We start from the raw sequence: 121896 nt of genomic DNA on the forward strand, positions 1-121896 counted from the left end.
TTTTGAGATACGGTGATAGTCGTAACTCAAAAAATTATGAAAAAACTGGTTCTTCAGAAAATGCATTTAAAGTTTTAAAAGTTTATAAATAGTAGGGATTGCAATACTGGTATACCGGGATACCGAATACCGGTATTTTAAGCCATTTGTACAATTTTGTAATACCGGTATTCACAAGTTTAAATACCGGTTTATCGGTATTTACTAGACATTTTTAAAATTGTCTCCACTATATGTTCAGGGATGGCCAACATAGCAAAATAGTATACGTTTTTGTTTTTATGTCTACCTAACGGGCGAAATTAATTAGCTAATTAATGGTTTAATTAATTGCTTAAATCTAAATGAGCGAAACATGGATTATCTCTGAAAGAAGAAATTGTATTCATAATGACTGATGGAGCAACAGTTATGAAAAAAGTAGGAAAGTTAATTGGTGCCAATCAGCAATTGTGCTATGCTCATGGAATTCAGTTAAGAGTAATAGATGTATTATACCAAAAAAATAAAGAACAGAAGAACCCAAATACTGTGGATATAGAAACTTCGGATTCCAACTTCGAAGAGAGTAAGAGTGCTATTGACAATGAAGATAAGGACAATGTAATTGTGGAAGAAGATATTGCTAATGAGGATGAAATATTAACCCATCAAGAATTGCTTCCTATAATATATAAAGTTCGAAAAATTGTTAAGATATTTAAACGTTCCCCTATAAAAGATGACATATTACTAAAATACATACTAACTGAAAATAAAACAGAATATATGTTAATATTAGATTTTAAGACACGTTGGAACCGTTTACTTCTAACAGCACACATCACACACGAACAGCACACATCACTACCTGAAGATTATATATTACATTGAAAAATCGCACAGAAGAAAGGCATATTGAAATAGAAAATGTCTTATGGTATTTACATAATTATAATGATTTTAAAAATGAAAATGAAAAAGAAGAAAAGAAAAGAACGAATTCAAATCTGATTAAGTTTATAGTAAATTTTCTTAAAATTTTTTACCCACAAACCTATCCACATTCAAAAGAATTCGGTTCAGTTATCGAAGATTATGATGACACTAATGTCAATAGTGAAAAGGAATTATCTCTTGAGCAAAAGTTAGAATTAGCGATAAATAAGAAAATTTCAACGAACCAAAATACAATACAGAAATCAACTACATCCAAAACCATCCGATAAGAAATCGATTTATTTGAAGATGAGGGATTTAGAGGTAAATACTTGGAAAAAGTATATCTCGCATTGCTAACAGTGCCACTAACTATTGTAGATGCCGAAAGAGTGTTTTCGACAGCTAGTCATTTTTGCACAAAATTACTTTTCAGGCTTAATGACAGTACAATGGATGCATTAGGTTTTTTAAGATCACATTTCAAAAATTTGTATTCGTACCACAGACTGAATAGTGATATTTACAATTTTTTGTGATTTAAATAAATAAGTTGTTTTTTTACTTTTTTGTGATTCTTTATATACTGTTATAATTTATAAGTTACAAATTATTTTTTTGTGATATTTACCCTTTCTAATAAAACTAGCAAATAAAACAAAGAAACGCCTGTATTTTCTTTCTTTTTCTAAAATTTCTAATACCGGTATTAAAACCGGTATCCCGGTATTAAAATTTAAAAAATACCGAATACCGGTATTGAAATTTTGGTCCGGTATTGCAATCCCTAATAAATAGGCATCATTTACATGCCAATAGTTTGCTATAATTTAAATTCTAATTGATATAAACATTAAATAAAGGTATTACTTAAAATAGAAACGTACCTTCTTTTTGAAACTGCAAAAAAAAAAAAAAAGGAATACGAATTTTTAACCAAATTTATGTTTTTAACCTGTCAGATACCTTAAAAGGACTTTGCTGATGACCCTGTATATTCTAAATTTCATTTGTCATTTCAAACACTCTTATTAAATTTGATTTATTCCCTGTTTCTAAAAGTGGAATTTAAGAATGGATTCTTTCTCTTTAGCTTTTTATGCACATTTTTTTTTTTTTTGTATTCTTACGAATAATACTTTATTTAGATATTTTCAAAATATAATTTTAAAATTAAAATTAATTTAATAAAATTTTGATTCAATTCGAACAATATCTCTATTTGGGAATTGAGAAATAACAAAATATAATAAAAACCAGCTAAATGGTATATATATATATATATATATATATATATATATATATATATATATATATATATATATATATATATATATATATATATATATATATATATATATATATATATATATTTATATATATATATATATATATATATATATATATATATATATATATAAAGAGAGAGAGAAACCGATAGAGAAGTCTCGTGATTGTTTCAAACCGGTTGAAACTGGTTAATGACTTAAATTAATTAAGATAAATAAGGACTTAAAAATAATAAAATAATAATGTTCTCACATGATAACTTGAAATTTGCGATCGTAGATTTCATATTAATTTTTCTCCAGTTTTGTATATTTGTTTTGAATTAGTTTCGTGTTTGCACATCGCATTTATTTGTATTTGTATTTTTTATTCTTTTGCTTTTTAACATTTCTAAGAATCAAAAAAGAAATATGGGAATTAATTTTTTAAAATTATTAAGAGTAATTGCTTCAAATATACTTCAATCAGACTTTTTTAATACCTCCATTATGTACTGAAATTCAGGCTATGTTTGAAAAAAAAAACCCTGAATGCTTTAATTCGTTATGTGTTACAGTAAATGTAAATAAATTTACTTTCAGAAGTTTAAAAATTTCATTGTACTACTGCACTAAATCGCATAATTTTTTCTTTCTCATACAAATGTAAACAATACTGCAATTGACGAAAAAATTTGAATTCGAGATTTTGACGAATCTTCACATTTCAGAACCATATATTTTTAAAATTATGCTTTTTTTTCTTTGTCTGTCTTTAAAAATGAAACAAAAAAAAAAAGGGAAACTAAATGTATGAAACTTGGTATGTAATCTTGTAGCCAAAAAATTCATTTTATCTTTTTTGTCAGAAATGAATAGAATTTGTAGAATTCTCTCACTATTTTAACGCAATTCATTTACAGGAAGTTCATCCGCCTTGCAGCCAGATTTAATGCAATAACTTCCAAACATAAAAAGTTAGAAAGACAAAATTTGGTGCTCAGATTTAACAAAGTTGTAGTTCCATATAAAATTTTGAATGAAATTAGTAAAGTGTTGACTGTATGTTTGTATTTTTGACAGCACGTAAGTAAGATAATTAAAAAACTCGGCCGTTGGATGAATGAAATCTGGCATCTAGTCTTAACATCTTAAGTGCAGACACTTTCAAATTTTTAATCAAATACGCCAAAAAGTTGATCGTCTGTTGTTTTGGACAGGGATGCAAACGATATAATAAAAAAAAATGCAGCAACGTAGAGATATGAAATTCGGCAGACGATCTTTATTAAAATTGCAGATCCGTGACACATTTTATTTCAATTCGTCGAAAACAGACATCTAATATGCATATTCTGCTTTCTTTACTTTAACATAAAATTTTCATTTGACCCATTTTGAAAATAAAAATCTGAGCTCTCGTGACGTTCTTGGTTTTGCTATAAGTCCGGAATTTTTATGCGAAGACGTTGATAGGAGTAGGAAAAGCAAACATATTTATTAGAGAATATGCGAAAAATATTTGGAGAGACCCTTTTAGCTGGTTTTAATTATATTTTGTTATTTCTCAATTCCCAAATAGAGATATTGTTCGAATTGAATCAAAATTTAATTAAATTAATTTTAATTTTAAAATTATATTTCGAAAATATCTAAATAATGTATTATTTGTAAGAATACAAAAAAAAAAGTGCATAAGGAGCTAAAGAGAAAGAATCCATTCTTAAATTCCACTTTCACAAATAGGAAATAAGTCAAATTTAATAAGAATATTAGAAATGACAAATGAAATTCAGAATATACAGAGCCATTGGCGAATTCCTTTAAATTCAAAATGACGTCTTGTATAGCCAAGAAAGTAACGTGTACCTCCAGTGAAGTGATTATGCTAAATTTATTGAGACAGGTTACAGCGTACCTAACGGCGAAATAAGAAAATTATAAAATAATAAAAAAAATAAAGGAGATCGGCCAAAAAAAATCAAATCCATTAGTAAAATTTACGCTATATCATAATAAAAACATATGAAAAGGTTTCATGGAGTTATCTGTAAAATTGGCCGAAATATTTGTGATTTAAATTATGAACCTTCTGTAACTTGAGAAAGGTTTCGTTCTATATTGAAAAATATATTTATTATCATACAGTTTGTCTGGAAAAAAAATTCTGGAAAACGTATTCTGGACGGAAATACCGGAGAATTCTCATAGGAAAAAATCATAAGTTTAATCTCAAATATCTCAACCAATTAAACAAATAACTGCATGATGCTTTTCCCTGCGTTTTTAATATGATATAGCGTATATTTTTAACTGTACTTTATAACTATATATATATATATATATATATATATATATATATATATATATATATATATATATATATATATATATATATATATATATATATATATATATATATATATATATATATATATATATATATATATGTCATCAAAAACATAACTTGTAAAAAAAACCAAGTCTCGCAACTCAATTCTTCTATCGTAAAAAGTTGTGAGATCCATGTAATACCAAGTCGGTCAATTCATTCAGTCCCTACTTAAGGGTCCTTCTGCCTTAAGTTATTACATAATTAGCTAACCTAACAGCATCTTATAGTGACCACATCAATATTAAAAATCTTTTATGGTTTAAATAAATAGATTGACTTGGCCATCGTATGAAAACACAATGCATCTTTACATTAAATTAGATTACATTAACATATTATATTAAATTAGATTGTTTAGTGCGATTGCCAAGTCAATATATTTATTTAAACCATAAAAGATTTTTAATATTGATATGGTCACTATAAGATGTTGTTAGGTTAGCTAATTACATAATAACTTAAGACAGAAGGACCCTTAAGTAGGGACTGAATGAATTGACCGACTTGGTATTACATGGATCTCACAACTTTTTACGATAGAAGAATTGAGTTGAGAGACTTGGTTTTTTTTACAAGTTATGTTTTTGATGACATCTCATTTCTTTTTGTAGATTTTCCTTTTCTTATTTTTGTACGTAGTCTTCCTCTTTTTCTTTTCCGGTACTACTTCTTGAGCTTGAGCTACAGTTTTTCTCATTGACACTTCGTCTATGATAAATAACACTACTTCTTTCAAATCTGATCTCAGAACTTGGAGCACTTCATCAGAAAGTGGCTTGTACTTCGGTGTTTGCTTGTGTTCTACAGGCAGCTGCAATAGTCTATGTATAGTCAATCTATTCACATTGAATGCAGCTATTCTTGTTGGAGCACTAACTGCCACTTTTTTGTTTAAATACGTCTTAACCCAAACTTTCAGAGTTTTTATTAAATAGCACTTTCCAGTGTCACCAGTTCCACTCACAAAACAGCATAAAACGTCAGCGTTATTATCAGTTGTGTCCATTTTATTTGTGATCACATCGAAGACTCTTTTTTGATCAGCATTAAATTTTGCGATCATACTTTGAAGATCAGTTTTCTCTTCTACCAGATTGATTCTCTGAAAGTCAACCATTGCATTTGCAGCTTCCAATTGAATTATTTCAAATTAGATATTGTTACAAACCTGTAATTTTGCCTCCCAGCGAGAATAGTGTCATCATAAGAAAGATCGTTTTACAGTAATCTGTATTGGATGCTGTCGGATGCCGAGCCAATGATCCCAGAGCTTGGTGATAAACTTGGCGACCATTTGGCGACTTGGTGACGAGTTTGCCGACAAAATGAATAATGCTCGAAACTTCGAGAAATTTATCGATTCGTCCATTATTACACGCATATTTTAGTTTTTCCTTGATTTATACACTAAACACTAATTGCATGCTAAATTTGAAGCTTCTATGTCTGCTAGAAGTGCCTTAGAATTTTGATGATCTGTCAGTCAGGCAGTCAGTCAGTGACAAAATTCACAAATTTTGACTAGTTATAATTCTGAAACTACTGGTTCAAATTTAAGGAAATTTGAAATATACCGTGTTTATTTCATGCCTGCTTGGTTACTGAAAATTCAGGCTTCTAGTTTTATTCACAACGAAGTTATAGGGGGTCGAAAATGGCCTGAACTGCTTCGAGAAAAGGATGGTACGGCCGTGCCGCTTGTTTTTGCTCGACTTGGCGGGGGCACTGCCGTGCCCCCAGATATATATATATATATATGGGGAGGGAAGGTAACGACCAGCATTAACATTAAAATATATTTATTAAGATTACAAGAACAAAACATTACTAAACTAACATAAAACACTTAAAAATATACACGAGAGTGAGCGGTACGTCTTACCGTCTCACCGTCAAGCTCTATAGCAGGAAAGCATCATATGATCAATATTCAACAACACGACGCCATACAGGATATGATTACTGTTAGCAGCCTCCCACACATATATATATCTCAAAACTTATTGGCCTAGGATTACGAAAACGTTGATTGTTCTAAATTATTTTATTCACGTTATGCATTCATTTTTACAAACGCATTGAAATACCTTTGACAAAAACTGAAAAGGAAAGATTACCTAGGAAAGTGCCATTTTCAGCAGGTGTCTGTATGAAATGAAATGAAATGTGAAAAGTGATGTCTTCTATAAAAAAATAAAAGTGCAAAAACGTTTTCTGTGTCGTTTTAAAATAGTATCATTAATTCAATAATTCAGTCTTATTTAAGATATACATAATTTAAATATGCAGGATATTTGCTCTAATCAAGGCCCAACGGCTAATTTCTAGAACTTTTTTTAATTGGCGTATATATCTGATAAGAAAATGGTCTAAATGAAATAAATAATTATATTCTATGTAACTTGAGTTAGCAAATGCTCCGAGGAATTACGAATTTTAAATTTTTACATAGATCCTCCACTTCGTGAATCATATTTAATAAAATATTCTTGAGACACCAATATTTTAAATAAAAAGAGTTGCATTCCAATCTTCTAAATTATTCTCTAAAACTGTCTGGTTTATGAATACTTGAATATCACTATTCAATAAAAACTGGCGATTTTAGACCACTTCATCGACTGTCTCAGAGATGATACCCCAATTAGTGCTCAGGATTTCTCAAGACTGATTGGCCTAGGATTATGAAAATGTTGATTGTTCTATTCAAAACTTCATAAATTAATCATATTTGACAGCAAACGATAGTAACGATCATTTACTTATTTAAAAGTTGCAGAGTCAAGAATATTTCGTAGAATATGGTTCCTTAGAACCAAAGGACTGTATGAAATTTAGATTTCATAATTTACTTAAATATATTTGTAGACGAAAACAAAATCTTAATATATATAAATTACGTGTCACGTTGTTTGTCCACGATGAACTCCTAAACTACTTAACCGATTTTAATCAAATTTGCACACCGTGTGTAGTTTGATCTAACTTAAAAGATAGGATAGCCCTTCTTTTGAATTTTTAATTAGAATTTTAATTATTAATTAAAAACTCACTTTCCCGCCAAAAAAAAATCTTTTCATTTTCCCCACCGCCAAATGAGTACTGCTTCAGTTTTTTTTTTCCAACAGTCATGAGGCTAGGCTTAAGATTTTTCGGCTGATTATTTGAAACGATTCTATTTATTTTCTTAATGTTTGATGCATTTAAAATGAAACATTGTTAATGAATCCATGTTTCAGATTCATTCTGAAGTACTTTTGAATTAAAATAAAACAGAATAAAGGAAATTAAAAATTTCTAATCTGCATAGCGTTACCCCAACTGGTGTAGAAAAACTCACGCATTTGCGTTCCGTAACTGGCGTTGAAAATTTACGCATGCGCATTGTATTATGATTGTTTACATTTCAACGGAAGCGGACTCGATTTAAATTATTTTTAGGTTAGTTGCATGCTTTTGTAATTAAATTGTATTTATGTTAGTTATATATATTTTTTATATATGCTTATAGTTTTAAGTACATCGTTTTTTAAGTAGTTTTTTAAAACCTGTTTTCGACCGATTATTTTAAACGATTCATTTTATTTTCTTAAAGTTTGATGCATTTAAAATTAAACATTGTTAATGAATCGTTCTGGTCATGATGAATCTGAGAATATTTTGTTGACAAATTCTTGAAATATTACATAAATTAGGAAAGATATTCTTTAGTGCCCATAAAGTTTAAACGCTCAGTGATTCTTTTCAGTAATCATATTATAAAAAAATACTTTGTTTCAGTGAAAAATATTATTATATTAGTTGCAGATTAATCCTTTCCACTTTAATTTATAGTATAAATTCTACGGGAACTAACAGAAAATTAGAGAGATACATATTACGTTATGACTGAAGGCGTTTATAATATTATGAGTGAATTATATATCAAAATTTGAAGTTTTAAAATATTTTGATGAAGAATCTATTAAATTAGAAATTGCATAATATATTTAATTATTAAAATTTCAACGGACATTAAGATGAGCGAACCGGCTGGTCGCCAAAGGCGGCTAGTAAAATATATATTTAACGTCATTTTAATTCTTTTGAAAGTAAATATTGAATTTTATGATGAATCAAAGAAATTTTTGTACAATAATTCTTAAAATATTGCATAAATTAGGAAAATTATTCTATAGTGAACGTCAGACTTAAATGCTGAACGATTCTATTTTTAGCACTCATATTTTAAAAAAACGCATGCTTTCAGTAAAAAAAATGTTTTTTATATTGATTGCAGTTTAATTATTTCCGCTTTTATTTAATGATAAAATTTTACGGGCGCTGTCAGAAAATTAGAGAGAGACAAATAATAGTTATGGCTTAAGGTCGTATAAATAGTATAAGTGAATTATATGACTATCAAATTACATGACTATATGACTATAATTGAAACTTAAAATATTTTGATGAAGAAGCAATTATATTATATTATTTTATGAAGAAGCAATTATATTATAATATTTGTATGTAACTTGAAATTTCAACGAGCAGTAAGATCGGCTGGTCTCCAAAGGCGGCTTTTGTGTGTATGTGTGTGTGTGTGTGTGTGTGTGTGTGTGTGTGTGTGTGTGTGTGTGTGTGTGTGTGTGTGTGTGTGTGTGTGTGTGTGTGTGTGTGTGTGTGTGTGTGTGTGTGTGTGTGTGTGAAAGTTGTTTTAATGTTTCTCAATGTGAAAGAATTAAAAATTTCATTCTTTTGTCCGGTCGAACATCAATATTTAAAAAAATGATAAAAATACATTTCATTTCTTAAATTATCTTCAAACTTTCAAAAAAAATTTTAAATTGTTTTTTAAAAACTTAAATTAATTGTAATTTAATCATTGAAATTTTCAAATTAAATCATGTTTCTTGACATTCTATTCATTGTCGATGTCGTCCTACATATATTCTCAACACATTGTTAACTTTTCCTCAAACCACGCGCTTCGTTCCACTTAGGCCTAATCATCAACTCGCTTCTAACTTCTTCAGAAGTCTTACAAGCTGCACACAGCATCGTACATGACACAAAGACTGGACAGAGCATAGCAATCTAGTCCACAAACACGAAGTCCTATTACAGCATTTAGCAGTCCTCTCCCCGGGTGATTCGGTGGGCATTGTTTGGCTGCGAATTCATGACCTTCCATTAAGTGGTGTTTAGCATTTCAATTATCCATCTGACTTGGCCGCTGTGGTGCGCAGACTTACAATGACACCCAGTCCACGCTGCCACCCCCCTTCTTTTTAATGGGATACGACTCATCATGGAATTGTCCGTGCCCACGTTTTAGGAAGTGGACAATTCGAGGCGATTCTATTATAGTCGATAGTGGTGAAGAGAGCCCCCCTCCTCTCCCATTCCGGTTATTTTGGTGGACAATCGGTCCATGCGCTGATTGGCCGAAGGGTCGAAACAAAGGGATACGGGAGGTTTGCTATGAGTGTTTTCTAATTGCAATTGAAGGTAATTTTATTGTGATATATATCTTGAATAATGAATGGCATTTATTTAAATATTATTTATGAATATTATTAAAATAAATATTATTTATGAATATTATTAAAATAAATATTATTTATGAATACAACTATAAAAATAGAAAAATATTTTAATCAAAAATCGTTTATTTGTTTAATTTCGCTAAGGAATTTGAGTTCGATTATTATCGTTTGTTATATTAGTTACGGATATCTATGTAAAAATTAAATACTTTGATCTGAAATCTTCGGTTATTTTTACTATGATAAGTGTACAAAAAAACCAGATATTTTAATTCAAAAATACTTTATAATCAATTTACACAATAATCTTTAATCTAAAGTATTTTAATCTAATATTTTCTATTGATAAAATATTTTAATCTAAAATAATTTCATAGTTTAATTTCACTGCGGATTTTGATTTCGATTATTATCGTTTGGAATTTGTTATATTAGTTACGAATGTCGCTATAAGAATTAAAAAATACCTTGAGCTGAAATCGTCTGCTATTTTTGTTGTAATAAGTGTACAAAAAAAAATGGGTGCATTGGCTTTCGACAGTACAGAGCTCTGCATCTCAAAATTTAACATTCAGCACAAACATGCTCTGAAGGACGAGAATGTGCATCTCGAAGCTAGCCTGATTTTAATTTTAATTAATTAAAAATAAATGGAATTTTAAATTTTCTTTGATAACTTCGGAAGATATAATTGTGCAATAATTATTTTTAGTTTATCTAAAGATTTTAGGAATTATTTTCTTCTTTGTATTACCAATTTAATCGCAGTACAAAGTCTTCTATAATTTTAATAATTTTCAATTATATTTTTAATTATCTTTGTAATAAGATTTTTCATTTTTATAATAAAATTTAAATCGTCTGTGTTGTTATTAAAAAATAATAATATTCTATGGTGATATTTTTTTCATTGTTGATAACTAAATACGAATTTTTGACATTTTTTTACAAAAATTTCTTAAAAGTTAGTTCTTTACTAATTCTAATTTTTTAAAATAGTTTCGCGGTAATTAATGATACAGTTTAAATTAAAAAATAAGCAATGAGGAAAATTCTTTACAGTTTATAATGCTCTTCTTTTCTGCAAATTTATTGCAGAAAAAAACTATTGTGAAATCATTTTCTGCAATACTAATAAAAAAAAAATCTTTAAACTATACAGTTTATTACAAATGCACTCAATTATTATTGAATCAATAATCAAAATTAATTAATATATTACAAAAATTATGAAATGTACTCGGTGTTATAAGAAAAAAAAAACTACGACGGTGAATGATTTCACTTGCATCTTTTACAATATTTTTTTATTCAACAAGAAATATATTGTGTTATTTAAAATCTAATTATTTTCAGTTCAAATGTTCAAATAATATAAGTTCAAATGTGATATGGCAGATAGAGAGAATTGAGAAGTTGCATAGCACAATAAACTGAACAAATATATGGCATCTAATATAGTCTGAGTTATCTCGATGAATAAGTGTAGTCATCTCTACCAAAAAAATAGTTTAAAAGTTCTTTATCATTAACCATAGTTGATTGTGCGAGTAAAACGAAACAGAGGGAGTGGTCTCCATTAAACTTTCTCGTATACTCTCTAATAAACTGATTATACAAGAGAACGCCTTGCATGACGCTGGTGTACAACAGTTACGAAATATTAACTTTCGGCTTGAATATAACATTTTTGCAGACTCTATAGTGTCATCCTTGGCGAGTTATTTGGCGATTAATCCTTGGCATGTCTTTCAAAGTATCCGAAAATCGAATTTGTGCATTATACGCATTCTTCTCACCCGATTCAAATAAAGATTTGACACAAAACTACACTTCTAATCATAAAATCAACATGAATTATCGCGTTTGCATGTTTCTAAAAGTACAGACAGACAGACAGACAATCAGCCATTTCTTAGATTCGGTTCAAAATTTGATTGATGTGTACCATTTAGATATTAAATCTGTATACCGAATTTCATCTATCCAGCTCTTTTCGTTTTGTAGTTATCGTGTTAACTTCTATTCGAACCGCAGATTTGACTCAAAATTTGATAGCAATCTGCAAAATTGGTGTAAAAGCCGTATACCAAGCTTCAACCGTCTATATCAAAGCGTTTTTGAGTTATGTTTGTCACAGATAGATAGACAAACAGACAGACATTTTCCAAAAATGTGTTTTTCGAATTCAGGGAGGTCTAAAACATGGAGATTTGTCAAAATCCCGAGTTTGAATTTTTTCGACAATTACTGTTATTTCCTCTGTATTTACGTATATGGTTTGGTTTAGTTATATTAACGTCCCGTTTTAAGGCAACACTGGGGCTATTTTGGGACGGACCTCGTCATTTTGAACCGCGGTCAGATGACGAGGACGAACCTGAGCTGGCATCCCTCTCTCCACACCAGCGGGAGGACGTTTGGTCATGACGGATTTAACGTGCAACAGACCCCCTTACACGACAGTTCTTCGATGGAATCGGGTCACGAACCTGAAACCCTCCTGTTCTGAAGCCAAGACCTTACAACCAGGCCACCGTGGCCCCACTTCGTACATGAGAAAGTAAAAAAAGGAAGAAGCTAACTTACAAGCTTTTTTATGCTAAACAGCATTCTGCTTTCAAAATACAAGGGAGATCATTTAAGACTTATTTCTAATATTGATCCGGGGGTAGATGACGTTCACGATATCAGATTCAACACCCTAAACTCCAGATATCCATGTCTGGGCCAAAATATGAGTTATATAAAATTTACTAGGATGGAGACCATTTCCTTCCATAGTAGCAGAAAACGAATTTTGTATCATCAATCTATCCCTGCTGGTTACGCATATGTACTAGATACATCCTGTCGAAAAATAAACATGTGGTTTAGTGTTTTAATAAGACTATACATCGCATAAGATCGATCTGCTTACTTTATTCCTCTAGAGGTATTTTATTACTATGTATTAAAAATAAAATTAGCATTATATAAAAATATCACCAACTGCAGAGTCCATTTCAATTATGAACAGTACAAGTAAAATATATATACAATATATCAGATACTAGCTACAGTACCAGCGGCAAAGGACATTTTAAAGATATCAACTTCTTCCAAACAGTTGTTTGGAATTTTATAAAATTTTGTGATTGATAATTTGTCCGCATAATCAAAATGAACAAAAACGTTCTCAAATAAGCGTTTGACTCTAAATTTGAATCCTTAAAAATGAAATTGAAAATCCTGAACGCAAAAACATATAAAACTAAGTATGGTCATCTCAATCATTCATACTGGTAATACTTTATTATAAAACAGGGCGTAAAAAAGATCGCGTCGGTATTTCCAGGATATATATATATATATATCGTTTATTACTAACTTTATCGTTTATATCGTTTATTACTAGCTTTATTTTAAGTACTAGCCGCCTTTGGCGACCAGCCGGTTCGTCAATCTTAATGCTCGTTAAAATTTTAATAAATAAATATTTTATGTAATTCCTACTTTAATAGCTTTTTCATTAAAATATTTTAAAACTTCAAATTTCAATTCACTCAATATTATAAAGGCCTACTCTCTAATTTTCTGTGAGCTCCCGTAGAATTTATGCTTTAAATTAAAATGGAAATGATTAATCTGCAATTAATATAATAATATATTTTACTAAAACAAAGGTTTTTTTTTTTTTTTTTTTTTTTTTTTTTTTTTGTAATATGATTACTGAACACAGAATCACTGAGCGTTTAAACCTTATGGGCACTAAAGAATATCTTTCTTAATTTATGTAATATCTCAAGAATTTGTCAACAAAATTTTTTCAGGTTCATCATGAGCAGATCTATTAATTAACAATGTTTAATTTTAAATGCATCAAACACTAAGAAAATGAAATGAATCGTTTAAAATAATCGGTCAAAGATTGGTAAAAAAATTACTTAAAAAACGATGAGCTTAAACTAACATAAATACAATTTAATTACATAAGCATATAACTAACCTAAAAATTACTTAAATCAAGTCTGGTTCCGTTGAAAATAGATGTAAACAATCAGAACACAATCCGCATGCGTGAATTTTCAACGCCAGTTATGGTAACGCAAATGCGTGAATTTTTCTACGCCAGTTGGGGTAACGCTATGCAGATTAGAAATTTTTAATTTCCTTTATTCTGTTTTATTTTAACTCAAAAGCATTTCAGAATGAATCTGAAAGATCGATTCATTAACAACGTTTAATTTTAAATGCATCAAACATTAAGAAAATAAACAGAATCGTTTGAAATAATCGGCCGAAAAATGTTAAGCCTAAGCATAATTAGAGTGGGGGAAAAAATGCTGAAACCTTACTCATTTGGCGTTGGAGAATTGAAGATTTTTTTGGCGGGAAAGTGAGTTTTCAATTAATAATTAAAATTCTAATGAAAATTTCAAAAAAAAGGGGACCCCAGGTGCACATTCCCGACCTCCAAGGTATACACGTACCAAATTTGGTAGCTGTAGGTCAAATGGTCTTTTCTGTAGAGCGTCAACACACACATACACACATACACATTGAGCTTTATATAAGTATAGATTGTCGAATAGTAACAATCAAATGAAAGCCTATCATCATACAAATTTCAGACTACGCTATTCAGTGTTTTTAAGCAACATTGAATCGAACGTTTCGTTTAGCTAATGAATGCAGCCTCAAAATAGAAATATTCTGGGAATGGTTCCATGTCGCCAAAAAGCACATTCAGCCAGAGAAAAGAAGATATAAAAGAAATCAAACAACAGACTTAAAACATAAAGTCTAATCAAGCGCGAAAAGAAGCCTAACCTCGCCTGATAACTAATCGTTATGACTTTCTTACTAAAATTGATGTTCATACCTTTCGAAAAAATTATTCTCCAAAAATAGTCTTTGTAAGAGTGAAAAAAAAAAAAAATTACTTTTTTGATGACATCATTTCATTTCCGTACAATTTTCCTTCTTAATTTCAATAATATTTTTAATTCAATTTGATGCAATGTTTTAAATGCTATAATGGAATTCAAACTCGTCCATAAAACATTTAATGGCATGTTTGCAACAGTCATTAGTTCCATAGTGGAATATTCAGTTCCGCTTTTATTTCGCAGTATTTGCATTTTTTTTTAATTTGTTGTAAACTTAGTCAATGAGATTCATATTTCTCGACCATATCAAATAACAGGATGAAATATTTTTAATGCATTTCATATTAATCATTTAGCAGTTTAAAACTGTCAGCGGGCTTGTAAAGTGACATAAGTCACAACAACAAGCAGCTTAAAAAATCGATAATCTAAGCGAACAAACTGATCGCCAAAGGCGGCAAGTATTACGAAAACTTTATGAAGATATATCATGTGATTAAATATTACTTTTGAAAATTCGTTCCTGAATATTTTGACATTACAAAATTCAAAATATCGGCTCATTCATTAACATGAAGTCAGTAGTTCGACAGAGGCCAGATTAAATGAATATGTCGCCCAACACACAAAGGAAGACAATTCTAAATGCCTGCATTCCAAACTGGAAGCTGTAATGATAATGTAATCATGCCCTTCCACACATACATTAAGAGAACGCAGACCCGGTACTACATCATGTCTGGAGATAAATCTATCTCTCAGTTCCTCTTTGTCCATTACGAAGACAGGTGGTTGTTTTATTCGACGAGGGAAATGCGATTTCCGAATTTCTAGGCGTTACTCAACCCCTCGCCGAAAATTCCCTCCTCTAGCCCATTAATCAATCAAACAACCCCACGCTGAGTAGCCATTACGCATTAATTAAATATTTAACGACAACCATCACCGCGGGCCGAAGAGTGGTAAGTGCTACGCCATGTTGGGAACAAAACGTGACGATAAAATCGGAGATAAAAGTTGTAGTCATTTTTTAAAGACGCCTCAAAATTTTGGAATTGAAGTTGTGTTTAATATCGGCCATCAAATATTCAAGAGATTTTAGCGTCGGATAAAGGATTATAAGGGTCCAAGCTGTTGTAGTTTTATAGGCGATTGGTGAAAGTGGCTGCTCGAATGTGTCATAACCTCCCTAAATGGTTTAGATAGATGGGGAATTTTCGTACGAACTTTTGGTCCCCACGTGAGAGTTATGTTTCTAAAGTCGAAATTATGGCTCGAAATGCATGGAAGTCAAAGGTCAAAAAAAGAATATTATGAAATATGCATTCGGAGTAATACGCCCTTCGTTTCTGTAGAATATTTTGTCGTGCATTTTAAAAAGATTCCTCTCGGCAAACTGGAAGGCCAAAATAGATTTCTTTTCATCTAAGTTAATATTTTATGAATTTAATTTCAGACAAAATGAGAGCTTAAAAATCAGCGAGCCCCTAACTTCTAACATATTATAGTTATCGAAAAGCTATACACACAAAAGTTGTTCGCCTTAATGAGACGCTAATTTAACTAATTGGATTTATTTTTCTATCTTCAATTTTAAGGAAGTTATAGCGAAATGAAAATTTCAGCCTTCCTTCCCAACCATTTTCACTCCCTTTGAGCTAGTTGGCCCATTTACGAACTACGAAAAATCGGTTACGAAAATAAAAATTAGCGAAATTGGATTTGTATTTGGAGCTGAGGATTTGTGCTTTAAGTTCGCTAATTATTTTTAAAATATGAATAGTTTGATAAATATTTATTTTTACACTAAATAATTGAGAATAAAGCGCTAGCATTCTTTTTGAATTCTCAAATTTTTTATACTTTCTTAACCCTTATCGTGGCAAGATTGCTTTTTTGAAGAAAAGCAAAAAAAAAAAAAAATGTATATAGGTAGCTTATTTTATGTTTTATATATTTTTTTATATTTTATATTTTATATATATTTTTATTTTGTAGTGGTATGTATGGTATACTATACAAAATGAACATAAGGGTTAATTTTCTCATGCAATAACTCCAATAATTTCATCGCATCATTTAACTTCGTACAAAACTTTAAAAAATTAGAATCCTTAATATATAGAAAGAATATCAAATTCTTGATCCATAAGCAGCATGCAACCCGCATCGTATGTCTGTTTTCATGCCCCAGCAATCATGGCAATAAGTAGTAAAAGTTTTCATGAAAATTTTGGACGATTGACAAATGCAGTAGGAAATTTAACAAACTCTCCAAAAGGTCACATAAATAAATCATGTTTAAAAGAGACCTCATCTTCTGACAATGAGAAAAAAATTTGAACCCTTAAACGAGCATTGTTTCAGATTTTTAAATATTTCGACACAAAAAATTTTATGTTTTTTTTTAATTTCTCTATACATATAGTATCAGTATCTATCTATATTCAAAGGTGATAATATAGATCATCGGTAAAATTGTGAAGATTGACTTTTATATATATCTGCCCTAGATATGGGGGGGGGACACGAAAATCGACATATGAAACTATTTTATTGTTTGGAAATATTTATTAATGTGAACTGTTTTTGGTTGTAAAAGGAAATTTGTCTTTTGGTATAATCACTATTATTGACATTCATTTGGATCAAGTTTAAAAGCAGTCAAAAATTAATAAAAATATCCCTCGAAGTAGGGAAGATAGCAGCAAAGAACAGATGTTATCAAGAAGGAAACACTGATACTTTAACATCGATAAACAAACTTTACTGTGACTCTTGCTATGTTTTACTTTCTCGTGTACGTAATACAGAGAAAGTAGAAAAATCGTCAACGAGATTGTGTCGAATCTCCACGCTTCAGAACTCCCTGAGTTTGAAAAATACATTCTTAGAAAATGTCCATCTGTTTGTGACAAAGATAACTCAAAAACGCTTTGATCTAGATGGTTGAAATTTGGTATATATTCTTTACACCAAATTTGCAGATTTCTATCAAATTTTGAGCAAATTCCGTTCAGTGGAAGTCTGTCTGTCCGGCTTTTCAATATAAATTAACACGATAATTACAAAACGAAGCTATCTAGATATATAAAATTCGGTATGCAGATTTAACATCTGTAGTCTAGACACCTATCAAAATTTCAGCCAAATCCAATTAGAAGTGAATTGCGTATCGGTCTGTACTTTCAGAAACATATAAGCTCAATAACTCGAAAGCCTGTTATTTAGATACAGTGAATCTGATGCTGGATTTTGTAAATACAAGTGCAGTTTTGGATCGAATTTTTGTTTCAGTTGAGTAGGAAACATCTAAAACACAAATTTGATTTTCGGATACTATTAACCGCATTTCAGTGATTAATTAGCGAAAAATTCGCCAAGGATGACCCGATGGGTTCAGTAAAAATGCTAAATTCGGGCCGAAAGTTAATATTTCGTAACTATTGTCATGTAAGATGTTCTCTGGCATGACAAATTTATTAGAGAGTATGCGAGAAAGTTTTAAAGAGACCACTCTCAATAACTTAAAAATATTTTTAGCTTCATTTTCAACAATATATTATATTATTTACTTGAAATTTAAAACACTTTTCATTATTTCATCATATACTGAATTACGAGATTTTTTTTTTTTCCTGTTTTCGAAACCAAGTGAAAAAGGATTCTATTTAATATTTCTAAAATTTACATGATGAATAAAAAATATTGAAATTGCAATACCGCGAATGTTAGAAGATAGATAATCTGACAAATTATATAATTGCTATGATGTCATAGAATTGCTTTCCATTAGTAACATTCATGTGTTCAATGAACAGAACCTATATAGTACATTAAAATAGCTTCTATAATGTCTATGATAGTTTGAGGCTTAAAAATAGTTTATTGAATGAACATGAAAGTATGTCTCAGAAATTTGACTGAAATCAAATTCAACATTATCCGGAATAATCAGATGATCGCCAAAGACGAGTAATCCAAAATAAACTCCTGCTTACATCTCTTATCTATGTATAGTATAAAATGAAGTCTCCTGAAAGCGTCTGTATATTGAAACCCTAAAAACTCGAGAAATATTTAACTAATTTTGGAGATATTTGTATCATCTTGTAGGTTATTTATTGGGGAAGGTTTTAGTATATTGAAGTCATAACAAAATAAAAAAAGTTTTATAATTCCGATTTTAATTATTTTCCTATTACGATTCGCGCATGCGTAAAGCAGCAGTATCTGTGCTTTGCACTTATCCGCGCGTGAGCAGAAATCTCAAACTTCGCATGTGCAAATAGCAAGAGCTGCGGTATTCATATGCGATACATTTCTTTTACCTGATTTTAAACAGTGGTTCAAATCTCATTATCCCCAAAAGAAGGAAATCCAACCTTGGCCGGAGCATATTAAATGTCAAAACGCTTCGTTTGTTGGGCGATAATGAAAATGTAAAGGAAAGAAACGTTAGGTTAGCGAATATCAGAGAAAGAATGACCACACTTTCTTCAAAGGAGAGTTCTTCTCTTTAAATCGCACTGCAATTGAATTACAGAGCCAGAATGAATCTAGCCTGTCAGCTTACAGAGAAAGACATTTAAATTTGAGACACAGGATAAGAAGTGAAAGAACAAACGTTCCTGATATTTTGTCCAAAAGGGAGTACTTGTAGCAGCTATATCTTTATTTTATTATCTTTGTTTTTGCCAGTTTGTCTTTTTAAAAAGTGGCAACATCAGTTGCTTGTGATGGAATAAAAAATATGTCGACTTGGCATAGTTTCTGTTATTTTAATTTCAAATATAATCTGCATTAATCATTCCGGAAATATAATCCATATGAATAACCGATCGTAATGAGCTGTACATAATTGCGCTTAGGGATTGCAATATCGGACCGAAATTTCAATACCGGTATTCGGTATTTTTTAGATCTTAATACCGGGATACCGGTTTAAATACCGGTATTAGAAATTTTAGAAAAAGAAAGAAAACACATGCGTTTCTTTGTTTTATATGCCAGTTTTATTAGAGAGTGTAAAAAACACAAAAAATAATTTGTAACCTATAAATTATAAGAGTATATAAAGAATCAGAAAAAAGTAAAGGAACAACTTATTTATTTAAATCACAAAAAAGTGTAAATATCACTATTCAGTCTGTGGTACTATTACAAATTTTTAAAATGTGATCTAAAAAAACATAATGCATCAATTGTACTGTCATTAATCCTGAAAAGTAATTTTGTGTAAAAATTACCAGCTGTCGAAAACGCTCTTTCGGCATCTACGCTAGTTGGTGGTACTGTTAGCAATGCGCGATATACTTTTTCCAAGTATTTACCTCTAAATTCCTCATCGTCAAATAAATCGATTTCTCATCGGATGGTTTTGGATATAGCTAATTTTTGTATTGAATTTTGGTTCGTTGAAATTTTTTTATTTATCACTTATTCTAATTTTTGTTCAAGAGACAATTCCTTTTCATTATCGACAGTAGTGACCTAATCTTCGATAATTAAACCGAATTCTTCTGAATGGGGATAGGTTTGTGGGTAAAGAATTTTAAGAAAATTTACTCTAAACTTAATCAGATTTGAATTGGTTCTTTTCTTTTCTTCTTTTTCATTTTCATTTTTAAAATCACTATAATTATGTAATACCATAAGACATTTTCTATATCGGTATGCCTTTCTTCTGTGCGATTTTTTAATGTAATATATAATTCTTCAGATAGTGATGTGTGCTGTTCTTTCAGTGACTGCAACATGAAATTTATTGTTGCATAGCTGTTAATAAATTAGAATCTCTCCGACATAATGCCTCAGTAGTCAGTTTTATTGGAAGTAGAGCTGATATAGTTCTGGATATTAAGTCGAATTCACTATCTGAAAAATTAATTTACAGGTTTAAGTCGATTATTGCTTTTTTGATTGGATTTCTCAGTTTCAAAAATCGTTCCATCATTAGGAGTAAACGTTCCAACGTGTTTTAGAATCTAATATTAACATATATTCTGTTTTATTTTCACTTTGTATATATTTAAGTAACATATCCTTCTTATAGGGGAACGTTTAAATATCTTAACAATTTTTCGAACTTTATAAATTATAGAAAGCAATTCTTGATAGGTTAATATTTCATCCTCATTAGCAATATCTTCTTCAACAATTACATTGTCATTATCTTCATTGTCAATATCACTCTCACTCTTTTCAAAGTTGGAATCCGAAGTTTCTATATCCACAGTATTTGGATTCTTCTGTTCTTTATTTTTTTGGTATAATACATCTATTAGTCCTAATTGAATTCCATGTGCATAGCACAACTGCTGATTTGCACCAATCACCTTTCCAACTTTTTTCATAATTGTTGCTGCATCAGTCGTTATGGATACAATATTTTCTTTGAGGGATAATCCATGTTTCGCTAATTTAGATTTAAGCAATTAATTAGCTAATTAATTTCGCCCTTTATGGAAATATAAAAACAAAAACGTATACTATTTTGCTATGTTCGCAATACCTGAACATATAATGGAGACAATTTAAAAAATTTCTAGTAAATACCGAAAAACCGGTATTTAAACTTGTGAATACCGGTATTAAAAAATTGTACAAATGGCTCCAAATACCGGTATTCGGTATCCCGGTATACCAGTATTGCAATCCCTAGTTGTACTATTACAAATTTTTGAAAAGTGATCTTAAAAAACATAATGCATCTATTGTACTGTCATTAAGTGTGAAAAGTAATTTTGCAAAAATTACCAGCTGTCGAGAACGCTCTTTCGGCATCTATGCTAGTTGGTGGTACTGTTAGCAATGCGCGATATACTTTTTCCGAGTATTTACCTCTAAATCCCTCATCTTCAAATAAATCGATTTCTCATCCGATGGTTTTGGATACAGCTAATTTCTGTATTGTATTTTGGTTCGTTGAAATTTTCTTATTTATCGCTGATTCTAATTTTTGTTCAAGAGACAATTGCTTTTCACTATGGACATTAGTGTCATCATAATCTTCGATAACTGAACAGAATTCTTCTGAATGTGGGTAGGTTTGTGGGTAAAAAATTTTAAGAAAATTTACTATAAACTTAATCAGATTTGAATTGGTTATTTTCTTCTCTTCTTTTTCATTTTTAAAATCATTATAATTATGTAAATACCATAAGACATTTTCTATTTCGGTATGCCTTTCTTCTGTGCGATTTTTCAATGTAATATATAATTCTTCAGATTGTGATGTGTGCTGTTCTTTCAGTGACTTCAACATGAAATTTATTGTTGCATTAGCTGCTAATAAATTAGAATCTCTCCGACATAATGTCTCAACAGTCATTTTTATTGGAAGTAGAGCTGATACAGTTCTGGATATTAAGTCGAATTCCTTATCTCAAAAATTGATTTACAGGTTTAAGTCGATAATTGCTTTTTGGAATTGGATTTCTCAGTTTCAAAAATCGTTCCATCATTAGGAGTAAACTGTTCCAACGTGTTTTAGAATCTAATATTAACATATATTCTGTTTTATTTTCAGTTAGTATATATTTTAGTAATATGCCATTTTTTATAGGGGAACGTTTAAATATCTTAACAATTTTTCGAACTTTATAAATTATAGGAAGCAATTCTTTATGGGTTAATATTTCATCCTCTTTAGCAATATCTTCTTCAACAATTAAATTGTCATTATCTTCATTGTCAATATAATTCTTACTCTCTTCAAAACTGGAATCCGAAGTTTCTATATCCACAGTATTTAGATTCCTCTGTTCTTTATTTTTTTAGTATAATGCATCTATTACTCCTAATTGAATTCCATGAGCATAGCCCAATTGTTGATTTGCACCAATCAACTTTCCAACTTTTTTCATAACTGTTGCTTCATCCGTCGTTATTGATACAATATCTTCTTTCAGGGATAATCATGTTTCGCTAATTTAAATTTAAGGAATTAATTAAGCCATTAATTAGCTAATTAATTTCGCCCGTTAGGGAGACATTAAAACAAGAACGTATACTATTTTGCTATATTGGCGTTCCCTGAACATATAGTGGAGACCATTTTTAAAATGTCTAGTAAATACTGAAAAACCGGTATTTAAACTCATGAATACCGGTATTACAAAATTGTAAAAATGCTCAAAATACCGGTATTCGGTATCCCGGTATACCGGTATTGCAATCCCTAATTGAGCTACATACACCACTCTGAATTTCGATCCATGTGTGGACAACAGAAATGATGCCTCGATTTCAATAGGAACAATGTCTACAGTCTGTCCATATTGTTCAGCTTTAGGAACAGCTTTGATATACAGTCATTTTCGCCAAAAAAATAATTTATCGCCAAATTTTAGCGAAATGGCCGAATGTGGCGAGAACGTCAGTAATAGGGTAACGGTAAAAAAAGTGACACCGAAAAATTGCCAATTTCGCAAGGAGCAAAATGACTGCATATCAAAGCTTAGCCCAGCTTTAAAATGGAAAGATGAATCAAAAGACGTGTGTTGCTTACAATGGAAAATTGAAACCATTTTAACAGTCTAAATATGGAACAGCATTGATATACAGTCATTTTCCCCCAAAAAGTTTATCTTCAAAGTTTAGCGAAATGGCTGAATGTGGCGCGAACGGCAGCAATAGCGTTTCCAATCTAAAGGTTCCGAAGAACGCTGCAGCAAATGAACGGAAATATAGAACAAAAGTCAATAAATGCAGTAAAATGAAATGCATGCAAAAAAAAAATTTAATCGAAAATAATGAAAGTAAGCAGAAGAAATATGTGCAGCATGAAAAAATCAAGGGAAATGAACAGGAAATACAGAAGCATACAGTATCATAAAAAATGGCGGAAATGTAACGCCAAATAAAGCGCCACCGAAAAATTGCCAACCTCTTAAGCCGCCAAATGACTGTATATGAAAGCTTAGCCCAAAATATTTCTGAATATGTGCTATAAAAAATTGTTTTGTTGTTATTTTTGATGATTTCTAAATATCTTTTTGATCCCGCATGGCATTCCCATGTGGAGTGGAAGCTAGACTTAAATCTAAAGCTAATTTTTCCTCTTAGAAGTTATGCCACTGTCAACGTTGTGCGGGTACTACTAGTTCCTTATATAATTATTATCTTCTATTTATCTTTTAATCCCATAAAGTTTATGGATTTTTTTTCCACTTGAACTAACGAACACGGTGGGAGAAATATGGGAGAAATTAAAAATTTTATAGATGAAGTAAAGTCCGAAATTCGTATTTCATCCCATTAGCTCAAATAATTTTTAAATTATCGTATTATTAATCATAATTCCAAAAAAATGTATTTTTAGTACATCGGAAAGTCTGAATTATTGAAAATCGTCAAAATCTCTTGTTCGAAATTTTTGGCCATTTACAATATTTTTTTCTTTATAATTCGTATACAAGAAATTAAAATTCCCTTCGAACCATTTGTGTTAGGAAACAATTCATTCATTAAACTTGCTTGATGATAGAGATGCATAATCCACGATTTTTTGAATAACAAATTATTTTGCTATTGTTATTTTTAAATATTTGTTCCAAATATCTGTTATTTCAATCATATTATTAATTTAAAATTATTATTTAATATTAAATATAAAATTTATTAATTGTAATTAATACTTAATTTACTAATTTAAGTAACGTGTGATTGAATTAATTTACCTATTTCAGCTTACTTCTTAAATTTGATTTTTTTCAAAACTATTTATTTAATTTCTGTATTGGAGTAAACCATTTTCTGAAAAATTTGAATTAAATATAAATGTCATTTCTTTAAACTGTTTACTTTAGTTCTATATTCTGCCAATAGATGGCGCCAGCAGTAAATGGAATATATGCAAAGTCAAATCACAAGCAATTAAGAACGATTTGTATGGAACAGTGCATCAACACATACGAATACCAGTAAGACCGGTTACTCTCATGAATTGGAGCTGCGACTTCACACTTTCCAGTGAAGTCACCGCTCCGATAAATTTCAGGGATATGCAATTCAGTGATACGATGATTCCAATAACCGATCCGTTCACTTTTCAATCCGTTCACAGATTTCTCCTTTTCTGTTATGTTCGAGAGCTTCCATTGAACAGATCGTATCGATTGTTACTTGCCAGTGAGGTCACCACTCCAGTAAATTTCAGTGATATCGTATAGATTGTTACTTTCTATCGTGATCCAAAACCTGTAATCGAAATACCACCAGTAAGATCGTATCAAGGATTTGAATCACATCCCTCTTTGAAAAGTATTGATCACTTGTATTTGTGACTTTTTGATATTGGTTACGTAATAACCGCTCGTAAAATATTCGTCATCCCTACTTGATGAATAAGATGACTTCGAATAATATTAAACCATCATGTTCCGAATTTTGATACAAAAGCTTTCAAAAAATTTGATTTAGAAAACAATTATTTCCTTATACTTTCTTATGAACAAGAAAACTTAAATTAATGTAAAGCAATGATTTTTTTAAAAATCATACTAATGCATAATAAAGTTCGTAAAATAGTTTGAAATTAAATAATGTTAAAATTCTATTTCACTGGTAACAAATATTTTTTTCTATGTGAAGTATTTTACTTATTTTTCTTTATATGCTAAATTAAATAGAATTGTCCTTCCTTCCTTAGATGAAATATTTCAAATAATAAACCTCGTAGGTATGATGTGAAAGGTTGGAGAGAAAGGGTGTCAGCTCAGGTGTCGTCCTCGCCATCTGACCGAGGTTCAGAATTACTAGGACCGTCTCAAAATAGCCCTAATCTTGATTTGAAACTAGACACTAATATAACTAAACTAAACAAAACTACAAGTAATAAATTAAATCCGTACTGTTGAATTGAATTAAAAAAATCATATTTTAATACAAATTATTACTCATAAGCAAATATTTAATCAAGAAAAAATGAAATGATTAATTATAAACAAATTGTCACAATGAAAATTTGAACATTTCAGAAGGAGACATAATTAGGTTTAAATCCACAGTTTAAAACAAGATAATTTCTTAATTATTTATTTTTTCCCTAACAAATAATAATTTAGAAAATCGAACTTTTGTATAAATATAAATTCCTGGTAGTCCCATGAGATTTAAACTGGCGAGATTCCACCTTATTTACATAAATTATTTCTTTCATTAATTACAATATATAAATCTTACAATTTTTGGCTATCCCTTTTTTAGAAAAATACTTTCTGTTAAAAGTGTTTATCTTTCATATTATTTTACTGTATTTTTTTTACAAAATTGTAGATTTGTCGCTGAATTTAATAGTAATCTAGAGCGACTTTATAGAATGTCTGTGTTATATGAATTGAATTCTTTAAAAGAAACAAATTTCGAATGTATCTTTCGTCTTTGCATGGTACTATTTGGTTGTGCTGATTCCTATGACAGCTATGAGAGTCCCGCCAAGTGCATTATTTTGTATTTGAAAAGCAGATGAATCCTTTTAGGAATATTTCATTTCGTTAAGTTCAATTTGTTTTGCATTTGAATCTTAAAAATGTTGTTTGAATATTTAATTCCAGACTCCTTACCTTTATACTGACTGATTGAGTGGTTTTATACGATCATATCGTTATGAATCTTAAATATTATTTTGGCGATAAATTCATCACCAAGTTCAGGATTATTAACCAGACATCCATTCAGAATTCATTAAGAATCCCTCTTTAGCGATGAGACTAATTGTAAGCAATTGGTTTTACAGATTCGGAACTAATGGCATATTCTCAAGCGTTGGGCAAAGTTTATTATACATTTAAAATAATACTTTTTTATTGCTTTATTGTATATTGTTGTTTTAATCCATTGTTTATTGCACATTTTCCATCAGCAATTATATAAATCAATATAACAAATGAAAGTAAAAAATTAAAAATTGTTAAATCATTTAATTAAAATTTTCTTATACTTAAATTTAAATTTTATGACAACTATATTAATTTTATAAAACAATTTGTGGAGATATACATTGCCAAGGACCGCACCCATGACGTTAGGGTCCGTAGCGCATATCATAGCCACTAGACAAAAGTGATCCCCCTAGTCCGGTTTATGGTTTTACGGCAACTGTCTTATGAAGCTACAACCACCACAAATTTCTTACTTCAAATAAAAATGTAACATTCTTTTTATTTTATGAATTGTTCATTGAATTAATCAATAGTATTTTTATTTGCAAATTTACAAGTGATCTAGCAATATATAATTAGTCAATATAAATTTAAAGTATTAAAACTAGGGATAAAATCTCTTTTGATTTTCTTGGCTTTACTATATTCCCTCTACCAACAATAATACTGTCTTTTTTTCAGGGTGATGTTGAAAAATGTACTCGTATTCAATCACCCAAAATCACCCTCACCACAAACACCCAAATGGATATAATGGCGCTATTCTTCTGTATCTCCCTATTTAAGTTGCTCTGAAGCGAGATTCATCAAAAAAACCTGATCCATTGGCTTTATTAGTCAGCCGCAAAAGAGAATGAAAATTTTTGAAATGAAGATGAATATCAAGTATACTATTATATAAATTTAATTGAAAGAAGATTAATTTAATATTGTCTAAAATGCCGGCTTCCTTGCATAGGGGTAGCGAATCTTCCCTGTGATCTGGGCGTCCCGGGTTCGAATCCCGGTTAGGTTGTTCTTCATCTGTGTTTTATCTGTGAGGTGTGTGAATGTGCCTCTGTAAAAAGGGGTTGTGCAAGCGAATGTGTGAGTTTCATCTTCATTGAGCTAGAAGTCAGACTTCTGTCCTCGGGTGCTCCGAGCTCTTTATCCTCAAGAGCTACTGCACCCCTTTTCTGTGGTAACGCAGACACGACATAATCATTGTCTAAAATCTGTGGGATTTTTTTGTTTGTTTGGGTTTTTTTAATAAAATGGAAACTTTATTCAGTAAAATTTTAAATTGCAAGCGAATTTCCATTCAAAAAACTTCCATTTAACTAATTTCCTAATTTGAAGAAATATTCTGTAAACCGCTGCCTTTAAACGATATTTTTAATCTGTTCAATTTCCATATTACATCTGACAATTTCTATAATAACGAAGTTTTTTGTAACTTTTCGCAACTTCTCACTGACTGAAGTTTATGCAATATCCAGAAAAAAAAAAAAACCTTTGTGAATAAAATAGAGTATTTAGAGGGCATACGAATTATTGAAAAAGCTAAGAACGATCTACTTTTCGCTATTTGATGAAAGTTCCATGATCTTGAATCACCTGCAAAACATAACGTATTGCAAATGTTGCGTAATATAGTAAAGATACTACATTGCGTGATGAAAAAAAAAAAGGAGCGTGAATCGATTCTATTCATAATTTGAAATATTTCAAAGAATTGATTGGAACCCTTTTTTGCTAAAAGCCAAGTATGAAATAATATTTAAGAATATTGAAAAAATTTCATTGAATTTTTTTTGAATTCATGAAAATTTCACATGGTACACATTTGAACAATAATGTGAAAGCTGCATGGTAAATTCTACATTAAACAACTTTAAACAATATTGTGAAAACTATATTTAACTTCTAAATTTATCAATATTGTTCAACATTGTGATGACAATACTGAAAATAACGCAAATAAGAACAAGATATAAGTGTTCATTATTCCTTTTATGTGTTTTACCTGAAAGGATTAGACATTCAAGAGATAATTTGAGCCGGCGTCCTGGCATAGGGGTAGCGCGTCTTCCCCGTGATGTGGGCGTCGAGAGCAGTGTTTCGCTAGCCTTATGGATGCGACATCATTTGCTGACCAAAAGGTCCAGCGTTCGAATCCAAATTAAATGAAAAATGGCGAAGTGAGGTTAAACCGTGATCAAGACATGTGCTAAAAATAACTTTTTGTATAGTTGAATGAATAATAAGAGAACGTTTCGACTTCGATGGTAGGCTTATCGGGGCACCCGTCCTTGGAATAGAACTATCCCCTTAACGACATAACTGGCTGATTACACTTGAGTTTTAGGTATGATGGCATGAACTGTTGTGGTTCCTGATAGTACGGTGGAAGGAGAGAAACTGCCTTGATTCTTCAAACGAAATTTGCTCTTTGCAGGTAAGGGAGAGTGGGTGGGATGTCTTGGCCAATAGGAAAGCAGGCTGTCAGGGGAGTAGGAGAGGGTGATGCAGGATGGTTTTCTGAGTTCGGTGAGGGATAAACTATTGTTCGTAGGTGACCAATCAGGATGCTGGGTTATTGCAGAGGAATGACTTAACTTAGCCGATCAGAGCGTTGAGGATCATCATCTTTTTCTCTTCTTTGTTATCAGTTTTCTTTGCTAGCTTGGCTGCTTCTATTAACTTGGGGAATTCTTTAAGTACTCCTCTAAGTTCTTTTAGGATTTTCAGGGTTTCTAGGCGGCAGGAGAATTCTTCATTAGCTGTCAAAGTAGGCTATGTGTTCTGTTTTCGAGGTGGGGGTCTTGATTTCTTTGATTTTTTCTCGTTATTTCTGCGTAGGAGGGTCTTCCATTGATTGATGGAAATTTAATGCAGCCTTTCCCTGCAGCTGTATGTCCTGTTTCTTTGCAGCTTACCCAAACTGGATCTTGAATTTTTTTCTGTTATGCTGCAGCTCCTGGTTGCGTGTGATCCACCGCATTTAATACACTTGGGTGTTAATCTGCAGTTACTGGCTGAATGATGAAAGCGTGCACAGTTATAGCAGATGATTGCAATTGTTTTTCTTCGGTAGCTTTCAATTTTGAGTTTTAGATGTAGGAGGGATTTTTCGTTGTAGATATTGAGAGCACTTCTAGACATCTTGATTTCGAATAGGAATATTGGGTATAGGGTTTTAATCTTGTACTTTCTAAGTTGAGATATTCTAATAATTCAGTAGTTTCTTTCTTCGAGTTCTTTAATGATTTCTTCCTTATCTGCATTTAGGGGGAGTCTTTTCAGTATAGCTTTTATTGGCCTTTCTTCATAATTTTCAGATACAATGAATACTTTCTTTTTCTCTGTTAACATTTCAATGATTTTAGTTCTTTCTTCTTCATTAGCTGGTTGGATTGCAATCGTATTTCTGTAATAAGAGAACGTTTATAGAGCTGGAAAATTTTATAGGGCATATCGGAAGCCAATAACGAAAGTCTTATATTTTGCATCGTTTCAATATTGTGCAAATATTTTTCCAAATTTTCCAATATTTTATTATAAAATTTTTAAAATATTGTGTGCTATTAGAGAATCTTCAAGGTATCTCAATTCTAAATTTTAGAATTTTGATATTTCATCAATTAATGATTTAAATTAATGTTTTTGTAGACTTTTAATATAAATTTTTCAAATATATGGGTAATATTTTGAAAAAAAAAGAGAGGGAAAGTGTAATTTTGATTTTTGCATCGGCGCAAGTTTCCACATACCACATAAACAAGAGATTTAAGCATGATTTTTTCGTTGCTTCACAGTGCCAGCTTCTCACTCTCAAATAGAAATTCAGCATTCTTCTTAATTGTCCTAAAAACTTTTTAACGAACTTAGGAATAAAGACAGGAGCAAATATTTTCCTATTAAATTAATAGTGATAAATTTAAATTCAGGAGCAAATATTTTTCTTGTGGAAGAATTGCTGATGATTCGAGGCTGTATTGCTTGCATTTCTGCCAAGAAAAATAATGATAATAAATTAATTAAGATATTTTCTAGTTTGCTAAATTTTCGTGAAATAATACCAAAAGCGATACTAGACATTGAATATTGTTAAATAAAACCATACTACAGCTTAATACATTTCCACATCTCTTTGCATCTAAAATGACTTTTAGAATAAAATAGTAACTATATATATAAACCTCTCTATTGAATCTTGATCAAATATTAACTTCATTTTAACCTTAGAAGAAATAATTTTTCTTTAGTATCAATGGACACATTTCACAATTCAAAACTGACTGGTTATTACCCCATATCTGGCAATCTATACAAATTTCATTATCACCCGGACGTAAACGTAAATAAACAAGTGCTGCAGTCTGAGTCACAAAAAATCGAATTTGTCTGCGAAATGATATCGTCGAACTAAACGGATATTTCAATAGAAAAACAAAATTTCAGTTTTAGAGGGACATTATCTCCCCATCAAAATGACTTCCGCTATAACAAATGCCGGACTTTTGTCGAAATTCAGAGGTTGCATGATAGGTTCTTTAATTGGAGATTGTCTGGGTGCGCCTTTCGAAGGTGATTCCCGTGTGTCGAAAAGAATTTTAGGAAATTATTTCTATAATTTATTAACTGGAGGTAATGAACTCTTACATCGATTATATCTTATGTATATAAATATTTCGACTTAAATCAGATAACATTTCAAAAAATTTTGAATGATATTTTCTTTTTCCACATTTTATTCAAAACTTTATTTCATTTATAAGTGACTATGAAATTTAAATTTCCCTGATCTTCAGGATAGTTAATGTAAGTAATGGATAAGGAAGTAAATAATTTTTGCCAAATATATAATGAATCTGTTATTTCTCCCCTCCATTATTTCTCATAATTTTGCATATTATTTCTCCATAGAGAATTTCATATAAGATTTTCTTCAGTTTTTTTTTATAAAAAAATTAGATATGTATTCTTTTCATTTTTAATTTTCATCAATTACATCAAAATATAGTATGCATTCATTTATTTTTCATGTAATTTATTATTAGGGTACTGAATTTATCTTTTGCTTCCATATAACTTAGTGAAATGAAGTCTTGAATTGAAATTCTTTTTTAAATGTCTTTCTTAATTATCACTCCAAAGAACTGATTATTTGCAGAGTTATTTGTTTCAAGCTTATATTTTCAATTTCTGTACTGGAACTAAAAATGAAGTGCATATTTTTTAAGCAAATACATTTTTAAAAGCTAATTTTCTATTTTATAAAATTTTGTTGTTCTTTAACAATCAAACTTTTTTAATAATGTTTAAGTGGTTTATAATTAGAAATGTTAAGTAATATTTAATGTAAGACTGAAAAGGGACTTGAAGAAAGTTCATATAAAAATAAGTTTACTTAGATATAAAAAAAAACTAAATTTATGTCTTATTTAAAATAATTTCTTATTTCATTATTTTTATAAGTGGTGGATTTTTAATATTGTGTTTATAAAAAATAGGTTCAATCCAAATATTTCCCTATACTGATGATACTTGTATGACACTCTCAGTTGCAAGCTCTTTGGTTGAAAACAAGAAAGTTGATCCTAAAGATTTGGCAAAAAAGTGAGTCGTATAGTTTAATATGTAGTTTCAAAGCTTTAGCTTTTTTTTCCCCCTTCTTTGACATTGCTAATTGTATTCATAGTGTAATTCAATTGCAAAAGTTTGAGGAAAAATCTTCATTAATTAATTAATTTATATATATATATATAATCAAATTTAATGTTTTGGTACTTATTAATTAACGGTGAAGGATTGACAACTCAATGGTGAAAGTTGTAAGTTAGAGACCTTCTCAAGTATGCTTATAGGGTTGCAATACCAATTTGAATTTGTTGCTGTATTGGGTGAGTTTGGGCTCTTTCACCATTAATTAATAAATACTTTTTTTTAACAATGAAAAGGGTTTTCCTTTTATGTATACAAGAAGAAAAATGTTGAAACCATCAAAAAGATTCAATTTTGAGATTTTGATTGACTAATATACTTTAGACATTCTTGAACCATCCTCAGAAAGAAAAAAAAATTAAATTATGTTTGTTTGTTTGATTAAATGTCATAGTTCAGAAACAGAATAAATTAAATAAAATTTAATATACAGTCTTTATACTAAGCATCTTAGTTTCTATTAAATATTCAATGAAATCCAACTACTATGCCTATCCATTAATATACATTTAAGTATAATCCTTTAAAAAAACAATGAAATAGATGGAATATTTTTTATTTATTTAAAGTAAGCACATCACAGAGGATATGTATTTCATTTACTCAGTGCATGAGCAGAAAACATAAGAACACATAACTGATGTATACTTTTGTCATACAATTGGTAAACCTCTGTATCAAAATTGTTTGTATCCATATACAAATTGATCATTTCTCAGCTAGTATAATGAAACTTATAATATTGTAAACAAATGAAAAAAATATATATATGCATTTTTGTCTCCAAAATTGTAGATGGTCAAGAAAAAGACATTTAAAATGCATTGTCTCTTTTTCAGTGTACTTCAAACACAAAATATTTGTTGTTGTATTTGCATATGAGAATATGGATGGAGAATGGTCCTGCTGTTTTGCTATTTTTTTGTAATTTATTATTTATATATTTGGATTTTCCTCTTCTCATATTTTGCCATTTACTGTAAGAATTCTTCATATTTTCAGATATAATTCAAAGAGACTGCATAGCCATATCTCTTTGTATAATAATCATCTAATAATGTTCATAACACTTTTGATGTCTAATCTTCTGTTTTGGCATTTACTTATTTTTAATGTGTAGGAATAATAAATGCAAACATGAATTATAATTAGTTTTTATTAACACTATGAACCCTGACCGCCCAATTCAACAAGGGGCTCGCCCAAAATCGCCCTCTGTATGCAGGCTTTCTATGAGACTCGGACACTTTGGGATGGTTAAATGAGTTTAAGGTATTTCTCGATGAGTGCTCATTTAACCGCTCCAAAGTACCTGAGTCAGGTGTCTGTCGAATGGGACGATATCAGGCAGTCTGGGCTCATAAGTTTAATCCCAGAACTGTTTATGAATGCGTGTATAGATAGAGTTGAGTTATTATTAATTCCCCTCTCTTCTATTCAACATTTCTTCTTCTTTTTTTGCTCTTTAGTTGTTCACAATTTGGTTTTAAAGATTAGGTTTATTCTAAGTATTCTTGTCCTGTCCTCTTTCATATCCATTTAAAGAAATAAATTTTTATTAAAAAAAAGCATTTTAAATATTTGATATAGATAACATTCATTCATTGTACTTTCTTATAAACAAGATAGTTGAAATGAATGTTAAATAATCTGCTTTTTAAAATTAATGCAGTCACAGTAGTTTGCAGAGTTACTTATAAAAGTAGTTTAAAAATTCCATATTAACTGTGCTTAATGTTTCATGCTCCCACTTGTAAGATAAATGAACATTTTATATGTTTATTTGCTGAATAAAATACATAAGTTTTTGTCTTTGTATACAATATCTGAAATAAAAATCTTTCTCTCACAAATATTAGATTGGTTTAAAAAATCATATTATAATTAAAAATATTAATTCTAAGAAATAAAAAAAAAATTAGATGTTTGGTTAAGCATAAAATGTCCATTTGAATAAAATCAAATGATTCACTATGTAACATTGTATTCACATTTAGAAGCGTACATTTCGCTTTTTTATGACTTGTTAAATATTACAGCTAATATGTATTAAAAAATACTACATATATAGATAGATAGACACACACATATATAGAAACAGCTGTAAATGCATTGAAATGTAAGCATTTCTGTTAAAATATAAATTTTTATTTCTTAGTCATTATTTTCATGTTTTCTCCCAAATGAAGCATTAATGTATCAAATAAAATTAATTAATAATATAAACTACTCATTTAGCTAATTATATAGGTGTCACATAATTATTAATATTACTTGTATTTTTTTTTATCTGAAAGTTCTACCTACTAAATTTTTTTACATGGATTTATTCAATCTTATGAAACTGAAAAAAATTATTTTCTAAATTGCAGATTTGTTGCTGAATTTTACAGTCAGCCAAAACGAGGTTATGGTATGAATGTGATAAGTGTATTCAGTGCTTTAAAAGAAACAAATTTTGAGGATGTCTTTCTGCCTGGAAAAATGCAATTTAATGGTTCTGGCTCTTATGGCAATGGAGCAGCTATGAGAATTGCACCAATTGCATTATTTAATCATAGCAAAACAGATGAATCCCTTCAGGTAAGTTTCAATGTATTAATTACAAATACCTGTAATATGTATATAATATGTATATTTATATACCACATATACTTTTTAAAAAAAATCCTCATTGGACATTAGCTTTTTATTTTCAATACTTACTAGGTTGCAGCTGATTTTGGTAAATACAATACACTCCCAAGTATCCTATTCGTGACTATCCAGCCTAGTTTTCTTTATTGTAATTAATTGAGGAAGGCAAGGCATTACATTCGCAATGTTGCCTAGATATTGGAAGCAGGCGTCTGCTATGATCCTCCTATATGTCGTGCAAAAAATAATTTGTGACAGGAAAAGAGCAGCGTTCGACTAGTTGCTCATTGTTTTGTCAGTGTGTAATGGACTTCAATTGTTGCCGCTGTTCCTGATTATAACTGCACAGCACATACAAGGATTCTAAAGTTGTTCTTGGTGTATGCTTAGTGTTTTTTTTTAAGTATACCACAGTGAGTGCACAGAATTCATGTTAAAATGAGAACAGTTTATATCCTTTAACTTGCTTTCTCTCTAATAAATTCTTGCAGTACACTATATAAATAAACTGCCAGTACAGAGCCTTCTATTTTGATTTGCCACATTACCAGCAATTGCTTCTATGTTTCGCACAGGGCCGGGGCCACCTTCACATTCTATATGGCGTGAGATGAATGGAAGGTTTAGTACTCAATAAGAAGTTAGAAAATACATATTGTAACTGTGTGTTTTGGTATAAAAACTTTGTCTTCTGGTATTGATGGGCAAAGAATGAATTCATAGAACTCCAGGTTATCTGGCTTTTTTGTTATCTGGCCTTTCCTTCTGCCATATTAGGACGTATACTCAGAGTGTACTGTGTACGAGACATTTTCAATATCTTAAAAATATTATTTTTCTTCAAAAATATTACAAATACATGAGATTCAAATAATTATTTAGATGTTTTTAATTATAATATTTTTTAAAACAATTTCTAACTGGAAGGAATGGTTTTCTGTTACGTTTCACAGAATTATATTATTGTTTTTCTATCTTCAGACAACTTATAATGACTGCTTAATATGTTCTAATAATATTTTCCTTTATCATCAAATTGCAAGATATATAGTTTTCCATATAATTTCTCCTCATTATCTGTTGTTGATGGCATTTCACATTTTAACCTTTGCATAAATTCTCAATAAGTAGCATAACTGTTTTCCAATTAAAATTTTTGATGCCATTCCTAATCACATTAGAATGAAAATCATTTTGTAAATTGTTTTTAAAACATTCAGTGCCACTATTAATAGTTGAGATGTTAATAATTTTCTTTATTCATTTTTGGCCTCAATAATATATTAAAAATTAAACTCTAAAGGCAGTGATATAGCACTGAAGATGTCAGTAAAGCATCAGCAATGGAACAATTGACAAACAATTGCATTCTCATTTCAGAGAGAGCGAGTTTTGACTTTTTCTGTCTTGTAACCTCCCACTTGCCATACAACCGCAGCAATGAAACATTTGGTGTTTAAGAGGTGTCATTGAGAGGTGAATTACAACCATTAAGGGTTACAGTTTCATGGCTAACTTCCAAATTATGGCCGAGGAAGAGTCATGTTAAATTAAAAAAAAAAAAAAAAAATCCCACACTAGTTTATTTTTCATTTTGTTTATTTAAGATTTCAATTTTTAGGATTATTGTGAAAGAGGAAAAAATGACTTTACTGATTAACTTTTTCAACTGTAATATTATTTACTTTATAATTAATTGTTCTTTTTCTTTTCCTTGATTTGTGATTATGATAGAATTTTTTCAGTCAAAAATACGAATTTAAAAATATTTTCAAATTAAAAAAGGTAACATATTCAAAATTTTTAAGAAGCCTTAAATATGTGTGTGATTTAATTATTTTGGTGAATTTTTTTAATCCTCCTCCAGATATGCATATTTCAATATTTTTTAAATTTTTGTCTTGGATTTTATCAAAAACTGAAATTAAATATTTTGAAGACTTATTCTTTTTGTTTGTTTATGAAAGTTCCTCAATTTGTACAGAGTGAGTATATCATATCAATATTTAAGGATTCCTATTGTTTTCTTTTACAAAATGAACTATTTTGAAATTATTCTATTAATTGTTTTTTAAATCTAATTGCATATTTACATTTGAAGCAGCTTTACTCCTATATTATAAACTCTTAGTTACCTTGACATTATTATTAAAAAAAACTTGAACTTCATTATATTTTTAAATAATGCTGTAAATAAAAGTCTATTTAACTCTGGAGTGTTTCAAATGTTTTTGTTTTTATATTTTTGAAAACATTAAAAAAAATTACTGAAAATTGGGCAGACAACCTTTATAATTTTACATGCCTGGAGATAGATAACTCTGGAGGCATTTTAAGTTCCATTTAATTTATATTATTTAATGTACAATTGATCTTTCTTCCCCCATGCAACTGTGTTGATGAGAGGAAGGAATATAAAGAAAATTATGCTGAAAATTCTTATATGCTTAATTTTAATTGCTTAGTATTTTATATAAACTCCATTAAAAACTTTTCTAATAAAAATTAATGATTAATTATTTGTAATTTAAGAAATGTAAATACATAAATGGTGTGTAGGAATTTTTGTTTTATTATATTATCTGTCACTCTTTTTTTTCTTTTGTTGGTATCATTTCTCTTTATTTTTAATAATAATATTCCAGTTTTATTGACTTTTTTTAGAGTGATGTTGAAGAATGTTCTCGTATAACACACAATCATCCCAATGGATATAATGGTGCTATTCTTCAGTGTCTCGCTGTTAAAGCTGCTCTGAAATCGGATTCATCAAAAGAGTTTGATCCAGTTGAGTTTATTAATCAGTTGGAAAAGAAAATGGAAACTATTGAAATGAAGGTGAATATCAGGTATGTTATTATATAGATTTAATTAAAAGACAAATTTGCTCAATAATCTTTTAAGAAAATGTGTTTAATTTTTATTCCAATAAATAAGTAGCTTTCTTTTAAATTATTTTCTTTGATAGTAAATTATAAATTATTTTGCAGTTTCTTAAAAAAATTCTACAGTATTAGATAATTTGAGATTTATAGATGGCTATGAAGCCCTTATATTGAGCTTCTTCAATTAATAATGAAGTTGACAAAATCAAAGCTGATCTCAATAAAAATTCAGTTTATTATTATTTTTTTAACTCAACTTTTTATATGGAGTCTGAAATTAAGAATACCAAGAAAATAAAAAAAGACTATTTTTAAACTAAAAATAACTAAAAATTAATTTTTATAATTTAATACATTATTAGTAAACATTAAATAAAATAATAATATTTATAATTAATTTTAATAAATGACTTCAATAAATAAATAAATAAACAGTGTTTCATCAAGAAATAATATACAGCTCTTTTAACACAATAATTGTTTTTTAAAATTTTAAAATAAATAGTTCACATCAAATATGTTCAGTTTTTCAAAACGATGAACATATTTTTATAAAATTTTTCATCGAATACATTTTGCTCTAATAAAATTTATATTGAATTAAGGCTCTTAAAAATTATTTAAATTACAAATGTTCTCAAATAAAAACAATTTTTAATGTAGACTTCTGACTAATCAAAATAAATGTGAATATGACATTCATAGAACTGGAGAAAAGTTTAAATTAGCAATGAAAAAAGTGTATTAAAAAGATTCAAATTAACTGAGTTAAATTTATTTCAAATGTATTCTTTTGCAATTTTTCTTGTAACAGAGATTTCATTTTTGAATACACACAATAAATTATTTTGAATATGAAAGATTTTTCTGATACTTAATTGATGAAATCCAAGTCATCAGTAAGAAATATCGAGATGATACTAATCTCCAGAATTGTTATCTGGTTTCAGTTTTTGTAGTTTCAGATTTCTTATGGCGAAATTCAGCAATTAGTTTCAGAAATTATTGTTAGTCTACTCATATTAGCATGATGCAAATAAAATGAGCCTTGTTATTTTAATTTTAAAATCCATTGTGCATCTTACTGATGTAAAAAAAGATACAACATCACAATATAATCCTAAGCAATATGAAATTAAATGGCACAAACAGCTGATTTTTATCATTTAATCATTGAAAAATTAATTATCTTTCTATAATGCGAAAATTACAATTTTACAAAGAAATAGCAATAATATTTTAGCGTTCAAGCTGTAATGTCCATACATACATATTGACAGTTTATTATTTTATATACTCTTGGGGAAAGCTTTTTTAATCAGCAAGCAACAATGTTTATTGATCGGCATATTATGTCTGTGAATTGCAATGTGCATAATGCAAAAATCATTCAAAATTATTTGAGGAGGAATGTTGGATTTAAAATTACCAAATGTGACTCCTGATTATTCTTTTTATAGTAATGCTCACTAAAAAAAGATCTTTTCAAATTTTAATTAATTTTTAAATATAAATCAGTTGAAATTTGTACAATTTTCCTCAATAATTTTGGAAAATATTATTTCATAAAAACCATTCTTATACTTTAAGAAAAATATACCAATTTCAATACTTTCTTTTTCTAATTTTTTTTTAATTAACAGTACATTTTATTTATTCATGCATGTTTTAACAATATTATATACTTCTTTTTGTGTGTGCATTTTATTGCTGTTTCAGTATTAAGAGTAAACTAAAAAATATATATTAAGATAACCAATCGAGCCTATAAAGTGTAAATTTCCTATAATTTTTTTTCCAAAATTTTTTTAAAAATTAAATATTATTGTTTTTGATGAGTTGATAGAAATTTTAGTAATCTGAATTTGAAACTCTCACCTTTCTTATTTTACAGCAAATGCAAACATATGCTAATTTTTTTATTCACCCTGGTTGAATCTGGATTTTTTTTTAATAGTACCTATGTCCAACAAATTTTATAAGTCCAATTTGCAAAATAATAATTTCTGTATAAGTTAGATAAAAACACATGAGACACATGTTAAGTTACATTAAAATTTATATAATATATTCAGTGAGGTAGACTATATCATTATTCATCTTCTCTGCATTGATTTTTATATTGTTTAGGAAATTCAGGCTTCTTTTTGATTTGTTAGTCAATAGAAAAACACAATCAGACAGTATATTTGTTGTCATGCAGACAACAAATATACAAAGATGAACACAGGCAACACACAGCAGCACATTACAACAAACATTAGCCCATAAGTAGTAATTAGTAGTAATAACAACGACAGCACACAAAGCAACCAGACAGAATTCAGCTGGAGGAGGAGGGAATTTTCGTAGCTACTCTCTACGATCTCTCCCAACTGGAGCCTGCAATTCGCCACTTTAGCTCTATCCAACTGCCAACTCACTATTACTTGATTGGCTATTCCTTACACGACTCGATGCTGCTTCTATAATAAACATCAGGACTCGGCACACAGCTCAGTTCAACAATCACTTGAATTCCACACAATACTTGCTCTTGACTGGACTGATCCAACTATTCACTGTTGACTCTTTCTACAATACTGTACGACTGTCTTCGGCTTTAGACTGCTGGTCTTTTATAATTCCTGGAGGCGGGCAAAGAAAGTTCTGGGACAGTCAGGCATATCTCGGTTCCTATTGGCTCTATCACCAAAATTCTGGAAGTATCTATTTTTATTATTATCTATTTAAATTCTGGTATTATCTATTTTTGTCGCCAAGCTCTGAGATCACTGACTTGGTACTCGGTCAGCATCCAACAGAGTTGATCGTAAAACGGTCTTTCCAGTGATTAAACTAACCGTGCTGAGAAGCAACATTACAGATTTGTAACAATATGATAATTTGACAACTGCAAACAATCTAGTTTTGCAAAAAAAAAAAAAGTTAGCTAATGGAATTTTTAGCTTTTACAAAGTTTATATGCAAATTAATTCACTCAAAGCATTTTGAAGATACATTTTTTTGACTACTTCTTGTACATACTCTATATTTTTCTGAAAACAAATAATCATTCACATATTTTAAAAATATTATAACAAAATTTCAATATCCTGATAGGTCTTTTGAAATCAACTCATATGCAAGTAGTGAACTTTCAGTTCTTCGTCGCAACTTCCTCGATCATTTTGCACTAATGAAAATTGTATATCTTGTGAAGCCCCTGTTAGAAAGTTGACATTCCCCACGGTGTGGTGACACATACTTTGGAAACCACTGATTTTATTAAGTTGCTTTCCTTTTATTATTCTCATAAAAAATATGTAATGTCACGATTATTTATGAATATTATCAAATTATTATGTTATTTTTATGTTATGTTATTATCAGTCTCTTTTATTTATAACTCTAGGATAATTCACCATACTGTGAAAGTTTGAAAAAAATAAAAGAAATTTATTTGCAAGATCAAGAGGATATTTCAGCTGAAGAAATTGCTGAGTATTTGGGTAATTACATTTTTGACTAATAACTTTTTTTTCCGGTTCAATTACTTTTCATGGTATATTAAAAAATGTAAACTTTTTAAGTTGATTTATAATAGTTTTTAAAGATATAGTCAGGACTAAGTTATATAAAATCAGTACAGGTCATCATAAAAAGTCATACAAGTATCCATTATTAAATTTTCCTCAAGGCATTTGTGGAAATAGACTAAAACCATTTTCCTGACTGGGACTCAAATGGTTTGGAACTAGCAGTTGGGCCATGATCAGAGAGAACTAATAAAATCGGTATAACATTGTATGTGCCTATAATAAGGAGTTAATGAGAAGTAAAAGTTTATTCCTTACTGCCTACAAATAATTAGCTTAATTTTCATTTATTCCTATAATTTCTGTATAATATGAAAGAAGTAGACTATATAATAAAATAATGTTCTATTATTTAAAATACTTTTTTGTTATATCAATTTTCTATATTTCCTGTTATATTTCACATTTGAAAGCCTTTTATTTGGAAATTAATATTAACAATTTATACACAGGCCATGATGTTTCTGCTCATAAATCAGTTCCCACAGCGATATATTCTTTTTTAAGAGGAATGAAGCCATTTCCTGACTATGACGTAAGTGTTAGAATTTGAAATTCAATACTTTTTCTTCCTTCCCTCCCTGAAATAATCTACCTCCCCCCCCCCACAAAAAAGATCGTTAAACATGGAATGTATTTAACCTTTTAAAAGAAGTATTTTATCAAAATTCATTAAATTTTGTAATGGATTTAGTGTTTTGTATAACTTCAAGTTAATTTTTTTTCATTATTTATATAAATATTGTAAAGCAGAAAATGTATTCTGTCTGTCATAAAAACTTCTCCAAAATCGTAAGCAGTAGTAGTAAAATGAAATCTACATATGCTGTTCTGGTAACCATTTCTAACACAACTGTGCTATTTTTTACATTAAAAATTAATTTTTTAAAATATTTAATTATGAAACAAAAATTAGTTTAATTTTAGATTTTTTTGTGTTATTTCTGTACTGAAATAACTATGATTTTAAAATGCAAACAATTCTCTTTTCAATGGCATTAGTATCATTTGTATATTTTCTTAACCCCTTAAATGTAATTTTATCTACTTTCAAGAGTTCCTGAAAAATGTCATGTTCATGGATACAATGCAAATTATGCATCATAATATCTGTGAATAGCCTAATTTTTGTTTATTACATAAAGAGTAACCATTCAATGCACTCAAGGCAGTTAATTTCCAAATTATTTGTATCAAAGTAAGGCCATTCAGTGTTTCAAGAGACCTACTGTAGTAAAAAATAATGTTGCTTAGATCAAAAGTAAGCTGTGGTGATTCAAGGACATGCCTTCTATGAGATAATCTGTATTGTAGTTGGTGATGGCTGTTAGGACTCGGTCACGCTAATTGCTAAGGCAGGGAGGGTAATTCACTTTAGTGATTGTGATTACAAACCTGTTAAATTATATCTGCAATATATACTTTAAATGAAAATGATTTTGTAGCATTTTCTTAATTTAAATAAAAATTACATATATTTAGTTCTGATTATGTATGTAGGCAGAATTTTGACATTTGATGTGATAAAAAGAACATACACCTTTTGGGAGATCAAAGGTTGCTGAAGAGAGATAACACCTTCCAGTAAAATATCAAGTATCATCATTGATTTTTCATGTCATACGTAACACAATGACAAGCTATACTTGCCATGAGGCTAAAGTTACTGTCGAATATGATAATAAGTTTGGTATAAAATTTCTAGTGCACTGAATTCAGCAGCTCTTTTATTATATATGTTGTTATCAGAAATCAATGTCACATATTATTTATCGGCAGAATTTCGTGGTTATAAGTTATAGTCAACGGGGTTTTATTCTTATGAACATTGGCGAGATCAATATATATTTTTACTAAAAGAAAAATGCGTCATGAAATAAACATTAAAATGGATAAGAGTAATGCAGATTAAAGTAAATGGAGGGATTCTGAAGAATCGGAAAAAAATAAGCATACATTTACTTGATACTGATAATGAAATCAACTATAGTAAAATATTACCAAACAGACAAAAATGTGCTAGATGGTGAACCTGAAATAAAATAATTTTCGAGAGTGTCTGGCATAAATGCTCTAATTTTGCAAAACTAGGTGCTAATCGAAAGTCATTAGAGTATTTTGAAGAATATGAACTTACGAATTGCAATTATATTTATATCAATAATATATAAGAATTATAATTTTTTTAAAAAATAAAAACTAAATGATTACTTTATGCAAAATTTTTGTATTATTATATCTTACTGGAAGAGGTTAAAGAATAAATTCAATTTCTTAAACGGTCTAGTCATGAACAACTGATGAAAGAAAAGAAGTACTTTCACATAAGATCAGGAGTAAACTCAATCACCATCATAGCAGCCAAGTCCTAATGGCTATTACTGGTCAGTAGTATGTCCCAATATGTAAGGAGCCAGTGTACCTAATTACTTTATTTACCAAGGAAGTGAGCAAAAATTACAATGCTGGAAACTTCTCACCCCATTTTCGGCATGTCATCTAGTGGATGAAAAGTTCTATAGAAAATATTCAGCAGATTGCAAGCAGTGTAATTACAAGTGAGAATTAATAGATATAAGGTCTATAAATGAAGACAACATTAAAAAGCTTGCTCATGTTATTTCAATAAAGTTGTTGGAACCAAATAATGTTTTATAAATTTACAATAAAATAATAATAGTAAAAGTATGTCATGTTAGTAAAAAAACTTTAATTTTAAAGAAAAAGCACTTAATAAATTTTTGTCTATTCTTATTAATTTGGAAGAAGATGTGTTAATGTTGTAAATTCTTTTACTTTTTAGTATCTTATCATTTGTCTGCTGCTATCAAAGTTTTATTAATTGTCAAATCTATCTTATTTGTTATATCTTTTTATTCCCTTTCAGTGTCTGAATCCATTTGTACGTACCATCTACTTTGCAATATCAGTTGGTGGAGATACAGATACTATTGCCTCTATGGCAGGAAGCATTGCAGGGGCATATTACGGAATAGAAGCTATCCCAACAGAATTGCAAGAGCGTTGTGAATTTAAAGATGAAGTTGATAATTTAGCTCAGAAACTTTATGATGTAGTGCAAGAAGTCACATCGTGATTATTATTAGAGATGTAGCAGCACTTTCGTGTACACTGTTATGAAAATTAATGCTCACGTCTTTTTTCGATTAAAAATTTTCTCAATTGTGATATGTGTATTCTAAATATCAAAAATAATAAGATATAATAAATTGTAAAGAGTTCAGTATCTTTACTATCTATCTAAGAAAAGAATAGTTATAAAGTATGGTCATTCATGATCATTCCAAAATTGACCATTTATGCAAAAACTTGGAAAGTTGGCAATACAACCTGTGTGAATTCTCATTGAATGAATGCTGGTGGAGATTCTTGCAGTGTATTGTAGCATATAGGGTTAGAACAGGCTAGTGTGGCAACATAACAGGAGTGATTGCAAATGTTAAAAAAAATCTAACGAGATTTTTTGTAACACAGTTTTGATTACAGTAAAACTAACATTCAAGATGACATAAAACATATCTGATTAAATACAAAAATACGACAAAGTTATAATATTATTAAGAATGTTTAATGAAAATTAATGGCATGATACAAAGATGAAATGAGAAATGTAGACATACATTTTAACAAAAAAATAAAACTGCCTAAGATCCTAAAATGATCCAAAATATCACATACCACTGTACATTTATACATATAAAAAATATCACATTTCCGAAGGTCATTTCCATGAACCATAAACTCAAAAATGTTCACTTATTGATTCATTCCAATATATTATATGGGTCTTTAAATTCTGCAACTGTTTTCCAATCTGGTACAATTGTTTCATCATCTGTACTATCACTGTCTTCATCAAAGGTATAGTCTGTATTAACTATAAAATAAATCATAAGCAATGCAATTTCAGCATATATTATCTATATTTAAACAATAATGTTATCTTAGTATTAATTATTAGCAAATGCACTAATCTATTATAATACATATTCACATCTAATAACTAAACTATTTGAAGCAGTTAATTCTTATTAGACATTCTGAATTTGAAAAAGTATTAAGTCTATTAATCATTACTAATTAATTTACTTTTAAGATACTGCTGGAGAATCACTAGCTGATTAAAATTCTTCAACACAATGACTTTATAGGTTAGAAAACATAACACATCACAAGGGTAATGACATACATGCAATAAAAACTCAAACTATTTTATGAATGAAAGATTCAATAAATCTTATGCTTAATAGCATGCTATTATTTTAGTGAAATTTTCATTTCATCGATTACTGTAAGGTATTGAAAATAAAATACCTTGGGAATTTTCCTCACCAGCAACTTCAACACTTTCTTCTGGGATGTCTTCTGAATCAGAGACATCAATATGCTCCAAATCATATTTAATGTAAGCCAACTAAAATGTTAAAAAAAAAAAAAAATTGAAGAAATGCAAAGATTTTTTTTTAAAGTAATAATGTTTGTGAATGTAATAAAAACTTCAAACTTAAAGCATTATCTCAATTAATAACCTAAGAGAAGTTGAGTTTGGGAGCTCTTACAAATGTCAAAATATTTAATCAGATAGGGAAATTTGCATAACCAATGAATTAGCTATCTATTCTGTTAACAATGTGGAAGTTTCCATTTCCCTCAAAGACTACAAACCTATGTACATTGATATTCAGTAATGTGGTTAGCTATCAAATCTAACTTTAATATTATTTTACTCATCTTTATATCTCAAGCTTTTTCAGAACAACTATTTATCCACAAGCTTTTCTGAAAAAAAAAAAAAAAAAAATGCAGGTAAAATATTTTAAATTTTTCTTAGTGACTATTCCCCCTTCCATAATATGTGAATATCTCATGTATTTAGATGGTAACTTAAATCGTTTTTAACCCTATTGTTCTGTTCAGGTCTATATGACCCGTAAAAAATTTATACCTTCGGAAAAATCTATAATACGAGATATTTTCATGTAACTGCTTGACATCTTTGGTAAATAATATAAAGATGTATTACTAGAGGGATTTAGGTTTATTTTTATTTCGAAGAAATATTTTTCCATTTATACCTAACTTACCGTTCTGCTCAATATGATGCAATGAAAAAAAAAAAAAATTATTTTTACTCATACATGTTTATTTTTGCTTGGCATAATTCAAAAGAGAAGAATATTACTAGTTTCTGTAACTTATCCGTTTTCAAAACCTTTTTCGTTAACTTATGTGTTTGGTCACATATGACAAGAACGCATACAAGGTCAAAAGATTGATATGATTTGCAGGGGGCCAATCTCTTTGCTCTTATTGCAATGTATCTTTTCTCTGCTGTATTTCACTTTCTAATACACTGTAAAAGAGCTGTGCCTGCGAAAGTAAGAGAAAAAATGGCGAATCGCAGGAATTTGAGTCATTCTGATATAGCTAAACTAATAGAAGCTTCTGACAGCGAAGAAGAAATATCGGAGTATGAAAATCATACAAGTGATGAAATTGAGAGTGAAAGTTCTCACAACGATTTTGATACCGATATTCAACAAATAAACTATAAAGGGATTATTCAGTCCAAGAATCATAAAATAAAAAGGATCAGCTGCCACATTCTTCTCAATCAACCGCTGCTAATATTATAAAAACTACTCCAGTGATCACAAAATATGCAATGGCAAGGATGTCAGGCGTAAAAAGTGCATTTGATTCAGTATTCAATTTTACAATTGAAAACGAAATCATAAATATCATCAATATTGAAGGAGAAAGTGTTTATAAAAAAAAAAGTGGAAAATATTGAAAGTAAAGCTTTTCAAGAATGTATTTGATTTTTGTTGTTAGCTGGCGTTTATAAATTATATGGAGAATCAACAAAAAACTTATGGAATAAAAAAACTGGCAGAAATATATTTTGTGCGACAATGTCCCTCGAAACATTTTGCATCATATCAAGAGTTATTCGTTTTGATAATAAATCCACTCGTCAAGAAAGAAAAAAAAATGGATAAATTAGCTGCAGTGCGAGATATCTATAAAAAAAGTGGATAAATTCTACCAAAAATATATAATCTGAATGAAAATATTACTATAGATGAACGATTAGTAGGATTACGTGGTCGATGTCCTTTCAAACGTATATACAAAGTAAGCCATCTAAATAGGGAATCAAGATATGGACTTTAAGTGACAATAAAACTTTGTATGTACTGAAAACACAAATTTACACTGGAAACGAATAAGGGTCAAAGCCAGAGAAAATTCGGGGAATGCAAGTAGTGTGTGATCTTACTTATGGGTATTAAGGGCACAATATTACATACGATAATTTTTTCACATCCTACAGCTTAGGATAACTTCTTCTAAAACGGAAAATGACTATGCTTGGTACCATTAGAAAAAATAAATCAGAACTTCCTGAACAAATGCCAAACAAAAAAAATTCACAACTTCTCATTTTACTTTACAGAGGACACAGCAGTTCTAAACTACATCCCAAAAAAAGAACAAGAAGGTTATTCTTATGAGCACTTTGCATCATGACGAAGAAATTAGCAACAGACCTGACAAAAAAACCATTAATGATCTTAGATTATAATTCAACTAAAGGGGCTGTGGATACTCTTGATCAACGTTTAAACACATACACTTTTAAAAGAAAAAAAAAAAATTGCTGGCCTATGATAGTATTCTATAACACGCTTGATACTTCTGCGTACAATGCATTTGTTCTATGTACTTCAATACATCCCTCCCAAGTCCTACAAATTGCCTCTTCGTGGCGGGAGGGTGTCCCTGGTCAGAGTGAGTGAAGTACGTCGGGAGCTTGCTCCTGGTAGGGTCACCCAAGGCGTGGTGGCCATTCCACTATGCCCAGCTAAAATCTGCAGGCGAAGGAGCTAAGACAGTCTTCTACCTCCTAGTGCTCCAGTCTTTTGACTCACAGAAGCTGCACTTCCCTCCCCATGAATTGGTTGACAATTGATAGTGGCCACCTTAAATGTCTTTTCTTTTCTCAGGGTGAAAAATTTTACCCTCTTTGCCCGAAATGCTGCAAACATCAGGCCTCTGCTGAACATATTCTAGACTGTTTAGGAATTCTTTGGGGAGAAATTTATTCTTCCCCCTTCCTCGTTTTTGACTTTCTTCTTGTCAACGGATTTGTGGATTTGGTCTTATTAAGTCAGGCCATGGAGATTATCAACAACAACAACTTCAATACATAGTGAATGGAACGAAAACAAATTGACTAAACGAAGACTATTCTTGGAAGAACTGGGAAAATCACTCATTTTTCCACACATTGAAGAAAGGCCACACCTACCCAGAAATGAGGACTCAATAAAAATAGTGAAACGAGTACAGAGAAAAAGGGAAGATGTACCATCTGGAGTTTCCCATAAGTTTCTTTCACATTATGCCAGGAAAGATATTTACCATCTATGTTTATATAAGCATGGTAGCTTAACTGTTAGCTATAAATGCCAGCAGGTGCTACCAAAGCTCTTTAAAGTTTGTTTGGTGATATTCTTTAAAAAAAAAAAAAATGTTTCACACTTTTGCTATGGATAGCCAAACAAAGCATTTGTGGCATGTTATGCTTTACTTTATAGGAATGGTGCTATAACTAAACCATCTATAATTGGTTTAGTGCAGGCAGTTTTGACTTAAAACAAGAAAACTGTTCATTTATAATACATACAAAACTTAGAAAGGCCATGCTCACTGAAAATCAGTGAGATATTGGTGTCATTAACATTTCCAGGACAATGGCACATAATAATTTGATCAGGATGGGATATGTATATGTGGTTCTTAGGGCTGAGGATCTGCATAGGGTTCCACATTTATTGGTCTCCTTATGAACCACAGCTCTACCTACTTTAGCAAAACCAAAAATATCTCCTTAATGACATTTGTTCCTGAAAACAATACTTTTTGAACAAAATGTGCATTGAAAATACATATATCCAAGGACAAAAGACCTTGAACTATTGTGATACCTGGACTTTACACAAAAAGTTCTTTGGTTTATTTGGTTAGGAAAAAATGTGCCTACTATGAGTTCTTTCATCACAATAAAACAATCAAATCTGCCAAATTTTATAATTAGCCAGATAAATTGAAAGCCACTATAATAAAATAATGATCGAAATTAATGAACCATTGTCATTTGTCTACATAGTCATAAAACCTATGTCACATTAACTGTAAGAAATAAGCTGATGCAGTTTCATTGGGATATTCTACCACATTCTCCAGATGTGGTAGAATAGCTCCATCCAACTATTAATTATTCCCATCAGTAAAAAGTTATTCCATTATACATAATTCAAATCTGTAAGTGAAATAAAAATGAGGAATATTTTGCAAGTAAGCTTCAATATTTTTTGTAAGAAAATAGTAAAGCTTTCCGAGACAAAAAAAAAAAAGATGATAGAGTAGAAAGGCTCTAACATAGCATAATAAATCCACTTTAAACAATATATATATATATATATATATATATATATATATATATATATATATATATATATATATATATATATATATAAGAGAAAGAAATTTATGGAAACTAATACAAGCTAAATTATTCAGTTTTTTATAATATTTACATGTACCTTTTTGTTCTCTTTTATTAAGCGGGGCCATCTTTCTTCAACTTGTTTCTTTAGAACAATACTCAAGCCTTCTGATCCATTCTTTTCAGTGAAATCGTTAGAATGGACAGCTCCATAGAACTGCTCTTCTGCATAATAGTCTGTATCTCTTAATGATGTTCTAAAAATTTAATAAGAAAAAATTAATTAATTCTTGTTTGATTTCTTTCAAGCTAATAAATATTTATATAGAAAATTAGCAATTTTCTAGTATAGATTATCCATCCCCCCCTCCCATTTAACATCTACAAGGAAATAGTCATCACTTTGTGACAAAATGTAGTTAGCAAAATTTCAATCAAATAAATACTCATACACAAACAAAAAAGCAATAAATTTGTACATGTACATACATCTACAGTGTGTGTGTATACACACAAAAAAAGCAAATTTTAGAGAACTATTTATTAAATCACAATTCCATGTACAGGTCCTTATTATAAATAGACTGTTCAAATGCTTTTTTTTTCTCCTTTTTAATTTTGCTGGTTATCAAGAGAATCTTTCCCACATTTATCATAGCATTCAATAATCAAGACAGCTTACAAGAAAATATTTTTTTTAAATAAAATCTTAAAAAACATTCAACAAAAGAGAAAAACAAATCAAATTTTACAGAAAATTGTATATTTTTTATCAAAAAAAATCTAAATACAAATGAAAAATATTAATAAAAAATTAATATTTAATACTAACTTGAATACAAAACTATAATCCTTTACATCCAGCTCATACAATTGGATTTCTTTAAGTTTCAACAAAATGTGAACGTGTTCTGAAGAGTCCCACCACAAAATCTTGGGTGTAATTCTGTGAAATACAACAAAATAAATTTTTATAACTTAAAATAGAAATCACAAGTTTCCATAAAATTTTCAAAACGTAACGACTTTAGATAACACTATAGCAAAACTCTAAAGATCCAAGTTCCTGTTAGAATCATTGAAGTTCTGCTATAGTGTTATAAAAATTCAAGTTTTTTAATGGAGGGGGGGGTAAAGTAATCAAGGAATAAAATCTTTTTAAGTTAAAATGAATAAAGACAATGAAACACCTACTTTTGACTGATATCTTTAAGCAGTAACATTTTAATACAGTATGTGTGCATACAAAATGTAAATAACAGTTTTCTGTAGCAATTAAATTAATATACTATAAGCATATTTCAACCCTCCCTCCCCACTCAAGAAATAACTTGTTTTACTAATTGTTCAATTAAGTGATTCTCTGGATAGCATATGGACCCAATTAATCCAATAATTGGAATTTGAATAAACTTCAATAATTCATCATTTCATTACTCATTATTCAAGAATTAGGGTTAGTAATTATTTTTCCCTTCAGATTCATTAACATTTTTGAGCAATAAAATTCATTCATTAACAATGAAAAGAATTTTTTAAAAGAAAAACTAAGTAAAAATTGCCAGAGAAAGAGGTGTTGATATAAATACTCTCATCAATTAGAATTTTAATCGCATTCATATTGCCTTTTAACTTTAACCTTCTAGTTCAGGTCCTTAAAATACTGCAGCTTGCTTGAGTTTCACTTTCAGAGATAAGGAAAATTCCCTAGACCCACTTCCCATTTAAAAACTACATCAATAGTCCGGGTTTTAAGGGGTTGATATACAAAAGAGCCCTCCCCCAGCTGATGACTGTAAGGAAATATATGCTAAGAAAATCGATTTAGGCAAACATATCTAATAAACAAAGCACATGTCTAGAGTGTTCAATTAATCATACTTAATAAAAGTTGGAGAAGGTTCCAGTGATTTTCAATCATCTTGGGCACCTTTCACAGTTTCATTGAATGGACATTTGGGACCTTTCAATATTGATACAGATAAATAAATCAGGGTGCATAGTGACAAACTGCTGCAAGAATTAAATACTTTTAAGCAACTTAGTGCCAAAAATTAAGCACCTTTGTATAAGTATGCATCATAAACTGTGTATTTTCTAAGCATAGTATTTTTCTGTTTTATAATATTGCATGGATTTTGTTAAAATTAATTTTCAAGAATTATTTTCAAGTGTTTTTTTTTTTAATTTTAATATTTATTTCTGTAATTGCACACCATTTTTTATTGTAAAATTATGCCTTTTTGGATTTGACAAAAGCATAGAAATTATAAAAAAAATGGAGGAAAACTATTATACACCCCCCCCCCCCAAAAAAAAATTAAGTCAACTTTTATAAGATTAACAATAAAGATTTGTAAGCTTTTTCAACATTTTTAATAATTAAAATATCACATACATATATATTTCTGAAAATGTCAATAGTGATGTAGATGCTCAGCACAACCCAAATTTTGTATTTGCTTTTTATATAAGCAAAAACAATTAAGATCTAACATGGCTGGGATGAAAAGAGTAAATTTCTCCCTGCACTGACTTAACCATTTTATTTAGTAATTTGATTTGAAATCTTATAAAGATAAGAACTAACGCATTCCTATGGGTATCACCACACGTCTAGCAAAATGATATGAAACTGGTGACAGAACAAAGCCGTGCTCTAATAAATGAGTTATTTTTAATCATTTTTAATAGGAAATAATAGCAGTATTCACAAATGATCACACCAAAAAGTAATTGTCTTATCGCTTCTTATTTCTAAAGTGTAGTAAAAATCTTTTTTGAACATTTAATGCTCCTAAAATTTAATGAAACCTGCTTTCTAACCAATAAGGAAAAATTCTTATTTAAAAAAAATTGCAGAAGAAACGTTATATATGTTTTACGAAGAAATGAAAACGCTTTAACAAGTCCTAATTTTCATAAATAAAGGAAACAAATTCATAAAGTCAATAAATAAAAAAACATTTAAAAAATCAGCTCTGTAATTAGAAACAAAATGGAAATAAATCAGCCAGAGCGTCACATCAAAACTTTCTTGGATATTGCCAGGAAATGCCTTGTGTGGTACTGGTGTGCAATAGTTAAGGAATATTAACACTAGGCTTGAAATAAATATTTTTACTGATTCAATCGAGTGATCGATGGCAAGTGTTTTGGGATTAATCTCTGGCATGTGGTTAAAAGTATCTGAAAAGAGAATTTGAGTTTTAAATGCATTCTTTTTAATTGATTAAAGCAAAACTTTGTCTCAAAACTAAACTTGTAGCCCCAAAATTACATATCAAATTTGATATACTTAAGTCTCTACAATTTTGAGCTATCTTGTTTACATATTTCTGAAAAGTACATACCAACATGCGGTGAACCCCTTGTTGGATTTGGTTCAAAATTTGACAGATGTTTATACAACAGATATTAAATCTGTGTGCCAAATTTTAACTATCTAGCTCTCTTAGTTTAGTAATTATGCTACTTTATATTAGAACAGTTGGATAGACAAACAGATTTCCTCTAAACGGATATTGTTGAAAATTTGATCAAAATCTACAAGTTTGATGTGAAGACCGTATACCAAATTTAACCCATCTAGCTCAAAATGCTTTTGGGTCATCTTTGTCAGAGATATACATTATACAAAAATGTGTTTTCGAATTCAAGGAGGAATGAAATGTGGCAATTCATTAAAATCTCAAGTTCAAATATTTTTTTTTGATGATTGCAATATTTTCTCTAAATTTTATATATGAGAAAGTAAATATGCCAATTGAAGCATTTTTTTAAAGAAGTCTTTCTTGAAGTCAGCACAAGACAATATATAGCTTCTTTCAAAATTTAACAAAACTTATAAAATGAAGAATTTTATTTAATGAACATGTTTTAAAATTTTTTAAGTTTAAATAAAAGCAAAGAAAGCTTTTTTTTTTTTTTCCCTGCTACTACAATTTTAACTGCTTTAGAATAATGTATTTCAATGATTCAAAGAAGCAATATCATTTTGAATTTCATTATAATAAAAATCTTTGTTATAAACTATGTCCAAAACTAATTTCTCAGAAATTATTTTTTTAAAAATTACAAAGAAGGTGGGGAGAATCCCTACGCGTTATCTTAATATATGCTGGAATACTTTTTCGAATTCTTCCCTTTTGTTAGTTTTCATTTTTGATATTTCCTGTAAACAAGCCCTTACGACCCTGATTTCAAATTATCATATTCAACTTGTGGAGCAACAAAATAAAAAGAAAAGCTTTCTACACCTTCACGAGAAAATTAAGTACTTCTAATGACCTTTTATGAAAATTGAGCACTTTTAAGATGCTTAAAAATGGCTTCAAATTTAAGCAGTTTTCATGATGCTACACATCCTGTAAATGCTTAATAAGAATTTTATCTGCATTGATATTTTTCGAAGAATAATTTTCTTATAACATTGCTAACAATGTGCTCGTATTATGATTGAACTAATAATCTAAAAAAGGTAGGGGAAATGAATGAAATAAGATTTAAAATGTATTTTTTGTGATTCCCTCTTCCTTCAAAATTAGGCTTAGTGACACAAAACCCCATCTTGTGGGACGATTCCTTTCGTTTATGCTCTGTTCCGTGCGTGCAGGATAGAGGTCTTCTATCTCGAAAGGGTAAAGAGATGTGGCTGGTGATAGCTATTAAGAATCTACTCTCAGTTTTCAACTACGCTGTCATAATGACAATGAACATTCAGACTACTCTGGATGTCTAGGCAGGGTAGGAGTAACTCCTGTATAATTACTGATTTTATAATACATTGGGAAAAGAAGTTATTTTAAGAAGTTTTTTTGTTTTAATATTTTTTTTTCATACACTTAATAATTTTTTATAATTTTTATAAATTATTATTACAAAATCTTATAATCAGATTTTTTTTTCAATTTTATTGCATGAATACTTCTCTTACTGAATCAAAACTATATAAAATGAAACAATAAATTGATAATTGAATTTTAAAAATAACAAAACATTATATTATCATCAGGAAATACATCTGTAGAAGTTTAGAATTCTAATATATCAAGAACTGAATGAAAAATCAATTTCTAAATCTTTTTGCTAAAAATGTAAAAAATTAAAAAGGATTTTTTTTTCATTTCAAATAATTGAATAATTATTTAAATTTTTTAATCATTATATTTATATTTTTTACATAATTTTTCAAGTCTGGAGTTTTATAAAATGATTTGGATTAAAATAATATTCACATGAAAATGGGTGGTAAAAGAAATAAGAATTTATATAATCTGATAAAACCAAAAAAATTCAATATACCTCTTGGAAACTTCCTTCCTTTTCTTATAATTCAACAATCTTTGCAGTGCCAGAACTGGACTGTTGACAACAGTAATATCTTCTTTTACAAATTCTTCAACATTTCCATTAACAGAAATTTCTTCCATGGCCAATTTAAATTTTCTTTCTTCTTTACTTTTTCGCATTTCACTTATTGCCTCATCTACAGCTTCAGAATTAGACATATTTTGAAGCATCATTTTCGATAATGCAGCACAGAAAAGAGCATGGTGATCTTTGTTTTCTGGTGGCAAGTCTTCATCATCTGATGACAAGGAAAATCCAGCTGGAACATCATCGACAAATTCTTTATCTTCATTTGTTTCACTAGGAGCATAAACTGGAACACATTTATCAGCTGGATCCACTAGTCCCTCCTTCAGAAGATGCTCCGATAACGTTTTTTCTCCATTCCATATATCTACTTTATAACGATTGCCAGTATCATAAGAGGTCAATTTAGTATAAGCCTAGAGAGAAAAATTATTTTTAAAAGTGAAATTAAAAAAAAAAAAATACATAAACTGTAAACCATTTATACCAGCAAAAAAATTTGCTGGTATAAATATTATATATAGACTGAATTATAAACTTTCCATAAGCTATTTTGTTAATAGTTGAAGAGCCACAAATCAAGCCTTTAATTGCCAATCTTATTCACACTATTTTAAGAAACCAATTAAGTTTAGACATTTTATTCTTCTGATAATTTTTCAAAAATTTCTAACTTAGAAGTTATAATATGGGTCAGGCTTTTTAATTTTTTTTCTACTCATGATAGCATATATATATTTTTTTACAAATTTAAGTAGTTCATAAGAAACTGGACAACTAACACTGTTGAAAAGATGACCATTTTAATCAATTTGCAATAGAAATGCATCACAATATCATTATTTTTGTTGGTAAATAACATGATTTTGTCAGTTATTTAATGATTATGTCAGCTTCATGAATAAAAAAAGGTTAAAATCTAAAATGGCATTGCTTTCATTGACCTCTACTGTTACTTGATATAAAATATCAAACAAGCATAAATTTTTTTTGGAATTCTTTTATCATCTTGTGCATTTTGAGGATAAAAATAACATTCTTTAATTGGAACAAGATAGCAGGAAATGAAATCTATAATCATTTATCTAAACATTATACTGTTACATTTTGATAAAATCTGCCCATGCCGCCATGGCTTAGTAGATGCATCTTTGACTACGGATTGTCAGGTCAAAGGTTCCAGCCTGAGTGAAGACCTTCATATTATTTACATTCAATTTCCGATATATGCAAATTTGTGTATTTCAAATGTATGCACTACGTAACGTACATTCATTATGTATGCAAATTAACATAATTTGAATATTTAATTCTCATTGGTCATATATAAAGATAACGTATATTCATTATGTATGCAAATTAGCATAATTTGAATATTCAAGTCTCATTGGTCATATATAAGGAGCTGCTATTAAGCTGGTAGCAGTTCAGTCATCTGAATGCTTACTGCTTGTACCTACTGAATAAGGAATTCTCCCCTCTTCAGTTTGACTGTGCATAATTCTACGGAAGAATATACTGAAAAAATCAGTGAGGTGAAATTCACAACTAAAAAGTCTTAATGTCATAATTAAATATTATTTTCTCAAACTGTTTCACAAATACTTTGAATATTTTTTGAAATTCAAATTCTTTTAACCTGAGTGTTTATACTAAATTAAATAGTTCATTAAATGGTAATATTTATATATCAGGTGAGACTTAATGCTAAATTTTCAATTATATATATATATATACACTGTCTTCAAATATTATGAATGTAAAAATTACATAGAAGAAAGATGGTTTTTCTGTTTAGTAAAAGCAGTGGGAATCAACAAAATAAATTTCAAGAATTTCAATAACTAAAAAAAACTAAATTAATAAACATACCTTCAATTCCACAATTTTCATGTTATTAGACTCATCCCTTGTTAAATCTTCTAGAAAATCTGCTGCTTTATCTGACCAACCTCCATGCGGTGCACGGATGCCATCCAATTCACATTCAATTGCTTGAAATGGCAATAACGTGAATTCAGAAGGCAGAATAAAAATCGAATCTTTTGTTGCACAGCAGGAATCGCCAAAGTCCACAAAAAATAATTGCACATCATCAGAATCAGATGACACACTTGTTATTCCAGCTCGATAATACCTAAAATGCATAAACATTAATTACAGTTTTTAAAAGTTTCAAATGGAAAAAATTAGATAAATAATATTATTTAGCTATTAAAGAGAATAATAATGTAGAAAGAAAATAATATGATGAAAAATAGCTCAGTCATTCAAACATTCAAATGAAGAAAGAGAGAGAGAGAGTGCACATGTGCAGATGTGTGAAGAAATGGAATTTTTCGACTACTTTTTATAAGTAAAAAAGAATGAAAATGCTATCATAAAAAATAAAAATAAAAACTTTTTTTTCTTTCTTTATTTATTAAAACCAACTTAATTAGGCAAAAGCGTATTTTTATAAATTTTGGAATTCAAATTTGCATATCTTATTTTAGAATGATTTTTTTTTTAAACTGATGCAATGCTTATTCATTTAAATTACTAAAGTGCTTATTCATTTATTTACTAAATTCATTTAAATTACTCATTTTTCAGCCTTTAAGTTTGCTTACTTTATTACATGGAATTTACTACTATGATCACATCATAAAAAATTATAAATTTTCAAACATTTAGCATTTTTAGCATGTATCAACAAATGTAATAGAAAATCAGTTTAATAAAATTGAATGAGAGATTAAAAACATAGAGTATATCAATACACCAAATAAAATGGTTTCAACTATGAACTGTTTGTCTTTAAAACTCATAAGATATATTTGAATGAAATTTATTCTTATAATTAAATAAATGTACCCTTTCATCTAGACACGTGTCTATCCTTTAAACAATATCTCAGATATGATTGTTATAGATTAACTAATGAAAGTTGTAGTAGAAAATCTCCTGCACATTGGCAGAGTGTTTAAGAAATAAAAACAAAATTATTATTGACACCACATTTTAGGTGTTAATAATATAATCACATTAGAAGTTTTATCTTCTAATGATGGGATCTTCTCAATCCATAATGTTTGCAAACACTCAAATCAAAACTTACCAAACAGATGGGGGGGGGGGGGAGGAGAATGCAAAGCTGAATACAAAATTTTTTAAAAAATGCTGAGAGATAATAATATACAAGCATAATAATATACTATCTAGATAATAATAAACTAGATAATAATATACTTTCAATTTAAACCATGAAGAGAAAATAAAACAAATCAACATATAACAAAAATTGCAGGTCTCATTTTATTGACCATTGCTATTTATTCTTACTAGAGTTTATTTGCATACCAATTTATTGACGTGCAAATAAATTGACTGCTCAGTTAAAAATATATTTACAAGCATTAATTATATAGTTTTTTTCTTCTGAAATATGTTTTTTATTTCTTGTTGCTTTTGATACATTTTTTTACATGTAAACTTTATTTTTAATGTACACTTTCTGCACAGAAACTTGTTATAATTATAAGAAAGATATTTAGACCTATTTTTCTTCTATAACCTAATTTGGAAGGATTTTCACAGATTTTCTATTTTGTACATTAGAAAATGAATTGGAACTAGAATTTCTTGGTCATGATGATCATTCTAATTCATCTAGTGAATCTGTTCTAATGAAATGAATCTATCTAAATGAAAGAGAAAATTCTCCAAATTTTGCATAATTAGTTTATATCAAAATTCAATATAGGTTGGACCATTTATGCTGGTTATTCTTTTTGTCATTTCCATATCTTTTGATGTTTTATCCATAATACACTTAACTAAATAGAGATATAAAAAAATAATAATCTTTCTTGATGGGTTTTGAAAATACTTAATAAAATTCAAATATCCACTTGAAAAAATAAATTTTTATTAAGCATCCAATAGTACTTTTAATTTATTTATATATAAATTAAACTATATATTATTAATAAATTACTTTTTACATTAATATACCCTTTTTTTTAAAAATAAAATACTCAGAGCAGTCTTCCCTACAAGGATCACTTTTTTTCTCTACAAAGTTCACCACTAAAGTGGATGACATAAAGTTTGCTCTATAGTAAACAATTAGTTCAAACTTGTTTGCTCATGTATTTATTGTTAAACAGTCCCCATTTGCTCCATATTGTTAAACAGTATTTGTTCTTTCCCATTCATTGTTATTTCATTTTCACCTTTCTGCAATAATGAATCAATATAAATTAACCCACCAAGTCAAAATCACCAAAAGCAGATCAAGAGAAATTTAAAACTGGCAATGAAAAATATTCACCTAATGTGAAGTTGACACCATATTTTATTCAAAAATTTCAAGAAATGGGAACCATTTAAAAAAAGAAGATAAATTGCAGGTTAAATATTTTATGAGTGGCTTGTAGAATATAAACTAAATAATATTAACTTTTGTTTATGTCTGCAAAATGCAAATTCCTAAGTCATTGATTGTAAAATTATTGTAAATTGAATCAAGGTAATTATTTCAGGAAAATTACAATTTCAATAAAGACTTATTAAGAACAGAGAAATAATAAAGCAATCTAATAAAATGATTGAAATAATAAAAATGAATAGTATTTAAATAATTTTTATTCATACCTGTTATCTAACGAAAATGGTGCAATACAGTGCATGCCATTCAGTAATGTTGAACATTTTTTCAATTTTTTGGCTTCAACATGGGCATTAATTTTTTCCAATAACTCACTTAAACTATAAACAAATAAACAGTAATTATAAATTACATAAATTTTACAGTTTTTACTATTTAAATAAATGGGTTCAGGAAGGATAATTGGGAACAGTGAGATGCACCGCTGAGGTTTTAGAGTGCTAGCTTTAGCTGGTGCCTTCATTAAAGTACTCAAAAGGAAGATTAACAAGATTTCTCCCCTTTCTTTCAGAATTATTTTCTAATGTTTATTTACTTTAATTGGAATCATGTTTTAAAAAAAAGTGAAACTAATACACACCTAAATGTCCTTATTTATGCATTACATTATTTACGAAGTCAGTTACAAAGTTATGTATTTCTTATATCTAAAGAATACAGCAGTTAAAAATATAATTTATTTTTCATAATTGGACTTTCTCCTAAAAAACAGAATAGTGTTCTCAATTACTCTTGGCAATGTTCTTCATGGGGTAAATAGAAGAGAGGCTTTTATTGTAATAAAAATTGATATTATTCTTGCATTTGGAATAATTTATTACCTGATTGAAAGCAGTATTAAATCTAGTAAAGAGGTAGCATTTGCCCTGTAAATAATGTTGATAATTTTATATCAAATTAACAATTGAAATTTTAAAAACAATTTACCATGTGATCTATATACATATTAACCTTTCATGAATAAAGGTAATTATTATTAACATTAACAATTTCATGATCTTTGATGACAAATACGGAAAAAAATACAAAAAAGTGATATAAAAAAAAGAAGAAAAATGTAATATTGAGGAAGAATTCTGATGATTTTAACCCTTAGTAAGAAGAGGAGGTTTTGAAGATAGAAGTAATTGACATTGAAGGACAATTTGCAATTTTTGTATCAGATAAAAGCTATTCTAATAGATCATATTAATACTTTCTAGGCAACATTAATATCAGAGAAAAATGAGTTGAATAAGAAACTGAATGCTCTTTTTGAAGTGAGAGCCTTCTGCTATTAAATTGAACTAGTACTCCTTACTCATTTTAAATTGTGTCCTAAGGTATTTATTTCTCGTCTCTCATAAAATTCATTCATGTATATTTTTATTAAGGCTTATTTCCAAATAAATAAATAAATAAGAACAGAATGATTACAAATTACTCCAAATTGAAGGAATTACCATAGTTTATATTCAATATTCTATAAACTAAAATGTAATTTGAAAAACAGTAAAAAGTCAGTATTTTGAGGTAGTTGGAAATGGATAGAAAAATAAATTTTCAGACAGTAAGGAGCAGTGTTTTATTTCAAATATATTCTCCACAAATTCACTTGTTACTGTTATCAGAAACCCAAAAAATTATCTCATAATTATCGAATAATCTCTGGGTAATAGGGAACATACCACATGAATTGTTAAAATTGTTGTACTTCAAACCGATTAATTAATAAATTTTTTGTTCAATGAATCTACAATAATTCATAATTTTTATTCATACAATTTATGAAGTTATTTTCCTTTTCACATAATAATTCCATAGTGAAGAAAATGACTAGGTCTGCAAAATCTATTACCAATTATCCTGCCGGACCCTAATGCATTGAGATTGCAATTTGAATATGAAATGAAACTAACCAATCCACAAATTTGACTCGCTGTACATAGATCTGATGTGGTGAAATAACACTAGAAACATAAACATCTTCATACACATTTAACTCCAAGAACGCATAAGAGACTTGAATTTTTAAATCCTCATGAATTATTTTTTCTTGTGAACTTGAACCTGAATATAAAATATAGTAGAAAAATGAATAACAAATACAAAGCAATTCTACATTACATATATATATTTAAATATATATTACCAATTACCAATTTCTACAATTCAACTCTAAAAACTAGATTACTATTAGGATATCATTCAATTTAAAGCTAGGTTTTAGTAATGTAGTAAATGTTGATTCAAAGACACTAAGAAGTAAAAAAATTACATTTGCTAGATTAAAGTCTAAAACTTACAAAATTCATATATTTTCATTTTGTTTATTATAAAGGCATTTTTAATATAAAACAAAATCAAATTTAACTATATATGGTATTTATGTTACCTGAAAAACAAAATCTGAAAAATACTGACATTCTTTGATGAATGCAATCATTCTAATCACTGCCATTCAACATTTACAGGATAATAATCACAACATTCATCAGAGAATGTTGACGCTCTCTGATTCGATTTTACACACTAACATATACATTTTCTTTAACAGATAAATTTAATTATATATATAAAAGTGATTTACTGTATAATCATATTTAACACATATACTAATTTTTAATTCATTAATATATATTCCTTTTCTGCATGATCAAATGAAATTAAGAATAGCATATTAAAAATTTTATCTTTTCCTTTTTACAGAATTTTTAGGAATAAAAATTGATGGTTAATTACTGAAAACTTGGAAATTTTATATGCATTCTAATATCGGGGGTGGGGTGGGGAATTTAACTTTGATGGCAGACAGAATGAAGTTAATAAAATAATTTTTTAAAAAGAAAATGCTAGCTAAGTAAAAATAAGTTCCAAATTATCAATATAGATTTCAATTAAGTGTAAACATTCAAGTTATTTGTCCACGGATAATTTGTATTAGGGAAAAGAATGCATATGATTCAAATTGATAAAAAAATTAATGAAACAAAAAATTATAATTACTTATTTGGCTAGGCAGTTGAATCTTATTCTGACATGCTTTAAACAGTAATGGCAAATGTTTTTCATTCTCCATGGCAAATTCTGCATCTCTTAAAGATTTATCCACAGTTAAAACATTTAGGTAGTCATTATTAAATGCCAACTTTTCTCTCAGAACCATTGGATGCAACCAGAGTGTTTCTCCGAGGCATAAAACAATCTGAAATTTGCAATCAAAGTGTCCAAAAATTTAAATAAAATATATATCATTTTCAAACATAATAATTTTTTAATAACATAATAATTAATTTGAAACCAATAATTTGTTGGGCCATTTTTTGTAAAATGATAAGATGATGTAGCTCTTAACAACATTACTAAATTATCCAATTAGGCCTGAATGTATATTAGAGTAGCAATATCTCCCATCCAAAATCCCATTTATAACTAATAGCCAAAAAATCAATCCTAAGTTTGAATCCTGTTTGTACCAACTATCATAATATCTCTTAGTTCCATCACTTAAAAATACATACATATATTGTTCATATGCAATATTTACAATTCTATTTGGAATTCCCAATTTGCATAATAACTTGTATACATGATTCCGTCCAATGGAGTAAAGCAGATTTTATATATCGAATGAAATCATACAAGTTACATATTCATTGATTTTTAAATAGCATAAAAATACCTGAATTCTACTTAGGATATCTGCAGTAACAAGTCTTTTTCTAAAATTGAACTAACAAGGTTTTAAAATATTGTTTTCTTTAAATATGTGGAGAAATGATTAATTAATCCAATATTTTGTCATATATACGGAGCAAACAAATTGGTCTTTCAAGAATAATTACTGGCCTTCGCAGTAGCTGCCCTAATGATATTGTATTGTATGAGAGCGATCTATCACCTCTTTCTCTGAGAAGTTACTGTCATTCAAAATATTACAAAAAGCTCTTTAGCTACAATGATCAGCACAGAACTTCTGCTTATCTTCATTCATGGCATAATAATAAGCGTTTAAAGAAGCACAGCCCTTTTTCCTTCGCAAAAGAGATGGGTCTTCCTTCTAGAGATGTGGAACCACATTCCTTAAAGCCTTATTGGCATTTTATGTTTGACCTTGATCGAATTCATTTCCATACTGATCTCTAGGCCAAGATTAGCAAAAAGTCAGAGTTACCTGAATTTATTAGACAAATGTCTCTGGAAACAATTCATAGGATTCCATCTTCGGCTCTGAAATGTACACTGATGGCAGTAAAGGAGATGGTGACGTTTCTGGTAGTGGCGTGCACACTGAGACTCCTGAAGGAACTACTGATATTTTTTTTAGTAATCCTGTCAACTGTTCTGTATTCAGGTCCGCACTTATTGCAATCTATAAGGGACTTCAATATATTGACACGTCCTCTGAAATTGTCTTCGGAGACATTTGGATTTTAACGGACAGTCGTGCCTCTATACAGCACCTTTCTCATTGGACAAGTCTCAGTGGAGGACAAGATTAGCATGAATATCTTAGACCTTATTGCCATGCTCTCCACTGATCACTCTATACACTTTCAATCGATCCCCTCACATGTTGGTTTAAATGACAATGAGATAACGGATAACTTAGCTAAGACTGCCTCAGCTGACATATTTCATGGTGATGCAACACTAACTGATTCTGAAACCTCCTCTATCAAAAAGATGGAGTCGAGCACTCTTTGAAGAGTCCCACCTGCTCACCTTTGTTAAGAGTCCTGGTTGGTGCCACCGCCTGAATAATATCTCTAGAAAACAGCAAACGGCTCTCACTCGTTTTTTGAGTGGACACACCAAATCCCACACCTTCCAACACGGTCGGAAGGTCTTTTCTGAATGTCCTTGGTGCAAGGCAGATCGAGCCTATCCCCAATCACATTCTTAAATGTTTAAATTTTACGATTTTTGAGATTTTAAGAGATTTGCTATTGTTTATGTATAGCGCAGCTATAACACCTGGAATTAGAAACAACAACAACAACAATTCTATTCGGTCTTGGGTTTAACCTTTTATTTACCCACTATACTTTAAAGTACCATTTAAATCCGGCTTATGTCTTCACAATATGACTATTTTTTCTAATAGTATTTGAAAAAACATGAAAAACTAATTTCCAATAGAAAATAGTACATATCGACTAAAAATAACATTAAAATATTTTATTATTAATTAAATTATTTAAATTAATTTTAAATTTTTTTTTCTTCTTTCTGTGTTTATTCTGTACCAAAATTTAACTAATGGTTCAAAAATAAATTAGGGAAAAAATGATAAAATAATTTGATTAATAAAGGATTAAGACAATTTTGGCCTGTTTCCATCAGTCGGGGAATATCCCATACTGTATACAGAGTTTAATAACTGTAGAAACAATACTTTATCTGCCTTAAGTATTTCAGAATATAGTGATCATACATCAATAATAGGAACTCTCTTCTTTTTCATTGTTTAAAAGTAATACTCAAACAATACATTATAAACATACTACACTAGTGCTGAAATTTCCTTTTAAATTTGAATGTCATTCAATTCCTACTATTAGTTCACACTCTCCCTATATATATATTATATATATATATATATATATATATATATATATATCTTATTTAAATTTTCAATCGTTAATAAAATACTTTTTATTCATCCACTCAAGTTCAAATACATTTTTTTTTAAACTTGTAGTGAATGACACTTGATGTTAATACAGTTTTTCAAATATTATTTCATTAATTATTAAATCTAATTAATATATAATACTTTAAACAGAATTTTAGCAGTTTATAATTAAAATTGAAATCAACAGGCAGTAGCTCAATCGGTAAAATGCAAGGATTTCAGTATTTTTCATGTGAAGGTGAAGAATGCGAGTTCAATTCTTGCGAAAGTAGGAATTGATTTAAAAAAGTATTTTTTATATATTACTTGTTTTTTAAATAGAATTGTGCATCAATTACTTTAGGAAAATATTGCTTCAAAATATAACCTTTATTTCCATTGAAATCTTTACTTTACTCCCTATTTTTTCCCCCTTTCTTTTTATGAAGCCTATTTTAATTTCAATCATCTTATATTATAACTTTTGATAGTTTCTATACACTTTTTTTACACTACACTTTCTAGAAAATTCCTAGAGGAATTCTTTTAGGCCTATTTTATCATAAGCATGTCTTATGAAAACCCCTTTGAAAAATAGCTCCCCCCTCTTTGCCAACTTTAATGCGCTTAAGTGTCCAACATAATTCTCTGGCTCAACACCTTTTAACCTGTCACAGTCAGAGAAGTCCATTATAGCTTGCAATTCAAAAATAAATTATATTTCTCAAAGAAAGTTTTTTTACCTTATAATTAAGTAATGCACAAAAGACAATCATAAGTGCAATTATTCACAAAATCTAACACATACACAGGTAAAATAAGTATTCATCTGGTGTTCTACAGAAACACAACACAACCAATTATGGTTGAATTTCTATCCATGCGATTAAATTGAAAGACTGCCTTTAAAGTAGCACTGAGATGAAAACTAAGGTTGTGCTCTAATGGTCAATGCTAGCATGATACAACACCTGACATAAGAGATCCTTTCTGTCATTAGAATAGAGGTAATTCAAGCCCACTTCATTACTCTGCCCAAAAAGTAAGTGAGAATCAACTATAGAACTGAAAATTCTTCATTCCCATACATTTGAAAGAAAAGCCCCCATCTCATCCAATGAGAGCTGAGCCAAGGAATGACTATCAAAAGCATAGCAGGCTCTGGCAACCACAGTAATTCTCCAATCACAAGACTAAGATTATCATTAAGTTATAATAACCTTACAAACTGACTTGATATGGAGGGTAATGGAATCAATTAACTATATTATTTTCTATTCTATCTTGAGATTAATTTCATAATTTTTGTCAAGTGATAAGGGTGATATAAGACAGAATTCTCGTTTCAAATTTCCTTTTTTCATTAATGTGAGAGGTCTGAAAGCAGAGCAAACTTTTCAAAAGAAATGGATCCCAAATTTGTAACCTTCAGATCCCCAAAACAAGACTTTGACATCAAACTACTATGATTTTGAGAAAGAAAAAAGTTCTTAAAAGTAAAATGAAAATATAGTAAATATTTCATACTTTTCCGTGAATTTCTTTATCCATTATCAACTTCTTAACAAAGTGGTTTGCTTGGGGATTCCAATCTAAGCAGGAATCAGGGGTGGTAACATTACATAAGTAAATCTCAACTGCATGAGGAGGAGGAAGCTCATCACAAGTGAGATCTTTATAAAGTTCACATGTATCACAAGTCTGAATAAAGCCATCATCCCTAAACATAAGAGTTATCTTCTGAGAATTCGTTTCAGGAGTTCTTGTGATGTTCATTACCTAAAATATAATATAATAATAAAACAATAAATTTTCCAGCAAAGGAAATATAACATCTTGCACCAATAGAAAAAAGAAATAAGTTTTTAAGAAGTGCTCAAATTAATTAATTAGTGGAACTGTTTTTTAAAGAAACAACATATGTTTATGTATCAGCATATTAAATTCTAAAAAATAAAAATGTCTCAAACATTGCACCATCATAATGTTTTAGGACTGATACATCTATCTTTATATTACTTTTAAAAGTTTAATCATTAACACTGCATCACAGTAAAGATATCATCACAATGATTATGAATATAAATATAGAGACAACAACAAAGAAAAATATTACTATGAAATATATTTAAAAATATTTTGAATCATTCATTAAAGTTATAGAAGTGCATGGAAATATAGTTGATATAACTAAAAAACATTTTTTAATGTAATAAAATTATTTTTGTAAAATAATATGCTCAAAACTTATTGAGAAAAGTATCTTCCAAATCAGCACCGAATAAAATTTTTTAAACACCCTTTCTCAGTGCATGGTAGTGTGGTGGTGCTTCAACGCACTGGGCAAAATCGACTCAGCCTTTCATCCCTTCAGTGGATCGATAAACTGAGGAACAAAACACTAGAGGTTCTGCATTAGGCTGACCACCTAACTGGGACATAGCCTTGAACCCCAGAGCCCTCAGTCAAGAAAGCAGATATGAGCACTGTAGGCTTTAGCCTATATGAGCTGCTGTGCCACTGAGTTTAGTTTTTCTCAGTGCACATCTACAATCAAAAAGAAAACTTGCTAAATTTGAAAGTTCCAAGTCTAACAATTTGCCTTATACTATGTTTTGCACTATTTTTAATCATGCATATTGCAAATTATATATAATATTCCAGCCTATAAAAATTAGATTAAAACAGTGAAAATTTATTGAGGTGTAAACATCATTAAATAACAACGTTAAAATGCCCATAAGACAATCAGACTTGATATCAGAATAAGTAGACAATATGCTATGGTAAATGCAATTAACTAGCAATTATGTATAACTACTTGTAATTATTCATAAACACAAATAAGTTAATTGGCAATTATGACCAATCACTGTATTAATCAACCTTTACTGCAGCAGATGTATCATATTGGATGAATGCTGTATCATTGTTGAAAGGAAATAGAACGTGTTTTCTTTTTTTTAAAGGGGTAGGGTTATCAACAGAAGAATTGTTTTCATTCAGCTGAATTTCATTCAAAGCCACGGGAGGGTGATACCTGAGGAAGCACTTCCTTCCATCGCAGTTCTAAAGTTAAATTCTACCAATAAACCCCCATAGTGAATTCAACTGAAATTTAATGAATTTTATTTATTCCCTTGTCAGAGAAAGATATTTAAAATTTTTAAGTTTAAATAATTTTTAAAAAAATATAATTTAGCAAATTACATCTGAAATTCATTTTGCAGGTATGCTTGTTTTCTCAAAAAAAAAAAATCACTTTCTGGATTATGTCAAAGAACACAAAGGTGTCATGGCTTGCAGACAACAAGGAACATCAGAAGAAGCATAAAGAAGTTTGAAACAAGCTTAAAATGTCCGAAACAAATTCTTTAATAAAAATTTCATAGCCAGCTAAAATCTAAAAACATTCAAAAATGGAAATACATTACTTGTCAAAACCAAAATTATAAATTTGTCATGTATCAGTTTTAAAATTAATCGCTGTAGTAGCGTGCAAAGTGTCTTCACAATAAGAAAAAATTTAGCAGAGAAGTGATTTCAAGTGTCAGGAAGAAGAAACTGATTTTACAGCAATCTTACTCTTCTATTTTCTTTTCTGACTCACAAAAACCTAGTTCAACCTGGTTCAATTGGACCATACTTTCATCTGAATTAAATATTATTGTCATAGAGATTACTTAATACAAATGAATCCAGTGAATGACCATTACAGCATATCATAATAATTCAATACTATGATTTAAAACTTTAATATACTTTTAAAAAATCCCTTCACATTCCTGTATTAATAACCATGCCTAAATTTTTATTGGTATATACAGATCAAAAGGTGATAACTTCATAACTTTATGAACACATGTTTATTTATTATGGCTAATAAATGCATAGTATACATCAGGGTGGTGAACTTTTATAAATCAACATACTATTTTTTCTAAAGAAATACTGAATGAGATATAGATGTGCCATCAAATAATTTTGACGTGATTATTGGGAAGATAATAAAGCTAAATACTAACAACACAAAACTACTACGAAAAAATACATTTTGCACTGTATAGTAGTAAATGTTTTAGTTATATGTGTAATTCAAATCAAAGTACCATTAGTGTGACTTCTGTTGTTGCAGATTAGATGACAAATAACTTATATTAGGTAAGATTGTAACATGCTAAGATGAATTATAAGATATTATTTTTAGCAGAATGCATGCTGAATCAGACTCATCTACCAAACGGTTTCTAAGTGAGTCTTTAATGTTATTCATCTCTGTAAATAATGACTTGCAGGCATAAGTAGATGAAAAATGGTTAAAATAGCATGAGCCAGCTTCTTCAAACAGCAAAATATGTTTGGAATCTAATTCCATGTGTCCAAAATTTCGTTACTGTCATTTTTACTTATATTGCTTGTTAATGTTTCTGTTACAATCAATTCCAACTTTTTCCTTGTTTCAATAAATTTTTGAATCCATATTGAGCTAGACTGGAAATCAATCAGTTGCATTTCAAATTCTTCAATTTCTAACTCATCGAATTGGGACAAGTTCAGTTTATCAAATGAAGTCACATCTGGATGCATAATAATCTTGAGCATTTCCGACAATTCTTTGAACTCAGAAAATCTAGCTGAAAATTCCTTGATTAAAGAATCAATTTTGGAAATAACTTTTCCTTCGTCTGGTTTCCCATGTACATCTGAATCTTTGATTTTTTTTTCCCCCATGTTTGGGAAGTACTTGTAGTTTCTTGTAATAATATTGTTCCTGAAAACATGCAGTTTAGTGTCAAAAGCATAAATGAGATTCATCATGATGATAATTGTTTTATTTGTGCCTTGAAGCTTTAAATTCAATTCACTGAAATGTTGGCATATATCTTTAAAAAACACCAATTTTGAAAGCCTTAACTTACCAGCAAATATATTTTTTTTTTCTGTAGGACATGATTTTCTATTGTTCCACTTAGTATTTGTTGAATTTCCGAATTATTTCACTCATTCGTTGATACCATCCATCGACTTTAAATTGCATCTAATGGAAACTATTTCATTGTTTTCAACAATTTCAGTTTTGAAATTAGGAGGGAAATTCTTGACTGTTATTCATACGAATATGCTCAGACAAATTCATTTAGTCAGTAAATAAAAGATTAAAAAGAGAGAGAGAGGGGGAGATAAAAATCACACAACAAAGCATAAAAGCAGATTTGTTCTTTGGAAATTACAATCCTAGCAATAAGAACTGAACCTACTTGGAAGTTTGCACATAATGACGTCACATTTTCTTTGCAGAGTGCGCGATGGTGCGAACCAATGATATCGACCAATTTTCTTCTATACATGAAATAGGGTAGAGAGAGCATATGCACTCCATGCATCATGACCAATCACTCGCGTTTGTTCATAATGCTTCATAGTGAACATTGTTATTTTAAACTAAAATGCAAACCATTTTGATTGGCGGCATGCCCAAGATATTGTGTTGTGTGCCATCAATAGCACGGATGTCACTGATTCGCCATCCCTTGTTTGTATACAATATTATGTAAGCAAAATAAGCACACATTCAATATTCTTAAATACTGTAAAAACTAAATGAATATAATAACATAGATAGGAATCTGGCCAATCAAACTGAAATTATGGCAAAGATATAATTTTATCCTGATATTTTATTTTATAGTATTTCTATTTTTTTCATTCATTTATTCATTATTATTTACAAATTTACATATTTGGCCAATAGGCTAATAACACCGTTTTTCCCCTTCTCTCCCCCCCCCCCAACTTCCTTGTGGCCACTTCTCATACATATGAACTAAAGCACCTATCTACTCTGTGTACTCGGAAATATGCCAATGCTAACCAGTTGCTCCATGGATGCTATTTTTAATAATAATTTTTTAAACATTTGTTATTCATTAACATTTTCCTATGCATTAAACCTAAAAAGGGAAAAAATTTAATTTAACTAAGTCTAAATAATTCAGAGATAATAATTAATGATTAATTTCCATTAAATCTGAAACTTTTCAACAATGAGTAAAAAGTAAATTATCATAAAATATTTCTCACCTTAACTCTATAGAAAAAACCATTTCCATACTGAATGATGTAATTTCCACCAATAACTGGACAATCCTCCACTTTCCGATTTGATTCTGTGGAATAAAATTTCTTCAACTTCAAACCCATCTCAGCATATTCACTGCTTAAACACACTGCTTGCTCACAACCAGGAGGGACATATTTGATAACTCGAGCACAAAAATGAGATGCATCAAACATGTGTGTTATTTTGGCATGGACATTCCCTTCTCTAAAAATAACTTTTGGTTGATCAACAACAGAGTTTATATGATGCCTCTTTTCACAATGAGGTAATTTACAAAAGCCAAATGCTTTAAAAAATCTACATAAAGGAGTATTAGGATTACCAACAACCTATAAAGAAAGATATAATTTGATAAATCTAAGCATTCTAATGCAAATTAGAGTTTATATAAAAATTAAAAGTTTTAATAAACATAAAAGCAGATTTTATATAACTTTGAAATGCAGAAATGGCGCCTTAAATATGCATATGATAAAATGAATAGATTATAAACTATCATCACATAAAAATAAGCAATAATTATATTTTTTTAAGTTTGTAAAATGTAAATTTCTGAAATTTCATTAATGCTTTTCACATTTCCACATACACTGAAAAATGTAATAATATTCTTTATAAATATTCTTTTGATGTACATACTAAAAGATAACTGTTAAAATGGATTTTGATAAGAAAGGTATAATCTAACTCTTTTAACAAATATTCATTGTCCTTAATGCAAATCAAATTCATCACAAATTTATAATCCAGAATTTGTTATTAGACTAATGTTAATTCAGTTTGGCAAATAATTATCCTCTAGCACATATTTAACACCAAAGTTAGTAAATATACATAAATCATTAATAAGTCTGATTGATTAGATCAATTTGACATATAAGGATAAAATATTTCTAGGATATTATATTCAAATCTGGAATAATAATAATAAAAACCTGTAGCCAACTTATAAGATGTTTCAGAATTCATTTTTCAAAATTCTTTGTTCAACAATCAAATAAGAGAATAACCAGAATTAACCCTATGAGCCCTGACTACCCGATATCGCTCCATTCGATATAGGCTTGATTGGGACAGTTAAATGAGTTTAAGAGGTGAAAGGTATTAAGAGGTGATGAGCATTCATGTAAACTCATTTAACTGCCCCAAACCGCCTGAGTCAGGCCCCGTTTGAACACGGCAATATTGGGTGGTCAGAGCTCATAGGATTAATAAATATCTGAATACAAAAGTTATATTTCTGAAAACATTCAAAAAATGCTTCTCAATGAGTTTAAGTGAAAGCTAAATGAAATACAAAAATTAAGGGACTGTAAAATAAAAAGAAAAATAAATTTTAAAAAAATTATTTTTTTTTAATTTGATAAATTACAATACTTAATATCAGACTTATGACTAAAAATTATTTTATGCAGAGTTTTACAAAAATTAGCAATAAATGTGGATTAGTTGCATTAAAACAAAACCTTAAAATAAAAAAGCTCACTCATTTTCATAAAAGGTTAAATACAGAACAGCATGGTGACTTACATATTGTGTATATAGAATTTAACATTAACACATATATCATAAGGAATATTCTACTGCATCTAAACTGATGTGAAAGCAAATCAATTTCCATTGAAAATACATATTAAATTAACATTATTAATTCATAATTATCAAAACAAACAAATATATTACCTTCTTTTGTTTATTAATAAAATCAATTAATTCTTTAGTAACATCGTTTCCAATTCTTTTAATAATTTTCATAATAGGAAGAGCTTGTACAGAGCACATTTCCGATATTAGAATATGACACCCACGGTCAACAATTTTCTAAAAGAAAAATAAAACAGGAAGTTTAATGATGAATAATATTGGCAAAATTATTATTTAGACTCTGACCATCAAGATAAGTAACACATGCTGCTTGAATTTTGTCTCGACAAGGAATGTTCAGATATTGCCATAAATCGAAATTCACATATCTAAATTTTACACATTCTACCAGAAAGTGTAGCAATGACTTGTATGAAATATTTTTCAACTTAAAAAATTCACATTAGGAATACTGATGAGCTAAATTAAAATTTAAAGCAAATAAATAAACAAACTTACATCAAAGGTAAAAATTAATATAAATTTAAAGCATTCAAATTAAAAGGAAAATGTAAAAATACATTTTCATCAATGCATTATTTTTTCGTAAAATTCTTAATTTTACGAATATTGAATTTTATTTTATATACATATACATAGAATGTTCAAACAAAGGGAAAAAATGAAGACGGTTCAACTTATGTTTTGTTGCAAATATGTACATTAATTTTATATATGTAATGAAAAAGAATATCGTAAAAAATTTCTGATTGGCAAAATGCCATGCTTGTATTAAAAAGAGGAATAATATGTAAATCAGCAAATGTTTGCTTGTAATGCAAGAAAATCAATTCATTCAGCAAATAAGCAGCTGTAGATTCCTCAATCAAGAGGGGGAAGTGCCAAGAAACTAGTGATTTTCAAATGACACAAGCTCCTTGAAATAATACCTCACAAAAAGCAAAGAAAACAAAATGTTTAAAATATTGAGTATATATCGTTATTATTTTTTTTATCATAGCTGGTAAACTGAGAATTTATCCCTTTATGACAATTATAAATTTATAGAAACTATTTTTGATATGGCTGTTTAACTAAAATTAAAAATTATCTTTCATATAGTAAATACAACATTCTAAAGTTATGTTATCCTTCATTTATATTTTAAATATTTCTACTTTTTCAAATTACATTTAAATGTTTGTTCAGGACAACATTTAAATATTTAAAGTCTAGTGATAAAATAAGACATTGTAAGTGAAATAAATCTTTCAAATCATTATTAATGCATACAGAATTCTGAAAATGTTCAGCAATGCAACCAAATCGATTTCCAAATTGCAGTCTGGAAATTTCTGGTACATCATAATGAATAATATAGTTAGCATCACACAGAGTCATGCCAGTCAATGCGGGATCTGTGACAATGAGGCAATATGGCAATCCTGAGTTCACACATTTCCAATCCCTAATAATACCTACAAAGAAAGACAAAACATGTTATTTTTTCCCCTTAAACAGCAAATGAATACATTTTGTATTTTCAATTATGACATCGCTATTCTTTTGTCAAAAGATTCAAATAAATGACGTTAATTTGAAATAAATCTAGCTATGTTCTTATATTTTTTTATAGGATTATAATTAAAATAAAAATGTAAAGAACTTGAAATGCAAATTCGTGTTAAAAATAAAACAATATTTCAAAAATTATAAATTAAAAATATGTTTTTCCCCCTTTCTTAAATATTTAATCAGCTATGTTTATTTAGGTGCTTATGTTATACAATACCACTGAAAAAATTTATTACGAACCCTACACTGCATAGTATACCATGTTTGCAAAATTTTCTTTTATTTTTTCAATTTACATTACATAATTTATGAATTCATTATAAAAATTATTTAGTACAATACACCTGAAGAAGGGAAGTTTTTTTGATAATGAGATTTTAATTAAATAATTTATAATTTCACAATCTAATTTAATATTAATTGTTTTTTCTGTTTTTCTTACACACATGCACACATACAGAGAGAAAAAAAAAACATTTATTTGAATATTAAATCAAACCATGATGAATAAATTTAAAGGATAAGCAGAGTAAATGATGTAAAGATGAGAAAGTAGTGGGGAAAGGGGATCAATTTTAATTACTTTTTTCACATTAAAGTGACAAATGAAAATTGCTTTATAAAGTGAAAAGTATTTGGTAGAATTATAAAGTAACTTAAAAGAACTTATTTATTAAATATTATAAGTATATTTTCAATTTTCCTTCATGTTTTTATTTTTGTAATTTATAATATATGCCTCCTTATTGCTCTGACTTATTAGTTAGTCCTCCATTAGTCCACTTTCTTATGCTAATCTTAAACCATATATAGTGAAATATTAATTATCCATAAATAAAAGTAGTTCATTTATAAGAATGAAAACCAAAATTGTGAAGAAAAAAATTACCATCAGAAATATAGTGCTCCATTTTTTCTGTGACTAAGAAAGATCTTATTTTTTCAGACTGTAAAAAACAATGTATCTCGAATGCTTTTTTAATATCCTGAGTGCATACAATGGTTCTTTTACTGCATTCTTTAACAATTTCTGAAATAAAAGAAAGGAGACAAAAAATTTTAGAACATGATTCTGATTAAAGATGATATAATTTTTCTACCTGCATTCCTGAATTTTTCATCAAATTTGTCGGCAAACATTATAAAGATGAAACAAGAAAAACAAAACAAATACAAAATTAAGTTTCGCCAAAAAGGTAAGACGATAAATGTAAATTATATATTCCCACAGGTAATGGTGTAGACTATTCACATTAATTTGTTACTCAAATAAATATAATAGTCCTTTTTGAATGTGAAAATTAATTTTAATGCAACATGTGAAATCTTGGAGCTTTCAGTAACTTCAGAACACTTAGCACTAACATGATTGATAATAAACTTATGGTTCACATACATATACATGCACATACAAAATGGTTAAATGTGAGCAATGTTCATATTGCCAAAATTAAATATTCTGAACATTAAAAGGCAGAATGGCATTAATGCTTAAAAACTAAAAAAATAATGGATTAAAATTTCTTATGAAGACATTACAATACAGACCAATAAAAAATTTGTAATAACATAAGTATAGTTAATCTGCCCCTTTCTATTGATAAGCCTTAGAAAACAGTGCTTTTATATCTGATTAAGAAATTTGATGATTAAAAGTGTTATTAGAAGAAATAACTACTTACAGATTGTACACAACAGATGACAATGTTATTTCAATAATAAATTATGTACCAACAATACACAATTTTATCTTAAATGTTGTGCAAATTTCAAGGATAGAATTTACATCTTTGAACTATAATAACTTCACTCATACACAAATAATTAAATTCATTATATAAGTAAATTATCAATTAAGTCACTTTATTACAATATACAATAATTTTATAAGCCTGTGCACTTAATGGCAAGATAAAAACTTTTAAAAAACAAATCACATTTATTAGCACTTACCAGCTAGTTTTTGATTTTTATCAGATTCACTACAAATGTGAGGAAATATTGGTATTTTTGCATAAATTGCTGCCTCAAGAAATGAGGTAAACAATAACAAAGGTTCATGTAAAAATTTGTCAACAAATGCTGCAATGGCTTTAGTCCACCTCTCAGAATTAATCAAAATCTGCAGACGAGCAGAAATCGCAGGTCGGAGTTTGACTGCGTCTCCAAACATTCCCATTATTCCTTTTATCTAGAAATTAAAAACAAGTTTAATAATATAAATATTAAAAAATAAAACAATGAATTAAATTAAACTAAAGTTTGCACATAATTTGTTTAATCTTAACCTATCAGAATTTAACAACAACAACAACAGAAAAGGTAATTCATTAGAAAAAAAACCACTGAGAAAATAAAGAAAGTAATATATTTAAAAAACAAATACATATACATTTATACAATACAATTACATAAAGTTTAATTTTGTCAAATCAATGTTTTGTTTTAAAACAACATTTAGGGCATTTTATGTAGGACCTCATAATTCAAACAATGACCAGATAATAAAGATGACATCTAAAACAACACATTTTCTCCAACTTCCACACCATACCAATGATCGATATTTAACCCCATGTTGATATTTTGCTGGGTTTGAAATGCATCAAGACTATAAACATAGTAAATTATCAATGGAATAAGGCCCAACACATACCTTTTCCATCAAAAAGTTGAGACTCAATAAAAAAAAAAAAAAAAAAACACTTAAAGCTTTTAGCTTTAAAAAAATGAATGATGGAAAAATAAAAACATTTAACAGAATATGAGATTAAGATTGTTCATAAAAAAATAATAAAATTCCAAGCACTTTAAAATTTTACAAAATTAAAAACTTTTACTTATGTTCATATTTAAAATACACCTAAAAAGTAAAATCTCATTCACTATTATTAATGCTGAAAGACAACAATTTTTTTTTTTTTTTTTAAAGTTACTACAAGGAAATTACTAATTGAAGGTTCATGCATTTAGGCAAGGGTTATACAAAATCATACAGTATTAAATGCCTTAAATCTTTTTTCACTGAAGAAGTATGGAGAATGGTACGCCACAACATAAGTTCTTTATTTTATTTTACCATGTTTCAAAAAAATATTACTAAATTAACTAAAGGAATTAGCAGGTTCTGAAGAATGTTTCAAAGTAGTAATAATGGTAGTAACATTATATATATATATATAAATTAAAACAACAGAAAAAAAATTGTTAAGCGCATGACATATAAATCAGATGGTAATGCTTAATTCAGAATGAGATGAAATAAATGTGTTTTAAACTGGATTATAATTTTGAAATTAAAAAAAAGTAAAGGGAATCTCTTTGAACATTTTAATAATTTAAAAATCAGAGGAACACATAAAAAGAATTCAATTAAAAAATACTTTATTATAATACTAACAAAAATAAAAATTATCTATACAATAAAAAAGTATAATAAAATTCATAAAATTTTTTTTATACTTCATTTATATGGCTGGAAAGTAAATTTGCTCCATCGTCCAAGATAAAATGACAGCATCTGTTCACACAGACAGAATTTTCATTGAAAAAACCCAGGAGGATAGAAGGAACAGATATTAAAATATCACAGCCATTCATTAAAGCTATTACCTAAAAAAAAAGTGATATGATTTAATAAAATTTAGATAAGTGAATTTAATTTAGATAAGTGAATTAATGAATTTATAAATTAATTCATTATTGTAAAAAATCATAAAATTCAAAAATAATATATTTTACTCTGTCAGCAAAGATATAGCCTTATATAATAAATATAATCATTCATAGATTTGTTTGAAATGAATATCATATTTTAGCTAATTCATTTCTTTTTATATCAGATTATATATTTTCAAAAAATTTCCTTTTATTTCATCATTTTATTAGATACATAATAGCACAATTTTCCTTTTAAAAAAATTTGGTTCTGATATGTAAATATTAAAAAAAAAAAATAATAATAAAATAAAGATTTTATATGCAAAAAACCATGCTTACTCTATTCCTTTTTCTTTTTCCATCAGCAAAATAAGTAAGTATTTTGAATTTGGAGTCGTCCAAAAAGAGGTGTAGTAAATCATATACATGTTGAACTTTCCTCCAAGATGAGCAGATAATAATTGCTATGGGCTGTAAAAAGATAAACTTGTCAATAAATGCATTTTTGAAAATCGATCTAATAAAATGCTATCAGTTAAATTAGCTTAGTCAATTAAAATAGAAAGTACTTTTTAAATAATTCTTTAATATTTAAACTTTATATTTTCTTTAATATTTTAATTTACTTTTATATTATTTCTGTAATATTTTTAAATATTCTTTAATATGAATGATTGTTTTATTATTTAAACACTGAAAAAAAATTAACATTTGCAAATGTTACATTATTGCAGAAAATAAATATCTTTTGTAAAAAAGCAACTGTGGGAAAACTGCCGAGTGTAAATAAATCAACACGGATTCACTGCAACATATCAATGTGATTGCATCTGGACAAAATCTCAATATACTGTTTTAAAATGATGATTTTTGCAGAAAAAAGTGTGTGTTTCCCCACCTTTTTTATGTCATAACATATTTTTTTATCATGTATTTCAGTTTTCTAAAGTATTATCTACTCTTATCATTCTTAAACAGTAATAAATTTAATATTGACACTTTGGTGATATAAAAGAACAGGGAAGGAAAACTATCAGAATTATTAGTTTCTTCTCAATTAGTTTTGTACAGAGAATGAAATCCTTATACAGGAGTTTCATCACTTTCATTTTTTAAACATTTAAGAATGGTAATAGTGAAATATCTAAACTCAAATCTTTCCATTTTGAGTCTAGATAAAAACGAGCATATTTTACTCCCTTAATAAAACCAGTCAAAAGATAAGACCTTATTTCAGATAACTCAAAGAATTTTCTAACATGTATAAACATGCTAAATAGAAAATGGGAAATAATAGTATTAGTATAAATGTCCAGATGTTTTTGGATATTTTTGGACCATTTTTGAGAGAAATAAATAATTATATCTTGACATCTGTCAATATAAAAATCCTGTTGACCTTTATCACCACCATAAGAAGAGTAGAATGATTTATGGGCTCATTAAGATGAGTGATTATGATTAAAGATAAGCACTACACAATGACCATTTTGTTTTGACAGATGACTCTCTCCAAATATAAATACAATAGAAAAATATAATAATATATTAGAATAACTGTAAAATGTCATTAAAAGTAAATTCTGAAAACCTTATGTTGGGTAGCTAAAGAAGTGTAGTAAATGCCAACATTTTGGGACTATCCCTCAACTAATGCACTAAAAGAACCTTTATTTCTAAAACACAGGACATTCCTTACTAAAAACTGAGCAATAGTATTTTTTTTTTAATCAGCTCATATTAAACCAAAAAGAGAGAGAGAAAATAAAATGAAAAAAACAGCTTAATTTCAATGTTCTCTCTCTCTCACATACACACACATACATACATGCATTAACACACCTACCCCTTTGCCTTTGTCTTCATATAATCCATGCAGAAGGTTTGAAGCAATAGGTAACAAGTAAGCAACTGTTTTCCCAGAATGTGGAGGAGCTATCGCAGCAAGACAACGGCTTCTAAGAGCAGCTGGCCAAACAATAGACTGTATACAAGATGGGCCTTCAAAATTCAGTTTTTCTAAAGTCTAGAAAAAACAATGCATAAAATGAATGAAACGAGGAAAATAACCCACCAATATACTGGTGACAGGCTATTAATATCCACTATTTGAAAATATTTGTATTTTTCTAGTTCAATATTAAAAAAAAAAAAAATCACTTTTCAAAATTTTGATCTCCTGATAATTAGGTAAAAAAATGAAGAAAGAAAAAATGCAATAAAAATACTCACATAATACTCTCTTGCAACAAATGTGCATAGCATATGATTACATTTAGAGGAAAGTGTAATATTTTCAATTATTTCTAAACAAATTGAAAGTAATAAATTCATTCACAAGTCAATATGACACATAAATGAAATTAACAATGCTCACTTTTATGAAAAATAAGATTTTTAAGATTTCATTAACTGGTGTCAGTGAAAATGATACAAAAATGGTATCTTAATAGGTTGACATGAGAAAAAAACTAACTCTACAGGTAAGAAAAACAGAAGTGTGAAATTTTATATTATATAATAGCTTCTAGAAAAAAAAATTTAACAATTTGGTTAAATTATATTCATAAAATATCTTTGGTATATAATTATTTGGGTAAATTATATGGATAAAAAACTTGGGTAAATTATATGCATTTTGTAAATATCTTTGAGTAATTTTTATTAAAAATCATAATTTTATGATACCTAAAAATATTGCAGTGGTAAGAATTTTTCTCCTCAGATTACATATAAAGAGATATGGTAAAAAGTTGGAAAAAATTGTTTAAAAAAAATTAATAATATATATATATTAATATATATAAACATTTTTTAATGGATTAGGTTTCCTCCTCAATCATGTAATGTATTAAAAACAGAAGTTTAAGAAAAATTAAAATTTATTAAGAAATTTCTTTTTGAAGGCCAGATATCAGTTCTTAAGTAACTGACAGAAATATTTATTGCCTTAATTAAAAAGGAAAGAAAAATTATAGATTTATGTACATCACATAAACAAGATGTTCATAATTAGCTACAGAAATTCAAGATATGGATTTCACAGCAGATGAAAGTATTGACAATAAGTTTCTTCAGTTAGTAAATAAGAGTTTTGCAAATTCTGGATGACAAAAACAACTTAGCATTCCGTTTTTACAGGTGTAGGTGTTTAATATGTAAAGTAAATATTTATCAGTATAACTTCTTTCAATTTTTTGAAAAGGCCCAATGATAAGTGAATTTAACTTTAAGAATTTGCTGAGCAAATAAAAAGAAGCAACACATTCATCTACATTTTTATATATTTTTTCAGAAATTGCATCATTGCTTCCATATTTGCATTTGGGTCTTGGTAAGACTGATGCTTATATTCTTTAATTTCCACTACAATATATTTAAAATTTACTTTAAAGAATATAATTAAAACATTTACAATGCCTGCTTGACACAACTAGAAAAATGTAAATAAAGTATATAACAGAATTTTGAATTGCTCTTGCAAAAAATCATAGCAGCGCAGCATTTTTTATGTATATTATAAGTAAATTCTATATTATATTATATATATATATATATATATATATATAATCATTTGATATAAGACCCACTATCATACAGTAACACTTGTAACAATATTTGGAATATGCATTTAAATAAGAATAGTAATAGTATTATTACACAATAAAAAGGAAAGCCTGATTATAGAATGTTTTTTAAATAGAGGCACATTTTCTATTTAAAGTAAAAATACAATTATTAAAAAGACACAGTGAGATTTGTGATTAAGTAAAAATCTAGAAGTAAATTATGTCTGTTATATGAAAATTTCATTACTTATGGCATCTCTTATGTTTGAAAATAATCATATGGCTAATTAAGTTAGCTAAGATTCATTTCTACACTTCTTTTAAATTCTTAATTAGAATAAGAGAAAACTACACAAAAATCAAAAGGAGGGTGCAACAATATAGCAAAGAAGATTCAACAAATGCAAAAATTAACACATAGGATGTCGACTTCAAAAATTATTCTAACAAGATGAGGTATTAATTGTACAGAAGAAGGAAAGCATTATTTAAGTGTATCAAGAACAATTTTTAATTCTAAAATATTACCTTTTTAATAGAAATATGAAATGCAATTTCATTTAAAGACAACACAGGAGTTGGAACACCTTCTCCAAGACATAATGCAGGAACTTTTTGTTTCTCAAAAAGTGACTTGCCACCAAAATCCTGAAATTCCCAAAATTAATTAGTAATTATTTATGAACAATAAAATTTAATCAAACTTCTTAAAATATTATTCACACTAAACCAAAAATGCAATTTTCAACAAATAAATAATGCAGACAGCAATGAATAATGATTTGTACTTTTTCCAGTTCTGTATAAAATAAGAAAAAAAAATCATGAATGATTAAAACAAAAACAAAAAATACGTTTTTATTCATATTTTAAGCATTTGATATCATTATACTTAAATGAATTAATATAACAAATTAATAATATTCATTCATAAGGAATTTATTTATATATATATAAATATATATAATCTACAATACATGTCTCCTTTCTTTGTAGTTCAAATCTACACCAAAAATCTTCAAAGATTTCAAACTGTTAAATAATATTGAAATAAAACACATTAGGACAAGGAAGTTTAAGAATTAGTGTTCATGAAGTTCTAAATTCATTTTGCATTTTTTTTTAAAGAAAAAAAGTTAGAATAGAGAGAAATTTTCCATTTTTCATAAAATTTTTACAACAAAACTTGGTTAACACATTATGGAACCCATTTAAAAAACTTGCAAAACCAACTGAATGACATAAGGTTTGAAATAAAATTTATATAATCTCCAAAAAATAAAGATAGCATTGAACTTACAACAGATTCTACAGGCTCCTGTTGAATCAAAGATAATGATTCTGTTTCAGATTCTGCATACCTTTCAGATTTTGGGCTGCAAAAGATATAGAATATATATAATTTACACTTTGTTCTTTAATAACAGATTTATCATTTCAAAAACAAATAATAATAAAGTTTCCTTCAAAATTTGCATGAAACAAATCGAACTGCAGTGATTTTCATCATTAATGAAAACTGAAAAAGCTAGAGATACTTCAAAATACAGAAGAATTTTAAATAAAATCATTTTCAGGATGGAGGAAAAGTGATAGAAAATGTCAAAATAGGATGGGAGACTGAGAAATTTGTTGCATTTAAATAAATTAATTCTTCAAAGCGACACACTTTTCAATATGTTTTGGTTAAAACATTTTACAAACAAATTCTATTGTTTGTATGCAACTTTATTACATATGAATTATATAAACATTATAAAATTCATAATTGTGTGTGTTTATGCATATGTTTTCTATGTATAATTTAAATTTGTATGCTTTTTTTCTTAAATAATTCTTACCAGTATTCAGTTTTCGGTACCTCATTGAATTTAAACATAATTTCATGAATTACAGTATAGCTTGTTTCATGTTTCACAATCTTTTTAATTAATTTTAAAGCTTTATCATATCATTCAATTTGCTGCATATTTCAAATAAATCTGTCCCTGTTTGATTGAAATATTTGAAGATTAAATGCGATTGTTTTTTAAAGCATTTCATAAAGGGAGGTAAATGGAAAATATAGACACAATTTCCCACTAAAACTATAATTTAAAAAACTGACAGTCATAAATAATATCATGAACACATGCTAATTAAATTAATTAACGGATAAAGAATATGAATGACCAGATATAATTATTGCATTTCAGGAAAAGGGCAAAGTACTCAAAAGTTATATATTCTATTCACTTTTTCTCAGGAAGATTTATTAATTGCCAATGAAGTACAGATTATTGAATTATAAGAAGTTCATAAAGTAAGCAGAATCTAAAATAAATACCTATCTGCCATATTGTAAAAATAACAGTGGGATTGTTAAAATTGCATATCATAATATGAAAATCTAAATAGCTTCTTCTTACTTCCTTGCATAAGGAATTCAGAGAAAGTATTCTAATCATCAAAAAATTCAACCTCAAGATTTTTAAATTTTGAAGATTTTCCAAGATTGCAAGACCGAATCTTTACATTTTACAGCTTTCCGAGTACAAAAAACACATTTTTGAAGAATGTCTATCTGGCTCCGACAATGATAACTAAAAAAACGCTTTGAACTAGATGAATGAAATTTTGAATATGGTTTTCTAATCAAATTTCTAGATTCTTATAAAATTTTGAGCATAATTTATCATCATGAGACAGTCTGTTTGTCCAGCTATTCAAATACAAGTTAACACAGTAACTACAAAATGAAGAGAACTAGATAAGTAAAATTCAATATACAGATTTAACATTATAGTATTGACACCTGTCAAATATTGAACCAAATTTAAACAAAGAGTTGACCATCTATCAATCTGTGCCTTCAAATGCATAAAAAGGAGATAATTCAAAAACATAACAACTTAATTAAATTTGGTATGTGATTTTGCAACTGCAAGTACAGTTTTGTGTCACATTTTTGTTTCAATTGGTTGAGAAAAAGATGTCTAAAACAAAATTCAAATTCAATTTTTGAATACTAATACACATGCCAGGGATTAATCACCAAATAACTCACCAAGGATCACATGATAGATTTAATAAAAATGTTAAAATCACAACTAAGGTGAATTTTTCATAACTATTGTACACCTAATGTTATGCGAGACATTCTCTGCCTTAACAAGATCCATAATTTTTTTTGTGTGGGATGAGAGATAACATATTCATTAGAGAATATAGGCGAAAGATTTGGGAAGACCATTGCCACTGGTTAGAAGTTGAACTGGTATATAGAAAACTATTTCATTTTTTTCAAACAGTCCTACATTTGTTGATTATAAATTGGAGTGGAATAATAAAACTGTCAATTTAGATAAAAATATATAGTACTTTTATATCCTATTTTATGTACAATTATATTTTATTACAATTTTTTTATATCTTGTCCATAATCTTAAGGCATAAGCACTTAATTTATGCTGTTTCCCAACAGACGGTTTTTATTTATTTTGCAACTCTAGATTATTTATATCCCTTTGCTTTCCATCATTATATTCTTATGTGCATCTTTTTTTTTTTTTTTTGCCCATCTATTATTGACTGATCCTCACTAGTATTCAAGAGATTTTAGAACTGTGAAAAACTCAGACTGAATAACTGATTATTCACAGAGATGTTTCAATATACACAATGGCATAAAAATTTACATGCAATATATTACATAAGGAATTATAATTAGGAAATATCTTATCCCTCACACAATTTTTCTACTCTAAATTGCATCAGAAATGTAATTCAAATAAAAATGGAATGATGATATTCTAGAAATAAAAATACATTTATTTTATCTTATGCTGTTTTATATTCATCGCATGTCTCAACTTATGACTGAGCTCAATCTTGACAGATTGCAATCAGATTTATATATTTCAGCAGCATTTCCATTGAAATGGTTTATAAAAATTATACATATGTTGCAAATATTCTATCTTTTTATTAATTACTATTCACAAAATGAAAAGTATGTATTTAATTATATAATATAACCGAAAATAATGTGTGTTTTTTTGTATTTATTTTCTTGGTTGCAAGACAAACAGTTATATTATTTTTTATACATTTTATTCCTCAGAAGTGCTGTAGAAACAAAAGACTTTTAAATACGAAATTTCATGAAATTGCTCATAGAAATTCCCACATGGCAGATTTGAATACCAAATTCAATTTAGCCTTTTGCTTCAACTTTGGAAAATATTCACTAATATGGACATATAAATAAAATATTCCAACTCTACATTTTAAAAAGTGAATTCAATATTCACCTATGAAAAATTCAGACATTTCAAGGAATTTCTAGTTTTATTTAAATATTCCAATGTTTTGGGATTGTCTCAATATGCTATATCAAGCAAAATTTTTATTTCAAATTTTAAACATAGTTAGAAAATTAAATATTTTGTTTAAATATATGTTAGCAAATTGATATGCATCAAAAATAAATATCAAACACATTTTAGTGGAAGAAAAAAAAATGATACAACTTAATAAATTTTGTTTTCTTTTGAATCCTTAACTAAAATATTACTACAGTAAAAAAAAAAAAAAAAAAAAAAAAGATAAACAGAATTTTGTACTGCTAGGTCATAATTGGCTTCTCAGTATTAGTAATACATATTTCTCTTTTATAATTTAACAGCTGCATTTGAATGAATTTATTTTTACATGCACTCAGTAAATATACATTAAGGATATCAATTACAAAAAGTAAAATATTTTATACGATTTAAACCATAAGTTGAAGTTACATGATTCAGTATTAGAAATAAATTTCTAATTTTAAATTGCATTCAGCCCCTATGCAAAAAAATGGCTAGTATTCTTTTCCAAACCCACACCAAACCAGCAGGAGAGGTCAACTCAAAATGTCCTCGCATATTCTCCAATAAAAGTGTTATCCAGACAACATCTTGCATGGCAATAATACAAAATATTAAACTTTAGCATGAATTTAGCATTTTTGCTGAATTTATCATGTGATTCCTGATGAATTTACTTGCAATTAATCCCTGGCATGTGGTTAAAAGCAACTGAAAAATTGAATTTTGGTTTTACATATATATTTCCCACCCAATCGAGACAAAAATTTGACACTAAACTACACTTGCAGTTACAAAAAAATCCTGCATCAAATTTGGTGCATTTAAACAACTGCATTTGCATGCTTCTGAAAGTACAGATAGTCATCCCTTTGTTGGATTGGTAGAAAATTTGATAGATGTCTATATAAATGCTAAATCTGTATGCCAAATTTTATCTAGCTCTCTATATTTGTAATTATTGTGCTTAAATTTAAACAACCAGGTAGACAGACTTCCCATAAACAGATAGTGTTTAAAATTTTGGAGAAATCTACAAATTTGGTGTAAAGATTATATACCAATTTCCACCCATTTAGCTCAAAGCATTTTTAAGTTATCTTTGTCACAGATAGATAGATGGACAGACATTTCCCAAAAATGTGTTTCAGAGAGGTCTAAAATGTGGTGGTTTGTCACAATTTGAAGTTTAGAATTTTTTTTGATGATTTCAATTTCTTCTATGCGAAATGAAGAAAATCAAAAGTAGTCATTAAACTTATATTTATAACTGGAATGGTGCCTCTATTTTATCAGATAAAAGTCTGAAACTTTGATATTCTGGAGCATTTAAGGAAAAATAACTTATGCTGAAACACATCTAACATTAAATCAAAATGGGTTTTGCTAATCGCAAACAAAACGATGTTTTTCCCGATTGAATTTTTTAGCAAATCATCTGAAAGTATAGAATCTGAGGAATCTTAAGTAAAAAAAAAGAGTGTAAGGAATTTTAACAACATAAGTGTTCTTTTAATCTTAAGATAAAGTGTAAAATATATTTTCAAAATATTGCAATTAAAAATGCTCAACTTATATAGCAAGTATTTTTTCTTTTGCAAAAATAATTACATTGTTGCCTAATAAATGAAAAATGATCCATTCTGTAAATGACAATTCAAACTTTATTGCTCACAGGCAATATAAAATAAAACTAAACAATAACACATTATACTGCTCAATTAAAAAAATATATAAAAACACTGAAACAATTGTTTCCAAACTGAAAAAAAAAAAAATCTTAATAATGTTTTAGCTTCAAGATTGCTTATTAGTAAATGAATTGAGATGATAATTTTATGAAATAAGCTTTAAGAAGAAAAAAACTAGTCTCTATTTTTAATTGATATATAGTAGAGCATCTATTCAGTTAGCTTCAGAATTTCAATACAAAATCTCAATAAAATTGAAAAAATTTGGAGAAAATATTCAGATAGGCTTGTGAAATATGCCAAAAGTTCAGACCAAATTTAATATTAAAAAACAAAAACTTTATTGAATATAGCAAATGTTATCTTAAGAATACTTTTAAATTGATTTCTAATATATCAATCGCAAGCTATTTGCTTGAATTTTAATTCAATTATCAGGTTTCTTTTATTAAACTCTTCCTGTCTCTCTTCTTCAGAATGTGCCACATTTAAAACGCAAATGCATTTTGCAAGCAACAACTACTGGAATAGAATTTGTTTCATTAATTCTCTATGTAGCAAACAGTATATTAAAATATTGTTTAGCATCAGCATATCAATATGCAGAAAATCTTTCTGCAATCCCAAATCAAACTCTTCAGGTCAGCATCTTCTTCATCACTACAAATTCCAGTTTTTCTTAAATTCAAAAAGTGAAGGGTAAAAATTTAACAACAAAAGCCAATTTTTCATTAATATCCCCCAAAATTTCCTGAACAGCAGAAATAAAACTGCTTCTCTAAAAATAAAAAGTACTACTGGAAATATTTTTAAAATATAACTTTATTTATAAAATAATCAAATCAGAAGATAACTGATTTCAGAACAATCTAGTCTTAAATAATCTTTTTTAACCAAAGAGAATTAAAAAAGAACACAGGCTTGATGACTTTAAACAAAGACAAATTTTTTAAAAAATGATGTCCTTATACACAAAATCTGGAAACATCATCAAAACTGCAGTATTTCTAGGGAATTTTTTTATCCAAAAGTATTTTTTTTTAGGCAGCAAAGAGATTCAAAGGCATAAGAAAAAAATTACCTAAGAAAGCAAAAAAAAATACAGCTCATTAATATCAAAATGGAAAATTTTAACACAAAATTAGATTGATAACACAATAAAAACTGTCGACTATAATTCACAAAGATTACGTATTTTTTTTATTTGACATTCTTTCTCAAAATTGAACATTGCAATAAACTTTATTCCTATATATGTATAATCTTATAAAAAGTTCAAATAGTGAAACTCTACAGCAAAAGCAAGCAGTTCTAGAAATATGGAAATTTTTAGCGAGAAATTGTGTTTGCAAATTACCGGTTCTAATAAACTATTCTGACTATAATGCAAAGTCAATATGGATGACTACATATTTACTACTGGATGCCACTGAAATAAGACGATAGAAAAATCACAATATAACCATCTTTTCAAAGATCTATATACAATTTAAAGGGCACTTAAATGCACAAGAAAAATAAATAAAATATGTATCTCCTAAATATGAATACAAAAAGTTAACTTTTCAATTTCTGCTGATGATTGATCATCAATATAAAATGCACTAGACAGTAAAGCAAAACTGGTTTTTCACGCAAGAATTGTATTTAAAGAAAATTCAAGACAACAGTAGGTTGTCAACAATGCTCAATTTGCTGCAATTCTCAATCCTTGCAGTAGGCAAAGGATTGAGAATTCTCTTTTAATAGTATCTATGGGTTCCCAAGTTCTTTTCAAAAATTTTTCCAATGAATGATCACTTTTAGTATTTTTCAACAGAAAAAAAGTGCATTCAAACAAACGTTTATCTGCAAAACAAAAAAATTAATTAACAATTAGTCATTTCCACCAGTTATAGAATAATATATTTTATTTATATGTTTTAGTGTTAATTAAATGGAACTTTGTCTGAAGCGGTAACATGGACAGAAACATCATTTTTGCAATTTTTGAAACCCAGTATAACTCAAAAAGTTACATGTAGAATTTAATGAAACTGATACACAGTGCATAATGCATAGTAAAGTATAACGTGAAAAAATACTAGACAATTATAGTATCGTTAAAATTAGCATATATATATAAAATGAACAAATCGGACATGTCAGTTGGATATAGAAAAAGTACATTCAATATTGAGTATGATTTCTCTCATCCCTAGAAATAATAAGCAATGTATGATGCTCTCAATTATTTGATATATCAGTTCCATAAGAAGTGAGAGCCATTGCTCCTGCAAAATAGTTGCAAGTATGGAAAAAGTTTGAGGAGGATGATTCAGAGATGCTATATACATTGCTAAAGCACCCTAAACATGCTTGGTAAGATTCAGGTCCAGCAATTGAACCAACCACTCTATGTGTTTATTTCCTGCTGGAGATCATTCACGATATGAGCTCTGTGCAGTCTTGCATTGCTATTCTGTAGTAGTTACTCATCACCCATTGCCCTGGCTTAAATGCAAACATAAGCATAAAGGATGTCATTTGTACTGACTTGAGAATTCACAGTTCCATGTGGAAAGGTGCATCCACCTAAAGAGATACCACCTTGAGCACAGACAGTACTAGCTACTCCATATGCAGCTCTTTGATGGATAATAACAGGTTTCAGGTTCTCTCCAAATCAAACAACGCCTACTATCACTTTAGAGGCTAATCCAAGATTCATCCAAAAAGAAAACTGCTCTCAATTGATTAACTGTCCAGTAGGCATGCTAATGTGTCCATCTTAAATGTTCCCTTCTATGAAGTAATGTTAGATGATCTCCTTGCATACAGACCACCTTCATAAAGCCATATACTCTGTTGATGTTGACATGAACCTTCCAGTTGTTGCAACAAGGGAGGATCCGAGTTGAGTCGGAGTTGTGGTTCTATTTCTTCATGTGTTTAATGACAAATATTGGTCATAGATGCAGCAGTTGATAGTCCTTGGTTGAATCTCCTGGATGCTAAATCTGTAATCAGAAAGTATTGTTGCTAAAGTCTATGAACCAGAGAAGGAATCAGCCATCTAGTTAATTCTGTATGATTTTATCCTGCCTCTAGTCTTCCAATAGTTCTCTATCACAGTTCTTTAGGAAAATGTTGCCTGGAGGCCATTGTTATGAATTTGCTATTCCAGATGTCTTATCTCAGTATTGCATCAGAATAATTTGCAGGCTTACTCCAAAACATACCATTTTATATCCGTCGCAGATGAAGTATTCAATTGCAGCTGCACTAATTTGCATACTACAATTTTACTTTGCAATTCTTACTTGACAATATATTCGAATTGGTTTATTTTTGTGTGAATTCTCTAACTGGGATTTTTCCTTACTTTTTTAAACTAGTCTGTTTGCTATTTACAAATGGCAGCTAATTTGTTCATATCTTTCTATATATGTATTGCCCGATTATTTGCTTCAATAAATTGTTTTTACATAAATATATTATTGCTGAACCAAAACAAAATCTAAATTTAAACTGAATTCCTATTCTATAACAAATTTTAACATAAGAACCAAGTTTATAAGAAAGAAAAAGAAAAAAAAAAAAAAAAGTGTGTGTGTGTGGGGGGGGGACCAACAGCATTTGTAAATACAAATACAAAGAAAGTTAATACAAAGAATTGTCTATGGAATATTTTCATTTTCACTTACCTATTACTATCAGATAATTCATTAGCTAATTCGAATATATTAGCATCTGAATTATTTCCCAACGATTCATCTATATTTTTAATTTCTGTAATAATTGGTGGTGATTTACTTTCAACCTCAGAAGGTCTACAAGCTACTGAGGATGGTGAAGTCATTTCTGATTGAAAACTTTCATTTTCTTGTTTAGATTTAGCTTGAGCTAAGAACAGTGCTCTAGCCTTCCGATTTTGTTCAAAAAATGCTTTAATTTTTCTTGGATCTACTTTTGGTTTATCCACCTAAAAAATAAGCAATTACACATTTAATTTCTTGAATTAATATTCATTAGAATGAAATTGAGCAAAATAATTATACTAATATGGTAATGTTAATATTGGCTGGATGCAAATCAACCAATCTTGCATCGGAGCAGTTGCGGAAATATTGATCAAATTAATGAAATTCTATTTCCTTAATACTTTAGTCTAAAACTTTAGATAAAAAAATTCCTTACTTCTGAAAGCAAAAGAGGAAAAAAGCACAAAATTATTATTTCACACATTTTTAATTTAATATGAAAAATCTAAAGTCAAACCATATGAAAAAGTTATGCCAATGCATGCTTTCTCTTTTGTCAGATTTTAAAGTTACATTTATTAGCTAGTTCTTTTAGTGATATTCTTTTCATTCTCGATTTTTTTTACTCTACAAACAAACTTCATTTTATAGAAAGCTTACAAAAAAGTAATGCCTTCAAAAATCAACAATGCACAGCAGACAATAAATTACAAAAAAGTTCACTCTACAATCAAAACTCCAAAGAAAATTTGCTCAACTGATCCACTTTAACCTTCTTTTGCATTTATACACAGCATAGTATTTTTTTAGAAGAATCACCAGATCTCAGGTCCTAATAGAAATATCACCATAATTTTTGTATTTTTTAGAAACTTCATTTTAGCAGTTAAATTCATTGTTTAAAAGTCGCCCTGTTTGTAGACAGGGCCTAGGTTCATTAACCTGGCATAAACTTGACATACATTACAAACATCTGTAAAATTATTTTCCTTGTTTTGAAAGTAACTATACATGAAAGCAGTGTTACATATTTGTAGCAATACAATTAAAGTTGGAATTCCTGGAAACAGATTAATACAACATAGTACATGAAAATTCTGAAGTTTATGCTCAGATATGGCAAATGTTCAAATGAAGAAGTAAAGGAAGCTTCAGGAGTAACAAAATTATCTTTAATAAATATTCCATTTTCATTTTATAAAAATTAAACAGTCTCAGTTTTCTAGAAGACTCATCATATGCTGTAAAATTTTTATCAGCAAAAATACATTTAGATAAATTGCAAAATTCTCATGTTTAGAGCATTAATATTATGTAAAAAAATAACTATAATTAAATTTATAAAACATTTAACTGATTTTTTTTCCATAAATATATTACATATATTTTTAAACAAAAATGCAAACATTAGCATCTCAAACGACAAATACTTAAATTGCCAGACAACTGAAACTATGCATCTGAGTGGCAAAATAATGTTGCATTATGCTTGCAATAATAATGTAGTTAAAAATGTTCTGAATAATTTTGATGCATTTTATTAAACACTACTCTATATAAATGATTTTTCTTTAAGGTTTTTACTAATATCGCATCTTAACCGGGCAGCACTGAAACATTTTTTTTTTTTTTTTTTTTTTTGTTAAAAAAGCATTTAACAATATTTGGAATTGTTTTAAAGATATTTGAAGCCTTATTTTCATAATTCTAAATTTCATTTATCCCCAAATTTAATAAATCATAAAACGTACTGTGACTTTTTTTTTAAACTTTCAAAAAAAAGATTCCATTTATTGCAAAATATCAAAAATGCCAATAGCTAAGAGTTCAAGGTTTAATCTTATGTTATTGAATCTATTGAATTGTCTCAGCAGCAGAATAAAGCCTGATTTTTTTTTGTTTTTTTTAAATTTTTGGTTCAAAATCTGTATTTGCATGCACATTGTTTTAAATGCCAGTGGACAAATATTATCAAGAATTCACAGATATAATTGAATACAAAAAAAAAAAAAAAAAAAAAAAATCATGCACTTTAATAATAGCAAATTTTTTTATCCTAAGAATTCATAAAATCAAAATAAGTGGTTACTCTAAAAAGCAAACAAGCCAAGTTGATACAATTATTAAACTGTGTATATTATATACATCAATGTAACATGACTCAAGACTTTCTACAGTCTATACAGGGTGTTGCCGAATTCAGAGGGGTGATAGTAGGCATCAAGAGGATAAAGAATCACCCTACAACGTGGGATCCCAAACGACGTTTAGGGGGTGAAAAGCGCAAAAATATAGAGTAGAACTGTTGGAAACTGTAAAAAATTAATAAAAAAAATAATAAATGGTGTTTCAAATATGAATTTTTTTTAAAAAAAAAATAAAACTTGAAAATATAAGGAATTTTATACTCTTTAATTTGATATAAGACTGTAGTGTGAAAACTGAGGAGGTTTTAAGATATTCAAGAAAAACTAAAACGTTTACCGGGAAACATCGCTGCAACATCGGCACCGATGTTTACAGAAGGTATTGCGCAAATTCTACCGAAAAATTCTGAGGAGTGATAGTAGGCAAAAAGGCGATAAGAATTTTCAAAGAAATAAGTATAATGTCGCAAACGATGGTGAAATTAATTTGGTGGAATACAGATACAGCATACATTTACAGCACAGACATTTTAATATAAGAAAGGAGACGATGGGAAACTTTTATAAAAATTACTCAATGTTTTGGCCGCGAAGATCATTACACGACCGACACCGACGTTTAAAGGACCGCCGGACGCACTCAAACATACCAAGTGTTCTTGCGATTTCTCCAGCAGCGACGACGATCCGTGCTACGAGATCTTCCACTGTATCCAAAGGTGTCTGATAAAAACAAGAGATTTCATGTGGCCCAGAAGAAATCCAAGGGATTGAGGTTCGGGGAACATGGTGGCCAATCAACAGGTCTGAGACAAAATCACAGAATTAAATTCTTGCAGAAAAGAATGCATCTTCCTGTGTGACACCAAGCATCCAGGGTGCCGAATACCTAATTCAGCTGCAATTGATCGCGTGCTTGTCGATGGGGTATCGGTAAAGCCTGCAAAACTCGGTTTTCTGTTTCGGGTGTGCGTTCTTACCCTGCATTTGGTCTCGTTATTTTGAAGGATCCTGTCTCCAGAAACCGTCGATCAATATTTGCAAAGGTGCTGTGGTGTGGATAACGCCTACTTGGATATTACCCTTGGTATATTCTTTGTGCTAGGCATCCATTACCATCCGCTCGGCCGAAAATTAAATGCATATCCGCATATTAGTCATTCGTGAAATCTGACATGTTGTTTACAAATGAAACTTATCGACTATCAATTCTGCACCGCTCTTTAATGAATACAAGCTGCTTTTATACTCGTCAAACCATCAATTCTGCAATGCTCGCTGCTTTTATATTCCTCGAACGCAAGGGAAATTTAAATACGAGAAAGCTTCTTCTGTACTACATTGTTCCAAATCCTCGCATTCATAGGTCCATTCTCTTCGATGTCTGTTTTTGCGAGTTTCACAGAATAGACGTCTCCTGCCACCCTATGTTTTATGATAATTTTTCATCTCCTTAATGCCTACTGTCACTTCTCTAAATTTACTTTTCGAATTTGGCAACACCCTCTGTAAACATCGGTGCCGATGTTGCAGCGATGTTTCCCGGCAAACATTTTAGTTTCTCTTGAATATCTAAAAACCTCCTCAGTTTTCACACTACAGACTTATATCAAATTAAAGAGCATAAAATTCTTTATATTTCCAAGCTTTTATTTTTCTTAAAGATTAAATATTTTTGATGATAAGGGTTTTAAACTACTTTTTCGTTTTTAATAAGTTACAACCCCCTGGTTATCAAATCGGCATGTTACTTACATGAAAAACAGCCTTTAAGAATGTGCTTTCACTTAAAAAAAAAAAAATTCATATTTGAAACACCATTTGCTATTTTTTTATTACTTTTTTACAGTTTCCAATAGTTTTCCGACTCCCTATATTTTTGCGATTTTTACCCCCTAAGCGTCGTTTGGGACCCCATGTTGTATGGTGATTCTTTATCCTTTTGATGCTTACTATCACCCCTCTGAGTTTGTCGGTCGAATTCGGCAACACCCTGTATATAACACTACAATACATTTACTTATAGAATTAAGGTTACAAATTTTGAAGTTTCTCGCAAAGGTTTTTTTTTTTTTAAATACTCTTAACAGAAGAAAATATTCAATAGACCACTAAGCATTCAATTTAATATTGATAATTAAACGACCTTTTGTAAAATAATTTTAATTATTTGGCTTTTCTTACCTCTTTTAGGGGGGATAATACTTCAGATTCCACACTGAAAATAATATAAAGTAAATAATTAGTATAATTATATCTTTATTTCAAGCATGAAGTAGCATAATAAATTCCATTTGCTATTACCGAAACAGCTTGCTAGTAAACAGAGTACTTAGCCAGTTAATTCAATAAGGAAGCAACGACATTACTATAGTTAAAAATACTATTATGAACAACAACTATACTCGAGATCTCACTTATTCCCTGAAGCACTTATAAAAAAAACTGTAAATCAATAAAATGGAGTTAACTACAAGGAAAACATGATTTCATAATAAAAATATAACCCAGATGATTAGCTTGGCATTTATTTTTAAGTAACAAAATGTTTTAAGTAACAAATTTATTTTTAAGTAAAGTAATGTTGTGAAATTAGAGAAGCTTTAGATAGCTAAAAGTAATTTAGTAGTCATAATAACTATTTTTAGGTAGTAGATCAGCAAGCATGTACTAAATAAGATTTTTGCACATTAAAAAGAAAAAAACAACTTTTATATTAGTTGTGCTTTAGAGAAAAACATGTCAAAAGTCTGTAAGCTTCTTTGAGATACTTTTATATTTTACAAAATAAATTGATGAAAACTGCAACTGCATACACTCAGTCATTGTCCCATGAGCATGAGAAAGAAGTCTCAGTGCCTTTCGAATTGTTAAAATTATATACACACTATCATGGATCAGAATAGGCTTCAAAGCTATATAATGTTTGGAGTTCAGAATTCAGTGAACCAATTTCATCAGGACCTACTATCTTTATGAATTTGTTAATTACATTTACTGAAAAAAAAAAATTGATACTTCAGGGTTATGTCTATCTTATAATATATTTATTAGGATTTCAAAATCCATTATTTTGTAATGTGAAATGCACCATTGGAATCTGGAAGTGGATGCAAAACAGCACAATTTATTTGTAAATATTTAAATTAAATGCATTTCTCTTTTTAAAATATAATGCATATACCTAAGGATTCTCGCATGTCAAAATCTTGCGATGAATGCAGCAAGAAAAATATTAAAATATTCTTTAGAAGTAGTTGAAATAACAATTATTACATACTTTTGCAAACGAATTCAAAGATTTATAATTTCAGATTCTACATCTACGTTATATTTGAGACTGAATTAATTTTTTTAAAAAAAAGTTCCAATTAAAGAAACAGAACTATGCGATTTAAGGCTTATTTATTAAATTGAGAATTATTTCTTTTGAAATGAGTAAAACCAGAGTAATAAGCTATGCAGAAAAAAAGGTTGGAATTCAGAAAATATTTATATTCTATTCATATAACTGTCAATCCAATTAGAATATCCAAAACTGCATTTAATTGCAATGCATAATAATTTAAAAAAAGGTTTAATGTAAATAAATATTCAAAGTAATGCAAAAAGAAAACTGATTCAGAAATAGCAAACCAAGGGGCTAAGCCCAAATTTAGCTGAGAACTAGATAAAACAAAGTGTCATTCAAAACTTGCATACAGAATAACAACATCATCATTTTCCACACAATTCAACTGTTAATCAAGTTTATCAAGGAAATAAAAAGATGATCCAAGTCGGTTTGTTCTAATCCAGGATATGCATTATCATTTCCAAGAAAGAAATTATGCCTAGAAGTGTGTAGGAGACAAACAATACCAACAATCGCAATTTAGTTGGAAATAAATGGACTTCTTTGATATTGTTTCTGTCAATGTATACAAAAAGCAGATATTTTCCGAGTAAAATAAAATTGTTGATTCAATGGATTTGGACCGAAGAACAATTCCACTCAGAAAAGTTTATATTAGCATTTGTTCCAACATTGTTAATATTAGGTATTAGCTAAATAACATTGGTATCTGTATTTTCAGGTGTACCAATAATGCAGAATATATTTATCTTTACCACATATATTTCCATAATATATTATGAAAATTCTTTACAAAGAATAAAGTTAGAGGACTTTTTTTAACCCTTTGAAGCGCACAAACAAATTTTCTGCATTTTTAAAAATTATGTAATTAATTTACATACTTAGGGTCTAAGGGAAGAGAAAATATCTTTAAAAAATTTGCAGTGTGACTGCGCCACGAGGATGGTGGTGGTTTCACTCGAGTACCACCTGGTTTCACTAGAGTATAATTATTCATTATTTATTTATGGAAATACTAAAACATACAATATTATCGATGAAAACTACTTATACAATCTTACAACATAAAAAAAATATATATATAAAAGAAAAATAAACAATTTTAATAACAAGTAATATTCAAATAAAGCTAACAATGGCAAGTTATTTACATGGTATTTAGACTTTAAATACAATCAATACTATATTGAAACTATGAAGAAACATAATATCTAAATTAACCATTTAAAAATTAAGGAAATTATACTATTAGAAAATATATTTAATATCCCCATAGTATGGTTGCTTGTCTAATACAAGAAGAACGCAACTAAAAAGTGTAAATTTCAACCATCCCATTCGTATAAACCTTACTCAAATGTAAATAAATTCCTCACCCACAAAACACATGGCAAAATCCCCATAAATAATCAGCAATAGACTAAGAGAGTCAGGGGAAGGATAATGGACCTGTTTCGCTAATGCATTTCATGTGTAAAGAATGTCATGCCATAAGTGTATGGTGGCAAGTCCCTGAAACCACCTAAAAAGATGTCAAGTATGAAGAACTTATCTTTCGCGATTTGATTTGAAAAAAAAAAATGGTGTATGTTGTAGACAGCTTTTATACAACAAATTTAAGAGTGCATTTTGAATTTGTTTTTTGCTTGCTAGAAAAAAAAAAAAGTTGAAAATACTGAGAAAAAGCATTGAAAATGATGCATATTTTTGTAAACAAGAGAAATATTAACTAGTGTGCTGACAGCTACAGGCAATTATTAAAGTTAGAACATTATTTTAGAGCTTTTGGTTTTGATCAGAAACCACTGCATTCTTAGAAATAATTATTAGAAAGTTGTAGTTTCACTGTGATGCCATCGCGGTTAAAGCAACAACTTTGGCATACAAATAAATAGGCTGTTTAGGTATCAAATGATTACAGAATAAATAAAAATAATTTAGCAAGCTGCCTTCAAGTTATATTTAAGCTTTATTATTTCATTTAAAATAATAGAAAACACAAAGTGTAAATTAGCATGAAAAAAATTACTCTGCATATTCAAATATAACATTTATGATTATTGGTTCAATACAAACTAAGGGTGGGGATTTATAAATTCTCCACGTTGCAAGTCATTACAAAGTGTGTAAGATGATATTTGAAACAACGATTCAAGGTAATTGTTAGAAAAATACAGTGTAATGAGTGGATAATATAAGTTTATAAGTAAATTTTTATTACTCACCTTTTATTGCTATCATATGTTGATTCATTGGATATATTTACTTTGTTAATATTAGAATCGTCTTCATATAACTTGCCCACAATATTTTTGGTAATAGTAGCAGCCAATTCTGTTTTATTTTTAGTAGAACTTGCAATTCCACACAATTCAGTAGCATTTTTAGTCTTAGTAGCAAGCAACTGTGTTCCAGCTTCAGAAGAGTTTGGAGATGGTGAAGGTGCAGTGATCAATTGTGAATTGGCATTATCTTGGTCCTGTTTTGATTTATTTTTAGCTAAAAATGCTGCTCTTGCTTTTCTTTGCCTTTCATAAAATGTCTTAATTTTCACTGAATCTACCTTTGTAGAAATCTATGAAGGAGGGGGAAAAAATAGAATATATTCACAAAATAAACATTCCCTTAAAATAAAGCATTTTTAGCTATTAATTTTTTTTTAATATATGAAAAAGGTGGGGACTATATATCAAATAGTTATCGAATAATAATAGAATTCAATTATAAGAAATTTTGAATTCAGGGAACTAAAATAATTTAACTTCATTAAAATTGCAATATCAAATTAATGGGAAAGAATTTCTATTTAGAAATAACTCTCTGATTTGAAGCAAACTTTTTATGATAATCATATTTATTATTATTTTCATTTAGCATGAGAATTGACATTTATTTTGAAATTTAAATAAGTGATTAAACTTTAGTTTGCATTACCTCTTTTTGCTCCAAAGGTGATGTCGGAGATTCTGCACTGAAATTGTAGAAAGTATAAAGATGAATTAGGATGGCAGATACAGTTAATAAAATATTAATCAGTTTTATTTTAGAGTTTTTTGCATTTACTTTAAAAGAAATCTTAACAGAAAACATTTAATAGATTTTTAATTCATGCATATAATCTAGTAATATAACAGTTATTAAAACTTACCATAATTAAAGCTATTTAAGTATGTTACTGTTAACTGATGTTAATTGTAAGTTGATGTTATTTACACCTAAATACTCAAGGAAAAAATATCAAACTGAAGAATATAAAAGAAAGGGAAAAAAATACAATAATAAAAATTCATAATGTAAATTTACTTTTTGTACAGATTATTTCTTTTAAGATCTAGAAATGATATAACTTTACAAAAACAAATTAAAAAGCTTTCTTGCAGTTTTTTTACATAAATAAATTAACAAATTCCAACTGACATGAAATAAAATATCCTAAAATGCAGCATTGCAAATGTCTTGCGAATTAGGTAGTTATCCATTTAAGATGAATAGACGTATGAAGATAAGGGCAAAATTTTTTATCATTTATGTCATTAGTCAGCATGGCATTTTTAAAATATATATATACAATCATTAAACTTTACACAGTTCATATTTGTTTTTATAATTCTTTTTTTTTTTGTATGAAGATGCATATTTATCTAATCACTATATAAAGTCAATTACAACTTTTTCTCTAACATCAGGTACCAGTTCAGTATTAACAATAGGACAAAAAAAAAAAATTCTGGAATTCTTTGCTTGCTTAATGCAATTCAAAGCAATAACTTGGAATAAAATTGCTATGTACTATAAGATTACAAATATCTGCTACAAAACTGAACTCTGTAGGTCTTAATGATAGATGGAGTGAGAGCATGTTAGTATATCCTATAATGCTTCAAATTTGATAAGAGGGCCAGGCAATAAAAAATAATTGTTTCCCCCCCATTTATGTTTATATGGCACCTATAGCCAAGAATGGAAAAGGAAGGAATAAAAAAGTTTTGAATTAAAAATTATTTTATTTATAGTTAAGGATATACTGTCAGTTACAAGTGGACTTCTTGATGCTTTTTGACTGCTAATGCATGCCTAGCATCTTCTATGATTCATAATGGAATTTCCATCGTAAAACAGACATGTTCCTTCACTCTTTAAACACATGTGCTCAAACATCTTGTATAATTCATGACAGCACTGACATAAATTTGCTGCTTTATAATCTTCTGAACTTCATACATGTTCTTTGCTCATATTAAGATAGAATAAGTAGTAATATAAAACATGGGATGTATACAAACAATATCCCCACTGTTCTGTTATCTGTTGGTATTCTTACAGAAAATTCCACAAAATCTCATAAAAGTACAATCAACAGGTTTACTTAGTAAACAATCTATAGTGAGTATATGGCAAAACAGTTCAATATCAGTAACAAAGAACGACATTTATTCAGCATGAAGACAATGCATTTATTCAACAACAACAGACTTACAGAAGAACAGTACTTACAGAAACAACAGCACACTAGTAGCTAGTCAGTAGTAAACAAAAGCACACAAAGTAGCCAAACATGTTCAACAAATAACTACTATTCTTCACTGTCTTCTAGTATTAGCTGCACTCATCTGGTGACTCGCTACTATACAAACAGCTACTCAGCACACAAAATACTGCTTCAATATTTGACTCCAAGACTCAGAGCATGGTTCAATTCTGAATTCACTAATCATTTGAGCTACACTCAACTGACACATTCAACAATGACTCCAGCTAGGTTTTCTGGCCTTTATAGTTTCCAAAGCAGGGTACAAAAATACATAAAGGGCACATAAGCAGGGTACATAATTCTCCTACTATTGATCCTATCACCAAAATTTCTGGATATTCCAGAATCTGTTTTGTCATCAAATGGTTACCCAACCTGGGAAGGAGAGGAGGGCATTGATCCAGTATATGATCAGAATCTATCAAAACTGCCTATAAAACTGTCTTTCTTATGACAAACTAACTGCATTGGCAAGCAACATTACGAATTCATAACAGTATGTCGCAAAACAAGTCTACAAACTCTCCTATACTTGCACATAAAGAATACATGATCATTTATTTTCAATTCCAATTCTTTCCAATGCCAGCTCTTTTACAGAGTGAACTTCTATTTATTCAAATGGTTAGTTATTTTAGCTTAAAGGGAAAAACTTACCTTTGTTTACTAGGAAATTTTGTAGAAGGATCATCAACTGCAATACCAACTTGCAAAATCGAAGGGCTCATAGGCTGATGCACCAATTTTTCAGTGTTCCCAATCTCATTATATGCTGTAGTAGATGGAAGAAAGTCGCTTATATTTTCATTCTGTGTAGCAGAAATATCAAGATCCTGAAGCAACTGCACGCTTCTTTCTAATTCTGAAGAACAGGCATTACCAGGTGGAGAATCTGTTGCCAATTCAGAATTCTTAGAAAAAAAATTATCAGCCAATGCTTGGGTTATATTTTGTTTGTGTGCAGCTCTTTTCCTAGCAACCATTTCCTTGAACCTTTTAAGAGAAGTTGTGTTAGGAGAGGCAGACTTAACCTGGTCATATTCATTCACACTGAAAATAAAAAATATGCATCAATTTTCATACATGTAATCAAATCTTGGTTAAATGCATAAAATATACCAATAAATTCAGAATATTAACAATCAGAATATATATATATTTCTTTTTCCTTACACATTTTTTCTTTTTGCATACTTTTTTTTTTCTTACACTTTTTTTTACAAATAAACTACATTTAAAATAATGAATATGATAAGCATTTAAAATACAACAAATTTTAAGAGTTCTTGGAATATTTCATACTCTTGACCTTTTAAAAGAATTATAACAAGGAAAAAATAGCACCTGTTACATTAGGCTTTGTAAAAATGTCAAATTTTAGAGCACTTTTCAACAACAATAGCAGATGTGAAATGCATGCAAGTATACTAAAGTATAATTTTATATAATGAAGATGAGATATGGCAACTTTTGTGAGATTACAATATTTCAGATAGAAATGAGTTGTTTCTGGGCTAAAGTAAAAACAATAAAAGATTTCAATAAGAAACATTTAATTTGCAAGCAAAAATAATAAAAACTTTAGTTCTTTTCCTTTATGTGATTTAGCAATTGAAAATTTTGCATATTTTAACAATTTGCATATAATTTTATTTATTTTAATGATATCTGTAGATCAACATTTTTCAAGGGCACTGAGCTATATAATCATGAGAATTTTAAAAAACTGCATTTGATTTTTAACGGTGAATGCAAACAATCTGAACAATGTAATGTTATGAATTCGGCGCTTTTCGATTTGTTAGTTGATGAAAAAATGCAATCAACAGCTCCCTGTACACCCCTGTAATGCACAACAACTTTGTTAGCACAAAGAAATAAATAAACAGCCGAACATACACAATGCACAGCAGCACACTACAACAAACAGTAGCCCCAAGTAGTAATAATAACCACAGCATACAAAGTGACCAGTGAGAATTCAGCAGGAAGAGAGAATCTACGTAGCGACTCTCTATGGTCTCTTCAAGCGCCTGCAATTCTCCACTGTTTCCTTGCTTTAGCTGTATCCAACTGCTGACTCACTACTATACGATTGGCTACTCCGTGCATGACTCAATGCGGTCTCAGAGGCGAGCAGAGAAGGTTCTGGGACAATCAGGCATATCTCTGTTCCTACTGGTTCTATCACCAAAATTCTGGAAGATTCCAATGTTACCATTTTTGTCACGAAACTCTGGGATCACCGATTCAGCACCTGATCAGCATCTAATACAGCTGATCATAAAATGGTCTTTCCAGTGATTGAATTAGCCGTGCTGGGAAGCAACATTACAGATTTGTAACAGTATGCTTTTACAAACATAAAAATTATATCTTACTCTAAATATTGTTTACGAAAATAGCTTTGAATGATGTGAATATTCAGCTGAGAAAACTATTCAATCTCGTAACAAAAAGTTCCAAATAAATAAAATTCATACAAAAAAGTTTCATTATGGCAATAAGTTATCTAAATAATAATAATGCTTTTTTTAGCTCAATAGCAACTTAAATCTATCTCAGCTATCATAAGTACCACAGATTTGGGGGGGAAAAAATTGCATCTAGCAAAAATAGAACTAATTGAAAAGTACCACATATATTACCATTTCTTATACAAATGATAAACTATATAATAATGTTCCCAAAAAGTTACTGATCCTGATATGAAATAAAACAAAATTCAACGCCAAGAATTCATAAAAACTTCATTAAAAAAATAATAAATGCAACAGAATTAGATACGCAATATTTTTTATGCTAGAGTCTTCATGTACATAGTTTTTTGGAAAACTTTATCTTGAAAAAAAAGGAAAGGAGGCTTTCATTTTATTTATTAGAAAAATACTTAGGCTTTAAATATCAAACGAACAGCAATACTGATTATTTTCCGATTACTTTGACATATAAGCAAATTCTCAATATCATTAGAAATGGAGAAAGATGGGAAATGGGAAATCTAAATTATTTATCAACCTGCAAGCTGAGATTAACATTGACTTTTCATTATTACCTTTTTAAGGACCTGATATTTATATATTACATATAAACAAGTGACTAATATATGCTTACTTTGTAGTTTTCAATACAATTTCATTAGAAGTTCTTTCAGGATCTTTATCAACAGTTTTTGGTTTGTTCGTATCTTGGCTGGTAGAAACCATTTGTTTTTCAGTTGAATTTTTTACTGCTTTATTGAGTGTCTATAAAAAAAGAAAATATTCATAAAATAAAAATTAAAATTGGGATTTTGAAGATATTTGCATAACTTGAAAAATGTGAAATAAATACAAATAACTAAAAATTAATCTAAATTGGAATATAAAATAAGAATCTTTTTTTAGTTCATTTTTTTTTCCCTTGAAAAGAAAAAGTTAATGCATAATTAAAGAAACAAAAGTTTCACCTCCTGAAGATTTTTAAAAATGGTTCATTTAAATCAAATTCTCAAAGCATTAAAAATAAATTTGTGTATTGAAACTTACATTAAAAGCATCTTTAATATCTTCAAACAGTTCAGCAGCTTTGATTGCTTTCAATTCATTTCTAAAAGTAAAAATATATATATATAATATACAACTAACTAAGCAAGAATATTATAATACAATGTTAATTCTATAAGAATGCAACAAGCGCAAATTTGAATTTCAAGAAGGAAGGATGGGGTGGGGGTGGGGGGGGGTCATTACAATATATTCCAAGTTTGTATTTTACAAAGTTTACCTGTTATGAGAGAGGAGGAGGTAGTTTAGTTTAGTTACATTAACGTCCCATTTTAAAGCAACTCTATTTTGTAACAGACCTCGTAATTTTCAACCGTGGTTAAATGATGAGGGCACCCTTCTCCTCAAAACTTTGCACAGCACCAGTAGGAGAACATTTGGCTCCAACAGATTTAACATGCACCGGACCCACTTATAAAGCAGTTCTTGGTGGAATCGGGTCTTGGACATGAAACCCTCCGGTTTCAAACCCTAGTCCTTGCCAACAGGCCACTGCAGTTCACAAGAGAGGGGGAAAAGGAGCATCAATACAAATAAACATACAGCAACAACAACAAATGCATACTTACTTTAGATCTTTTTGCTTTAAATACTTAGATTCAGAGTTGCTTTGAAACGGCAATTCTTCTTTGTACCCTGAAGAAGAACTTTTGTTCCGCTCTTGAGATTTTTCAGTAGTTAAATACTCAATACTTTTTGGCCCATATTTTAATGGCTGAAAAAATCAAAATTAAATAATTAAATCTGTGCATGCAAACCTTACATCAAGTGCATAAGATTAAGCAATTTTAAAAGTCATTAAAATAGCAGGAATCTTCCCCAAAATTGTACATTTCACCTTATTCGATTATCTCATTTTATTATAAGAATCAAATCTATACAATATTAGAATACTTAAAAATTTTATCAAAGCATTTAGTATAAATTAGAGTAAGTTATAAATGTTTTAACTTACCTCAGACTCTATGTTAGAAATAACAGATGACATTACTGAACTCAATTCACTAGCAGGTGAGGTCTATGCAAATAGAAATAGCCACATTAACAATATATTATGTATAATTTATGGGGGGAAAATTCAAAGCAATTGCAACAATAACTAAAATGCAATACATGTACAACAAACATTACCTTATAAATGATACAAGATGACTCAGGAAATTTTAGATTGGCTGATCCACCTTGAGATATATTTGGTTGAGATTGCAAGCTGTCTTCTGATAAAATTTCAGAAAGTCTGGTAACTACAAAGAAAATCATTTTATTTAAACAAATTACATGTATAGTTATCTTCTGCTTAAGTAGATTTATTCTTGAATAGCCACTTTTAATCCTTTGACTACCAACAGGACATATACATCCCACGAACCTTTAAAAATCAGCTTAAGTAGTTCTAAGTAAAAGTAATTTTTTTTTTGTAGTGGGAGGTGGGTGTATTTGGCCATCAAGCCCTAGCCTAGGGGGTTTAAAAACATTTGAAAATAAAATCGAATAGATTTATCCAATACAAAAGCTCTTATTTCCATTTTCTGTGCGATTGCAGAGAAAATTGTGATTGTGATTTTAAAAAATTGGTGGCAAATAGTTAATAGCAACCAGGTGATTTACCAAGAATTTTAGTAATATCTGCAGTATAAAGCTCGATTTGCATAAGTTTCCTCAATAAAGTATTTTTAATATCTGCTTTATAATAACTGTTCCAAAAATTCAAGCTAATAAAAGTACTTTGCATTGGAATTAAAAACCACCTTTCATGAATTATAAAAATATACAATTTCCTCAATAAGAAAAAAAAAATAAAGCGTCATACTGAATCAAAATGATTCTTCAGTTAGGATATTTAAAGAGAGGAATCATCAAAAAAGCAAGTAATAATTACATATTGATGACACTGAAGTGAATTGTTACAATGTTTTATGAAACAAATGATTCATTTTAAAACTATACAAGGAATATAAGTAGTAAGAAAATTTTAAACTTCGACAAAAGTGATTACACTTTATTCTCCGAAACAAAACACAAAATTCTTTAAATGAAAACATGATCAGAAAAATATTTATGCATGTCTTTGTATATAATATATTTCTAATAGCATGTCAATAAATCTACATTATTCTAGCTTACCAAACCAAGACTTTCATTAAATATTCATAAACAAAGTTCTAAAAGTAAGATTTGTCTTCTAACAAAATCTTAGTTAACAATCTTTTATGGAGAGCAGATATCAAGAATTACCATTAGTCACCATTACCATTACCCAAAATTACCATTAATTCACACTCAACAAGTTCCTCAAACTTCTTATTTTCAATATTATTTTAGTTTAGTTAGATTAGCATTGCATTTTTAAAATTGCGTGTAGCTTTTGGACAGACCTTATAATCATGAAATAATTGACAAGAACAACTCGGGAAGAAATTCTTATTTACATTTATAAAATACCAATTGGAGGATATTTAATCAACAAATTAAATGAGCAACAGACCCAACTTAGAAAACACAAAGCTAGAAATAAGATTTTGAATCAACAATCCTCCGATTTTTAAGTTCAACGCTACTACAACTCAGACTTCTTACAAATGTACCATTTTCTCTAAAAGTAGGCAAACAAGATGCCAAATATAAAATCTTTTACGAATTCATGTTAACAGAATGTCTTGAAATTAACTTAATGTTAAAACAAATAAGAAAATTTTTTAGCAAAAAAAGGGGGAGGGGATTCAGTACATTGGTCTTTTTTGCTCACAATACCCCCCCCTTCCCCTCTCCCTAAGAATAACAGAAGAAAAGGGAACACTTTTCACATTATCACTCGCGAAATAATATGTATCATGTATGCTCATTAACTGGATAAAGATTTCATTTATTAAAAAGTTAACTAAATACTTTCAGTTTCTTATGAACCAAGCAAGAATAATCATAAGAAAATGGATGTTGAAAAAGACATCATTTAACAAAAATGCACAAATTATTTTGTACAGTTCAAATTTTTACAAAATAAATAGAAAATTCAAATTGAACAGGATTAAAATTGAATAATTTTTTTTAATAAAAATCAAATTTAATATATTATTTAGAAACATCGTTTTAAACTCAACATCTTCAACATTAAGAGATGAAGCATAAATATGGTAAGTAAAAACATATTGAAGAACTTAATTCTTCAATTTCTTTTATTTAGAAGCAGAAATAACAAGAAATATCATTAATTCAAAATAAGAAAAAATTTTAAATAAAAAGAAGACTATTCTTTAATTATTAATCCTTCTCAGTAAAATCGTAGTTTAACGTACCCTTATTTCAGCAAGGAGGAATAGCTCAAATTCGCCAATCAAGATGGCTGACCATATAAACAATACTGAGGAACAATTACAGTTACCTACCATTTTTATTATGAGATTTATTGATCATTATGAGATTTATTGATCATGATTGTTTTATCTAAGAGTCCTTCTTTTTAGTTAATTTGTCTGGAGTTCAGAAATAATGAATGTTTGCAAACTGGCTGCGCCAGTCAATAGACAATGAAATTCAAACACATTATGCCTTTGCTATCTGGAGAATTCTTTAAATTAAAAAAAAAACAAAACATCCTACATCTTTGCTAGCAGCAGGAGCAGGAACCCATTACCTTCTCTAGCACATCGAACGTAAGGATTTTTCCCCCCTGTTTTTCAAATAACTCAAAAGAAATGGAATAAGTTTGGCATGCATCGTGCCTCTTTCGAATCTGAAGGAGGCACCAAGCAGAATTTCTTTTACCTTAAGAAATAACCTACGGCTTCACTAGAAGAGAGAGCAGGGACCTAGTAGCTTTGCTAGCTCATTAAACTTATAGATTCTGAGAATAACAATAGCAGCAGAAGGAAAAACAAAAGCATCAATTCCTAATAACTTCACTACTATAGACCGATGCCTTTCTTAAAAAGAAATATGAAAGAAAAAATACACTTACTTGGTTGAAATAATTTGTCATTTAAGCAGAGAAAAATTTCCATTACGAAAACAGAACTTTTCAGTAACACAAATATTGTTCTGTTGGCACCATATATATTTCAAAATGTACACACCGAATTTACAAAATAAAATATCCCTCATAATATTTCTGATTTTCTCAATTATAAGACATCAGATTATTGAATACTTAGACTAATCGAATAATTATGATTTTAATTAGACTAACATAATTCAGTCAGAATTGTAAAAGGATAAATGTTTTCTGTTCAGAGTTCACTTTAAAAATAAGGCTGAATGTTTTATTAGAATAATACTTTCAATTACAAAGCACAATTTAATTAAATTCTTTAATGGATGTTTATTTGTCAATTATTTTTAATTTTCATTTCTGACAAAAATGCTGTAGTAGATGTACAACTCAGCAAGCGAAAAAAACTGTAAACAAATCAGTATTAGGGTTAAGGAAAATCATTCCTATTGCTTTTTTGGGTTACCAAATGGGCGACAAACTCGGGGGAACACTAAAATAGGATTAAATATCATTCTCTTTATATATTTACTATTTTTTTAGAAATCAGAGATGAGATGGAAGTCAGTTTTTTTTCTTTAAAGAAATTTTCAAATTGAAAAAAATTTAGGAAACTGTATATTAAAGCTGATTACTAAAGTTTATTACTATTTTCTTGCAATTATTGTTTACTGTCCTTGTTCTATAATTAGCAAAGAAAAAAAATTATTATGAATGATTATAGAAAAACTGATTAAGAAAAATGGAATATTAAAATATTTCAGAATTTATGATAATGCTCCAGTTTAAAAATCTCACATAATTCATAAAACTTTTGAAAATGGGCACTTACTGTTATTCCAGCATTCAGGATTCTGAGAAGCAAATTTTTTGAAAACAAGCTCATCATTGATACACTGCTCCTCCCCATCAAGCGAAGTTACATGGAGAGTGCCGAAAATGCAATTTTTTTCTGCTCCTTCAACCTTTATAAATACACTATGTAATGCTATAAACAAAAATAAATATTAGTACTAAGAATAGGAAAAGGAATGGAAATTATAAATAACTAAATAACAATGAATAAAAACTTTAACATGAAAACTAACAAACCTTTGCGGATATTTTCAATAAACTCATAGGCAGAAGTATCCCAATCAGTAGAAGCTCTGCAAAAATCAATGCATTTGATATTTTTGTATTATTTTAATTAATCATTAAAATAAAATTATTTAACATTTATGCAGAAAAAAATAACTTTAAACACAAAACAAAATAATTCCCATGGGAAAAATGGTTAACAATTTTCTGATTATGCAGATTTAAAATGATGCAAATGTAAAAATTTTGGCCAAATATTGCATTAAGCATTCTTAGTCTGTAAAAGTTTTCATTTTTCTAGATGTGGGTTTAATTTTTTTCTAAAGTAGTATAAAAAAAAAATTTAAGCACATCAAAAACCCCTTGATCTTTGTGGGCAAAGATAGTAACAATGATCTTGAATAAAGAATTTTATATAACAGTTTAATTCGATTTTCTTTTATTTAACCATAATTATTGTTTTATTTGCTTTCTCAACTAAAGATCTCTACTCTTTTAAAGGTCATTATAAAATTTCCTGATAAAAATAAGGTTTTAAAAAGTTCTTTCAATATAGATCCTAAAAGTAAAATTCACAAATGAAGCTTTAGATAAGAACATTCATCATACCATATAGGACAATGTATATGATATTTGTTAATTAGTTTCATCCTAAACAATGCACCATGTATCCCCTTTTATCACTAATGCTAAGTATTTCTTAAATTTCAAATCTAAAAAGGCAAAATAAATGCTTTACTAGATATAAAAATCAGAACATTTTCAAAGGCTAATCAAGTCACCAGAAAAATACAATAAAAATTACATCGGATAGAAAAATAGTTTTATAAAAGAAATCTGCTACATTGAAAAATCATATACACACACACACACACACACTAGAGGTATAAATATGCATTTTGTGACTTTTTAAGTTAAAAAAAAAAAACACTTGTTTGTAATAAAAATTAAAATTGATTTATTCAAAATATTTCTCATTAGAAACTACAATATTTGTCCATCTTTTGGACAACAAATGAATTCTGTGAAGGAAAAAGTTTGGTTGTTTAGAAACTATCAAACCAATTATTGATATCTATGGGAGAATCGAACCTCTCTCCTGAAAGGGCACTTAATATAATGCAAAACAAACAACAGTCTGAAGTCTAATCCCAGCAAAACAATTCTTAAATTTGTTTCAATAGTATGGAAACATGTAGGTAAGCATTGTCATATTAGAAATGAAATGCTTGTCTTGATATGCCTTGCCGTAGTCTGGACATTTATCCTCCAATGCTTCACTCAAGTTGATCAATCATTGCTTATATTATTCAACATTGAGAGTTTGATCAGGTTGCAACAATTTATGCCATGTCATGTCTCAGAATCTTCTATCTGTCATGTGCATTGAAATAATTTTTCAATCATTTAAAACCCCTTTTTGTAAGTTGCAATCAAAGGTCATATTCACTATCAATGTTTAATAGTAATTGATGTATTTCTGCTGCAGCTTATATATTTATTTGATGATGATGCAATGATAAAATGTAATATAACTTCCAATAAATACAACCTCTTTGGTAAACTAAATGTTTTCCCAAAGGTCATAATTTAATACAACTTCCCAATTTATTTACAAGCAACCAATATTACTACAGGCATTTATTGGAAAAGGGTGGAGTTTAATGATACATCCAATAATATTACAGTCTACATTCAACAGAAACTCACCCATAATTAATAGTTAAATCATAAGGATTCATAACCAAGCTCACAGGTTCCAAACCAGGAAGCTTGAAGTCAATAGCTTGGAAAGGAATCGACATGAAATCTGGATGCATTTCAAACAGACTAAAAGGAAATAAAAAATTATTTTAGTTACTCATAAGTCTGCGTTAATTTAATTATAAAAAATGAATTAGGTTATTATATTAATAAATAAAACCATAATTCAAAAAAAGTGTCAAAAAATCTTTTTTTTTTAAAGTGAGGAATAAAACATTCTTGTAAATATAAAAAAATGAAAAAACAAAAAACTTTAAGATATATATTTTTTGTGCATATTTATTATTATTATTATCAGATAGTATTATTATATCTTCATAACTTAATTATATAACCTCTTTGTTTCCTACATAAAGTTTTTTTTAATCCTAAAATTTTTTTAAATCCTAATCCTTTCCAATTTAACCACAAGCTATTAAGTATAAAATAACAAGTAATTGAGAACATTTAATAAACTAACAAAACATTCAATTCACACTTGATCAATAACAAGCAACATTTTTTAAATACAGAAGTTTAATTTGATAATTATCAGATGTTAATGTAAATTTTTCTTAAGCAATGGCATAATATGTTTACAATTGTCAAGCAATAGAAAGTTATAAATACTCACTACTTAAGATCATTTTTTAAAATTATTTTGCAGTTTTTAAAATAAATTATTAGTATCTCTGTATAAAGAGAGATGGTAATATTGAAGTTATAACATAGAAATCAATAAAAACTCATTTCCAGCACTTTAAAAAATTCTAGTTACGTACATTTATGTTTGTTTTAAAACTATCATTACTCAATCATTTCAAAAACAAAACATTAATGAATTTATTTAATGGCACATTAAAAAGGTACAATTTTTTCAAATAATATCTTCAATACTAAAAATTCAACATATGTTTATACAGTTTAGTACATACCTGGTTTTGGAAACACTACATTCCTTCCCATAATCCAATAAATAAACTCTGAAATATATTATAGAATTAATATAAAGCAAAAAAATTACTAGATATATATTGCAAAAGCAGGTTTTTTTTTTAAAAGTACATTAGATTTTAAAACAAAATGTGCTATAGACAAATTTGTGAAGTTGTATAAAATTATCAATTAATAAGCAACACAGTCTATTTTAAATTTTACCAGAAGAAGACAAAGTTGAAATTTTTTTGCAATCACTAATAAAAAGGAGTAATTTATGAGAGGGAGGATCAGTACATATATTATTGGTTGCAAAAAAATTCTTTAATATATTTAATAATTTTCTAAAGTGTGGAAAATTAAGAAAGTGAATTTTAATCCATTTCTTAGTAAGCAGCATCACCCAACAATAAAAATTCTATAAAAATTTGTTATGTATAGCTGTACTGGCTGATTAATCTATAACAGCGAAAGGTTAAAATATTTTAAAAATTTTTATATGTAGATTTATTATGCAAAATGTAAAAGAAAATGTATCATTCATTATAAAAATTTCAAATTTTGACAAAATGTAATAAACATTATTTAGTAAGTGATTTGTCCTATATTGCCAGTAAAATTGCTATATTATTTACAAGCAAAAATTATATAAACAATTAATACCATATTTAAAAGACCAACTGAATTACTTGAAATGTTTTTTTTAATTCAAAATTTTAATGAAATAAAATTTGTGAAAAGTTTTTTTTTCCCTTGTTAGTAAAAGAGCAGTTTAAAATAATTTAGCTTCATTTTAAAATAAAATTTACAATACAAGAAAAGTTTGTTTGATATCTAATTTATATATATATATATATATATATATATATATTGTAGCAAAATTTTATTTATGCACTAAATGGAAGATCGAAAACAAAAAATTAATAATAGCAAAAGTGACTTCTTATTAAAATAAACAAACTATTATATCATGATTCAAAACAAAGGAATACTAAAAAAAAAAAAAAAAAAAAAAGAAAAGAAAGAAAGAAAAAATCTGCTGTAACTGCAGAAATAAATGTGAAAAAGAAATTCTTAGTATGGAGAATCTGATCAAAATAATAATATTGAAAAATTTGGCAAGATTATTTTCAAAATATGTAAAGCAAGTTTTAAAAAATTTCATACGAAAAGAGATTAGTTGAATTTGCTACACCATTATACAACTCAAAAGGTGTATCTAATTTGAGAATGTATACATGGTTTACACCTATGATCCGGATCATCAATCTAATTAAATAAGTCCTTCTTTGTCATTTCTTAACTATAATAAGAAAGTGCAGCGGGTGTGAATCACAGCCAAGTCATGCAGTATTTTAACATTAGAAATTAACCGAATTTATTCATAGTGCAAAATTATAACCTTAATGCTGAAATTTTTACCTCTATCTTTCACAGTTCAAATTAAAAAAAAAAAAAAACATTTATCTTCAATGGGAAAAAATTTCTATTGTAAACAATCAACTACATAATGCATTCTTTTCTTTTTAACTCTGCAATATACCAAGCTTTAACTGACGAGTGAATAACAACAAATCCATGCATATTCTTTATGTTCAGACTTATATAATCAAAAAGTTCTTCAAATAAAGAGGTCAATATTATTTCATAAATAGAAGAGGAAAGAATCTTCCTGACCATTTTAATTGTAAACTTTAGGCTGTTCATACATGGATGTTAATAAAGATTTTGTGAAAACTGTGCCTTTGTAAAAAAAATCCTTTTCATAAGTGCATGTATGAACATTCATATCTTAGCATCATAATCAGAAGGGTTTTTTTTTTTTTTCTTTTTCTTTTCAGAAATTTTCTTTCAAAAATTTGATTTCTGAATGTTTTTGTGAATTGTTAATGAAAGAGATATTAGTTTGAAAGGTAAATATGAAAATCGTAAACAGTAACATTTTTAAAAGCTTGTTACATCTGAAAGAAGAATTAAATAAAATGAAATATATCAGGTTTGCACATTAATATCAAATGAAATTTGATTTACAAATTTTATTACTTGTTAAATACAACAAATCAAGTTATATTTAATTTTTTTAAAAAAGAATAAAACTTTAAACAATCAGGCATAGTAAATCTACACATGTACTCACTTAATCAAGAAACTTCGAGGCAAATTCAAAACACTACACACTTTAGCTCTGTAGTATTTCTGTTCATGTTCAACTACTAGTATCTGGAAATGTAGAAAATTTCAATGAAATTAAAATATGTAAACACAAAATCCAATATACAAAGTAATATTCACAAAAATTAAAATCTTGAACAACACAAGTACAACTAAGATTAACATTTCAAAAGACCAGAAAACTGTCATATGCTGCATTTCAATTGCAAGTATTTAAGAAATTAAACTAAAATCCATATTATCTTATTATATTTCACTTCAGATACTTTGCTTCTCTAATATCCAACAATTTCTCCAATTTATTATTATTATTTTAAATTTCTTTCCCTTTCTTAGATTTTGGGGCAAATCTTTTAACGCTCAAATGTTGAAGTGTTCCACACATATAAGCTTTTCTTTAGATCAATGTAAAAGTCCAACCTAGCAAATTGTAAAAACTGTCGATTATAAGACAATATATTTTGCAAGAGAAATCAAATGAATCAACTGATATCACAAGTTGACTCCTCCAATCTGCTTTGACACATGGATAAATTTCAATGACCAGATGGCTTAACAGCACTGGCCAAAGCCGAATTGAGTTCTAATGGCCATCATCAGTCATGGTGCAATCCTTAACATAGGAGGTATGTCTCATTGGTAAGAGTAGCCAACTATAACTAAATTTTTGTACCCACCCAGGTAGCAAGAACCAATATTGATCTGGAAACTTCTCATATCTGAAGTGCCTCCCCTCTTCCCATTGGGAGAATTCCAACTGATATAGGATGATTATGGAATAAATTATCAAAACTTCTATTACACGGCATATGTCATTTCAGGCATACCAACTATTTCATTCTTAAAGCAACCCTTTATACCAAATAGTGTTCTCTTCAAAGGAACGTACAGCATCTATCCAAGTTTTCCATCACATTATAAAAGAGTAAACTTTTGCCTATTGTTATATCTCTTTCAAGTATAATCAAACCCCAAAATTTTTGAAGAAATGTCACAGAATTAGACACATCTTATTTAGCTTTGGACAAAGTTGTGTACTTTCATATCTATAATTGTTATTGTTACGGAATTTCACTGGGTTCGCTTTGTAGTGGGTGTATGGTGTGAAAATATAATGAGCAGGCCTCAGTAGAAAACAATGACGACGTTTACTTACACGAAGAACACGAGCATGCAGATGACAAATATTTACAGCCAAGACAAACACAGGACAACACATAGCAGCACTCTACTACTTGTGGGCTACTGTCTGCTGTAAGCAACTACAGCAGACAAAGCGGTCAGACAGAATCCAGCAGGAGGAGGGATCCTCGGAGCTTCACTGTACAGTCACTCAGACGGCTGAACTTCTCACTGCCTCCTCACTTTAGCTGCCGACTCATTACTTCTTACAACTGGCTACTACACACAACATGGCACTGCTTCTACAGCAAACAGCAGGACTCGGCACACAGCAATTCAACACTCGTTCCACACAATGCTGGTACTCCACAGTTGCTTTGCTATCCTCTCGAAGACTTGCTACTTATCTACGACTCCAACTATGTTTCAATTCACCACACATTTACAGCTTGAGACTGCCGTCCTTTTATAGTTTCTGGAAGGCAAGCCGAGAACCTTTTGGACCAATCAGGAGTATCTGGGCATATCTTAGTTCCAATTAGATGGATCATGAAAATTCTCGAAGTTTCCAACATTATCCATTTTGTTCCAAATCCGTCACTAACGCGGCACCCGATCAGCACCCACAGGGCTGATCCTACAACAGTCTTTCTTACGATGACACTGTTTGTGCTGAGAAGCAAAATTACAGGCTTGTAACATTATTGAGGGACAAGTTTTGCTTTATATGATAAAAAAAATTTCCCTAATAAAAATGTTTTTGAAAAAAAATGGCAAAATCCTCAACCAATTTTTAACCAATAATCTTGTATATCCAATTTCTTTACTCCTAGAAAATAGTTATTCTCAAAATGATACAATTTTTTTTTTTGAAAAGTAGAACATCACGATTTTGAAAGCAATCTATGAGCAGGATCTGCTGTGTTCCGATTAATTTTGGTTGTAATAATGTCAGTCAATTGATCATTAAAACATTTATTTTTAAAAAAATTTAAAATATTATTGACATTATCAATTTTGAAATTCATTATTTGTTTTAGCAGAAAAAGCAAAATGAGCAGGTGCAAATGATAACTTCATATTTTGTATTTCACACCATCATTCAAATGCCATGAAATCACCTGAATCAATGGAATTGTCTTCTTCTACAAGGCTACTTACAGAAGAAAAATCACTACCACTATATTCAAAGTCTACCTTTTAATAATCATTATTTGAAAAATCATATGCATCACTTTTGCATGCAAATACTACTTATTGGGGTGCCATACATGCAATTGGACAAAACATGTGTCAATTCCACATGTTTTGTCACAAGCCGAAGCTCTCCATCAAAAATTAAGAAACTAAGCAAAGAAGAATATTCTCTTTTTCAAATCAAATAAAATCATGATAAAAACAACTCGTACTGAAAAATGCTGCTATGACAGTTCTCTTAGAATAATAATTGCAACAGACACAAACTCTGAGATAACTAGTGCAGCGGCCAAACAGGCGATAAATGACTGTTTGTTTTGCCAACTGGCGATAAGCATCAGTCATACCTATGGAGATGAACTTTGCTCTCCAACGAATACGAGCGACTCACTTCCTGCCTTCGCCGGCTTGCTCCGAACTTCTGCCTCGTGCTGGCCAATGGAATTACGGCCAATGTATCATGTTCTATATTTGTTAATTTAATTTGTAATTAAAATTTATTTTTGTTATCTACATGGCTGGCAGTTTTCATTAAGTAAAAATGTTTAATACTTTAATTTAAAGTAAATTTGGCAATGCGTGTTAAACCACGCACCAAACTAGGAATAATCAGGAAAATTGCTAAACTCTAAAAGATCAATGGTATAGAATCAGTTTTAAAGTCATTTAAAATAATTATCTCACTTCTATTTATATAAAAAAAGTTTTTAATAATAAAAGGAAAGAAACATGTATAGTAAATTTCTATAGAGAAACTTATAACTATTACTAGGGGTCATCAATTTCAAAGCCCCCAAAATCAAAGTAGTCAATTTTTTAAAAAAACAAAACAAAATATAAAATTAAATAAATTACTTAAAAGATACTCACTGTATCTTTCTCTGGTAGCTGGAAAAAAGTTTGCTCAAGAGATCTGTAATAGTTTTGCATAGACTCTTCTAATTCTAAGAACTTTGAAGCTAACAATGAAGCAGTATCTATACTAGGAGATTCTTTTATAACATAATGAACAGGTGTTTTGACCTATATACCAAAAAAAAATTTAAAATATTTTTTTTAAATATTTAAACAAACTTTTACAAATAGTTCATATGAATATTATAAGATATAATGGAATCAAATGTATACTTTAATATTCAATTTCAATTTAAAAATCAATAAATATTGGTTATTAATTTTTTTTCTTCCCCCCCATACTAGAAAAAACAGAAAAGAGATTTTTTTTTTATGATTTTTATTTTGAGATGTGGGCAGATTTGAGAAATTTACCAATACCCATTTATTAAATTGTAGATACGGTGTCTACATAGTGAAAAAACAAACAAAAAAAACCCATGGGTTTTAGTGTCGATTCCTGAAAACGTATTTCACACAATAATTTTTACAGAAAAATGTATACATAGATTTATAATAAAGCTGCGATTATCCTCATAATATATAAACCCCAAATTTTGCAGTATGTTTACACAGTACAAAAAGTTAAAAGTATTTTATAAGAAATATAAATAACAGCTATCATGCTGAAATGGACACATTTTACACATAAATAAAAATTCACTAAATAATAAAGAATGTTTGTCAAAATGAAACTATTGGCAAAAGTCACAGTAATCAGGATTTTAATTAAAATTTATCCAATAAATTCCCCAATTCTAATTTTAGAGGTATAACATTACAAATAACAGCATGTTTAAGAAAGGGAAAAAATCATTCTTTGATTTACTCTGAATAAAATTTAATATCTTTTTGAAATATTTTTTTTAAAAAAAGAACAAGAAAGTTGCTTTCCCTTTTTTTAATTGAATTGCATTCATTTTAAAGTTACAAGAATGTCCATTTGAAGTAAACTTTTAAAAATTAAACAGCAGTTGATCAGATGACAAAGTTAGACTTCCACAGCATATCAGGAGATGGAAATTGAATACAAGCCAATTTAATGTACAACAGGTGATCCATGCAAATGATACTACTTTACACTAAAGTCAAAATGAAAATAATGAAAGCATAAGAAAAGAAACAAAAAAAAAAAATTATGAAAATTACTATAAATCATATTCAATTCATAAAAAACAGTTATTTATGATTTTGCTTAATTTGAAAATTATGTTTTTCAAAAATCTTAAAATCCAATTTGACAAAAAAAAAAAAAAAAAAAAAAAAATCCAGGAAAAACAAATTATGATCTTTATAGTTTACAACTAATTTACATAAATGTTATATACACATATAATAAATAGCAAATTTTATATTTAAAATACAAAAATAATAAATACAAAATTAACCATTTTAGCATTACAAATGCATACTTCAAGTTCTCTAAGTAACAAAATAATATCCAGATCTATTTATGAATACATATTATTAAACATAACACTACAAGAGTTTGGTTAACAATATTTCTCAATAATAATATATGAATGAATTCTGAATGTTTTCAACATTAAATACTTATGTCTCAATATGAAATATCTTTAAAAAAATTGAAAGAATCATGCCTCAATGATTGTCACATAAATATTTTCTTCCCGCAAATATTGTGGCGAGACTTGGATTTTCATTATTATTTCCTAAATGAAAAATAAAAAGAAATGCATTAGACTATTCTTTTTAATGTATTCAAGACTTTCTTAAATGTATTCAAGATTTAAATATAAATAAAAAAGTACAAATCATAACAAGGAATTCAGATATATTTCAACTCGCATTTACCCATACCAAGTGCTATATAATAAAAAATAATATAAAGCCGATGCTTAACTTTAATACATTTTATTCTAACAGCAAAATTTATAGCTTCAAGTCATCTAAATTATGTGGAAAAAGCCTTCTCCTTATATTATAGAAATAATGCAAAATCTCTTATTTTATATAAAATCAATTCTGACAACTTAGAAAATGAGTATTAAACAATATCTAATTTTGCAAGAGCTATATAAAAATTTTATTATTTAAAAAGGTTATAATTTTTCTAGAGAGAATTAAATTCCAATGTTTACGATTATATTTTGATTTCTTTATATAATGAAACAACTATTAAGAGTTAAGCTATAAAGTTTCCAAAGAATTTCATTCAATAAACACATTTACCTAACAGAGTAATCAAGAGAGAAAAAAAATGTCTTCATTATATAGAAATTTCTGTAATAAATTATCTTCAACAGAAAAATCAAACATTTTATTACTTAAAATTCACGTCATAACATTGCTAAATTTAACATTAGTCTAAATTTAAAGATATATTCTGACGGAAAAAAAAAAGATGATTTTTTTTTTTTTCATAGTATAAGAAATTTTAAGCAAAGTATTACAATTAAAAGAACTTCACATTTATAAAATATTTCAACATTAAAATAATTAATATAGTAATTCAATAAAAAAAAAAATAATAACACGGGAAATCTTAGTCATTTTTGCAAGACTTTAAATCGCACCGTTATTAGATTAGTCGGCATGCTTTCAACATCCAATTTCATCTAATCCCAAGTTTTAAAAGTCACTTTGAATTAAAATTATATACATATAGAAATGGAAAGGCTATAAATGAAAAAATATATATATAAATAAAGTAATACTGAATAAGAATAAAAATGTAATTTTATATATATTTTAAAATACAATTCAACCTTCAATTCGCGAGATAATTAAGAAAAATAATTATTGTGTAATTTAATTAATTACAAATAGAAGGTAAGGAGATGTTCCATTTCGAAGAGCTAGAAAATAAATTTTTATTCAATTTACAGTGGAAAAAAAGTACTAATAGCTATTGTGTTTAGATCTCAAACAATCATCTGATGTACAAGTCAAGAAAAATAAAGAAGGAAAAAAATAAACACGGTCCTATTGGAATAGTTTTAATATATCGCTTTTATGGCTACATATAACTGATGCAATTTGAAAAATCTTACAAAGCAAATTAAAAATCACTGGCGAGAGTAATGAAAAATAAGAAAAATCACAAACCCCATTATCATAGAGAGAGAAAAAAGGAAATTTTTGAAAGATAAAATATTATTTAAAAGCAAAATCAAAATATGAATATTCTCTAACTATATATAAAAAAAATCACTTACGAACTTTATTTTACAACAATACGGTATATTTCAAATTGAGCTCCCTTTTGTTTATCTAATGCCTGTGTCGCAGTGTTGATAAATTTGCTTAGAAAAACATTCAATGATGCTGCCCAAATATTTCAGTGGCTTATCTAGTAGCAAAGATTGTACATAATTAATCAATGGAACAAAATTGCAATTTCAAGCTTAAGTAATATAAAATATTTCTTATATATAAATAATTCCAATCTTTATTTTTGATATTTAATACTTTAAAAGAAAAAGAAAAATAAATAATTCCCAAATTACCTTGTCACCACGTTTGTATTGTTATTACTTCT

General features: G+C 28.6%; 2 protein-coding genes across 2 annotated transcripts; one reads left to right on the top strand and one right to left on the bottom strand.

The window, feature by feature from the left end:
- The first annotated feature begins 30947 nt into the window (after window positions 1-30947).
- Window positions 30948-44641, top strand: LOC129985154 (ADP-ribosylhydrolase ARH3-like). The gene is made up of 7 exons (XM_056095076.1): window positions 30948-31275; window positions 32142-32247; window positions 34725-34935; window positions 37654-37827; window positions 41269-41365; window positions 41905-41987; window positions 44340-44641. The coding sequence occupies exons 1-7, from the start codon at window positions 31119-31121 to the stop codon at window positions 44547-44549; spliced, it is 1038 nt and encodes a 345-aa protein (XP_055951051.1). The 5' UTR covers window positions 30948-31118; the 3' UTR covers window positions 44550-44641.
- A 393-nt stretch (window positions 44642-45034) lies between these two features.
- Window positions 45035-121675, bottom strand: LOC129984286 (putative ATP-dependent RNA helicase TDRD12). Its single transcript, XM_056094142.1, has 38 exons — window positions 121574-121675; window positions 119996-120067; window positions 118371-118523; window positions 115147-115229; window positions 113009-113056; window positions 112041-112160; window positions 110343-110398; window positions 110083-110238; window positions 106397-106509; window positions 106221-106283; window positions 105835-105980; window positions 105248-105308; window positions 104835-104965; window positions 102378-102770; window positions 100124-100160; window positions 99415-99764; window positions 96016-96049; window positions 91628-91905; window positions 83205-83280; window positions 82433-82552; window positions 80182-80361; window positions 78675-78806; window positions 78138-78287; window positions 76629-76866; window positions 75565-75705; window positions 74394-74578; window positions 73200-73337; window positions 71477-71845; window positions 66923-67174; window positions 62785-62983; window positions 61698-61848; window positions 60006-60119; window positions 57240-57504; window positions 55293-55783; window positions 50821-50934; window positions 50086-50245; window positions 45788-45887; window positions 45035-45350 (listed from the first exon to the last, which is right to left on the bottom strand). The coding sequence occupies exons 2-38, from the start codon at window positions 120056-120058 to the stop codon at window positions 45238-45240; spliced, it is 5973 nt and encodes a 1990-aa protein (XP_055950117.1). The 5' UTR covers window positions 120059-120067; window positions 121574-121675; the 3' UTR covers window positions 45035-45237.
- Window positions 121676-121896: the final 221 nt, after the last annotated feature.

Source organism: Argiope bruennichi, chromosome 9 (genome assembly GCF_947563725.1).
Source record: "Argiope bruennichi chromosome 9, qqArgBrue1.1, whole genome shotgun sequence".
Lineage (NCBI taxonomy): Eukaryota > Metazoa > Arthropoda > Arachnida > Araneae > Araneidae > Argiope > Argiope bruennichi.

Excerpts from the sequence above, each read along its gene's own strand:
- LOC129985154 (XM_056095076.1), top strand. The coding sequence starts at position 31,119 with ATGACTTCCGCTATAACAAATGCCGGACTTTTGTCGAAATTCAGAGGT. Across the intron at positions 32,248-34,724 it reads CCTAAAGATTTGGCAAAAAA|ATTTGTTGCTGAATTTTACA; the intron begins GTGAGTCGTATA and ends TCTAAATTGCAG. Across the intron at positions 41,988-44,339 it reads AGCCATTTCCTGACTATGAC|TGTCTGAATCCATTTGTACG; the intron begins GTAAGTGTTAGA and ends ATTCCCTTTCAG.
- LOC129984286 (XM_056094142.1), bottom strand. The coding sequence starts at position 120,058 with ATGAAAATCCAAGTCTCGCCACAATATTTGCGGGAAGAAAATATTTAT. Across the intron at positions 106,510-110,082 it reads TCCTGAATGCTGGAATAACA|TTACCAGACTTTCTGAAATT; the intron begins GTAAGTGCCCAT and ends TTTTCTTTGTAG. Across the intron at positions 83,281-91,627 it reads GAATTATCTGATAGTAATAG|CCCAAAATCTGAAAGGTATG; the intron begins GTAAGTGAAAAT and ends TATCTTTTGCAG.